Consider the following 144,179-nt stretch of genomic DNA (forward strand, 5'->3'; position numbering starts at 1 on the left):
TCGTCGGATAGCGGACAATGTGCGACGGCTGAGTAACTTCGTCAGGTATGCAATCCGACTGCGTCGAATCGCGGACAACGTTCATAACTGTTCATAACTCCCCGGGTCATCCGCACCGACGCCTTACCTACCTACCTACCTACAGAGTTGAAAACTGGCGTCGAATCTATGACTCTTAAGCCGTTTCGCTGTCCCGGCGAATCGCGAACGTGGTCCCGGCGTCCGCGGAGGGCTTTTGAGCCGGCGATCCCACCGCATCGGGCAGCGGACGACCGGCTCCGCCACCCTCGGACGTCGAAAACGCGAAAAAATCGGACCCTCCGACGCACGTATTTATGCCTGTATATAGTACCTACTCGACGGCGGCGATATCGGCACTCCACTCTCGGCGTCGTCCCGCGGCCCTGGGACTCGTCCCGGACGAAGTCCGGCCGCCCGCGGCCTAGAAATTCAGCGGGGAACGCGAATATCACGTCGGCGAGGAGGTGAGACTTTCGAGAGAGCGGTGAGACGCGACTTTAGTCGAAAAAGTCGGAAAACTCGGTAAGACGGCGACGACGCCGCGCTTTTCGCTATCGTTCTCTACGCCGCGGCGCTCTAAGATATTCAAGTACGGCCGCGCGCGGCCTATAAATGTAACGGGGAACGCGAATAAGTCGCGAACGGGAGGTGAGACGTTTCCAAAACAGTTAAAACTCGACTTTTCGAAAAAATTATCGAAAAACGCAGGCGACGGCGGCACTCCTATCACTCCTATCGCGCGGCCTCACAATTTAACGGGGAACGCGAATAAAGTCCGAACGGGGCCGTCCGAGGTGCGCGAAGGCGTTTAAAACACTAATTTTGAAGAAATTTTGAAAAAATTCATCAAAAGTGATAAGGCGGAAGTGATAGCGAAAGGAAAATAGCGAAAAAAAAAAACGTGAAAAAAAAATTCCGGATTAACACGGCCGCCGCAAATTATCTCCAATCCCGGCGGCCGGCATCGAAACCACGACCCCCGGATCATCCGCACATACGCCTAAACCTACCTACCTACCTACTGAGTTGAAAACTGGTGTCGAATCTATGACTCTTAAGCCGTTTCGCCGTCCCGGCGAATCGCGAACGCGGTCCCGGCGTCCGCAGAGGGCTTTTGAGCCGGCGATCCCACGGCTTCGGGCAGCGGACGACCGGCTCCGCTACCCCCGGACGTAAAAAACGCGATATTCGCGAAAAAAATCAAACCTTCCGACGCACGTATTTATGCCTGTATATAGTAATACCCACTCGACGGCGCCGCTCTCCGCACTCGGCTCTCGGCGTCATCCCGCGGCCTCGGGACCCGTCCCGGAGGAAGTACGGCCGCAGGCGGCCTATAAATGTAACGGGGAACGCGAATAAGTCGCGAACGGGAGGTGAGACTTTTCCAAAACGGTTAAAACTCGACTATTCGAAAAAATTATCGAAAAACGCGGGCGACGGCGGCACTCCTATCGCACGTCGTCTCGGCCTCGGCGGGACTTGTACCGGACGAAGTACGGCCGCGCGCGGCCTATAAATTTAGCGGGGAACGTGAATAAGTCTTCGACGGGGAGGTCCGACGTCTTCAAAAGGGGTGAAACTCGAATTTAAAAAAAAAAAACGTCAAATTTTCGTCAAATCCGTATATCACGATAAGGCGAAAGTGATGGCGAAAGGAAAATGACAAAAAAAAAAACGCGAAAAAAAAAAAATTCCGAAATATCACGGCCGCCGCAAATTTACGAAATTCCCGGCGGCCGGCATCGAAACCACGACCCCCGGGTCAACCGCACCGACGCCTTACCTACCTACCTACCTACCGAGTTGAAAAGTTGTGTCGAATCTATGACTCTTAAGCGGTTTCGCCGTCCCGGCGAATCGCGAACGCGGTCCCGGCGTCCGCGGAGGGCTTTTGAGCCGGCGATCCCACCGCTTCGGGCGGCGGACGACAGGCTCCGCCACCCCCGGACGTCGAAAACGCGATATTCGCGAAAAAAAATCGGACCCTCCGACGCACGTATTTATGCCTGTATATAGTAATACCTACTCGACGGCGGCGATATCGGCGCTCCGCTCTCGGCGTCGTCCCGCGGCCCCGGGACTCGTCTCGGACGAAGTACGGCCGCGCGCGGCCTATAAATTTAGCTGGGAACGCGAATATCGCGTCGACGGGGAGGTGAGACTTTCGAGAGAGCGGCGAGACGCGACTCTAGTCGAAAAAGTCGGAAAAATCGGTAAGACGGCGACGACGCCGCGCTTTCCGCTATCGTTCTCTACGCCGCGGCGCACTAAAATATTCGAGTACGGCCGCGCGCGACCTATAAACGTAACGGGGAACGCGAATGAGTCGCGAACGGGGAGGGCGGACGCCTCGAAGAGGGCTAAAACTCGAATTCTCGAAAAAAAAAACGCCCGCGACGGCGGCGCTCGGTTTTCACGTAACGGCCCACGCGGCGGGCCCGCCGGGAAAAAATTACTGCCGCGCGCGGTACGTAAATTTACCGGGGAACGCGAATAAGGTCCGAGCGGGGCCGCCCGGGGACCCCAGGGGGGGGGTAAAACTCGAAATGTGAAGAAATTTTGAAAATATCGAAAGAAATCGCGAAAAGTGATAAGAAGGAGTGATAACGCGGCGACGGCTCCGCCGCCGCCGGGAGACCGCCCGTCGAATTTTTTCATTGGTAGTCTCTTACGCTGGTTCGGAAATTCGCCACAGGCCGCGCCCTCGGGTTTCTGTTTTATACTATAAGACTAGCTCTCCGAGCGTCGCTGGGGGAGACCCCCAAACCCCCCGTGGTTGGTGAGGAGTGTTGTCGATGTCGGATGCCGCAGTGGTCTTGTGGTCTGGTCGTCAACCGAAGCCGACGCGGTGTATGGGTGATACAGAGGTCTAGTGATAGGGATCTGTGAAAAAATTAAGTGATAAGGATTTTAGATTTTGATAAGAAAAGTGGATTTATGATAAGGATGGTGGATTAGTGATAAGGATTTTGGATTTCTGATAAGGATTCTGGGTTAATGATAAGAATAGTGGATTGTGAATGGTGGACAATGTGCGACAACTGGGTAACTTCGTCAGGTATGCAATCCGACTGCGTCGAATCGCGGACAGCGTTCATTACTGTCACCGAGAACGGAAAAATTAATTACTTGAAAAAAAATTCAAAACATTTCGGGCTTCTATGCAAATCATATAGCAATCGTCTTTTAAGGGTGTCTAGCAGGTCAGTCACCTCAGTGGTCCGAGTAGGCAATCCGACTTCGTCGGATAGCAGACAATATGCGTCGGCCAGTCGTCAGGTATGCAATCCGACTGCGTCGAATCGCGGACAGCGTTCATTACTGTCGCCGAAAACGCGAAATTAGGTAATAAGTTTCATGAAAAAAATTGTAAAACATTTCGGGCGTCCATGCAAGTCATATAGCCGTCGTATATCTTTGAGTGTCTAGGTGGTCAGTCACCTCAAATGACGTTCACCGTAATAATAAGGGTAGGGTGTCTAGCAGGTCAGTCACCTCAGGGGTCCGAGTAGGCAATCCGACTTCGTCGGATAGCAGACAATACTGCGTCGGATAGCGGACAATACTGCGTCGGATAGCGGACAGCGTTCTTTACTGTGAAAAAAATTTTTAAACATTTCGGGGGTCCATGAAAATCATATAGCCTCCGTCTTTTTATGGGTGTCTAGCAGGTCAAACCTCGAATGACATTCGCCGTAGTAATAAGGGTAGGCAATCCGACTTCGTCGGATAGCGGACAATGTGCGACGGCCGGGTCACGTCGTCAGGTATGCAATCCGACTGCGTCGAATCGCGGACAGCGTTCATTACTGTCGCCGAAAATGCAAAATTAAGTAATAAATTACGTAAAAAAAAATTCAAAACATTTCGGCTTCTATGCAAATCATATAGCCACCGTCTTTTTAGGGTGTCTAGCAGGTCAGTCACCTCAGTGGTGCGGGTAGGCAATCCGACTTCGTCGGATAGCGGACAATGTGTGACAGCTGGGTAACTTCGTCAGGTATGCAATCCGACTGCGTCGAATCGCGGACAACGTTCATTACTGTCACCGAAAACGGAAAAATTAATTACGTGAATAAAAATTCAAAACATTTCGGGCTTCTATGCAAATCATATACAATCGTCTTTTAAGGGTGTCTAGCAGGTCAGTCACCTCAGTGGTCCGGGTAGGCAATCCGACTTCGTCGGATAGCGGACAATGTGTGACGGCCGGGTAACTTCGTCAGGTATGCAATCCGACTGCGTCGAATCGCGGACAGCGTTCATTACTGTCGCCGAAAACACAAAATTAAGTAATAAATTCAAAACATTTCGGGCGCATATATTCAAGCCTGTATAAGATAGTAATAGCGACACGACGGCGGAGCTCTCCGCGATGTCAATCGGCCCCCGGGACTCGTCGCGAACGAAGCGCGGCCGCGAGCAGCATATACATCTAGGAGGGAACGCGAATAAGGTTTCAACGGAACTGTATGGAGTTCGAAAAGGATGTAAAACTCGAATTTCGAATAAAATATTGAAATTTTCGTTAATTACGAATAATATAGGCGGAAGTAATAGCAAAAATAAATAACGGAAAAAAAATTCGGATTATCGGGATTGTCGTTAATTTGCGGCGGCCGGCATCGAAACCACGACCCGCAAGTCATCCGCACATACGCCTAAACCTACTTACCTACCTATCGAGTTGAAAACTGATGTCAAATCTATGACTCTTAAACCATAATGCTCAAAAGAATCTAACCCTCCGACGCATATGTTCAAGCCTGTATATAGTAATTACGATTTGATGCCGCTAAATTAATTATTGTTGTTTATTTACTAAACGTACCTATACATAAGCTATATCAAACAGTATAGGCATATCATTATACCAGATTTTACTGAAATATATGAAGATCTATTTGTTTATTAATATTGTATTATATGATATCTGCAGCATTATGATTTTTAATTTCCTCAACCAATCAAGTCACCTAAAAACTGTAATGAATTAAGTGGGTACTATATAGTTATATTGTACTATTGTCTATTCAAGTAAAGAACCATATAATGCAGCCCTTGTTAAATAATATAGGTGGGTCGCTCAATAAATGTATAGATAATAAAATAGTATTAATTAAATATTAATTATTAAATAGTTTAATAGTATAGTCATATCATAATACAATTTAACTTCCAGAATTTAATTAAATACATAATAAGTTATATTTTGTCTATTAATATACATAATATGACTAACCTAACAACTGAAATATTTTATTATACATTTAATATTTAACCACATAATCGTTTGACATGGGCTCAAAACCTACCCATATAGTATAGTCATATCATAATACATTACCTCAACCAATTAACTCACTTGAACTGTAATATATTAAGCACAACATACTATACGTTTGTTATGTTACTATTGTCTATTCAAGTAATTAATTTATTATGTATTAAATAGTTTATTTCATATTATACTCATAATTAAACCTACCTATATAAGTTTTTTTCAAATAGTTTATAGTCATATAATCATACAATTTAATAAAAGCATTATTTATTTATTAATTTGATTTTATGCTAAAGATTGAAGAATTTCAAGAAATTAATTAAATACATTCATATTTACTATGTTTATTTATATTGTATTATTTAAAATCTGTAGCATCGTTTGTATTTTACACCAAATTTAACTCACCTAAAAACTGTACATAAAATACATAAAATTTATAATTAGCAAATTATATTACCTCAAAACTGTAATATATTTAGTACTACCTTCATAGTATACATGTAGGTAAATTATATTACTATTGTCTAATTCAAGTATAAAAGAACCGTCCCATATATTCCATAAGTTCTATTTTGTTATTGTATTATTTAGAATCTGTTGCAGTATATTCTGTATGCTACACTAAATTTATTTACATATTTAATATTTAACCACATAATCGAGCCCAATAAATATTGCTCAATAAAATATGTACCTAGTCAATAAAAGCAATAGCTGTGTATATCAATTTGTTATTTACCTTTAAATTAACTGTTTATTAATTTGATTTTGTGCTCTTTAAGGGGTAAATAAACTCACTTGAACTGTAATATATTTAGCACAACATAGTATACATGTACATTAGTTATGTTACTATTGTCTATTCGAGTAATTAATGTATTATGTATTAAATAGTTGATTTCATATAATACTCATAATTAAACCAACCTATATAAGTTGTTTCAAATAGTATATAGTCATATAATCATACAATTTAATTTCCAGACTTTAATTAAATACATACATTTTTATTTTCTTTATTAATATTGTATTATTTAAAATCTGTAACATCGTTTGTATGCTACAACAAATTTGACTCACCTAAAATCTGTAATGAATGAAGTGGGTACTACACAGTTTACATTTAGTTTAGTTATTATAAGATAATAAAAGCATTAGCTGTGTATATTTGTTATATTTTATTAATTTGATTTTATGCTAATGATTGAACCTATCAAACGATGCTTAATAAATGTAGCTAATTATTTATCAAATAGTTTAATTGATCACTTAATACTCATAACTAAACCTACCTACATAAGTAATATCAAATAGTATAGCCATATCTTTATACAATTTAACTGCCAGAATTTAATTAAATACATTTAGATCTATTAGTTCATAATAATTATTGTATTATATAGTATCTGCAGCAGCTTTGTATCATACATAAAATTGTAATAAAAACTGTAATATATTTAGTACTACCTACATAGTATACAATGTAGGTAAATTATATTACTATTGTCTAATCCAAGTATAAAAGAACCGTGCCATATATTCCATAAGTTCTATTTTGTTATTGTATTAATATTATTTAGAATCTGTTGCAGTATATTTTGTATGCTACACTAAATTTATGATTACCAAATTTGAGTCACCTAAAAACTGTAATATACTAAGTACCTACTGCATAGTATAGGTATTACATATTTAATATTTAACCACATAATCGAGCCCAATAAATATCGCTCAATAAAGGTAGACAATAAAAGCAATAGCTGTGTATATCAATTTGTTATTTACCTTTAAATTACCTGTTTATTAATTTGATTTTATGCTCTTTACTATGTAGTAGGTACATAATATATTGCAGTTTTTAGGTGAGTCAGAAATGGTAATCATTAATTTAAAGTTAAATTGTATAATGAATTGGCTATTCTATTTGATATTACATATGAAGGTAGGTATTGTGTATTTAATCATGAGCATAAAATCAAATTAATAAATAGATAATTAAAAGGTAAATAATAAATTACAGTTTTTAGGTGAGTCAAATTTGGTAAACAAAAATTTAGTGTGGCATACAAAATATACCTACCCGTAGTATAGTCATATCGACCAATCGATCAATAATAATATATGTATTGTAATACACTCTGCGTTGAAGTATTCGAACGTTTCCGTCACATCCATCGTCGACTCGAGCTAGGATATTATTATATAATTCAACTAACCCAACCACCGTATCAACTCTTAACATTCATTTCATATATCACGGCGTCACCGAGACCGAGTAGGCAAAAGTCTGTAAAATATAAAATCGAACGCTTCGACGCATATATATATGCCTGTACTTAATATAACGACGCCGTCCGATATCGCTGTTCGCGAACGAAGTACAGCCGCAGGCGGTCAATAAATTTAGCGGGCAACGCGATTAAGTCATCAAGGGGGGGTTCGACGTGTTCGAAAGGGGTAAAACTCGAATTTTGAAAAAAAAGGTAAAATGTTCGTTCAATACGAATAATAATATGATAAGGCGAAAATGATAGCGAAAGGAAAATGACAAAAAAAAAAATGTGAAAAAAAATTCCGATTTAACACGGACGCCGCAAATTAACTCCCGGCGGCCGGCATCGAAACAAAGACCCCCGGGTCATCCGCACCGACGCCTTACCTACCTACCTACCTACCGAGTTGATAACCGGTGTCGAATCTATGACTCTTAAGCCGTTTCGCCGTCCCGGCGAATTACGAACGCGGATTCGACGTCCGCAGAGGGCTTTCGAGCCGGCGATCCCGCGGCTTCGGGCAGCGGACGACCGGCTCCGCCACCCTCGGACGTCGAAAACGCGATATTCGCGAAAAATATCGGACCCTCTGACGCACGTATTTATGCCTGTATATAGTAATAGCTACTCGACGGCGGCGATATCGGCACTCGACTCTCGGCGCCGTCCCGCGGCCCCGGGAATCGTACCGGTGAAAGTACGGCCGCGCGCGGCCTACAAATTTAGCGGGGAACGCGAATAAGGGGCAAACGGGAAAGGCTGACGCCTCGAAAAGGGCTAAAACTCGAATTCTTGAAAACAAAGGCAAAAAACGCGCGCGACGGCGGCGGACGGTTTGCACGTAATCGCCACCGCGGCGGGCCCGCCGGGAAAAAAGTACGGCCGCGCGCGTTATGTAAATTTTGCGGGGAACGCGAATAAGGTCCGAACGGGGCCGCCCGGGGGGGTAAAACTCGAAAATCTGCAAAAATGTTGAAAAAAATCGCGAAAAGTGATAAGAAGGAGTGATAACGCCGGGAACCCGTTTTCCCACCAAAATTCACTAAGTCAGTTCGGAAATTCGCCACAGGCTGCGCCCTCGGGTTTCTGTTTTATACTATAAGACTAGCTCTCCGAGCGTCGCTGGGGGAGACCCCCAGACCCCCCGTGGTTGGTGAGGAGTGTTGTCGATGTCGGATGCCGCAGTGGTCTTGTGGTCTGGTCGTCAACCGAAGCCGACGCGGTGTATGGGTGATACAGAGGTCTAGTGATAGGGATCTCTGAAAAAATTAAGTGATAAGGATTTTAGATTTTGATAAGAAAAGTGGATTTATGATAAGGATGGTGGATTAGTGATAAGGATTTTGGATTTCTGATAAGGATTCTGGGTTAATGATAAGAATAGTGGATTGTGAATGGTGGACAATGTGCGACAACTGGGTAACTTCGTCAGGTATGCAATCCGACTGCGTCGAATCGCGGACAGCGTTCATTACTGTCACCGAGAACGGAAAAATTAATTACTTGAAAAAAAATTCAAAACATTTCGGGCTTCTATGCAAATCATATAGCAATCGTCTTTTAAGGGTGTCTAGCAGGTCAGTCACCTCAGTGGTCCGAGTAGGCAATCCGACTTCGTCGGATAGCAGACAATATGCGTCGGCCAGTCGTCAGGTATGCAATCCGACTGCGTCGAATCGCGGACAGCGTTCATTACTGTCGCCGAAAACGCGAAATTAGGTAATAAGTTTCATGAAAAAAATTGTAAAACATTTCGGGCGTCCATGCAAGTCATATAGCCGTCGTATATCTTTGAGTGTCTAGGTGGTCAGTCACCTCAAATGACGTTCACCGTAATAATAAGGGTAGGGTGTCTAGCAGGTCAGTCACCTCAGGGGTCCGAGTAGGCAATCCGACTTCGTCGGATAGCAGACAATACTGCGTCGGATAGCGGACAATACTGCGTCGGATAGCGGACAGCGTTCTTTACTGTGAAAAAAATTTTTAAACATTTCGGGGGTCCATGAAAATCATATAGCCTCCGTCTTTTTATGGGTGTCTAGCAGGTCAAACCTCGAATGACATTCGCCGTAGTAATAAGGGTAGGCAATCCGACTTCGTCGGATAGCGGACAATGTGCGACGGCCGGGTCACGTCGTCAGGTATGCAATCCGACTGCGTCGAATCGCGGACAGCGTTCATTACTGTCGCCGAAAATGCAAAATTAAGTAATAAATTACGTAAAAAAAAATTCAAAACATTTCGGCTTCTATGCAAATCATATAGCCACCGTCTTTTTAGGGTGTCTAGCAGGTCAGTCACCTCAGTGGTGCGGGTAGGCAATCCGACTTCGTCGGATAGCGGACAATGTGTGACAGCTGGGTAACTTCGTCAGGTATGCAATCCGACTGCGTCGAATCGCGGACAACGTTCATTACTGTCACCGAAAACGGAAAAATTAATTACGTGAATAAAAATTCAAAACATTTCGGGCTTCTATGCAAATCATATACAATCGTCTTTTAAGGGTGTCTAGCAGGTCAGTCACCTCAGTGGTCCGGGTAGGCAATCCGACTTCGTCGGATAGCGGACAATGTGTGACGGCCGGGTAACTTCGTCAGGTATGCAATCCGACTGCGTCGAATCGCGGACAGCGTTCATTACTGTCGCCGAAAACACAAAATTAAGTAATAAATTCAAAACATTTCGGGCGCATATATTCAAGCCTGTATAAGATAGTAATAGCGACACGACGGCGGAGCTCTCCGCGATGTCAATCGGCCCCCGGGACTCGTCGCGAACGAAGCGCGGCCGCGAGCAGCATATACATCTAGGAGGGAACGCGAATAAGGTTTCAACGGAACTGTATGGAGTTCGAAAAGGATGTAAAACTCGAATTTCGAATAAAATATTGAAATTTTCGTTAATTACGAATAATATAGGCGGAAGTAATAGCAAAAATAAATAACGGAAAAAAAATTCGGATTATCGGGATTGTCGTTAATTTGCGGCGGCCGGCATCGAAACCACGACCCGCAAGTCATCCGCACATACGCCTAAACCTACTTACCTACCTATCGAGTTGAAAACTGATGTCAAATCTATGACTCTTAAACCATAATGCTCAAAAGAATCTAACCCTCCGACGCATATGTTCAAGCCTGTATATAGTAATTACGATTTGATGCCGCTAAATTAATTATTGTTGTTTATTTACTAAACGTACCTATACATAAGCTATATCAAACAGTATAGGCATATCATTATACCAGATTTTACTGAAATATATGAAGATCTATTTGTTTATTAATATTGTATTATATGATATCTGCAGCATTATGATTTTTAATTTCCTCAACCAATCAAGTCACCTAAAAACTGTAATGAATTAAGTGGGTACTATATAGTTATATTGTACTATTGTCTATTCAAGTAAATAACCATTTTACTACGGCCGGGTCACGTCGTCAGGTATGCAATCCGACTGCGTCGAATCGCGGACAGCGTCCATTACTGTCGCCGAAAACGCGAAATTAGGTAATAAGTTTCGTGAAAAAAATTCAAAACATTTCGGGCTTCTATGCAAATCATATAGCAATCGTCTTTTAAGGGTGTCTAGCAGGTCAGTCACCTCAGTGGTGTGGGTAGGCAATCCGACTTCGTCAGATTGCAGACAATATGCGTCGGCCGGGTCACGTCATCAGGTATGCAATCCGCCTGCGTCGAATAGCGGACAGCGTTCATAACTGTCGCCAAAAATGCAAAATTAAGTAATAAATTACGTGAAAAAAAATTATGCAAAATTCAAAACATTTCGGGCTTCTATGCAAATCATATAGCAATCGTCTTTTAAGGGTGTCTAGCAGGTCAGTCACCTCAGTGGTCCGAGTAGGCAATCGTCGGATAGCGGACAATGTGCGACAGCTGGGTAACTTCGTCAGGTATGCAATCCGACTGCGTCGAATCGCGGACAACGTTCATTACTGTCACCGAAAACGGAAAAATTAATTACGTGAAAAAAAATTCAAAACATTTCGGGCTTCTATGGAAATCATATAGCAATCGTCTTTTAAGGGTGTCTAGCAGGTCAGTCACCTCGGTGGTCCGAGTAGGCAATCCGACTTCGTCGGATAGCGGACAATGTGCGACGGCTGGGTAACTTCGTCAGGTATGCAATCCGACTGCGTCGAATCGCGGACAACGTTCATAACTGTCACCGAAAACGGAAAAATTAATTACGTGAAAAAAAATTCAAAACATTTCGGGCTTCTATGGAAATCATATAGCAATCGTCTTTTAAGGGTGTCTAGCAGGTCAGTCACCTCGGTGGTCCGAGTAGGCAATCCGACTTCGTCGGATAGCGGACAATGTGCGACGGCTGGGTAACTTCGTCAGGTATGCAATCCGACTGCGTCGAATCGCGGACAACGTTCATAACTGTCACCGAAAACGGAAAAATTAATTACGTGAAAAAAAATTCAAAACATTTCGGGCTTCTATGGAAATCATATAGCAATCGTCTTTTAAGGGTGTCTAGCAGGTCAGTCACCTCGGTGGTCCGAGTAGGCAATCCGACTTCGTCGGATAGCGGACAATGTGTGACGGCTGGGTAACTTCGTCAGGTATGCAATCCGACTGCGTCGAATCGCGGACAACGTTCATAACTGTCACCGAAAACGGAAAAATTAATTACGTGAAAAAAATTCAAAACATTTCGGGCTTCTATGCAAATCATATAGCAATCGTCTTTTAAGGGTGTCTAGCAGGTCAGTCACCTCGGTGGTCCGAGTAGGCAATCCGACTTCGTCGGATAGCGGACAATGTGCGACGGCTGGGTAACTTCGTCAGGTATGCAATCCGACTGCGTCGAATCGCGGACAACGTTCATTACTGTCACCAAAAACGGAAAAATTAATTACGTGAAAAAAAATTCAAAACATTTCGGGCTTCTATGCAAATTATATAGCAATCGTCTTTTAAGGGTGTCTAGCAGGTCAGTCACCTCAGTGGTCCGAGTAGGCAATCCGACTTCGTCGGATAGCGGACAATGTGCGACGGCTGGGTAACTTCGTCAAGTATGCAATCCGACTGCGTCGAATCGCGGACAACGTTCATAACTGTTCATAACTCCCCGGGTCATCCGCACCGACGCCTTACCTACCTACCTACCTACAGAGTTGAAAACTGGCGTCGAATCTATGACTCTTAAGCCGTTTCGCCGTCCCGGCGAATCGCGAACGCGGTCCCGGCGTCCGCGGAGGGCTTTTGAGCCGGCGATCTCACCGCATCGGGCAGCGGACGACCGGCTCCGCCACCCTCGGACGTCGAAAACGCGAAAAAATCGGACCCTCCGACGCACGTATTTATGCCTGTATATAGTAATACCTACTCGACGGCGGCGATATCGGCACTCCACTCTCGGCGTCGTCCCGGACGAAGTCCGGCCGCCCGCGGCCTAGAAATTCAGCGGGGAACGCGAATATCACGTCGGCGGGGAGGTGAGACTTTCGAGAGAGCGGTGAGACGCGACTTTAGTCGAAAAACTCGGAAAACTCGGTAAGACGGCGACGACGCCGCGCTTTTCGCTATCGTTCTCTACGCCGCGGCGCTCTAAGATATTCAAGTACAGCCGCGCGCGGCCTATAAATGTAACGGGGAACGCGAATAAGTCGCGAACGGGAGGTGAGACGTTTCCAAAACAGTTAAAACTCGACTTTTCGAAAAAATTATCGAAAAACGCAGGCGACGGCGGCACTCCTATCGCACGTCGTCTCGGCCGCGGCGGGACGGGCCGAGACAAAGTACGGCCGCGCGCGGCCTCACAATTTAACGGGGAACGCGAATAAAGTCCGAACGGGGCCGTCCGAGGTGCGCGAAGGCGTTAAAACACTAATTTTGAAGAAATTTTGAAAAAATTCATCAAAAGTGATAAGGCGGAAGTGATAGCGAAAGGAAAATAACGAAAAAAAAAAAACGTGAAAAAAAAATTCCGGATTAACACGGCCGCCGCAAATTATCTCCAATCCCGGCGGCCGGCATCGAAACCACGACCCCCGGATCATCCGCACATACGCCTAAACCTACCTACCTACCTACTGAGTTGAAAACTGGTGTCGAATCTATGACTCTTAAGCGGTTTCGCCGTCCCGGCGAATCGCGAACGCGGTCCCGGCGTCCGCGGAGGGCTTTTGAGCCGGCGATCCCACCGCATCGGGCAGCGGACGACCGGCTCCGCCACCCTCGGACGTCGAAAACGCGAAAAAATCGGACCCTCCGACGCACGTATTTATGCCTGTATATAGTAATACCTACTCGACGGCGGCGATATCGGCACTCCACTCTCGGCGTCGTCCCGCGGCCTAGAAATTCAGCGGGGAACGCGAATATCACGTCGGCGGGGAGGTGAGACTTTCGAGAGAGCGGTGAGACGCGACTTTAGTCGAAAAACTCGGAAAACTCGGTAAGACGGCGACGACGCCGCGCTTTTCGCTATCGTTCTCTACGCCGCGGCGCTCTAAGATATTCAAGTACGGCCGCGCGCGGCCTATAAATTTAACGGGGAACGCGAATAAGTCGCGAACGGGAGGTGAGACGTTTCCAAAACAGTTAAAACTCGACTTTTCGAAAAAATTATCGAAAAACGCAGGCGACGGCGGCACTCCTATCGCACGTCGTCTCGGCCGCGGCGGGACGGGCCGAGACAAAGTACGGCCGCGCGCGGCCTCACAATTTAACGGGGAACGCGAATAAAGTCCGAACGGGGCCGTCCGAGGTGCGCGAAGGCGTTAAAACACTAATTTTGAAGAAATTTTGAAAAAATTCATCAAAAGTGATAAGGCGGAAGTGATAGCGAAAGGAAAATAACGAAAAAAAAAAAACGTGAAAAAAAAATTCCGGATTGACACGGCCGCCGCAAATTATCTCCAATCCCGGCGGCCGGCATCGAAACCACGACCCCCGGATCATCCGCACATACGCCTTACCTACCTACCTACCTACCGAGTTGAAAACTCGTGTCGAATCTATGACTCTTAAGCGGTTTCGCCGTCCCGGCGAATCGCGAACGCGGTCCCGGCGTCCGCGGAGGGCTTTTGAGCCGGCGATCCCACCGCTTCGGGCGGCGGACGACAGGCTCCGCCACCCCCGGACGTCGAAAACGCGATATTCGCGAAAAAAACTCGGACCCTCCGACGCACGTATTTACGCCTGTATATAGTAATACCTACTCGACGGCGGCGATATCGGCGCTCCGCTCTCGGCGTCGTCCCGCGGCCCCGGGACTCGTCTCGGACGAAGTACGGCCGCGCGCGGCCTATAAATTTAGCTGGGAACGCGAATATCGCGTCGACGGGGAGGTGAGACTTTCAAGAGAGCGGCGAGACGCGACTTTAGTCGAAAAAGTCGGAAAAATCGGTAAGACGGCGACGACGCCGCGCTTTCCGCTATCGTTTTCTGCGCCGCGGCGCTCTAAAATATTCGAGTACGGCCGCGCGCGACCTATAAACGTAACGGGGAACGCGAATAAGGGGCGAACGGGGAGGGCGGACGCCTCGAAGAGGGCTAAAACTCGAATTCTCGAAAAAAAAGGCAAAAAACGCGCGCGACGGCGGCGCTCGGTCTGCACGTGATCGCCACCGCGGTGGGCCCGCCGGGAAAAGAGTGCGGCCGCGCGCGGTACGTAAATTTAGCGGGGAACGCGAATAAGGTCCGAGCGGGGCCTCCCGGAGACCCCCGGGGGGGTAAAACTCGAAAACGTGAAGAAATTTTGAAAATCTGGAAAAAAATCGCGAAAAGTGATAAGGCGGAAGTGATAGCGTGGCGACGGATCCGCCGCCGCGTCCCGACCGTCCCATTGGCGGGTTCTCTGTTTTCCCTCCATTATCCTCTATGCTGGTACGGGAAAACGCCATAGGGGGCGCCACACGGGTCTTCGTTTTATACTATAAGACTAGCTCTCCGAGCGTCGCTGGGGGAGACCCCCAGACCCCCCGTGGTTGGTGAGGAGTGTTGTCGATGTCGGATGCCGCAGTGGTCTTGTGGTCTGGTCGTCAACCGATGTCGGTTATGGGTGTTATGATAAGAACGGTGGATATTGATAAGAAAAGTGGATAAGTGATAAGGATTTTGGATTGCTGATAAGGATGTTGGATTAATGAAAAGAATGGTGGATTTGTGAGAAGGATAGTGGATTAGTTAACCGGAGAGCTGTAAGTTTTTTACTGCCTTCAAAAACGCCAAATCAAGTAATAGAATTCAAATATTTCGGATAATCATATAGCCACCTCGATTTATTTGGGGTCTAGCGGGTCAGTCACCTACCTCGACGTTGGACTTATATGTCTCGGCAACAGGTATGCAACGTTCAAAACGTGAAACGTGAAAAAAATTGTAAAACATTTCGGGGGTCCATGAAAATCATATAGCCACCGTCTTTTTATGGGTGTCTAGCAGGTCAGTCACCTCGAATGACGTTCGCCGTAGTAATAAGGGTAGGCAATCCGACTGCGTTGAATCGCGGACAACGTTCATAACTGTCACCGAAAACGGAAAATTAAGTAATAAAATTCAAAACATTTCAGGCTTCTATGCAAATCATATAGTAACCGTCTTTTTAGGGTGTCTAGCAAGTCAGTCACCTCAGTGGTGCGGGTAGGCAATCCGACTTCGTCGGATAGCGGACAATGTGCGACGGCCGGTTCACGTCGTCAGGTATGCAATCCGACTGCGTCGAATCGTGGACAACGTTCATTACTGTCACCGAAAACGGAAAATTAAGTAATAAAATTCAAAACATTTCGGGCTTCTATGCAAATCATATAGCCACCGCCTTTTTAGCGTGTCTAGCGACCTGCTGAGTCAACTCGGTGGTCCGAGTAGGCAATCCGACTTCGTCGGATAGCAGATAATATGCGACGGTCGGGTCACGTCGTCAGGTATGCAATCCGACTGCGTCGAATCGTGGACAACGTTCATTACTGTCACCGAAAACGGAAAATTAAGTAATAAAATTCAAAACATTTCGGGCTTCTATGCAAATCATATAGCCACCGTCTTTTTAGCGTGTCTAGCGACCTGCTGAGTCAACTCGGTGGTCCGAGTAGGCAATCCGACTTCGTCGGATAGCAGATAATATGCGACGGTCGGGTCACGTCGTCAGGTATGCAATCCGACTGCGTCGGATAGCGGACGGCGTTCTTTAATGTGAAAAAAATTTTAAAACATTTCGGGGGTCCATGAAAATCATATAGTCTCCGTCTTTTTATGGGTGTCTAGCAGGTCAGTCACCTCGAATGACGTTCACTGTAGTAATAAGGGTAGGCATCCGACAATGTGCGACGGCTGGGTTACGTCGTCAGGTATGCAATCCGACTGCGTCGAATCGCGGACAACGTTCATTACTGCCACCGAAAACGGGAAAAAAAATTCAAAACATTTCGGGCCTCTATGCAAATCATATAGCCAACATCATTTTTTGAGTGTCTAGGTGGTCAGTCACCTCGAATGACGTTCACCGTAATAATAAGGGTAGGGTGTCTAGCAGGTCAGTCACCTCAGGGGTCCGAGTAGGCAATCCGACTTCGTCGGATAGCAGACAATATGCGACGGCCAGGTCTCCTTAACTGTCTCCGTAACTGTCTCCGAAAACAGAAAATTAAGTAATAATGTACGTGAAAAAAAATTCAAAACATTTCGGGCTTCCATGCAAATCTTATAGTAACCGTCTTTTTAGGGTGTCTAGCAGGTCAGTCACCTCAGTGGTCCGGATAATTATATATATGCAGTATAATGTTATACTATGTATATATGTAAATAAACTTTAGGTATATAATAAGCAAACCCATATAATGTTACAAATTACAATAACCAATACGATCTACAAAAACATTAAACATTTCCATGCGTAATATATATTGGAAATATTATGTGAATTTCCAGCGGCTACGTTAATAATTTCTGTCGTCATAAGCTTAGTAGTAGAGTAGAGCAATATAGAAGCGAAACTCGATCAGCGGATCGGGGTTCTGTTTCCCATACGAACCTCCGAAAAACACGGAAACGTTTCCGCGCACCAACATGATGTTTGACCCAAGGTCTCTCGTATCGTGTAATCGGGAGATACGTAACGCGGGGTCGGCTTGTTAAAAGTCGCGCCTACAACTTACTGTAAACGGTCGGTGATAAGGCCTACCACTTTGGCGGTATTCTGTCAAAGGCGGGAATGTTTGAAAACCATGTTTGCGTGTGTATTAATGAATTTGAGTGATGATCCTGTGGCATTATTATGACTATATGAAAATTTTTTGCAAAAATAAAAAAAAGAATGATGGTCAAAAGTGTAAGGTGTAATGCTGTGTTCGAATGAATAATAAAAATATAAAATATCGATATAATATGTCAATTCAATAAATCAGCCGTGCGATATCGTCACCCGCATGGGTTACCTGCCTTGACTCTTGTTATTGTCGCCGCTCTAAGACTGCGCCGACGACCCAACGTCCGACTATAACCGTTATTAAACATCCGACAGCCGTGAATAACAGAAAACACGTGAGTATACAATTTAGTATTAATTTAATTTGTTGCTTTTTAAAACGTTGACCGCAGATCGTAGGTATTAATCAATCAATGTAATGTAACACATGCTTTCCGTTCAACGAATTTAATATTTTATCGTACCATCGACTTAATAATACCGACAGATCACTTATTGTTTGTTTTACTATACACTTTCTTTATTGCTTTTTATTTGTCAACTTCAGAATGAGTAACAAAGTCTAAAACATTAACGGCAATTGCCAAGCGTACATCAGGGCCTTGTTTTTTTAACACGTTCAACGCGGATCGTATATAATAATTTATTAATTTAAATAATAAAATAATAATATAAATTTGCGAAGAAAATCGAGCCTTAGTTTTGTCTGCAACACATGCTTTCTGTGAAACTAAATATTTTTTCTATTTTAGATTCTGAGTGAAACGATGAATGTATTGATTTTACAATGATGTGTGTTTTTTTTTTTATTTTTTTTTTTATTTTTTTTTTTATTTTTTTTTATTTTTTTATTTTTGTGTCTGTGTACACGATAAGTAGTCGAAATAATGCTTCGATTTTCGACTTCAGTATCTTGTTCGATGGGAAAGTGAATATCGTTGGTGCATTGGGGAGGTCAAAATTTTAATTTCCCAGTAGTTTTCAAAAGCGATGTGAAAAACAAAAGAAAAATTAAGGAAAAACGGGAATTTTTACGCAAAATCGATTTTTAACAAAATCGATTTTGGTTATTGGTGTAACTCTAAAACAAATGACCGTAGATGCATGAAATTTTCACTGGTTGTTTATATTTGCATTTTCTATACACAATACAATTTTGAAAATAATTTGACTTTTTTTGAACTGTTTACGGACATTGTCAGTTTTCAGTTTTTTTAAATTTTTTTTCTATAAATATCAATAAAATTTTATTTGTTGGGTAAAAAAGCTTGAAAATTTAATAGAAGGCTCCTAGGTTATTGTTTCAAAGGCAGATGAAAAAAATTAAAAATCCTTAGTCACAGTTTTTTTTTATACACGTTTAAAGTTCAAATCTTGAAAAAATACGGAAAAATCACGAAAATTTGCAAATTATTTTGAGTTAGAAATTCATAAAAAATTTTCTTTTTAAATCTAAGATTTTAAAATCTAATACAAGATTCCTCATAAGTTTATCTAACTTTATCAAAAAAAAAATTTCTACAAGAAAGTCAAATTAAATTTTTATGAGCGTTTTAAATTCATATTTTTACAACATTAGATATTCACTCGATTTCTCATGTACCGATTTCCTTATTTTCTTGTAATTCAAAAACGAATAACTGTAGATACATGAAAATTTCACTGAATGTTTATATTAGCATTTCCTATACACCATACAATTTTGAAAATATTTTGACACTTTTTGAGCTGTTTACGGGCATTTTCAGTTTTCAATTTTTTTAGTTTTTTTTTCTATAAATATCAATAAAGTTTTATCTGTTGGGCCAAAAAGTGTAAAAATTTAATACAAGACTCCTGATATATTTTTACAATAGCAGTTGAAAAATATTGAAAATACATAGGCACAGTTTTTTTTTATAAGCATTTAAAGATCAAATTTGGACAGAATTTATCAAAATCTCGAAAATTATCAACCATTGTAATTAATAAATTATAAAATGTTCAGTTTTTATAGCTAAGGATTGAAAATTTAAAACAAGATTCCATGTAAATAGATAATTCGGTTACCAAAAAATCTAAAAAATACACAAGCACAGTTTATTTGTATAGTCATTTTAAGTTCAAATTAGGACGAAATTACATAAAAACCTAGAATAACTATTTTAGTTATTTTGTTGTGATTGTATAATATTATTCGTGGGCACTTGAAACTTCTAATTTGTAATATTTTCATCGATATATTATGATGATAGTATCACGGTTTGTTGTTGATGTATAACGCGTTATATGTACCTAATGGATATTGTGATATGATTAATTTGGAATTTATTATAGGTCAATTTTTTTTTTAATACCATAGATAAGTGTATAATATGTCTTATACCTAGACTGACATATCGTCTCCACTCAGAATCGTTTTTCTTATACAATGATATATCATTGAATTCAAATTTAATACCATCCATTATACAGTGACCCACTTGTAACCTACAGTACAGCAGAGCGACATCCACTTGCCCACCTTTTTTGTTTTTGTTTTTAACACGGTCACCGCCGATCGTATTTATCAATTAATGTATAATGTATATTGTTATACCATATAAATTTTCAAACGCTGGCTTAGTTTTAGTGTGCACCATATGCATTTCGTTAGACGAATTGAATATTTTATAATGCCACAAACATAATAATGCAGACCAATCAATTGTTCTTTTCAACTGTCTTATTAAATTTAGAATGAGCGTCTTCAACATAAGTCGGAGCTGCACAGTGTATGTTAACCACGGGCAAGACCGCGCTCAACGTAAGTATACATTTGTATAAGATCATTGGTTAATATATTATATATTATCTACCCGTTTCAGAATGTTATAACTGTTATGTATATTATGTATATAATTGTAATTTATATTGTAGCCAAGCCCAGAGGTGGCCCGTCGAAAGGGGGCGGTGGTGGTGGCGATGGCGATGGCGGTGGCGGTGGAGGTCGCGACCGAAGTAAGCATACATTTGTATAAGACTATTGGTTAATATATATATATTGTATACAATTAGAAACGATTAAAATGATATCTACCCGTTTCAGAATGCTATAACTGTGGTAAACAGGGACATTTGTCCCGGGATTGCGGTGAGTGTTTACTTTACATATTCCTTAATAACAGTCTTAATATTATGTATATAATTGTAATTTATATTGTAGCCAAGTCCAGAGGTGGCCCGTCGAAAGGAGGCGGTGGTGGTGGCGACGGCGATGGCGGTGGCGGTGGAGGTCGCGACCGAAGTAAGCATACATTTGTATAAGACTATTGGTTAATATATATATATTGTATACAATTAGAAACGATTAAAATGATATCTACCCGTTTCAGAATGCTATAACTGTGGTAAACAGGGACATTTGTCCCGGGATTGCGGTGAGTGTTTACTTTACATATTCCTTAATAACAGTCTTAATATTATGTATATAATTGTAATTTATATTGTAGCCAAGTCCAGAGGTGGCCCGTCCAAAAGGGGCGGTGGCGGTGGCGGTGGCGGTAGCGGTGGCGGTGTCAGGGGTCGTGATAGTGGTAGGCGGAGGGGTGGTGATGGTGGTAGGCGGCGGCCGTCGTCAAGCGTAAGGATATATTAGTATATTTAAAAAGACATTCAAGTTTTCGAAATCAAAAAATCTAATTAAACAAATTATTTTCAGGACGGTCTACTGAAAACGGCCTCGCCGCGGCCGAAGAAGGTAAGGATATATATTTAGTATAATTAAAAAAAGCGTTCAAGTTTTCGAAATTGATAAATCTAATTAAACAAATTTTTCAGGACCGTAGGCAGACGGAAAGTCGGAGGCCGCCGAACGTAATGATATATTAGTATATTTAAAATAATTATCAAGTTTTTGAAATTTATAAATCTAATTAAACAAATTATTTTCAGGAGGCCAGCAGTAGTCGACCAGCAGACGTAAGGATATATTAGTATATTAAAAAAAAGCTATTGAGTTTTTGAAATTTATAAATCTAATTAAACAAATTATTTTCAGGAGGCCAGCAGTAGTCGACCAGCAGACGTAAGGATATATTAGTATATTAAAAAAAAGCTATTGAGTTTTTGAAATTTATAAATCTAATTAAACAAATTTTTCAGGACCTCAATCAGACCGCCGAAACTGCGCAACCGCCAAACGTAAGGATATATTAGTATATAATATATTTAAGAAAACTTCAAGTTTTGTCTAATCAAACACATTATTTTCAGGAGCTCTACGTCACAGCAAGGGAGACGCCACCGAGCCCACCGCCAAACGTCGTAAGGATATAATATAAATACTTTAGTTTTTGAAATTAATAATTCTAATCAAACATATCATTTTCAGGTACCGATAGCAGACACCCAATAAGTGAGTTTTTAACAGGAACATTTTTTCTCAACAAAAATTTTTCTATGTTTATTTGTTATGTTTTTTTCAGATGATCAATAAAATAATGACATTTATGACAAAAACATGACTATATCATTTAAAATTATATTTTATTTTCCTTTTCCTCTCCTACTGGATATTTTTAAATTACTATGTGTGTACTTTGGGTACAGTATGAAGGATTTTTTTTAAATTTCTATTAGTTACCAAAAACATAATATAGTTCATACTATTACAACACAATAAATTATATGTGTGGTGTGTGGATCAAATAAGAGTTATAAATAGTTATAATGGTTGTCAGGATGTCAGTGAAGTTAATGACATTAGGTAGGTATTGCATGGGATGTCTAAAGATTTGCATGTAACAAAATTAAAGATTTTAGAATCAATATACTACAATGAGTAAAACAAATACAACCTAAATTGTATAAATATTTCCATTGTTAAAGTAATTTAATTTCATGTGTAATATAATAATATAAAACTAATTACACAACTATTGAATATTTGTACAATTACATTACTCCAATAAAATAAATAAATTAGCAGTGTACCAAGTCACTATATGTACAACTATTGATTGAATGGTACTTAAAAAAGTAAATAATATAATATGTGTTTCCGTCTCATCCGAGAGTTACTTTTCATAGCAATTGATCCAGTGGCAAAATAAATTATATCAATTCACGGTGACCTAGTATGTAGTAGCACACTACATAATATTAAAGTTTTTAGTGAATAAAATAGTATCATCAATGGTGTTTTATTATGTAAAACAAATTATGTAAAAAATAATTAACAGCAATTTGCAGTGTTGTAGCGTGTACAAAATGTTGCATTACACATTATCTTATATAATAAATTATAAATTAAATATTGTTATTAAGATATCCAATTGTGTGTATAGTATCAATGGTTTTTTAAATTGTTATTTTAGTTATATTAGTTAGGTTAGGTTCTACTCATGTACCAAATAGGACAAAACTGTTGTGCTTATTAATTTACTGTATTTTAAAAAAATTGTTATTGAACAAATGGTGTTTAACACAAAACAAATACTCTTTTACTGAGCAAAACAATTAATACAAAGTCAATTATATAAATATTGAAATAATTACATTTATATATAGTAAGTAAATAGTAATAAAATCTAATTATATAGAATCTAATAGTAATGAAATCTCAATCATGAGTAAAACAATTAATAAAAATATGTCAATACGTTAATACAATTAAGTAATGTCTCAACCATTAATAATACAATATAAATCAATCAAGTAGTTCAGCGAAATACAGTGTACAAAATATTAAAAATATTGTGAGTACAGTGAAATTGACTGATTAATGTCAATAGCATAATATATATGATTACATAAAAACAAAGGAGAAGCATTAATACAATATAAATTAATACTACTTAAGAAAGAAATACAACAATAAAATGGTGTAATAAATATTGGGAACATAGTGAAATTAACTTATTAATGTTATTTATACATCATATAATATAGGTACATTAGAATCTTAATGTGTGAAATAAAATACAACATTTAAATTAAATTGTCTGTACTATCTGTACTATATCATACTATTCAATAGGATGTGGTACAATACAAATAACACAGACATTACATACATTGTTTGACATTAGTTACGAATTCACATTATAGTGAATTCGCATCCAGAGAGAACCACGAGGAGGTTGTCAAACTTTCTCTCCGTTTAGCCCGAAGGCAAGGTCCACGAAGTACCTCCACACAGACCACGTAGAACAGCGGTGTAACGTATTATGTTTGAAAAATATGTCACACATGTTGGGTTTAAAGTCACCTAGACTATCATCATCATCTTTGAACATCGGGCGCATGTAGAACACAGACCACGTAGAACAGCGGTGTAACGTATTATGTTTGAAAAATATGTCACACGTGTTAGGTTTAAAGTCACCTAGACTATCATCATCATCTTTGACCATCGGGCGCATGTAGAACACATACCACGTAGAACAGCGGTGTAACGTATTATGTTTGAAAAATATGTTACACGTGTTAGGTTTAAAGTCTAGACTATCAGCAGGCGTCACCTAATTATAATATACTTACCATTGTCACCACTCGTTGCATTACAGAACTTCCCTGTACACTATGTTCTTGGTGACGAATCGGCCGCTGTCATCGGCGTACATGCCGACTCTCACGGACTGTGCGTTTCTCACCCTCGAAAACGCTACGTACAGTTGCCCGTGCGTGAACACAGGCGACGTCAGTAACAAACCTACACGGTGGAACGTCTGACCCTGCGACTTGTTGATGGTCATGGCGAACGACAATCTCACCGGGAATTGAAGGCGCCGCAGTAAGATGGGCAGGTCGTCCTCACCGCTGGACGTGAGCGGTATCTTGGGCACGCCGATGTCGTCGTCCTGTGCTTCACCGCCCAAAATCCTAGCCTTGAAATAGTGACGCCAAAGTTCGGTGACCACCAACCTCGTACCGTTGCACAGTCGTCTCCTCGGATCGAGATTTCTGAGCAACATCACGATGCACCCCACCTTCAACGTCAGCCGGTACGGCGGCAGGCCGTCCGGTTCCAAGCTGTTGAGGAACTCCGTGGGAAAATTGGCCACTTCGTCGGGATCGTCCGCCATCATGGTGTCGACGGCGGTGTAGCTCATCTGAGCACCGTCGACGCGCTCCAGCACGTCCCTGTTGACACCTCTACAGTCTTCGTTGGTGGGACACACAACGATTCTCCGAGCGAATTCGTCGACGTTGGCCAACGACATTTGCTGCGGGTACACGAAATCGATCAAATCATCAACGTCGCATACCATTTGCCGCGGGATTTGCACGGTGTTCGGAACGCCGTCGACCGCGGGCAGTCGGCCGTTGCCGAGCTCAAGCAACCAAGTCGCAAAGTCCGCGTCGTGGTCCGCGCGCATGTTCTGGACCAGATTGAAGCGCTCCATGACGCGCCAAAGACCGTTTTCCTTGATCGACGACATGACGATCTCGGCTCTCGTCCCTCTCCGGACCACGGGCAATATCTGCCTGAAGTCGCCGGCGAACAGCATGGTTTTACCGCCGAACGGTAATTCCGATGCCATGACGTCCCTGAGCAGGCGGTCCACCACCGTCAGTTGCAGTCCCGGCGACATTGGGGCTTCGTCCCAGACGATGAGCGCCGCGTTGCGTATCTTTTGCGCTCGCTCGGACTGCATGGTGACGCTGGACGTCGAGTCTTCGGTCAGCGTGCCGAAAGGCAGTCCGAACGTCGAGTGTACGGTCATGCCGCCGTCCATGAGCGACGCGGCGATACCGGTGAACGCCACGCACAACACCTCCCGCTGCGGAGGTCGGTGCCGAAGCGCCCATATCAGGCATCCGTACAGCGTCGTTTTTCCGGTACCCCCGGGTCCGTCGACGAAGAAAGTTTTCGCCACCTCGCGTTGGTCGTCGACGGCCGCCATCACGCGGTCGTACACCGTTCGCTGTTCGGCGTTCAAGGCGACTACTTGTGGGGCCCACCGTGCCGCCGCGTCTATTGCCCGGAACAGCGCGTCGTCCTGCAGCGGTTCCAGTAGACGGGGGTCGGCGAGGGGCAGACCGTAGTCGCCCGGCGATTTCCTGTGTACACGAAGTAGATCCTCGATGGCCGCCAGACACGCGGCCCTCGCGCGGTCGACGTCTTGGAGACGGCGGTTGAAGTCCTCCATCATGTTTGCTTCGTTCGCCTCGTACAACGCCAGCGGGTTTGAGGGCTCGCAGAACACCAGTATAGTGACGAACAGATACCGCAGCTGCCGCGGTGTGTCCAACGTCGCCGATTCCGTCAAGCAATCCCGCCACGCTCGGTCGTCTTCCAATAATCCGAGTGCAACGGCAGCCGCCGTGAATGTTTCGTGAACGACCCCGTCCACCGTCCTTATGTCTTGAAAGGACTTCGGGCCTCTTCGGTTCAGAAGTAGCAATCTCAGGTGGAAACGGTCCCGGTCCAGTGGGTTTACTATGTACATCCGAGCCAACGTAACGTTTGCCATCCGAATCCGCCGCGGCAACCATTGGGTGACATTTCTTACGAGTACGTTTTCTTGATTACGTGGCATCTGCCAGGTGTAATGCGTCGGTATTTCGTGGTACAAGTATTGTCGAGCATTCACGTCTGTTGTGTTGAGCGCGAAGAACTGCGTGAGTTTCGTACTACGCACAGCTTGGTTCTGTAGCCGTTCTTCTGCTTGGCCCGGCGCAAAGTACACGTTCTGACGACCCTCCAGGTGGACAGGAAGTCTGACGACCGTGTGACTTTTGCCGTGCAATTTGTACGAAAACAACCGCCAGCTGCCTTCTGGTGGGCTGACATATCTTGAGTTTACGTAACTGAAAATTAATATTGAAAAGATAACTAACAATGGCTCTATAGATGATACCGTCTGGTGTTGTGATTGGTATTATTATTATTATATAATTCAAGTAAATGTAATTTATTTTTTGTTCTGTAGACACATAGCATTGCATTACAATGTGCATATGACGAAGAATCCCTACAACCGTTGAACGGTGTTTAAACGTTTGCCATACAATAAATGTGACTGATATATTATGATGTTTTGATAAATAAATGTCGTGAAATGTCAACTCGAGTAGCTAAATATAATCATAGTGGACGTCTAGTCTAGTGACATAAAAGTTATAGTTATATAAGTATACAATTTAATCTATAATGTACAGAGTTGGTATTAGTATATTAGTAGTATATTAGGTGATCAAGGTGATAACAGTGTACACATAAAATATTCAAAATTTAAATTATTATTATTATTATTATTATTAAATTATATTATATTTTAAAATTTGTATCAGGTGGAATACATTATAACTGTATAATATTATTTAAGAATGGCAAAGCTGTAGGAATGTTAATTTATGCCAACGAAAATAACAATCCATAAAAGCGTGTTTTACATTGCCGAGGTGTTGAAGTTTACAATTTGAGACACTATATTATGTGATCACGGTTAAACTTAGATCAGGTTATAAACCAAAATTTATATCTATTAGGTATGTTAGTTAATTGGTGTACTTAATGTCATTGATGTTTAGTTCTGTATGCAATGTAATGTGTATAAACAACTTGAATGAAAAAGCATAAAATAACAAATTTAATGTAATAATAATAATACCTAAAGAACACACATTAAATGTTAAGTATATAATATAGCTAGTATACAATAGTAAAAAAAACTAAAAGTTATCGGTAAACGATTACAACTACCCTAAAAACCTAAAGAATAGTGAGTAAAATAATTCATACACACTGGACACACTGCTAAAAATGACACATGCATAAAATATTGTTATATGCTAATAATGATGGAATGGTAATAATTTTCAATGTAATACCTATAATAAAAATCTATCAATAATAATGTAGACCACCTATAGAACTCTCTGTAGAAGTACATAATATAAGGTACAACCTACATATTAATTAATATATAATATTATAAAAATCTTAAGACACTATTAAATCATTTATTAATTAACTATTTATTTAATTTATGTTTAATACTGTATGCAATAGAATGTTTATTATACACAGCTTGAATGAAGATACATGAAAAAAAGGATTAAATGTAATATAAAATTAATATATAATATTATAAAAATCTTAAGACACTATTAAATCATTTATTAATTAACTATTTATTTAATTTATGTTTAATACTGTATGCAATAGAATGTTTATTATACACAGCTTGAATGAAGACACATGAAAAAAAGGATTAAATGTAATATAAAATTATAAAAATCTTAGACACTATTGATGGGAATTATTAAAAATTAATAAATGATTTATTAGTTAACTATTTATTCAATTGATGTTTATTACTGTATAATAATAATAGTTAATAAATGTAGAAGTTCCTAAAGTTTTGCTCAACTGAATATTCTTATTAAAATTTAGAAATGTTTTCATAAAAAAGTAAAGTTCTTTAATCATTAAAATTTTAGTTTTTAGCCAATGTCAAACCAAAGTAATTTTATTATTTCAAACTAAAACGTGTACATATTTAAAATTAAAAACAAAACAAGAGTAATACAATGGAATAAAAACAAATGTAATTAAGTAACAGAATTTTTAAATTTAAGATTTTTATGTGAATTTTAAAAATTGTCCAATTTAATATTTAAAATTCCTGAACATAAAAAGTAGTAAACACACTAATTAAACATATACAATATACTATTATAATCATTATACCTAAATTTAGAAATATGTAAATTATAAAATTAAGTTAAGACTCACTTGGCATTCTCATCCTGGTCCTGAACTTCCAACGTCACACGGTCGTGTCCCTTGTATATATACTTGTAGATATACATGACACTCTTTATGGACGTGCATATCTCGACGTTGATGTGCGCGTCATACTTGGCCAGAAGGTAAGGGTTGTATGGCACTACACACTCGTTACCAACCTCACGACCTCTCACAAGTACCACCCGGCCGTCATCCGGTCGGCGGTACTTTGGATATCCGCCGTCCGCAACGTACACTGTCTCCTCTGCGTACGCTTTCGGGAAATCTTTGGAGCATTTGTTGTCCACCATGCACGGACACTGTGGATTGACTGTTCCACACGTCCCGTGGATCATGTGAGACTTGACGCAGTCGTGTAAGCGCCTGTCGATTGCGGGGTCCGGCAAGAAGGCGCAAACCACGTCGTCCACGTCCTCGGCCGTGTGGAACTTACAGTCCTCTGCCAGGATTATCAGTATATGCGCATGGGGCAGACCACGTTTCTGAAACTCGATAGTGTACACGTAAGCGCTGACATTACCAAACACACGATTCACAGTTATGTCACCTATTAGCTCCTGTAGCTTCCTGTTGAACACTCTGGCCACCAGGTCCGGCCTGTCGCTTGCCGTGCTGTGGGCAGCCAGGTTTTCAGTGATCTCTGGCCACCTGGGATTGCACGTAAACGTTATGAACAGGTCGGGTTTCCCTTTGGTACGCACTATGGTGATGGCGTCTTGATAATTCATCTTGTTGAATCGGTCGCTACCCGTGAACGTCGACGGCAATATGACCCTACGCCCGACCGCCATGGGATCGACGTGGAGCTGTTGGTTCACATGGTCCATGAGCCCTTGATACGTTTCGGCGAGGAGATCCCTCTGGTGCAAACGTATGTAGTTCAGATTGTTCGACTCCATTCGAACATACTGGTCGCACACATACATCTGCAACAAGAACCGACCTTGATGTAATAAACTAAACAGTTCATGCCTTTGGTCGTTATTTCCCTGATATCTAATAGCCAAACGGTAGGACGCAAACTCTCTGATGCGATTGCGGACATTGTTTCGTCGGTTGCCCGCTTGCAACATCCCGTTATGCCAACCGGCCTCGCCGTACGGGAAAAACAGCGGATACAACATCGGATCCGAGTGACACGACCCTTGTGAAATGTAACGAATGGTATATATTATTTAAAGTGAATTGCTAAATCAACGATTTGTAGTAGCTGGGGATTAGAGGTTGGAATTGTGATTGTGTTGTGAGTATAGCAAGTACATAACCGCAAAAGAAAGGTAATGTGTAAAAAAAATATTAACTCTGATCTCTTTGTATTCCAAGGATTTATAGTGTATATTTGTAAGTGATGTCTGTTATGAAGTCCAAACAAATCATGGAATTAAGCACCGAAGTAATGTGACTATATTATGTTTGATTATTGATAAATTATATAGTACACTACATACAAATCATAACACGACTTATTGTCATACTATCACTACAAGATGAACATAATTTATAATGAATATGGTTGTAAAGAATTTAATATTTTTAATTTAACTTTTTCTAATATTTTATGTATACATAGGTCCCCTAGCTCGAATAGCAATACCTGATCTATTATGATTAAATTATATCCTGAATAGAATTCCTGGCCTGTCTATTTAACATTCTAATCACTGATAAATCTTTGAACGACACTTATTATCGGAGATGCGAACAATAATATAATTATCCTTCATAGTCTTTCAAAAAAATAGGAGACCACTGCAGGATTTGTCAAAATATCAGTAAAGCTTATTAAAATAATTTTACCTCAGAATTTAATAGATTCATTCAGAAACTTAATTTAAAAAAGTAAAAATTAAGTAAAATGTACTATTAATTCTGAAAAAACTGTTTTTGTTGCGTTTTCTATTTATAATTCAACTCAGTTTTCTAAGCACAAACTAATAATATAAAATGATAGTCATAAAACTGACAGTGCATATTATTTTAAAGTTAAGAGATAAAAGTCAGATAATTAGGTTTAATATTAAGACTGCAATTTGAGATGGAACATCCATATACAACATATTAATATGCGCTTACAAACTATTATTACTTGACACTATATCAATCTATTTTACAATATGGGATAACTATATGGGGTGGTACCTCTGAAAACACACTACAACCACCAATATAATTTGATATACATAAATAAACGTGAATCTATAAGATACAACCTAAATATCAATTATTCAAAAAACAGTATTGGTCAGATATTTCTAGACTATTTAGGACCAACTTATTTCAATAATCTAGAAATTAATTTTAAGATGTATCTAAGGTAACTAATTTGTTATCTCAATTACATAGTTTATAAGTTTCTCATTTTTGTTCTAATTGTATCGAGTCTTTTTATAATTATATTATATTATTTTATTATTTTTTTGTTAAAAATTGTTATAATGTTTGATTTAAAACTGTTTGAATAAATAAATAAATAGTAAATTGTATATGCTGTGTAATCTCTCTAGCTAAATAGCTTGTTCAGTATCCTTATATTATTTTATTGATGATACACATGATAAGTACTATATGTTGATCCCCGCTGTATTTAATGTATAATGATGTAATTTAGTAAAGTATTACTGCACAAGTGAACGGGTTAAGGTCGGTTTTGACCTAACGAATTAGTTATTAAGTAATTATATTTCAAAATAATGTCCAAAATGTAGTGTATACTTAATGTAAATTTAAAATCGCAGTGTCAGCTTTACTGTACAACAAAAACTATGATTCTATTTGATGGTGTTGATATTAATGTGCAATAAATATAGTGAATATAAGTGAACAATTTGAGACAGCTGTGTAAAAAATTGTGTTTTTAGTAAATAATTATTAACTAACCCGCTGGTATGGTTTGCATCCTGTGTTGCGGGTTGATTGGATTCGTATCGTAGATGACCAGATTAATGTCTCTTGGCGGACGACCCCCTTCACCTACGAACACGGCCGCAACTTCGTTTGCGGTAGGCAGGTTGTTTCGCCCGTCGTCCCGGGCCGCATCTCGGACAAAATGCATCGTCACTGGCCTAGGTCGCACACCTGCGGGATCGGCATCGGCTAGGTCTTTTTCTGCCAGCCACACCTCACGCATGTTCCTGGAACAAATATAGACATGTATATTTTTATAGTTAGACAGACTCCATGTAGAAATCATAAAGAAATCATTCAGTGCATTTAACTCTATAATTGTATAATTAACATAATACATAATAATAAATATATATATTATAAATGTGTGTGAAGTGTAGTAAGCTTAGGAGACCACATATAACAATAAAACCTATACTTCATATAAATCCAAGCATTAAATTAGTAATATATTTTGGTATAATTATGATATAATAATAATAATTTTAATAATAAGATAAAATATAAAAACGTCCCAGCCCTAAGTTATATTTAATGTTACCTATATCATTCATAAGCACATATAACTCTGTTGGTAGCAGAGTAAAATTACATATAAAATTTAATATAATTTAAGTAATAAAGGTAAAAAAATTTTTTTTGAATCAACATTAAGTAATAACTGCAGTATATTGGTAGCTGCGAGTGTCTAATATCAACGTAATATCTAGTTTGACAGTTGACATAGTTAGTTTATTGGTTACAGTTTTTTTGTTTTTCTGTCTACTTTGAGAAAGGTATCTGTAAAAGAAATGTACTCTAAGGGGCAATTCATATTCCTAATGTTAATAAATACAATAAATTTATATCTTACTTAAAAGCCATTGCGTACGGATTTACGTCCCGCAGAAAACCGTCCAATAGTCCCATCACAACTACGGACAGTTCACGCTGATTTCTCTGCAGAGCCATCCCAACGCGGCGGGTGTTGGCCTCTGCGGACTCGAGGAAATACAACTGACAGTAGTTGGCATCTACTCGGTCAACGGCCACGTCATTATTTATCCTCTGATAAGTTTGGCCTTGGATACACATCGTTCGCGGTCCACGCCCTCGCAAACGCCTGTCGTCTGAGCCACAGCTAAACGCAGCGAATGCCAGGGCGTTGTTGTACCGGCGAATGTCGTCTCGGAATCTACGACCATCCTGTGAATCTCCAATCAACAAACTCATTAGTAAAAAAGGGGCGGGCAACAACGCGTGTTGTCCTGCAGCGGTCACTTGACCGTTGTTACAGCAAGTGGAGAAGTGCCTATTGGCATCCCGGCCCACAACCTCGCCTTCGAAGTGGCGGGCGTTACACTGTGTGCAGATTCTGTTTAACGCGCCCGCGTTGTGCCGCTCTGGAAGCGGGTGTGTCACGCCTGCCTGCCTGTCAATTATTGGCGCACGCCCTCGGGGTTGTTCATCCACGGCAAGTGGTCGGAACTGCAATTTAAATGATAAGTTTTATTTATGGTTTTTTTATAAGTAAGACATATTTACTGACCTCTTCGTCGAGCATGTCCTCAAACTCCAGTTCCGCTTGCACTTCGTCCATCTGCACTTCTACCACTTCCACGTCCTCCCATCCGTCCATCTGGACTTCTACCACTTCCACGTCATCCCCTCCGTCCATCTGGACCTCAACAAATTCCATGTCCTCCACCACTTCCATCTGGACCACCTCGTCCTCTACCACTTCCATCTGGACTACCTCGTCCTCCACTTCCTCCACACCTTCCATCAGGACCTCGACAAATTCAATGTCCTCCACCCCCTCTACTCCTTCCACATCATCCCCTACATCCACTGGGACGCCAACGACTTCCACGTACTCCACACCCTCCACTGGGACGCCGACGACCTCCACGTGCTCTCTTTCTTCCATCTCGACGTCCCCAAGCACCTAAAAGTTAGGTTGAGTTTAGAGTAGGTACAATTGTATTGATAATTCTATATAATTATAATAATAACAACAATAATTATTGCTATCTATGACAGTAAGCGTAGGTACCTATAATATGCAATAAGTGAATTTATATGAAATAAGGTTTATGTCACACAAATAAAAGCATACATGTTGTGGTTCAATTTTTTTTTTAAATAGTTACAAAATAATGTTTAGCTGAATGTGTGTTCAATGTGATCAAGTCACACATATATACAAGCCCTGCCTAACCTTAATGCAATCTTTTATGATAACATTGCAGTAGGTATATTGAGATAATAAAAGATGCACTGAATTTTGTTACAGTGAAATAAATAAATTTTAACTTTAAATTAAAACTTTGGTTGAATGAAGTTTAAAAAGTGAGCTGTATATTGAACGCCATAACTATATCAAATATTGGCAATAAGGTTTGTAGAATGTTTTTGCTGTTGTCATTTTGTACTGGGAGTACAGTGTACCTACACACTTTATTTGAAATAAAATTAGTTATAAAATCATGTGAGAATTATAAACCATCAGCACAGCAAGTAGGCTATTGGATTTGGTTTGCAGTCTAGTAAAGTATCAAACTGTAGCCACTGTGAAATACCGCCCACATGGGTAAATTGAAATAATAAACACATTTTAATGCACAAAAGTTGGTAACATTTAAAATAAAGTGAGATAATTGTAACTTAAACCTAGGTCAATAGTAAGTAGTGAGTAGTAGTAGTGGTAGTAATATTAAGAACAGTGTGAGGAAACGTTTAAGTATTTTGTTTATTGGTTGTAAACACCCATAATAAAAGTGAAAATACAGTGAGATTTTTTTGAACTATGTAAGAAAACATTCCAAATGCCTATAATAATACAATAACTAACTGTAACCGTAGAACATGTATAATACTGCCATTGAAGGTGTGTGAGCACTGAAAAAAGTCTACCTAAATAACATCAGTACAATGCTATTGGTTAAGATAAATGTTGTATTAAAAATTAACAAGTACCAATCATAGTACAAAGAAATCCACAGAAGAATGTTTAAGTGGTTTCATACATATTAATAACTTTGAAGCATTGTAAAACTGTATTGCACTGTATAACAGTAAGTGTTATAGTGAAATCATATGATAATAATTTAAGATTTATGATATACCAATAAAAGTATACATGTTATAGTTAATTTTTCAGAGCTGTACAAAATAATGTTTAATTGAATGTGTAAGTAAGCTCTATCTAACAATCTATTGTTTGTATTAAGTATTGAAATAGTATAAACATTTCTAAGAGTACCACATGTGAAATGATAAAATACTTATCTAGTACACAACTTACAAATAAAGAAGAGTAGACCTAGGTCTGTAGTAAGTAGTAGTAGTAATATTAAGAACTGTAAGAAAACGTTTGAGTATTTTGTTTATTGGTTGTAAATACCCATAATAAATGTCACAATAAGCTATGCCCATAAGACAGCAATGTTGTTTGTAATTTTTTAAAGAATAAAAACAATAAAAAAGAGTATAATTTAATACAGAATGTTAACCAACAACAAAAACTTAATGCAAGTACCTATAGAATAGTATCAAAATGGGTATATTGAAATAATAAACCCATATGTGATATTTTAATGCACACTGTATTAGTGAGTATAGTAATGTAATGATCAAGCGAGTGAATCTTATACGGTAGGTGCAGCCCGACACTATTTGTTTAATAAAGTGATCAAAGGTTGTATGTTGGTTGTCACTCACTACTGACGGCACTGCTCCAACAGTTAGTCGACGGCGATGTACGGCTCCTCCGTAGTAATCATGACCGGCAACAAAATGCCTTGAACAGAGCTTGGAGTGAGCCAATATCTGTCGAGCATTGACACCATTGTCCTCGGTGAACATCACCCATTGACGCTTCCGATCGACATTTGCTGGAAAACTAATACAATCATCGTATCATGAATAGTTGTGTTATAATATGTCAAAAGTAATCGTAATAAGTACGTATACATTATATAAATACCCATGCACTGAAACGCCATCCACGCCTTCGACGTTGCCACAAATCATACAATGTTTGACCATTGTTATATTTGTCTGAAAAGATATAAGTAGGTAGTATATGTAGGTTCTATCCCAGTTTTTACAATTACAGGGAGATTTAAAAACGGTTATCCACGACTTTCCCCCTTGAACGATCAGATTTGTGGGTGCTTACTACCCCAGTTTTTTACTGTTCCAGGGTGATTTAAAAACGGTTATCCACGACTTTCCCCCTTGGATGAACAGATTTTTGGCTGCTTTCTATCCCAGTTTATACTGTTTAATTTTTTCATCACTGCTAGATATCGCTTTTTGCTTAAAGCAGACTATGGTGTACCAGGAGAACATGTGAATTAAATTTTCATTGATGTATTTGTTCATTCACAGACTGTTTTTCCGGAGAAACTTAAATTTTACTTTTGTTGGTTGCACTGTATTTTTTATCAAAATTTGGTAAACAAATTATTAATAATTTTTAAATATATTCAGTTGCTTGCGATTAGCTGTTTTACCAAGTTGTGTTTTGTAGTTTCTAATTTCCTCGTCGTTTCTTTAATTTTTTAAAAAAAAATGAATTTCCAAAAATGTACAAATGATATCCGGTCATTGGTTAGTCAAATACGATTCAATTCAACACCGGCTTATCCAGAATTCACCGCATTTTCATCAAGGCTAAGATCATTTCAAACATACCCATCAAATACGGGCCAGAACAAATATAAATTGGCCCAGTGTGGTTTCCAGTATCTAAACATCGGGGATGCAGTTCAATGTCACTGGTGTGGGATAATTCTACATAATTTTGAAATTTTTGACGATTGTTTTATAGAACATACTCGTTATTCACCAAAATGTGTATTTCTATTATTAATGAAGGGAAATCAGTATATACAAAAAGTCTTAAGTAATTATTGTAAAACCGATGTTATTTGTAATTGTGAAACCGATCCGGACGACACCATTTGTTAAATCATGTGTTTTTGCTTATAATATATATTTTTTTTACATTTTTTGTATTTTTTATCCATGATTTTAGTATATAATATGTTTACAAACGATAAAAACTCACAGTTCAACGTAGGACTTCTAGCAGTTATATTTCACTTTATATTTATGCTTATAGTGGTCAAAATATTTTTAACTTATAAAAAAATTAACAAAATTATTTAACAATGGATTCACCAATAATTGTCTGTAAGTCTACTTTTGACATCCGTGCTTTTAGCAAGAAAAATATTACAGTGGGGTTATTAATTAATAATCAGATTTCTATTATTTTGCTATTGGAGTGTAAACTTTCAAAGAAAATTATTACATTAAGTTTGGAAGAATGGTTTACACTTATGTCTGAATCTAATTACAATTCAATTATGAATAATTTACATATCAGATGTAGACGTGTAAAAATAACAGATAACTTTTCATATTCAACCAATGTTAAACATAGTTTAATTACCTTGCATATAAACGACAATTACATTAGTTTGACGAACATTGACTTCGCCCGTCTCAAGCAAATACAAAATTTGATCGATTTGTATATTGTAGAAAAACAGAAACGTTTGTCAAGTTATCAGGTTACATTTGACACAGCTTACGAACTGATTAAAAACGATGTCCGCGGTCTTCCCATCACTTGCCAGAGGAATGAATTTACAAACCAATATATTCAAAACTATGACTTTAGTTATTATTCGCATCTACAAAACGATGACACATCATTTTTACATGAAATATTGCAATTTCATTTTAACACAATGTCTGATATGATATTACAAGACCTATTAGTATAATAAATTATTGTTTTTTTATAAATAAAACTTTTTTGTATACAATAATCAATCTTTTTTTATTTCAGGAGATAACCTATGTAAATAATTAATTTGCCTTGATAAAAAACTTTTATATTTTTTATTATAAAAAGTATAACATATAAAATATCTTTATTTTAAAATATCTGATGATGTTATCCATGAATTTTGGCTCGAATCAAAGCCTAACCATTTGACAAACATTTTATTCCCAACTTTTTTTATGATACGTTCAACGAGGAAAGTGTCTGGATAATCCGTTAACTTAATTTCCTGTTCGTAAAAACCACCTAAGATTTTATTGCCTGTTCCATCTTTTAGTCGATAAGTTACTGGGTTTGTCTGTAAGACTTTTGAAATTGTAAATATTTCCGTTGTCCAATTTGGGGTGTATCCTTTACTAAATGCATGTTTATACTTAGATATTCTTACTTTATCATTAACTTTAAATTTCGGTTTATATAATGTTTTATCATTTATATGGGTATTAAATTTAATTTTGTTTGCGTCCAACCGAGCATCATTGGGTGTACATTTGATTGTTCTATGTTTTGTATTATTATAGTTTTGTATAATTTTTGATATTTTATCATACCAATTCCATGTACCTGTTGCAGTGAAATGTCTATATATATTATTTTTAAGGGTTTGTATAACACGTTCACAAATTGAACACTTGATAACACTGTATGAACTAAAATGTTTAATTTTATATTTTTTCATTAAATTTTGAAATTGAATATTATAAAATTCTGTGCCATTATCTGTCTGTAACAATTTTGGATTAGCTTTTTTCAATATATTAGACATGGCTTTTGTACAATTTTCACCGGACTTATTTTTCAGTGACTCAACCCAAATATATTTTGAATACGTGTCTATAACAACTAAAATATATCTAAAGCCGTGATTTTTTTTAGAATGAGATTGCATATCCATTAAATCAGCTTGCCAGAGGTCATCAATAAACCGTGTTACTACGCATCGTCTAGGAAATATTTTTCTGGCTGGCCGATGTAGTTCATTAGCTATACTATCTAAGGTTACCATTATACTATAATATTTCTCTCACGTAGCTCTTCTAAAATAGATATAATTTCATTATTAACACCAGTATTACCCGCACTTTGTGATGATGCTAAAAGATTTAATCTAGTCACTAGCTCATTTGGGTCGTCATAATAAACTAACTGGGTTTGAGGTATTACATCTTTATATAAACCAGCACCTTTATTATTAGTCTGCGGTGTTGAAGTAAAACTAAACATATTTTCAACAACAGGTTCTGAAATCATAGAACTGTTAGCTGTTGGTTGAAATTCAAACGGCGCATTTCCCATGGTTGTATTATTATGAATATTACTACGTTTAGCGCTCAACCTAGATATATGTTCGTTAAATGGTAATAAGTTAATTTGAGGAGTTTTAGGGGTATTAATTTTAGTTATTTCTTTGTTTAACTGATGATCCTCATTTTTCATTCGTTCGTACAGAGGTTTTACAACATTAATCCATTTAAAGTATCTTGAGGTTTTGGGTTTCCCATCGGGTTTTAAATGAACATGTGTTGTTCTTAAAATATCATAATAAGATTCCATATCTTCTATAGTGTGATTTTTTGGTTCCTTCTCGCATAATAACGACCATAGCCCTTTAGTCCATTTATAGTATTTATTAACCAACTGTAAGTTACCATGACAAAAAGTTACTGTGTGATCTCCTATTTTGTACGAATCACTAGCTTTATCATAATACATACCATAGGATTTATCATAACGTTGTATTGTCTGTCGATTATTAAAAAAATTTGAAAATGTTGAATTTAATACATCGTCATCTTCGTCACTAATATGTGAGGTTTCCGTATTTTTTTGATCAGCTGGGTGCGAGTTACATTGATTATTTTTTTCTATACTTGTACTCAATGGTTTAAATGCTTCACGGAAATAGTTTTCAGAATCTATAACGCCCCGTTTCATTTCCATTATTTTTCGTTTAATATTTTTTTTTGATGTTATTAAATTTTCCAGCAAAACTTTTTCTTTATCCATTGTAAATAATAAATACAATTTAACTGTATCGTATGACTACTGATATCACTATGTGGTTAATAACTGCGTACTATGGTATATATATATATTTATAAAGTATTTTATTAAAATAATATTAAGGTTTACAATAATTTTTACAAAGTTCATCATTAAATGGCTTGTAAATTATAATATCAGAAAATTAATGATATGTATGTTAACATAATACAATACTAATTTATCTTATTTTAATAAACGTATGAAAACCACATCTATATCTTCCTTCATTCATTTCTCGAGTCTTATCGATAACCAGAAACCCGTAATCACTGTGGTTCCAACATAAATGGGAAATTTCCCGAAATTTTGAGAAATCCATATCTGCTGACGTATGATCGTTGAATATATGTCGTAAATTTGTATCATCTTGTTTCAGCAGCATTAAAAAGTTTGAGTTATCTCTTACTAATTGTTTTGATATTTTAGAATATGTTTGTGCTAAATAAAATACAGAGCTAGCACCTGAATGTCTTCCAATGCTGAAGTATTCTCTGATTACAGATTGTGGACCACATATTACATCATCAAAAATTATAATAGAATTTTTTTTAGTCAAGTTCGGTTTTATAACCTTATCAGCGCTTGTAAATATGAAAAAATTAGCACCTTGTATATCATCTATAATTTTTTTTAATAAAACATATTTTTCTTGATTGGAGGTTTTCGAGTATAAATAAATATTTTCAAATCTTAACCCGTTTGCGTGTGTGATCAGATTATACATTATATTTGTTTTTCCTGAACCGCTGGGACCAACTAGTATAGCACGTATAGTATCAGGAAATAACGAACCGTGTCTTGATGGTTTTTTAACTGTCCGAACATCCACATTTATAACATCCAATTTATCTTTCTGTTCAATCAAATCCATTTTTTCTTATAAATACGCTAGAATTTTCCAATTTGTAATCAGTTATCGATGACACGTTCAACTCGTAAGTTTAAGTCAGTCAAGACTGGAAAAGGATTTGTAAACTCCCTTATAAATAGTCTCCCGTTTGAAGCCCATGTACCAGGATATCAGTATTGCGGTCCAGGTACGAAATTAAAAAAGAGGTTAGATCGTGGTGATAAAGGAATAAACCCATTGGATGCTGCTTGTCGCGATCACGATATTGTGTATGCAGCGAGTAAAAATTTAGACGATAGACATAGAGCTGATAAAGTGTTAGAAAATCGTGCTTGGGAAAGATTTAAAGCAAAAGATACTCCTAAAAAAGAGAAACTAGTTGCGTATGCAGTAACAAATGCGATGAAAGCTAAAAGAAAAATAGGTATGGGTTGTAAACGGAAACGTGCTATAAAAACAAATGGTATATTAGCAGCGAAGAAAAAAAGAATCTCAAAGAAAAAGAATGGTGGTAAAAGGCTGATTTTAGCACCGAGACAGTCAGGAGGTGTAATTCCTTTAATACCTATATTTGCAGGATTGTCAGCACTTGGTAGTTTGATGTCTGGAGGTGCTAGTGTGTATAATGCGGTTCAAAATAGAAAAAGAAAAAAAGGAAGTGGTTTGAATTCAAACAAGAATAGATCAAGAAAAAAAAAACTGATGATTACGCTACCTGACAGACCGCTTTCGTCTCAGGATATTATAAAATACGTCGGGAAGTTGAAAATCAATCATTTCCGTGGTGTCTTTTCACGTGATAACTTACCTAAAAAACCGCATACGATTGAATGTGGTATATTAAACTTGGATATATCTTCAGGCGACGGAAGCCATTGGGTAGCGTTTTATAAAAATAAGGACAAAGTTGTATATTTTGATAGCTTTGGTGATTTACCACCACCAATTGAATTACAACATTATTTCAGACAGTTCAAAATAGTATACAACTATTCCAACTATCAAGACTTCAATACATTTAACTGTGGTCATTTATGTCTTGAATTTTTACAATGTATGAATCTGTTACATTAAGTTTAACTGGAAATACAACTATATTATCCACGAATTATTTTCCATCTCTAAACGTTTACGAGGATTCAGAAATAGCTTTGTTATCTTTGCAAACATACAATTCATTTCCAAATATTATAAATCTAACTAATAACCGGCTGAGAATAAAATCAATTCCTCCAGATAGAAAAGTAAATATTCAATTTTTTGTGCCAGTCGAATGCTGTGACATAGAAGATATTAACAAATATATGGTAGAAGAGTTACCTCAAGCTAATAAAGTCTACGGAACAAAGCTAACATTCAATGTACGTATTGATCCTATCGATTTTAGAACGTATATAAAATGTAATGGAATACTACGCTTTGAGCATCCGTATAGTATAGCACCTGTTTTTGGGTATAGAAAGAAAGATTGTGGACCGTTTTATGAAGAACATCGATCGGATAAAGCTGCAAATTTAAACACATTTAATTCTATAAAAGTAATGTGTAATATAGCACATGGGTCATTCAACAACCAACTTCAAACCCATTCGATATATGAGTTTTTCCCGAGTGGGAGAAGAGGAACAAAGGTTGTTCAATCTCCGGTAAACCTTATATATTACCGATTAAACAAAACAGATATTAATTCAATTACTGTTCAGTTAGTTGACCAAAACAATAATCCAATTGACAATTTTAACGAAACGTTAACAGTTGTTCTGCATATTAAACGTCACGGATCTCATCATTAAATTTATATCTTAGATTTTGTAATGTATGAGTCAGTTACTTTAAGTTTAACTGGGAATGCTACCATATTATCTGTAAATTATTTTCCACCTATAGGCCTTTACGAGGACTCAGAAATAGCTTTGTTATGTTTACAGTCATTTAATTCGTTTCCAAATATTAATGATAATAATAATAAATTTTCTATACAAGTAGCTGAGAATGAAAACAATAATGATCCTATGATATGTTTTATTACATTGGAAGAGGGTTGTTATGAAATTGAAGATATTAAGCAACGAGTTAAGAAGCAAATAGATACCTATAATAGTAAAAACTTAACCAATTTAACATTCGACATTACGGTTGATCCTAACGATTTCAGATCGTATATAAAATGTAATGGGATACTACACTTTGAGTATCCGCATAGTATAGCACCTGTATTCGGTTTTGAAAAACGAGTATATAACCCATACAATGAAATTCTTCGATCAAAAAAAGCTGTCAATTTAAACACAATTAATTCTATAAAAGTAATGTGTAATATAGCTCAAGGATCATTCAACAACCATCTTCAAAGTCATTCGATTTATGAGTTTTTCCCGAGTGAAAAAACAGGATCTAAAGTTATACAGTCACCACCAAACTTAATATATTACAAATTGAATAAAACAAATATTGACTCGATAACCGTTCAGTTAGTAGATCAAGATCATAATCCGATTGATAATTTTGATGAGGCATTGACAATTGTGTTACATATTAAACGTTACGGGTCTTGAGATGGGATTAAAATTCAATATAAGTCCACTACTTCGGATCAGAACAACTAGTCATAAGACTAAAGTGCTACCAGTAACATCAAATAAAATAAAAAAATTGACAGTGAAGAATAAAAAAATTTTACAAGCTCTGGGTTATCAATTGAAGCAAAATGCCTGAAAGTGATATTTTGGATATAACTTCACAGTACGAAACGGATTCTAAAATTACGAAAATTGAATATCATTCATACGCACCGTATACAACATCATTTAATAATAATGATGAAATACGTATATCAATCCAGCAAACGGATGTTTATCCATACCTACACGAAAGCTTCATTTTTTTGGAAGGAACAATTACTGATCCTACCAAAGTGAAACTATCTAATAACGGTTACTCTTACCTCTTCGAACAAATACGATTGGAAATCAATGGGATAGAAGTAGATAGCGCACGTGTTCTTGGAATCACTAGCTCGTTGAAAGGTTACTTATCCGGTACGCCAGACAACTACAATTGCTATGAAAATGCTGGCTGGAATTTTAAAAACGCAACACAATCGGAAAATGATAAAGGTGAATTTAGTGCTTGCATTCCATTGAAATATTGGTTAGGTTTATTTGAAGACTATAAAAGAATATTAGTGAATTCTAGATTGGAATTAATATTAACCCGAAGTCATAGTGATTTAAATGCTTTACAAGTTAAAACTGGTGCAACTGCTACTGAAGGTAAAGTCGTTTTAAATAAAATTGTCTGGATGGTACCACATATCACTGTTGACGATGAAGAAAGATTAAAATTATTGAAACTTATAGAAAAAGAAAAAAGCCTATTTATCCCTTTTAGATCTTTTGAAACTTTTGAATATCCTGAACTTGGTACCACTAAAAAAGTTGTATGGAATTTGAAAACTGCATCAAAATTAGAAAAACCCCGATTTATCATAATTGGATTACAAAAAGGACGCAAAAATTTGATAACAAAAGATTGTAGTATATTTGACCATTGTAATTTAACAAACGTTAAAGTGTTTCTGAACTCGATAGCTTATCCGTACAATAATTTGAATTTAGATTTTACTAAAAATAATTTCACCTTATTATATAATATGTATACATCGTTTCAAGAATCGTACTATGAAAAAAGTATTCGTAACCCCATATTGAGTCCTTCTACTTTTCTGACAAACGCACCAATTATAGTCATCGATACTTCGAAACAGAACGATTCAGCCACTGCTTCAGCAGTAGATGTTCAATTGGAAATTGAAGCTTCAGAATCACTAGCAGGTGTGACTGCTTACTGTTTATTAATTCATGATAGAATTGTAGAATATGTACCTTTTACTAGAGAAGTAAGAAAACTTGTGTAAATATAATTAAGAATTAATTTATAACAATAAAAAAACTATTATTTATTAATTTGTAATATTTTCATTAAATATTATTTCAGTTTTATAGTAAGGTTTGATAAAAAATAATTTTGACTATAGTGTAAACATTTGATGTATATACACTAAATAATTTTGTGTAATGAATAAATAGGTTTACAACATGTGTGTAATCTCAGTAATGTGTGTCTCAGTAAATCGGTGACCCCCCGGAGGGATATCCAGATTAAGTCTTAATCATTACGTTACAACACGTCAATGAACTGTAAACATACAGATGTATACTACTAGCACGGGATAATAAGCGATCAGGTTTATATAAAAATTACACAATTGGTTAAGTACAATATTGTTTCAAATGATTTAGTTATACAAGATTCAAAAAATTAAAAACATAATTTTATAAGTTATAACACTAAATTTCAAAATTGAATGATCAAGTATAAAATGCATCATTATTCTATATATTATTTATTTAATTTTATTTAATATTTACAAGGCCAATGTTCAATTACAATATAGAATAACGATATTAACAAAAGTATAATAATATTTACCAATTATAACATATTTTAAATAAATCAATATAACTAAAGTATATAAACATAAATAGACTTCTATATTTAATATAATAGGATCAATAAAAAGTAAAATTATATACATTTTGCTTCATCATCTTCATAGAACCGGCATATTACAATTTTTTAATTTATTATTAAATAATTACAGTATCATAAATCATATTACTTACAATTTAACATAATGAATCTCGACCAAAGTCAATCACAATACAATTATGTATATTATTATTTAATAATAAAAAATAAATAGAAATGAATCATACATAAAAGTTAATGATCAATGTTAGAATATTAAAATATATACATAGTTTTAACAAAAAGTTTGTAACCAAATTAAATAACATACATTTTCCATTTTTACAATTTATAAAATGTTCAATGAATTAAATATTATAACACTTTTAGAAATATTAAATTTGAAAAACAATGATTATTGTTATATTTTGTACATTAATATATTATAATATAAAAATTAAACAATTTGCTTCATGATTAGGTTACTATAGCTCCCTTAATTAATTTTATCATCGATAACGATTTGTCGAATAGCTAATTAGTTAAATGATTTACTATTTATAAAATACGTTTGTAATAAAACATATTCATAATTATTTTTGATTAGTTTAATTTATAATGTCCGTATGGTAAAGTGCAAATACCACCTTTTAATATGACACGTTTATCGTCATTTGCACTCAATACTATTTTTCTGGTTGTTTTGGAATAAACATTATGTTTTGTTGCCTGTATTGAGTTAATATCACAGTATGCATTAATTTGACTAGATTCACCATTTTGTGCATCCAAATGTGAGGAATTTTGTATACTGAACTTTGATAAAATATCTAAATAATGATTGACCGTCATATACTTGTCTCTAACATACTTTTTTACACCTTTTGCCTTTTTGTATTCAATACCACTTACTGTATAAGCATATAATTTGGGTCTTAGCGTTACAAATTGCGTCATAATTTCACTCTTCAATTCGTCTTTAAAATATCCTGGGGTGTTCTTATGTTTATCACTGTAACAAAAGTGACTAATTGGAAAATTAGAAGTATCAAAATGACTCAATAAATCAAATTTTAAATCATTAAAATAATTATTTGTTTTAATACGATATATTAATGAATCGGTATCAGTGTATAATAGTGATATTTTTTTTCCGTATTTATTTTTCATTACGTCATAATGGAAATTATAAATATAGGTTTTCGATATATCTAAAATAGAAAATCCCACGTAGATTGGTTTATCAAATTTAATCTTTTCTTTTTGAAAATGTAAAGACATTAACTCATTGCTATATATAGTTCTATCTATGAAATTAGGTTTTCTCATTAGCCTATGAGCTTTTCGATCATCTGATACCAACTTTATATCCAATCTTTTACGCGGATTCTCCATACATTTCCCATAGACACTATTCACGAGTAATTTCCAAAATTCATATTCAAACTTGTTTTTTGCCAAGACCCTCATACTAGTGCATTTATCAACATAAGGGGCTAACCATTTTGATTGATCAAACTTAATTATTTTATGAACTTTTACAACTTTTAATCCGTTGTGAATTGCCTGCTTTAACAATCTATAATGAACGACATAATTTGATTTATTATTTAAAGTTGTCAGCAGTTTAATAATCTTAGAATTAGGTGGACAACTATTGTGTGGCAAAAAAGGTAAATCGCTATGAATATCATGTAATTTTTCGGGGTAATCCACATCCACTTCCAGTATATAACCAATAGGTGCATCGTCATCTATAGTAGTAACGTCTAATGTCAAATCATTATACCATTCAAAATTTTTGTATGGTAAACTTGCAAGCATTGATTTGCCGTATAAATTTACACAATCAAAATATGCCAAATAAATGTGTGGTTTTTTTTTGTTATAATTAATCCCATCAACATCTGGTAGATTAGCTCTGGCATAGCGTCTTACAGATTGGCATACCCCCCCTCTTATTCCATTCTCCATCATGAGTAACATCAAATAATCTGTTAATCTCTCAAGTTTCACTCCAGTAAAACTTAACATTGCGTCAAACGCAAAACCAGGTGCTGTCAAATAATAAGAGGCGTCTAAATTAAAAGTTTTCAAACAAATATCTCTAAAATTTTCAAATACATCAGCCAGAATCAATATGTCCGTTAATAAATATAAATCACTATATTCACCTAATGTTTTTATATTAAATTTCTCCCAAACATTGCATGCATGCATGTAATCTTTTTTTGAAATATGATCATCTGTTAACGAATTATAAAATTTAATTCTAGGTGGTAATGAGGTATCTTTAAGTTTTGAGTTGCAGTCTACATACTCATATGGAAATACACCTTTCCGAATAACTAAATCAATGTTTTCTAAAGGAAAATGATGGTTAATTTCACGGAATCTTGTTTTATCTTCGGCTAAATTAGTAGCTAAATTAGAGAGTGATTCTGACATGAACATAAAAGTGTCTACAAATTTTACATAAAATTTATCAAAAATTTGCTTACTAAAGGTCAAATATTTTTCACCCGAGTTTGGAATAATGCGTATGTCATTATCATTACAGCCTAAGGTGCGTACAATAAAATGACCGTCATACGATAAATTATGGAAATATACTGGTACAAATGATGGGTTTTGTGCCGAAAAATTACAATTTAAGCATAAAGCCCTTAAATATTTCCCTGTAAGATGTGAGTGGTCTCTAACTTTAAATACGGTTTCATTATTAAATGATCTCAAACATAGTTCACATTTTTTCGAATTAATATATTGACCTTCTTCCTTTTTTGTTAATTTATGCATTGATTTATTAGTATTATATAGATAATAAATTTTGGTAGAAATATCAATTATAGTTAACATAAAATGCTTTGATGCATTTTTGCCTCTATAAATTATTGGATTTTTAGGAATTTTAAATTGTTTTACTAATTTTTTTGGGACGATGTTGTAATCAATTTTAACATATAGCCCATAACTCATGGGCTTATGATAATGCGTGTTTTTAGTATTGACCGTTATGATATTATTAGTGGGTTTTAAAAAGCATTCAAAATCGGCATAAATTACAATAGGAATTCGGTCAGCCCGATTATATTTATTAAAATATATAAATTTGTCATCATGTGGATCAATCATTACAGGCTTACAAAGTTTATGTTTTTGGCAGATTACTTTATGCCTATCGAGACCATGCTGCCCCCATGCCTTGTTTTTATTTGGTTTAACATTAAAAGTCGTAAAACATCGCTTGCAAATAATTATTTTACTTTCATGTTTTGTTCTTTGTGATCTAATCAGTCGTGAGAAATTAGCTATGTAACAATAATGTGTTGTTGGTTCATTTGAGAAAAAAAACAAATCATAATGATCGGATTTTTCGTTATTATTTATATGAAGTGGGTAAATTTGATTTTTATCATCACAACTATAAACATTAACGGATATGTTATTAATTTTTTCAAATTTTTTTATTTGATTGATTGGTGTAGGGTAATCAATACAATTAAAATTAAGACCACTTTTTTTTTCCAAAAAATTAAAATATTTAATACTAAAATTATTTTTATTTTTTTTTTCATTAAATTTTGATAAAATTGCATATTTAAAACATCTATTGTCATAATTCATTACGTTTATTATTGCTTTTTTATTATAAATTGATTGGGGTAATTTTATAAATGAGGAACCCCCTAGTAAATTTACTTTATTTGTTCTTAATTGGAGACCATCTAAACTAATTTGTCTCCAAGAAGAACCCTTCAACAGAAATGACTCTTGTTCATTTAATAATTTATCGAACATGTTTTTAAAAAGGGTAGAAAAATTTGAAGTAAAATAACATAAAACATTTGTTGTTTTAAATGCAACATCCCGAACTTCTCCCGTAATTAAATTTTCATATACTAAGTCTACAAATAAATTAAATTTATATGTGGATGAAGAACATAATTCTTTTAGTTTTGATTTTAATGAAGAAGAAGTAGAATTTAAAAATGACAATAAGTCAATAAGGTTTTCGTTGTTTTTATAATAAAAAGTTTTTGAGCGATTATTTTTAAATTTCTCAATTTCTACTAATTTTTGTCCAGTGATGTTTAATCGATTAATTTTTTTAATGCGGTTAAATTTTGGCATTTTTAACAATTAATTCAAAACCGCATTAAAATAAAATATATAATAACGTATTAAAATAAAATATCACTTATGTAGTTATGTATGAACTGTTGATTGAAGTAGATTGACGGTGCAATTGGTTATTGGAAATACTTGTATTACATAATCCTCTTCGGGTTCAGCATATAAATTGCGATTGTCACAGACAGTGACGTATTTTTGGCATGCCAAACACCTTCGTCTTTGACAATACATTTGTAGCACATTTATATCCTTAAACATAACATGGTACGCTTTTAAACTTAAATTTACAAGATTCGACTCAAAATACGCCTGATTGATATAATTGGCACATTCGAATGAGCAAAATATATCGATAATATTATCATCAAATGAATATCGAACTTCCCTCACGACAAAAGCTGAATGCAACTGGCGAAAATATTCATAAACTTCACGTTCACTGCGAGTAAATGGATATTTTGCAATATGTTGTATTGTGATCGGTGGTATATGACTAATTACATTATCGAGGTTGTCGTCAGGTATAATATCTTTGCTAAAAATGAATAAAATGATTATATTTTAAAAATTAAAATGTTATAATTAATTAACTTACAATGAAATATTCTGCTCGCTGCATGCGGCGTTCTTGCATACCAGCTTGTTGAGTATTATTATTATTGATCTAATGAACCCCACTATTTAAGTAACATGGAAAAGCAGATTATAAACTGTATGCCAAAAATCGTTTGATATATCCATCACTTATTCGCACGGCACTATTTTTATTATTAGCACCTTATATGTTAATGTAAACATGAAATGCGATCAAATTTTAATTATAATCATTGATGTACAAAATACTAAAAATAAAAAATAGTGCAGTGCGAATAAGTGATGGATATATCAAACGATTTTTGGCATACAGTTTATAATCTGCTTTTCCACACATTAGCCAATGTCAAATATCTTTTAATTCCTCTGTTAATCGTTAAAAACAATGTGTATATCAGTTTTTATTTATTACCAACACGGCACCTTATATCTTAATGTAAACATAAAATGCGATCAAATTTTAATTATAATCATTGATGTACAAAATACTAAAAATAAAAATAGTGCAGTGCGAATAAGTGATGGATATATCAAACGATTTTGGGCATACAGTTTATAATCTGCTTTTCCACACATTAGTCAATGCCAAATATCTTTTAATTTCTCTGTTTATCGTTAAAAACAATGTGTATATCAGTTTTTATTTATTACCAACACCATGTGTAACAGGCATTGACATGACTATTACTATATATCATAGATATTAATTTATATAAAATAAAGAGACCTAATGTGAATTTCATCAGTTAATTTTAAGCAATACGAGTGCATAGTAATAATGTCCGACATGAGTGTACAAAATTCGGCCGATGAAGAAATCAATGTAAGTACATTATTATAATAATTATAATATATTATTAATATACTTTAATTTAACACCATTTATTAACAATAAGTTTAAAACATAATCATTTAAATTTAGGATCATTATTCATATCGAAAAAATGTGCAAATGCAGAATTCTAAAAAACCCAAAATCACTATGAAAGCTAAACCAAAAAAACAGAAATTAATAATGGTCAACACAAGCGATCAAAATTCAGATGATGAAGAAATTGATGTATGTGCACCGGTATTATTATTATTATTATTATATCATAAACTTTTTTCTTAATTTCCTTACATTACACATCAATATGTTAAAAACATGGGTATATAAATTTAGGAACTTTATAATCATCGGAAAAATGAGCAAATGCAGAATTCTAAAAAACCTGAAACCGTTATAAAACCTAAACCAAAAAAACAGAAAGTAAAATATTCCATATTTTAATAATAATATATTTATCAATTTAATATTGATTTTAGTTTCAGTCGCATTTATTAAAACTGGAACAAGAATATAATGGTTTAACAACTATGGTTAATGAAAACTGCATACGCGTAAAAAAATCAGATGGTGGAAATTTTTGTATCAAAATACCCGAAATCAAAACAGCAAGTGATTATTTGGTTATTCAAAAATACAAAACATCGGACATGGAAAAAGTAGAGTCAAAAGACAGGTAACTATTAATATTTTGTATAAACAGAGTATATTAAGATTTACACTAGGTATCATTAAAATGAATAAGAAAAAAAAAAAATTAAGTACAATATTTGTAAATTATTGGGGAAACATATCATGCCATAGTACTATTTTATAACCTAAATAGGCACGATGCTTACAACCAAGCAATTTTGTGAATATAGGTATGATGATGTTTCGTCGTTGATACTAATAATATTCACACAGTATGTAAAATATTTAACTGCTCAACAATTGTGTCATCTAGTTTATTTGATAAAATATTTATGATAATATGAAAATATATGCATTTATAATATACAATCATTAATTTGTTTTAATAGATGGAAAACCTCAACGTTCAACGCAAAAACTATGCTGAACGAAAAAGATAAAGCTGACAATACAATAATATCGGCATTTAATAATTTGCAAGATTTATTAATGGATAAATTTATGTGTAACAACAACAAAAAAATTGAATCTTATAAATAATAACTATATGTTTATATTATTATAGTTTCACTAAATGAAACCCGTCATTAATATTTGTGTATTTTTTATTTATTACCAAACGGTTAAAATATTTGTATTCAATTTTATTTTAGAAAGCTTACATTTGATTCAATAATTTATACAATATGATTATATTATGGAAAATATTTTGGTTTATTTTAACCAGTTGACATTTAAGATTATTTATAATATATAATATATTAATTATATTATTATCATTTATTATTAAATAAAGGTATGCATTTGACAAAATAAATAATGTTTATTATGAAGGTATAATCTAATTATTAAATAGTAAGCTTGTCGTATATCATGATTATTTTGGTTTTATTGGCTGGTTATATCAGGCTTTAGTATAATGTCTGCAAACGTTTCGTGATGGATTTGTTGTAATTCAAGTAAAAATGACTTTTCTTCATCCTTCAGGTCATTCATTTTGAAATTATAATCTTTAATATATGTACTGATAAAATCACTTCTAATACAATCAGGTGATAAATATAAAATATCATACTTGATAATTATACATGCATTATTGAAAACAGTCTGATACGCCACTAATTTATTTGATAACTCTATGATATTTGCATTTATACATGTTTCCAATAATTTCAATCGATTTAAATTATCACTGGATAATGTGATTCTGTTATTATTATGATGTAAATTAACTGATTCAGATTTTGCACATATTTTATAATAAAAATTATTATCTAAATGTAATCGTTTTGAATGTTGAACAGTGGATAAAGAACAAACAATTATATTAAAACTATCATCAGATATAAACTTATTCCATTGAAATACATTTAGTATTAGATATCGTTTAGTTACGTTACACATGAATAAAATAATAACAGATAAAGGTTGATCAACTAGGTATCCAATATAAATGTTTTTTTTATTCTGTTGATGTATGCTGAATATTGATTTGACTACTACGGCGTCCATGATGTGTGCAGTATTGATTTAATTATTGAATTCAAGATGATAATATTTTGGTTTGGATTTCAGTATAGTGAATCTTCTATGTGCCTTCAATGTTTGGCAGAGTTGACGTACCTATTGATTGATTTTTATCGATTGAAATATATGTTCCAATTTTAATTAAATTATTAGTACCTTAACAAATAAATAAAATACAGCATAGTCAACACTACTACACTGTAAAAACACAACTAAAATAAAATCAAAAAAAGTCAAATATAGTGTGTTGGATAACAGTTTGATCACATTATGAAAGTTAAAAAGTGATTATTTAACTAATGATTTTTGTTTATTGATCAATATTTTTTTCAAATCGGTAAACAGATAATTGATAACAATGCACAAACATGTATCAGGTCCGCAATCACAATTTTGATTTGACCACGCACATAAAGTAAAATGATTATTGTTTTTTTCTGTTCCACATTTAATAGCGTGGCTTTTTAATTTTGATAATAATGTATACAATTCAGCTAATTCCTTGTAACAAAAATGTGATGGATGAATTATACCCATTTCTGAAATGTCTCTTTCAATTTCTTTTAATAAGTCCATTGTAAATAATAACGCACAATTCAACGGTTACTAATAAACTGATACAGATTAAGTTGTGCGTTATTATATAACATATTATAAACAGTTATTACAAAATCTAATAACCCGAAAATTGAAACATAATATATTATAAAATTAAAAATTACAGTTTATGAATAAAAACATGAAAAAAAAAACAAAAAAAATGTAGACCCATGGTATAGTGGACTATGACACTGGGTGTAGTATTAACATACATACTTACCCTAAATTTAAATTTATCAAACTCTACACTCAACGCCTTAGCCCACTAGGCCATGAGTCTACAAGTTATTTAATTACTATTTTTGTATATAAGTTAAAATAATGAAAAAATTAAAAAGTAAGATAAAAATGGAAACAGTAAATATATTTGTATGGGCCAAAAAATAATAATAATCACTTGTTGTGAAACTGAGTAAAATTTGAATTGAAAAAATTAAGCAGTATAAACTGGGATAGAAAGCAGCCAAAAATCTGATCGACCAAGCGGGAAAGTTGTGGATACACGTTTTTAAATCTCCCTGTAATTGTAAAAACTGGGATAGTAAGCACCCACAAATCTGATCGTCCAAGTGGAAAAGTCGTGGATATCCGTTTTTAAATCTCCCTGGAACAGTAAAAAACTGGAAACAGTAAATATATTTGTATGGGCAAAAAATAATAATAATCACTTGTTGTGAAACTGAGTAAATATCTTTTTTTTTTTTGGGTAAAATTTAAATTGGAAAAATTAAATAGTGTAAACTGGGATAGAAGGCAGCCAAAAATCTGTTCATCCAAGGGGGAAAGTCGTGGATAACCATTTTTAAATCACCCTGGAACAGTAAAAAACTGGGGTAGTAAGCACCCACAAATCTGATCGTTCAAGGGGGAAAGTCGTGGATAACCGTTTTTAAATCTCCCTGTAATTGTAAAAACTGGGATAGAACCTACATATACTACCTACTGATATATAATAACATTTTTAAAAGGTAATGGCCAAACATTTAGTATATTTATTATTATTATTATTATATTATATTTTAATAATATATAATATAATATAAGCATAGGGATCCCAGATTTATTTTTTAAAAATACGGGACATTTTTTTAAAATCATATCTATACTTCAATATTTGTAATTTGCATTTTCATTAGTGTTTATTTGAGGAGGGGGGGCAGAGGGGACTTATGTTTTTTTAAACTTATATTTTTCTCAGTTACTAAATATTTAATATACTATAAAATAAAGTTAAACACAATACTAGATAGTAGAAACAAATATAAATTATAATTAAAATTAAAAACAAATATTATGGTCACTTTCCTATAATAAAATTTTAACAAAAAATTATTAATTTATAACATAATATATTAGGTGACTTCCCTACGATAAAATTAAAATAAAAAAAAAAATTAAACAAAAATTTAAATAATGTAGGAACATTTAGTTTTAGATACGTATTTTTAAACATCATTGATTATCTGCATATTTTTGACTAGAATGAATTTCTCTTTGTAGTTTCTCATTTTCCGAGAGAAGATGATGAAACTCAGCACAACTTTCATTGAAAAATAGTTTAACTGTAATCATAGCTTTTACTGTTTTTGTTTTTAATCTATTTTTCTCATCAGTCCACAAACAGTTCATGTGTGAAAATACCCGCTCAACACTTGCATTTGTTCCTGGGATGCATATGAAGAATTCTACAATTTTTTTTAAGTTTGAAAAATCTACATTTTCAACAGCTGATTCTACTTTGAAAACATCCACCCACATGTATTCTAATTTTTTGTTTGTTGGTGGAGTGTAATTCATTAAATTTTTCTTCAATAAAGTCATCTCATCAAACAATTTTGTTTCATCCAAATTAAGGTCAGGTACAATAGATTTTATTAAGCTAATACTTCTCATCATATTATCCCAATTAAAGTGTTCTTGAATATTTTTCAATGTTATCCAGGATATACCATTAAACTGGCTTAAAGTAGATCTCACCCATTGATCAATATATTCTAAGCATGTTGAATAAAATAGATTTTTGTATTTCTTATATTGTATTTCAGTAATACACCCTTCATTTTTTAATTGATCAAAAAGAGTTTTTTCTTTTGATGTAATGAAATTACCTTCTTGTCTTCCAATTAAAATGTCTTTTAAGTAGTCTACTTGTAATTTAACTTCTATCACAGATATATCATTACCTTCAATTGACCGAATCACTGATGAAAACAACTCACATTGGACATTTAAAAACATTGCCAATAATAATGAAATCGGATTTTCAAAAAAAGTTTTGAGGACAAATGGGCATTTTTCTATTGAAAGAAAATATGATTTTAATGGACCAAACATTTCTATCAAACGTGTCAAAGCTGGATGCAGGGATAGCCATCTAGTTTTTGAATGTCCTAAAATAGTTTTGTAATCACTATTGACAAAATCACAAAATTCTTTAAGAGTATTAACACGAACCGAATAAATATAAAAATGTTGAAATATTTTGGATATAATCAATTGTAGATCAATTGGTAATGTATCTGAAGCACTTTGAATGGCGTTATTCAATATGTGTGCTGAGCATCCGATTCCAATCATATTGTTTTTAACATTACCATTTAAATGAGTGAAAAGGTTATTTTTCCCTCGTCTAACTATACCTCCAAAATTTGTATTGGTATTGTCTGCTGATAGTGCAATTATTTTTTTTTCAATTTTCCATGTCTTTAACAATTCCCAAATATAGTTTGTTAGTTGTAACGCTGTTTCCCCGGGCAAATCAGTAAATTCTATTATAACTGTTTTTACACCTGTTTCTGGCAAAAAATAACGTACTAAAAGTGGAACAATCTTTAGATCTTTAGATTGCTTCTATGCAAGTCATATAGCCTCCGACTTTTCAGGGTGTCTAGTGACCTGCTGAGTCAACTCAGTGGTCCGAGTAGGCAATCCGACTTCGGCCGGGTCACGTCGTCAGGTATGCAATCTGACTGCGTCGGATAGTGGACAGCGTTCTTTACTGTGAAAAAAATTTTAAAACATTTCGGGGGTCCATGAAAATCATATAGCTTACGTTTTTTTTTGAGTGTCTAGCAGGTCAGTCACCTCAAATGACGTTCGCCGTAGTAATAAGGGAAGGCAATCCGATTTCGTCGGATAGCGGACAATGTGCGACGGCTGGGTAACTTCGTCAGGTATGCAATCCGACTGCGTCGAATCGCGGACAACGTTCATTACTGTCACCGAAAACGGAAAAATTAATTACGTGAAATAAAATTCAAAACATTTCGGGCTTCTATGCAAATCATATAGCAATCGTCTTTTAAGGGTGTCTAGTAGGTCAGTCACCTCAGTGGTCCGGGTAGGCAATCCGACTTCGTCGGATAGCGGACAATGTGCGACAGCCGGGTAACTTCGTCAGGTACAACGTTCATTACTGTCACCGAAAACACAAAATTAAGTAATAAATTCAAAACATTTCGGGCGCATATATTCAAGCCTGTATAAGATAGTAATAGCGACACGACGGCGGAGCTCTCCGCGATGTCAATCGGCCCCCGGGACTCGTCGCGAACGAAGCGCGGCCGCGAGCAGTCTATACATCTATATATATTTTTTTTTATAGGAGGGAACGCGAATAAGGTTTCAACGAAACTGTACGGAGTTCGAAAAGGAGGTAAATTTCGAATTTTGAAAAAATATTGAAATTTTCGTTATTTACGAATAATATAGGCGGAAGTGATAGCAAAAGTAAATAACGGAAAAAAAAATACGGATTATCACGGCCGCCGCAAATTAACGACAATCCCGGCGGCCGGCATCGAAACCGCGACCCGCAAGTCATCCGCACATACGCCTAAACCTACCTACCTACCTATCGAGTTGAAAACTGATGTCAAATCTATGACTCTTAAACCGTAATGCTCAAAAGAATCTAACCCTCCGACGCATATATTCAAGCCTGTATATAGTAATAACGACTTGACGCCGCTAAATTAATTATTGTTGTTTATTTACTAAACGTACCTATACATAAGCAATATCAAACAGTATAGGCATATCATTATACAATTTAACTACCAGATTTTACTGAAATATATGAAGATCTATTTGTTTATTAATATTGTATTACATGGTATCTGCAGCATTATAATTTTTAATTTCCTCAACCAATCAAGTCACCTAAAAACTGTAATGAATTAAGTGGGTACTATATATAGTTATATTGTACTATTGTCTATTCAAGTAAAGAACCATATAATGCAGCCCTTGTTAAATAATATAGGGGGGGTCGCTCAATAAATGTGTAGATAATAAAATAGTATTAATTAAATATTAATTATTAAATAGTTTAATGGTATAGTCATATCATAATACAATTTAACTGCCAGAATTTAATTAAATACATAATAAGTTATATTTTGTCTATAAATATACATAATTTGACTCACCTAAAAACTGAAATATTTTATTATATATTTAATATTTAACCACATAATCGTTTGACATGGGCTCAAAACCTACCCATATAGTATAGTCATATCATAATACATTACCTCAACCAATTAACTCACTTGAACTGTAATATATTAAGCACAACATACTATACTTTAGTTATGTTACTATTGTCTATTCAAGTAATTAATTTATTATGTATTAAATAGTTTATTTCATATAATACTCTTAATTAAACCTACCTATATAGTTTATAGTCATATAATCATACAATTTAATTTCCAGACCTTAATTAAATACATACATTTTTAGTATGGTTATTTATATTGTATTATTTAAAATCTGTAGCATCGTTAGTATTTTACACCAAATTTGACTCACCTAAAAACTGTAGTACCCACTACATAGTATATTATATTTTTAATATTTAATATTCGAGCCCATGTCAAACGATATGGGAGTGTTGCTTTATAAACTTAGATAATAAAAGCAATAGCTGTGTATATTTGTTTTTTATTAATTTGATTTTATGCTAAAGATTGAACCTATCAAACGATGCTTAATAAATGTACCTAACAATTTATCAAATAGTTTAATTGATCACTTGCTACTCATAACTAAACCTACCTACATAAGTAATATCGAATAGTATAGCCATATCATTATACAATTTAACTGCCAGAATTTAATTAAATACATGTAGATCTATTAGTTTATAATAATTATTATTGTATTATATAGTATATGCAGCAGCTATGCATCATACATAAAATTTATAATTAGCAAATCATATTACCTCAAAGAATCAACTGCCATAAAAATTTTAATATATTTAGTACTACCTTCATAGTATACATGTAGGTAAATTATATTACTATTGTCTAATTCAAGTATAAAAGAACCGTCCCATATATTCCATAAGTTCTATTTTGTTATTGTATTATTTAGAATCTGTTGCAGTAAATTTATGATTACCAAATTTGACTCACCTAAAAACTGTAATATATTAAGTACCTACTGCATAGTATAGGTATTACATATTTAATATTTAACCACATAATCGAGTCCAATAAATATTGCTCAATAAAGGTAGACAATAAAAGCAATAGCTGTGTATATCAATTTGTTATTTACCTTTAAATTAACTGTTTATTAATTTGATTTTATGCTCTTTACGGGGTAAATAAACTCACTTGAACTGTAATATATTTAGCACAACATAGTATACATGTACATTAGTTATGTTACTATTGTCTATTCGAGTAATTAATTTATTATGTATTAAATAGTTGATTTCATATAATACTCATAATTAAACCTACCTATATAAGTTGTTTCAAATAGTATATAGTCATATAATAATACAATTTAATTTCCAGACTTTAATTAAATACATACATTTTTATTGTCTTTATTAATATTGTATTATTTAAAATCTGTATCATCGTTTGTATGCTACAACAAATTTGACTCACCAAAAATCTGTAATGAATGAAGTGGGTACTACACAGTTTACATTTAGTTTAGTTATTATAAGATAATAAAAGCATTAGCTGTGTATATTTGTTATATTTTATTAATTTGATTTTATGCTAATGATTGAACCTATCAAACAATGCTTAATAAATGTAGCTAATTATTTATCAAATAGTCTAATTGATCACTTAATACTCATAACTAAACCTACCTACATAAGTAATATCAAATAGTATAGCCATATCTTTATACAATTTAACTGCCAGAATTTAATTAAATACATTAAGATCTATAAGTTCATAATAATTATTGTATTATATAGTATCTGCAGCAGCTTTGTATCATACATAAAATTTATAATTAGCAAATTATATTACCTCAAACAATCAACTGCCCTAAAAACTGTAATATATTTAGTACTACCTACATATTATACAATGTAGGTAAATTATATTACTATTGTCTAATTCAAGTATAAAAGAACCGTCCCATATATTCCATAAGTTATATTTTGTTATTGTATTAATATTATTTAGAATCTGTTGCAATTCGTTATTATCAATTTGTTATTTACCTTTAAATTAACTGTTTATTAATTTGATTTTATGCTCTTTACTATGTAGTAGGTACATACTATATTGCAGTTTTTAGGTGAGTCAGAACTGGTAATCATTTATATAAAGTTAAATTGTATAATGATATGGCTATACTATTTGATATTACTTATGTAGGTAGGTATTGTGTATTTAATCATGAGCATAAAATCAAATTAATAAATAGATAATCAAAAGGTAAATAATAAATTACAGTTTTTAGGTGAGTCAAATTTGGTAAACAAAAATTTAGTGTGGCATACAAAATATACCTACCCGTAGTATAGTCATATCGACCAATCAATCAATAATAATATATGTATTGTAAGGCGGTGTTCTCACCAAAAGCAACTGATGACGGCAACGCAACCGCGACGCAACGCGACACGTATTACTAAATTGACATGTTCTGACCGGTAGCAACAGGACTAGATTTCAACTCGACTATTTGGAAACTATTTTAAAGCAACTCGATATGTCAGTCTCTTCTAGCTAGTTGCTTGCTCGCTGCGTGTTTATTTACTTATTTATTTGTACCTTTTGTATATTTTATTTATTTATTTAATAAAATGGCAAATGAGCAGGAAAAAAATGTAAATTTTGTACAACTTATTGAAAGTCATACTTGTCTATATGATATAACATCGCCTAATTATACACGGCAAGATATCAAAGAAAAAGCGTGGAATGACATTTCAAAAATAACACATGATTCTAGTAAGTATTTTTTTTTTATTATTATGTAATAACTTATGTATTAATTAATGTTATGCATAAAATATTAAATATATACATAGTACATCATCATTCATCAGTAACTAAAATTAAATTTGAAAAAAAAAATAATTATAATTATAATTTATCGGATATGGGTATTAAATTAATTAAATTATAGTGTTCCATTGATATGGAATAGAACCGGCTGGTGACATAAAATAATTACATAATTTTTCCCTGTTTTGTTGTGCCTCTGATAAAGGTCTTATTACTTGTTGAACTCGATTTTGTTGAACTTGAATATTCGAAATTTGATGATTTTCTTGTTGTATTTCAAACTGTTTAGGATGAGTAAATATTCCTTGTTTTATTCGAATAAAATTGTGAAGGACACAAGCAGCTTTTATAATGAAATTTATAGTTTCTTCCTTACAACAAATTGGTCCTTCAAATAAACGAAATTTGGATACTAACATACCAAACGCACACTCGACACTTTTACGGCCTCTTGAAAGTCGATAATTGAAAACTCTTTTTTTATTGTCCAAACTTCGTTTTGGATAAGGTCTCATTATATATTTTGTGAGGGGAAAAGCTTCATCCGCTACAAAATAAAAAGGAAAATCATTTTCATCATTACTTGAAGGTAATGGTTTACTGGGAGGTAGCTGTAATACACCTAAATTTAGAGCACGTCCGAGATTTGAAGTTCGAAAAACAGCACCATCACTATTTCTCCCTACTTCACCAACATCTATCGTTGTAAATAATCCGTCGGCGTCAACACAAGCCATAAGTACTATTGAGAAATAATTTTTATAGTTAAAATATGTTGACCCGGTATTTGGTAAACATTTAATTCTAAAATGTTTACCGTCAATCGCCCCTAAACAGTTTGGTATATTCCATAATTCATAAAATCTGTTAGAAATTTGTATCCATTTTTCTTGCGTTGGTGAACCCAAATATTCTGGATGAAGTACGGTCCAAATATTTTCAGTAGTGTTTGAAACAATAGTACTAATTGTCGTAAGCCCTCTCATAAAGTGATATGTCATAGCTCTAAAACTTTCTCCTGTTGCCATATACCTAAAATAATTTATATACATAAATTTGGATTTTGACCCGACAAAAACAATTTTATTGGCAATAATGGAAAAAAAAATTAAATTGTCATATGCCTATTAATAGTTTAAAAAAGTCAAAATATTTCGAAAGTTAAATGGCGTATAGAAAATATTATTATAAACGTATCCTGTTATATATATTCAATTTTATAATATTCTATATTATAGGTATATATATATATATTAAACTATATTTATATAAAATATATTGGTCAATAATGTATTTATTTTATAAGTAATCAATTTATTATTTATATTATTTTAGTACAGACATGTAAAGAGCGATGGAAAAACCTTCGAACAGTATTTCTACGTCATTTAAGACAAAAAGTACCCAGTGGTTCATCGGGTGGTATTAAGAGGACGCCACACCACTCGTAATTCGGTTGTAAAAACTGTTTCGCGCGGGACAACTTTTCTCGCATTATAATTTTAATAGAATAAACAAAATTTTACTACATATAGAGGACAATTTTATCTATGTCGTAGCGTTTTTATTATTTGGATAACATAAATACGTTTAAAGTTATAGGTTTGAGAACATTTGACTTTTTTGTATTTTTCAAATGATTGTTAAAAATTATTGGGTAGTGCTATCAAAAAAAAAACGACGCTACGACACAGATAATTTTCTTCTTAGTAAGGATTTACAATTTTGGTAATTCTAATGTTAATATTGAGGGAGTAATGTTGTCCCGCGCAAAACAATTTTTAGCATATGGAATTATTGTAAAATAATTTTTCTAATTATTATCGAATTATTCCCTGGTGGCGTAAAACGACAAAACGCGGCTTCCCCCACTCCATTCAAGCACTCGCGTTTTTCGTCATCGGCCGGCACCGGGCAGCCGCGCGACAAATTGTGACAAAAATAAACATTTCCGATAATCAGAAGTCGATAGACATACTATTATTATCTTGAATAATGAATATAGACCATATCTAAACTTATTTATAAGCTACACTTGATTATGTCGTCGACCGTCGTAGTCACCATATGACAGAATACGCTGTGGAATTACTATATTATATTACGATACCTATTATAATTTAGCAATATCAGAAAGGCCTTTATATTAATTACTCATTATATAAATTGTATTTAATTTTTATGCTGTTGTATCTAACCATATTTTTTTTCGTGCCAAAATTGTATTAACCATTGTTAACATAATGTCACCAAAAAAAATTCGCGTCATCCAAAAGAAAGGAGCCCGATCGGGTAAGACTTCTTTAAAAAAAAAAATGAAAAAAGTTCGTAATGGGGTTCGTAAGGATGTGCAGTAAGTACTTTTAAATATAAGCTTCAAAATAAAAATACATTATTTCATGTCCTATTTTGTGACTTTTTGTAAGTAAAATATTATGTTATTTTGTAGAACATAATATGTTAAATTATAACTATACAGGTATATATAATAGTTTTATTATTTTATGAATATTACTTGATTTATATGCATATGTTCATATATTTTATATTGATGTGAGTCTCGTATAAATTTGCAAAAATATTTACGATTTACATTTTTTTACCGTTCAAAAAATTGAGTGATCACTTTATTTGTATACTTCTATATTTTTATCGAGATTTTAGAATTATAATACAAATCAATATTTTATAAAATTATATTGATTGATAATATGTTTTTAATTTGTAACATTTTATTAATTATTTTTATTTAAACACATAATAGAAAACTATAATTATTAATTATTATTTTTAATAAAGGGATTAAATACTAATGCTTTATTTTATATTTGTCTTGCCTTCTTTACATAATTTTGTAAAAAAAAAATAAATAGGTACACTATAAATTTAATTTTAATAAAAATTTACTAATTTTACCGTATTTTACCTAACAAATTACCAAAAAATTTTTTTACGTAAAATACTTATCACTTATATTTTATAATACAAAATAAAATAATATATTATATAAGGTATTATTATTACTTAATTTTTTCCTATTTATATCAACAATGTAGGTATCTGCTATTTAATTGTAATAAAATATTTTAGATTCTGAGTGAAACGATGAATGTATTGATTTTACAATGATGTGTGTTTTTTTTTTTATTTTTTTATTTATTTTTTATTTTTTTTTTTATTTTTTTTTTTTTGTGTCTGTCATCACGTTTTAGGACAGTAAAAGTGCTTGGATTTTCGACTTCAGTAGCTTTTCTGATAGGAAAGTGAATCTAGTTGGTACTTTGGGGGGTCAAAAGTAAAAATTTTCCAATAGTTTTCACAAGCGCCGGGAAAAACAACATAAAAATTAAGGAAAAACGGAAATTTTTACGCAAAATCGGTTTTTGACAAATTCGAATTTGGTTTTTGGTGTAACTTTAAAACAAATGACTGTAGGAACATGAAATTTTTACTGGCTATTTATATATGCCTTTTCTATACACGATAACATTTTCAAAATATTTTGATTTATTTTGAACTGTTTAGGGACATTTTCATTTTCCATTTTTTTTTAGATTTTTTTCTAGAAATATCAATAAAATTTTATTCGTTGGTCAAAAAAGCTTGAAAATTTAATAGAAGGCTCCTAGTAAATTGTTCCGAAGGCAGATGAAAAATATTAAAAATCGTTAGTCACAGTTTTTTTTTTATAAGCATTTAAAGTTCAAAAATTGACAAAATATGGAAAAATCACGAAAATTAGCAAATTATTTTGAAAGAATTCGTAAAAATTTTCTTTTTAAATCTAAGATTTAAAAATGTAATACAAGATTCCTTATAAGATTATCTACCTTTATCAAAAAAAAAATTTCTATAAGAAAGTATAGGTACTATTATAGGTCAATTTTTTTTTACCGATTTCTAATACCATAGATACGTATGTAATATGTTTTAAACCTAGACTGACATACCGTCTCCACTCAGAATCGTTTTTCTTATACAATGATATTATATCATTGAATTCAAATTTAAAATCATCCATTATACAGTGACCTACTTGTAACCTACTGTACATGCAGAAGAGCGACATCCACTTACCCACCTTTTTTACAGTGTATTACCACTTTTACCTAATGATTAAAAATTAAATTATATTTTTGTATTGCATATATTTGCTATAATATACATCTTATACTTTTTGTTTATAAAAATTTAAATAAAATTAATAATTAATTATTACTGCAAAATTAAAATCAAGTACCTACCTATTTATGTTTGTATTCAATTTTTGAATTACTTGACTGGGTGTAATAGTGTACCTAAATAATTAGTTATTACGAGTAAATAATAATTTATGCAAAGTTAAAAAAAATATACAAAAAATGGTATTCAAAAGTGACTATATATGTTATGAAATAATTTTTCAACATTTTTTTTTGATTTTATATTTATTTAGAAATGAAGATTTAATTAATGAATTAAATAATGTAATTCCGTCTTCTAATGCAGAAAATATGATTTTGAATTATAACTCAACAATTGTTTACAATAAGTATGCATATTTGTATTTTCTTTAGATTATATTTTAATCTATCAATTTTTTTTTAATGCAGTGTTTTAGTACACGATTTAAATCTTGATGAAACGTCTGTATCGTCTGTAGTGAATACATTATCATCGGATATAAAGTAAATATTAAAACCAAGTTAAATTATGAATATATTGAATAACTTTGTTATTTTATGAAGTAATTTAGATGCAACATTGATTTTTCCTGAATATAAGGCCTCATGTTCTCGATTAGAGTGAGCAAAGATTTAATACTATTTTTCTTATAAGTACTATAAGTATTTACAAATAAATTAATATGGGCATAATAATAGTGTATAATATAATTAACAATTATTGTAGAGACAACAATATTTCTGACCATAACCTAAGTGTTATGTATACTGCATCTGAAGATAGTTTATCATCGGAAAATACTACAACTGCCGAGTAAGTGTGTACAAAAAAACTAGTGTTATGCAATTTAATTTAATTTTAATTTTTTACTAGAACTTATAATATACTGTAAAACATTTATTCAACTATGTTATTTTTTGTTTTTTTTTTTTTTGAATTCACAGACCTTTAACAGGCCGAAGAATTATTGATATTTTTCACTTTATCAATCAAATCCAAAAGGTACACAGTGGTGGGTTCGGTTGTTCATTTATTGACATGGAGTATCAGAAAGAAACATTTGTAGGATTTCAGTCGATTTTAACATTCAAATGTAAAGTGTGTAACATCAAAAGTAAACTTTATACAGAAAATCCTAAAACAGTACAAGTCCCAATTAATAAAGCAACTGTTCACGGCTGTCAAGCAATCGGTATTGGTCACACACAGCTGTCTGAATTGTTTTCATTTCTTGAAATCCCATCGTTATCGATTAGTGGTTATACGAAAGTACAAGAAAACGTAGCTGATATTGTGCATGCAACAGCATGGGATGAAATAAAAAAAGCTGGTGAGGAAGAAAAAAAAATGGCGTTGGAGTGTGGTGATATAGACGTAGATGGCACACCAGTCATCACAGTTGTTGCAGATGGGCAGTGGTCTAAACGCAGCTATCGGACAAAATACGACGCCTTATCCGGAGCAGTAAGTAGGCTAGAGTTTGCATATTTTTTATTAATCATTAAAACATAACTTATTGATATATAAATTTGTTTTAAAGAAATACAGTCATACTGCATATGTAATTAAAACTGTAGTTTTGTTTGTATGTTTAATTTTTTTTTACCTTTAGTACATATTTTGGTAATATATCTAATATAGTATATATAGTTTGGTAATAATGATAATTAAACCAAATCTTATTTATTTCATTTAGGCTACGATAATTGGTTTTAAATCTAAAAAAGTGCTTTTCGTTGGAATACGCAATAAATATTGTTGTATTTGCCAAAAATCGAAAAATAGTAAAAAAGTCGCACCTGATCATCAATGCTTCCTCAATTGGAAAAAGTCCTCAACAAGTATGGAGGCCGATGGCGTGGTTGAAGGATTTATGAAAAGCGAGGAAATGCATGGATTAAAGTATAATTGTTTAATAGGTAAAAAAATTAAAAAAAAATACTTGGTAAAATAAAAAAATTGTGGCATTTAAAAACGTAATAGGTGATGGGGACAGCAGTGTGACTAAACGCTTAAATGAAATTCAGCCGTACGGTCCCAATTTTCACATAAGAAAAATTGAGTGCCGAAATCATTTGATGCGAAACTATGCCACCAAACTTACAGTGATTGCTAGAAACACAAAATACCCACTTCGTGTTCGAAAATATATTCTATCGAATATTTTACGATTTAGAGGTGATATCACAAAAGCAGTTATACATTGGAGAAATATAATTGGAGTAACGAAATTAGAAAAGATAAAAGGTATTTTGTGGAAAATATTTTACAATTTATTATAAATTGAATGATTTTTAATTTGTAGGTATTCAAAGAGATGTTGCTAACGCCCCATACCATCGACTTGGTCAGCATCTAAAGTGTGATTCTTATTTTTGTAATGGATCGAAAAATAATGATTTAAACTTAGTGCCAGAGGCTGAAAGCTCTGGAATGATGAATGAAATAAAAAACTATGTATCAAGACTTGTTTTAAATTCCGAAAGTTTGTTAGAAAATAAAAATAACAACATGTGCGAACAATTTAATTCTTTAATAAACAAACACATAGCCGGTAAAAGATTAAATTTTTCGAGTAAAAGAAGCTATAATACTAGGGTAGAAGCAGCCGTAGTTTCATTTAACTCTAAACAGTATCTAAGAAAAATACACAAAAAGATCTCCAACTGTAGTCCAGGTGTGTTGTAGTAAAAAGTTTTAAAATTTTGAAAAAGGTATCTACATTAAAAATAATTATTTTGTTTTATAGGAAAATTTGGGAAAAGATTCATAAAAAATTATGAACGAATAAGAACCAACACATTAAAAAGAAGACAGTTATTCCCAGAAGCTAGAAAAACTAAAATTATTTGTACTGACGGTCCAGATGCTGACTATGGTTTGGCAGAGCCGCTAACAAACCAATATTCACCACAAGATTTTGAAAAAAAAAAAAAAGAATTCCTTACATCCTTAGAGAATGCAGATATTAAAAAAATTGAAGATGATACTAGAAATCAAAGTGAAAGTGAGAAGTGGTACTATGAACGCAAAAAACGAATTACTGCCTCTAGATTCGGACAAGTTTGTAAAATGCGTTCTAGTACCAGTTGTAAAAACACCGTGTACAATATACTTTATGCTGGAAATGTCCAATCTAAATATTTACAATACGGCAGAGATACGGAGCCTATCGCTCGTAAAAAAGCAGAATGTATAATTGGCGAAAAAATACAAATTTGTGGTTTGATAGTGGATCCTGATGAGCCATACTTAGCAGCAAGTCCAGGTAAAATATTTGAATATTAGGTATTATATTATATTATTTATGTTTTATAATTTAATTTACGTATACAATTTAAAATATATCGGGTCTAATATTATATAGATGGCTTGATTGGTAAAACGGCAATTATTGAAATTAAATGTCCATATATTGCAAAAGACACTTCAAGTGCAATAGATGCTATTAACAAAAAATTAGTAAGTCATGTTGTTTACATATTATTATAATCATTGCGTATACTTTAAGCCTGTAGTTTTACAATTTCATTTTTTTAAACTTTATAGTTGCCATATTGTAACATAGTAGATAATTGTACAAAACTTAAAAAAGATAATATTTATTATTATCAAGTAATGGGCCAGTTGCATATTACCCGCAGAAAATTATGCTATTTTGTAATATATACCAGTAATTGGATTACGGTAGAAAAAATTTATTATGAACCAGAATTTTGGACTTCTAATATGGCAGAAAAATTAAAAATGTAATTTATTATCTGACCTAACTTAATAATATTTTAAGTAAGTACATTTTTAATTTGTTTATAATTTTAGGTTTTATATGGATTGTATGCTACCTGAAATAATTCAACCACTTTATCCAATAAGAATGTTGAAGTCCGATATCAAAGAGCCTGAGCGTATTATTAAAATTATGACCACAACTAATAATAATTTTAAAAAAATGTGACCTTTATTCTCATCAGTTATTCTATAATATTTTTAATAAATGTGAAACGTGTTTTTAAAAATATATTACCATTTCAGATTTTATTTAGAATGTTTACTGCCAGAAATTGTCGATCCACTATATGGAAAACGATTTTTGAAAAGTGATATTAGAGAGCCTGACCAGTGACCACATTAAACACCAAATTAATAAAAAATAAAAATATACCTATATTAGTTTCATGTATGATATAATAGTGTTAACATTATAATTGACAAATGATTACCAATAGGCAATACTGTATTTTTTATTTAATTTAATTTGAATATTTAATAACTCAATAGCATATATAGTACCAACGGTAATCGTATCTTTGTAGAGAAAGGTAGAATCTTAAAAATAATAATAGATAGCTTTGATACGGGCTACTGTATCATCTTTAAGAAGTACCCAAAAACTGTAATTTAAAACGTATACCTACCTATGTAGTAGCAGTATAACGTAAAATCATATATTCAATAATTAAATTACTAAAAACTAATACCTATTTAGATATTTAGGTAGGTAATATTAGTTTAGGATACTGTTATAAAGTAGATATTATTTACTGTATTGTTTATATTTTGTATGGAGTAAGCATCTAATAATGCAATAATTATAAGCTGAGTCGCCGAGAAGGTATGCGCGAATATTACGGCGGAAACGCGTCATAATATAAGGTGTTTACATTTTATATTTACGCGATCAGACACAGTCGAAGGTTGAGGAAATAATAAACATCGCTCCCGAATGAGCACAATCGTCCGCCGGTCGCCGACAACGAGTATTGGGCGTGGCTTAAACGCCGCGTGCTTGCGCATCGTGAAAACACTTAACAGCGCGTTCTCTCGGCCGTTCTATTCGTTTCGCTTTAGGTGTAGCGTCCTCTTAAAAAAAAATATTATTTAGAAGAAGCTATGCAGTTCATAATGCCTTTCGTTAAGAGTGGTAAACAACAACAAGGTAATTTATTGATATTACCAGAATTGGAAAACAAAAACATTGATGATATCCAAGTAGGCCTAAATGATGAAATACAATCTGATCATGAACAAGGATTGTCTGATATATTGACCAATGAAGAAAAGTCAAATAACCAAAAAACAATATCACATGGCGCCAAAAAGTTAAAATTAAATAATAAAGCCAGTGATGTCGAAAGTTGTTTTATAGAATATTTTGAAACAAAAAAGAAAAATTTAACTACAACTCCAGAATGTGCAGATCAAAAGTTCCTATTGAGTTTACTGCCAGATATGCAACAAATGAACTCCACGCAGAAAAGGCAATTCAAAAGAAAAGTTTTGGACATCATTGCTTGTATTTTGGAAGACTCAGATTCAATAAACATATCTAGTCGTTCAAGTGCTGCTAGTTACTCTTCATCACCAATTATACCAGAGTCCAGAACAGATAATCAATATCAGCAATATGATCCAGCAGACAGTGGTTTTGGATATTTTAATATACAATAATAAATAATAAGATTTAATGAGTTTTCAAGGGTATTCAATTTTTTTTATTATTTATTTAATTTTACAGGTCACTACTATTATTTTTATTTTTTAAATAAAACATTTAATAATTTAATCATGTAATTGCATTCAATTCTATTATATTTTATTAAAATACTAAATATTACCTTATCGTAATGAGAAGTCTTTCCTCGACTGACACTGCTTTTCGGTAGTTTGTATCCAGTCTTTTAATTGATGGTTTCATTAATTCGACTAAATCTTGAAACGTTTCAATGCTCATCCTATAAAATCCATGAAATTTGCCTGGATCTTGATCTAATTCTCTGGATAATATGAATGAACTATGGTTAATGTGTAATGAATAATAAGGATGAGCCCATATTCTTTTTTTTTGCCGTTTTTTATGTCTCAAATACATTAATGCTACAAGCATATCCTCATCCGACGAAGACATTTTGACAACTGAATTATGTGAAACTGAAAAGTGCACAGTTGCATTTCAGTTTTTAGGCGAGAACAATTAAGCAACTCAACTAAAACTAGACTCGAATCTCTATCGCGTTGCCGTCATCAGTTGCTTTTGGTGAGAACACAGCCTAATACACTCTGCGTTGAAGTATTCGAACGTTTCCGTCACATCCATCGTCGACTCGAGCTAGGATATTATTATATAATTCAACTAACCCAACCACCGTATCAACTCTTAACATTTAGGCGTTTATTTATTAAGTATACATGTACCTACAGTACCTTCTGTGGCTATATCGTGTATCAAATATATATGTATACCGATATGAGTAGCTCACGGCGTCACCGAGACCGAGTAGGCAAAAGTCTGTAAAATATAAAATCGAACGCTTCGACGCATATATATATATATATGCCTGAACATAATAATAACGACGCCGTCCGATCTCGCTGTTCGCGAACGAAGTACAGCCGCAGGCGGTCAATACATTTAGCGGAGAACGCGATTAAGTCATCAAGGGGGAGGTCCGACGTCTTCGAAAGGCGTAAAACTCGAATTTTGAAAAAAAAACGTAAAATGTTGGTTAAATACGAATATCACGATAAGGCGGAAGCGATAGCGAAAGTTAAATACCGAAAAAAAAAACGCGAAAAAAAGAATTCCGAATTAACACGGCCGCCGCAAATTGTTTTCAATCCCGGAGGCCGGGCATCGAAACCACGACCCCCGGGTCATCCGCACCGACGCCTAACCTACCTACCTACCTACTGAGTTGATTACTGGCGTCGAATCTATGACTCTTAAGCCGTTTCAACGTCCCGGCGAATGACGAATGCAGTCCCAGCGTCCGCAGAGGGCTCTTGAGCCGGCGATCCCACGGCTTCGGGCAGCGGACGACCGGCTCCGCCACCCTCGGACGTCGAAAACGTGATATTCGCGAAAAAAATATAACCCTCCGACGCATGTATTTATGCCTGTATATAGTAATACCTACTCGACGGCGGCGATATCGGCACTCGACTCTCGGCGCCGTACCGCGGCCCCGGGAATCGTACCGGTCGAAGTACGGCCGCGTGCAACCTGTAAATTTAGCGGGGAACGCGAATATCGCGTCGACGGGGAGGTGAGACTTTCGAGAGAGCGGTGAGACGCGACTTTAGTCGAAAAAGTCGGAAAAATCGGTAAGACGGCGACGACGCCGCGCTTTCCGCTATCGTTCTCTACGCCGCGGCGCTCTAAAATATTCAAGTACGGCCGCGCGCGACCTATAAACGTAACGGGGAACGCGAATAAGGGGCAAACGGGAAAGGCGGACGCCTCGAAAAGGGCTAAAACTCGAATTCTTGAAAACAAAGGCAAAAAACGCGGGCGACGGCGGCGGACGGTTTGCACGTAATCGCCACCGCGGCGGGCCCGCCGGGAAAAAAGTACGGCCGCGCGCGGTATGTAAATTTAGCGGGGAACGCGAATAAGGTCCGAACGGGGCCGCCCGGGAAGTCCCGGGGGGGTAAAACTCGAAAATCTGCAAAAATGTTGAAAAAAATCGCGAAAAGTGATAAGAAGGAGTGATAACGCCGGGAACCCGTTTTCCCACCAAAATTCACTAAGTCAGTTCGGAAATTCGCCACAGGCCGCGCCACACGGGTCTTCGTTTTATACTATAAGACTAGCTCTAAGTGAAACTCTGGGAAAGTTGGACTCGCTGAGAGTGGGTACCAATTTTGGAATATAAAAGTCGCAAAGGCTGTAAGACGAAAGTTTAGGATTTGTGATAAGGATTAGTGATATGGATTGGAGATAAGGCTTGGCGCTTTGGCGGGAATGTTTAAAAGTTTGAGCGTCTAGCAATCCGTCACGAACGTTGTAAATGTATAGGCTGGATACGATCTCCAGGATCATATCCCGTTTCTCCGCTGCTTTTGGTTGTTAAAATTGTTAAAAAGTGTAGAGTCGATAGGTTTATTTGATTGTCTAGCTATCAGTCATAAAATCACATAGGTAGGCGATCCGACTGCGTCGGATCGCGGACTATATACGAAGCGTATATCACCAGGTATGCAATCCACCTGCGGTGGATTGCGGACCCCGTTAGTTGCGTAGATAGGTGAATAATAGAAAAAATAGTTGGACCCCTTGACCGTGTTAGTCGTAAGTGAGTACCGATTTTGGAGACACATTCGAATTATAAATGTCGCACTTATACATATAGAAGGTGATAAGAATTTCTGATATGACTTGGCTCTTCGGCGGTCTCGTTTCGAAGGTGGGAACGTTTGACAGTCAAGATTCAGTGTCTAGAAATCTCCCATGGCCCATGAAAACCGGCAATTCAATGATGATACTATCCCCCAGCGTATGTCCGGTGCTTTTTTCATACGTGTAAGAAAATGTTAATTCGAAAATCTGCATGTTAGAGTGTCCAGCAAATCAGTCATTACCCATCTAAGACAAAACAAAAATAAGCAATCCACCTGCGGCGGATATAGTGGTATGTGCCGTCGCATGTCCGGTGCTCTTTCTTATGTAAAAAGTGTAAAGTCAAAACCCGAGTTGGATTGTCTAGCAAGTCAGTCATCTCAAATCAAAATCGATTAACATCCAATTAGCCACCTAGGTAGGCAATCCGAATTCGTCGGATCGCGGACAATGTGCTACAGCATATCAAGTAGGCAATCCACCTGCGGTGGATTGCAGACCCGACGTTGGGCGTCTATAAGTGAAAACTCTATCACACAACTTACGAAATAATTTGCGAAAAATACAAACTATAACTATACAATATAAATACAAACACATATAATATTTTGTACCTATTTATTATAATTCATAAAAAAAATAACATATAGATACATAATATTATATTAACCAAAACAATACATATAAACATGTACCTGTAATGTATATATAATTATATCAACAAAAAAAAAAAAAATGCAAAAACCTGCATGTTTAAGTGTTAAGGAAGTCAGTCGAAAACCGTGTTGGAGTGTCTAGAAAGTCAGTCATATCAAGTCAAAATCTATTAACTTTAAAGTTCGTCTGCTAGGTAGCGAACAATGTGCTGCAGAAAATAAGTCTAGTATGTATAGCTTCTATAAGTGAAGAGAAAAAATAGTATTTTCCAAAAACCCAATCACACAACATTCGAAATAACTTACGAAAAATTAAGAGCAATTTAAAGAAAATAATATGAGTTAAATTCCTAATAATTTAAATAACATATAGTTACATAATATATAATATACAGTCATATAATGTAAAATTAACATGTATATTATTATATTATTTATGAAATATAAAGTGAAAAAAAATGCAAAAAAGTCGATTTACGGGCGGCCGTGCCTTAGAATACACGGTACAGTCGTTGCCGCTCGAAGAGAGCTACGACGATTTCGAACCCGGACCCTACCTATCATGCTACGTTTGGGGAACCTACGCCTAACCTATCGAGCCACAGTTTGTGATGCAAACCACGGTCAAAACTTCAACAGTTAAGCTGTGTGTCTACGGAGCGACGTAAACCAATATATTCGATATACATCGATGTAATCGTATATAATTCTATGTATCGTAATTCTACACACTGTTTAAACTTTAATTGTATTTTATTCACTTATCTGACCGTTATTATGTATGCTTGAATAATACATTTATTTGTGTTTAATAATACATTTAAATATTTAATTGTGTTTACGTTAAGCAATATACCAGCTACGTTATTAAGGACCAAATAATACGTCTACAATCACGCATAATGCAATATTTATTGAATCAAAAACAAAACAAAAAAAACAATATATATATTTATTGTGCACTTGTGCGCTGGAACGAAGACCGACTGACATTTCGTGAACGCGAATTTTTAAGTGTACTAACCAAAAGAAATAAACTTAACAAATAGAGCACAAACGGCAATTGAAAAGACGACACGAAAAGCGATAATAACGACCTACGCTGGCGTCGATTGCGATGGCTATGGACCGATATCGCGTACAAACCACGCGGCTTTTAAAAGAAACGAACTATATGTGAAAATGTCTAAAAGTCGAAAAACAGCGTAAAAAGCGTAACATTTTTCGAAAACGTTTAAAAACCGACCGCCGCCGCCGCTGCGAAGGTACGCGATTGGTCGCGCTATAGGGAATCGACGGGATGGGTCCGGCGGACTGGGGAAACGGAGCGGTGTTTAATTTTTTCAACCATGAGATCCTCCATGAATTCCCTATAGATCAGCTGTTTTTCTTGCGATTTTATAGAATAAGACTAGCTCTCCGAGCGTCGCTGGGGGAGACCCCCAGACCCCCCGTGGTTGGTGAGGAGTGTTGTCGATGTCGGATGCCGCAGTGGTCTTGTGGTCTGGTCGTCAACCGAAGCCGACGCGGTGTATGGGTGATACAGAGGTCTAGTGATAGGGATCTGTGAAAAAATTAAGTGATAAGGATTTTAGATTTTGATAGGAAAAGTGGATTTATGATAAGGATGGTGGATTAGTGATAAAGATTTTGGATTTCTGATAAGGATTCTGGGTTAATGATAAGAATAGTGGATTGTGAATGGTGGACAATGTGCGACAACTGGGTAACTTCGTCAGGTATGCAATCCGACTGCGTCGAATCGCGGACAGCGTTCATTACTGTCACCGAGAACGGAAAAATTAATTACTTGAAAAAAAATTCAAAACATTTCGGGCTTCTATGCAAATCATATAGCAATCATCTTTTAAGGGTGTCTAGCAGGTCAGTCACCTCAGTGGTCCGAGTAGGCAATCCGACTTCGTCGGATAGCAGACAATATGCGACGGCCGGGTCACGTCGTCAGGTATGCAATCCGACTGCGTCGAATCGCGGACAACGTTCATTACTGTCACCGAAAACGGAAAATTAAGTAATAAAATTCAAAACATTTCGGGCTTCTATGCAAATCATATAGTCACCGTCTTTTTAGGGTGTCTAGCGACCTGCCGAGTCAACTCGGTGGTCCGAGTAGGCAATCTGACTTCGTCGGATAGCAGATAATATGCGACGGTCGGGTCACGTCGTCAGGTATGCAATCCGACTGCGTCGGATAGCGGACAGCGTTCTTTACCGTGAAAAAAATTTTAAACCATTTCGGGGGTCCATGAAAATCATATAGTCTCCGTCTTTTTATGGGTGTCTAGCAGGTCAGTCACCTCGAATGACGTTCACTGTAGTAATAAGGGTAGGCATCCGACAATGTGCGACGGCTGGGTTACGTCGTCAGGTATGCAATCCGACTGCGTCGAATCGCGGACAACGTTCATTACTGCCACCGAAAACGGAAAAAAAAATTCAAAACATTTCGGGCTTCTATGCAAATCATATAGTCACCGTCTTTTTAGGGTGTCTAGCGACCTGCCGAGTCAACTCGGTGGTCCGAGTAGGCAATCTGACTTCGTCGGATAGCAGACAATATGCGACGGCCAGGTCACGTCGTCAGGTATGCAATCCGACTGCGTCGGATAGCGGACAGCGTTCTTTACTGTGAAAAAAATTTTAAAACATTTCGGGGGTCCATGAAAATCATATAGCCTCCGTCTTTTTATGGGTGTCTAGCAGGTCAAACCTCGAATGACGTTCGCCGTAGTAATAAGGGTAGGCAATCCGACTTCGTCAGATAGCGGACAATGTGCGACGGCTGGGTTACGTCGTCAGGTATGCAATCCGACTGCGTCGAATCGCGGACAGCGTTCATTACTGCCACCGAAAACGGAAAAAAAAATTCAAAACATTTCGGGATTCTATGCAAATCATATAGCCATCGTCTTTTTAGGGTGTCTAGCAGGGCAGTCACCTCAGTGGTGCGGGTAGGCAATCCGACTTCGTCGGATAGCGGACAATGTGCGACGGCTGCGTAACTTCGTCAGGTATGCAATCCGACTGCGTCGAATCGCGGACAACGTTCATTACTGTCACCGAAAATGGAAAAAATAATTACGTGAAAAAAAATTCAAAACATTTTGGGATTCTATGCAAATCATATAGCCATCGTCTTTTTAGGGTGTCTAGCAGGTCAGTCAACTCAGTGGTCCGAGTAGGCAATCCGACTTCGTCGGATAGCAGACAATATGCGACGGCCGGGTCACGTCGTCAGGTATGCAATCCGACTGTGTCGGATAGCGGACAACGTTCATTACTGTCGCCGAAAACACAAAATTAAGTAATAAATTCAAAACATTTCGGGCGCATATATTCAAGCCTGTATAAGATAGTAATAGCGACACGACGGTGGAGCTCTCCGCGATGTCAATCGGCCCCCGGGACTCGTCGCGAACGAAGCGCGGCCGCGAGCAGCCTATACATCTAGGAGGGAACGCGAATAAGGTTTCAACGGAACTGTATGGAGTTCGAAAAGGAGGTAAAACTTGAATTTCGAAAAAAATATTGAAATTTTCGTTAATTACGAATAATATAGGCGGAAGTGATAGCAAAAGTAAATAACGGAAAAAAAAATACGGATTATCACGGCCGCCGCAAAATATCTTCAATCCCGGCTGCCGGCATCGAAACCACGACCCCGGGTCATCCGCACCTACGCCTTACCTACTGAGATGAAAACTGGTGTCGAATCTATGACTCTTAAGCCGTTTCGCCGTCCCGGCGAATTACGAACGTGGTTTCGACGTCCTTCAAAGGGCGCGTAAAGGGGGACGCGATCGCGTCGGGAAGCGGACGACGTGCTCCGCTGTCTTCGGACGTCGAAACGGCGAGATTCGCGAAAAAAATCGAACCTTCTGACGCACGTATTTATGCCTGTATATAGTAATACCCACTCGACGGCGGCGTCCTGCGGCCTGTAAATTTAGCTGGGAACGCGAATATCGCGTCGACGGGGAGGTGAGACGTTTCCAAAACGGTTAAAACTCGACTTTTCGAAAAAATTATCGAAAAACGCGGGCGACGGCGGAACTCCTATCGCACGTCGTCTTGCTCAACATTTAACGGGGAACGCGAATAAGGTCCGAACGGGGCCGTCCGAGGTGCACGAAGGCGTTAAACCACGAATTTTGAAGACATTTTGAAAAAATTCGTCAAAAGTGATAAGGCGGAAGTGATAGCGAAAGGTAAATAACGAAAAAAAAAACGCGAGAAAAAAATTCCGAATTAACACGGCCGCCGCAAATTATCTTCAATCCCGGCGACCGGCATCGAAACCACGACCCCGGGTCATCCGCACATACGCCTAAACCTACCTACCTACCTATCGAGTTGAAAACTGAAGTCAAATCTATGACTCTTAAACCGTAATGCGCAAAAAAATATATCCCTCCGACGCATATATTAAAGCCTGTATATAGTAATAACGACTTGACGCCGCTAAATTAATTATTGTTGTTAATCAATTACTTATTTAAAAACAATATTTACTAAACGTATCTATACATAAGCAATATCAAACAGTATAGGCATATCATTATACAATTTAACTACCAGATTTTACTGAAATATATGAAAATCTATTTGTTTATTAATATTGTATTATATGGTATCTGCAGCATTATAATTTTTAATTTCCTCAACCAATCAAGTCACCTAAAAACTGTAATGAATTAAGTGGGTACTATATAGTTATATTGTACTATTGTCTATTCAAGTAAAGAACCATATAATGCAGCCCTTGTTAAATAATATAGGGGGGTCACTCAATAAATGTGTAGATAATAAAATAGTATTAATTAAATATTAATTATTAAATAGTTTAATGGTATAGTCATATCATAATACAATTTAACTGCCAGAATTTAATTAAATACATAATAAGTTATATTTTGTCTATAAATATACATAATTTGACTCACCTAAAAACTGAAATATTTTATTATATATTTAATAGTTAACCACATAATCGTTTGACATGGGCTCAAAACCTATCCATATAGTATAGTCATATCATAATACATTACCTCAACCAATTAACTCACTTGAACTGTAATATATTGAGCACAACATACTATACGTTAGTTATGTTACTATTGTCTATTCAAGTAATTTATTTATTATGTATTAAATAGTTTTTCATATAATATTCATAATTAAAACTACCTATTTAAGTTGTTTCAAATAGTATATAGTCATATAATCATACAATTTAATTTCCAGACCTTAATTAAATACATACATTTTTACTTCCTATGTTTATTTATATTGTATTATTTAAAATCTGTAGCATCGTTAGTATCTTACACCAAATTTGACTCACCTAAAAACTGTAGTACCCACTACATAGTATATTATATTTTTAATATTTAATATTCGAGCCCATGTCAAACGATATGGGAGTGTTGCTTTATAAACGTAGATAATAAAAGCAATAGCTGTGTATATTTGTTTTTTATTAATTTGATTTTATGCTAAAGATTGAACCTATCAAACGATGCTTAATAAATGTACCTAACAATTTATTAAATAGTTTAATTGATCACTTGCTACTCATAACTAAACCTACCTACATAAGTAATATCGAATAGTATAGCCATATCATTATACAATTTAACTGCCAGAATTTAATTAAATACATGTAGATCTATTAGTTTATAATAATTATTATTGTATTATATAGTATATGCAGCAGCTATGCATCATACATAAAATTTATAATTAGCAAATCATATTACCTCAAAGAATCAACTGCCATAAAAATTTTAATATATTTAGTACTACCTTCATAGTATACATGTAGGTAAATTATATTACTATTGTCTAATTCAAGTATCAACACCGGCGGCGGTATCAGTTGCACCAGCTCCTGCCAAAGCGCCTAAAACCAGCAAGGCCGCTGAGAGAAAACAGCAGGAAAATAAGAGTAGACAAGTCAAGGCCACGACACGTTTTATGATTGAAATACCTAGTGGGGTCACGGTGGCAAATGCCAAAACCAGTGTATGGGAAACGGTAAAGGCTAAACTAAAAAACCCGAGAGCTAAAACCATCGTCAGCGGCAAGTCATTGATAATTATTCCTGATGACAACAATACGTTGGAGGTGATAAAGGGCATTGAGCATGCAACCGAGATTAGCCCGAGAAAACCTCGGGTTATCCTGTATGATGTAGATAGCGGAATTACCAAAGAAGAGCTTGCTGAATGCCTTGTGGGTCAAAACCCCGAACTCGGGCTAACAGCAGAGGACGTAAGAGGCATGACCCCGCTACATAAGCTAGGCCCAAGAGATGGCGATGTTGTACATTGGGTGATAGAAGCGCCCCCGAATGTACTAGTTAAGATAGAAAATAGGTCAATATATATTGGCATGACCCGGTGCCGGTATAAGTTACATAGTTCCACGCCGCAATGCTACAATTGCCAGCAATATGGACATACTGCCCAAAGATGTGAACAAAAGTCACCCACGTGCAGACAATGTGCAGGTGCGCACGATTCCCGCACGTGCAAAGCGGAAGAAGTGAGATGTGCTAATTGTAAAGGCCCTCACAAGGCTTCAAGTGCAACATGCAAGGCACGAGGACAGGCCAAGAGAAACCTGCTTAGGCGCACAGATTTCGGCCAAATATGACCAAGTCCATAAAAATAGTGCAGCACAACACAAATCGACAAAGAATAGCTAGTCTCCAGCTCAGGCACCACTGTAATGTTACAAAGGCGGACGTGGTCCTCATCCAGGAGCCGGTTGAGACCAACGGAGCGGCGTACGCCTTTGAAGGATGCAGACAGGCTGCCGGCGGGTCAGACCCCGGTGCGATAATTGTAGTTCTAAACTCAGAACTACGGGTCATTGAGCTAACTGACCTCTCATCGAAACACATAGTCGCATTAAAAATCTGCAGAGGTGGCCAGGCAGAGGACATCACAGTGGTGTCGGCATATTTTAAATACAACATGCCGACCCACAGTTTCGTTGAAAAACTAAGACCAATCCTAGACCGGGAACCTCGCACAATAATTGGTGCAGATGTGAATGGTCACTCCCGGCTATGGCACTGTCCCAACAGCAATAGCAGAGGCCTCATAGTTGAAGAGCTTGTAGAAGACTACGATCTAACGGTGGCGAACATGCCAGGCCACATTCCAACGTACGACCGTGAGGGCATGGGTACGTCGAATATCGACGTCACGTTACTCGCACCCCAAACTCGCAATCTAGTCAGCGAGTGGAAGGTCTGCGATGTAACGGATAGCGATCACAACGTGGTGTCGTTCGAAGTCAAGCTCAGAGACCGAGCCCCGCGGGGTCCGGAGGCCTATCGATTCAACACCCGGAAGGCGGACTGGGTAACCTTTTCACAGAGCCTCTGTGTGGAAAAACAGAACATAGACGTGACCACCATTGACACGCAAGCGCGCACTATCGTGAACGCTTTACAGATAGCGGCAAGAAAATCAATGCCCCGACTTAAACGTCCGAACGGGTACACTGGGAAGCAGCCATGGTGGACGTCTGAACTGACAACCCTCCGAGTAGAACTTGCTAGAATCAGGCGATTGGGTCTCCATCGTACAAATAGACAAGAATATAACATAGTACGCAATAACTACTTGAAAACAATAAGAAAGGCTAAGGACACAGCATGGCGAGCCTTTGCGGAACAGATAAATGACAACCCTTGGGGTAAGGCTTTCAGCTGGGCAAAGCGGGGCTCGAAAGCGAGGACAGTGCCCTCGACTATGACACGTGGAGATGGGACTCCCACCAGTACTATCAGTGAAACAGCTGACTTGCTCCTCGAGTCGTTCTTCCCTGGCGAGACGGAGCCCTGTGAGCTCAAACGCGAAGGCCCATTAGAAATGTACCCAAATGAAATAGACGGGCAAAGAGTAAAAGCCGCCATCTGGAGGATGAGTCCTTCAAAAGCTCCCGGTTCAGACGGCATAAATGCGGCCATCCTGAGGAAAGCATGGCCCATCATAGGCGACGTCATAATTACACTCTTTGATAGATGTATAAGAGAAGCTAACTTCCCAAGAGAGTGGCGCACCGCAAAGTTGGTCGTCATACCAAAACCAGGCAAAAAGGACATGTCAAATCCCAAGTCATATCGACCCATAAGCTTACTGCCAACCCTGGGCAAAGCTCTAGAGACTATAATGATCCAAGACCTGGAGAGGGAGACGAACCTGAATGGCTTTGCGAACCAGCACGGTTTCGTCCCAGGCAAATCAACCATAACAGCAATAACCCAAATGTATGAGTGGGTTGCCACAACAAGTTGTCGGTTCGTGTTCGGAGTGTTTCTTGACATAACCGGAGCGTTCGACAACGTGAGATGGGCTCCCATACTTACAAGGCTAGCGGAGATGGGTGCCTCCCATAGAACCATCAGGCTGATCCTGAGTTATCTAGAAGACAGAAAGGTAGATTACGAGCTAGAAGGTGCAAACTTCCAGAGGACTCTGGAACGAGGATGCCCACAGGGATCCCAACTTGGCCCGACCTTGTGGAAAGTGGCCATGACGAGTATTGGCGAAATTAAGATGGACCCTACGGCAAACATCATTTTGTATGCAGATGACATCGCCCTGATAGCCGGAGCAGCAAGGCCAGCAACAGCTTTCAGAAGGGCCGAGGACTACCTCGAAGAACTTAAGACGTGGGCTGGAAAATATGGCTTACAGTTCTCCCCGGGGAAAAGTCAATTGATGTCGATAAAGGGCGGCCTGAAGCCACAATATACGGTTAAGTTTGGCACCGGCGCATATGACCCAGTAATCCAAGCAAGCGAAACGGTCAAATACCTTGGGGTAATACTCGACCCCAGACAAAGCTACTGGGATCACGTAGCGTCAATGAAAGGAAAGAGTAAAGACCTTTACAAGCGCCTTAGATGCCTGACCTCGGCCAACTGGGGCATGGGCAGATTGGCAGCGATGACCATATACAAGGCGGTCTTCCTCCCGCGCATTACATACGCGGCGGAAATATGGGAAGACGCGTGCAAACTGAAAAAATCAATAAAAATTCTGGGCAGCATGCAAAGAGATCCCATGATAGCGATCACTAGTGCATACAGGACGGCTTCAACAAACTGCCTCACAGCAGTTGCTGGTGCACTCCCCCTAGACCTCGAGATCAGAAAACAGGTTGGCAAGCAGAGGCTAGGGAAGGGGATGATCTCCCAGGAGGATTACGAAACAATGACTACGGACCTCATTGCAGAATGGCAAAGTAGATATGACTCCCTGGACAAAGGAGAATGGACAAAAATTATGATTCCAGACCTAAGCTGGAGATACAAGATACCAATGACGTTAGATCACTATACGACGCAATTCCTGACGGGACATGGGGACTTCTATGGGAAGCTCCATCAATTTAAACTTGTCCCAAGTCCGAATTGCCGGTGCGGAAATGGCTCGGAAACAGTCCGACATGTACTCCTGTACTGCAAACGGAATAAGGTGCACAGGGAAACACTTGAAAAGGCATTACGGGAAGAAGGGGAAGCGTGGCCACCGAGGAACGGTGCCTTCCTCCAAACAAGAAAAACATACGAGGCCTTAAGATTGTTCAGCAAAAACAGTCTTATAAACAGAACCGATAGGTAGGACCTATTAAGGTCAGGGCGCAGCCACACCAGGCGGTGTATGTGCATAGTCTCGGGGTGCCCCGGATGAGCACGCACGGCGTAAGTGGCACAAGCGGCGGGGCACGCTCGAGCGCGTCCTGACCAGGGGCGCGCTCATACGCCAGGGGCGAGGAGTACGGCCCTGTTGCTGGGGCCATCCAGAATTCAGCATCAGTACTCCCTGCTTGTCGTAAGAGGCGACTAAAAGGGAAACGGCCAGGCGGGGCCGGCGTCCGGGACGCGGACACACCGAAACCCTCGGGGACTAGGGTGTTGGGGGTTCTGACTGCGACCCCGTGAAGAGCGAGTCGATCACCTCGGTGATGCCTCTGGGAGGCGTGGCATAGGCTACCGAGCCTCTAACTCGGGGGTCGCGGCCAAACCGCGCCGGCGGCAACCGCCGCTGGTGAGGGCCAACCATGAGCCCGTGATACACGACCATAAATCTTGGCAGGATCACAGCTGAGGCCCCAAGCCGACGAAGCTCGGCCCGGACATCCCACCATTGATGTGCTTTCCTAACGGGAGCGAGAATGGTACTTCGGGATGCGGGGGAGCCCCGCGGCGTTGAGCAATTGACGCTGTGCCCTCGCACGGCGGTCGCGCACCGGCCCTGGTCGTGGCGCGGTCGACGGCGGTTTGGTTTCGGAGTGGCAGTTAGCGGGAGCTAACTTTGTGGTTAAAAGACCAAGCTCGGTCTAGGGGAAGGCTGCCGAGTGAGTATCTCCTTAGCGCCCACCCAGCCTACCGGTGAGGCTATATGTATCGGAGGTTGCCCGTAACCAAAAACGGGAAGCAACGAGGATAGCCTGCGGCCCGACCAGGGTGGCGAAGGGCACGTGCACGCCTTAGCCAACGGTACGGTCACACTCTCTCCCGACTTCGGTGGGAACGGGAGTGTGACCGGTGCTCGTGGTCCATAGACGACGCGCGGCCGGCGGACTACGTGGGTAAAACCACCGTACGCCGTCCGTGAACCTCCGCGGCTCTCGACTAGCGCACAGCGCTAATGTGAGGTCCGCGGTTGTAGCCGCAAGGCGCCAAACCCGGGAATCTTCGTGTCTAATTCAAGTATAAAAGAACCGTCCCATATATTCCATAAGTTCTATTTTGTTATTGTATTATTTAGAATCTGTTGCAGTAAATTTATGATTACCAAATTTGACTAACCTAAAAACTGTAATATATTAAGTACCTACTGCATAGTATAGGTATTACATATTTAATATTTAACCACATAATCGAGTCCAATAAATATTGCTCAATAAAATATGAAGTCAATAAAAGCAATAGCTGTGTATATCAATTTGTTATTTACCTTTAAATTAACTGTTTATTAATTTGATTTTATGCTCTTTACGGGGTAAATAAACTCACTTGAACTGTAATATATTTAGCACAACATAGTATGCATGTACATTAGTTATGTTACTATTGTCTATTCGAGTAATTAATTTATTATGTATTAAATAGTTGATTTCATATAATACTCATAATTAAACCTACCTATATAAGTTGTTTCAAATAGTATATAGTCATATAATCATACAATTTAATTTCCAGACTTTAATTAAATACATACATTTTTATTTTCTTTATTAATATTGTATTATTTAAAATCTGTATCATCTTTGTATGCTACAACAAATTTGACTCACCAAAAATCTGTAATGAATGAAGTGGGTACTACATAGTTAACATTTAGTTTAGTTATTATAAGATAATAAAAGCATTAGCTGTGTATATTTGTTATATTTTATTAATTTGATTTTATGCTAATGATTGAACCTATCAAACAATGCTTAATAAATGTAGCTAATTATTTATCAAATAGTCTAATTGATCACTTAATACTCATAACTAAACCTACCTACATAAGTAATATCAAATAGTATAGCCATATCTTTATACAATTTAACTGCCAGAATTTAATTAAATACATTAAGATCTATAAGTTCATAATAATTATTGTACTATATAGTATCTGCAGCAGCTTTGTATCATACATAAAATTTATAATTAGCAAATTATATTACCTCAAACAATCAACTGCCCTAAAAACTGTAATATATTTAGTACTACCTACATATTATACAATGTAGGTAAATTATATTACTATTGTCTAATTCAAGTATAAAAGAACCGTCCCATATATTCCATAAGTTATATTTTGTTATTGTATTAATATTATTTAGAATCTGTTGCAATTCGTTATTATCAATTTGTTATTTACCTTTAAATTAACTGTTTATTAATTTGATTTTATGCTCTTTACTATGTAGTAGGTACATACTATATTGCAGTTTTTAGGTGAGTCAGAACTGGTAATCATTAATATAAAGTTAAATTGTATAATGATATGGCTATACTATTTGATATTACTTATGTAGGTAGGTATTGTGTATTTAATCATGAGCATAAAACCAAATTAATAAATAGATAATCAAAAGGTAAATAATAAATTACAGTTTTTAGGTGAGTCAAATTTGGTAAACAAAAATTTAGTGTGGCATACAAAATATACCTACCCGTAGTATAGTCATATCGACCAATCGATCAATAATAATATATGTATTGTAATACACTCTGCGTTGAAGTATTCGAACGTTTCCGTCACATCCATCGTCGACTCGAGCTAGGATATTATTATATAATTCAACTAACCCAACCACCGTATCGACTCTTAACATTTAGGCGTTTATTTATTAAGTATACATGTACCTACAGTACCTTCTGTGGCTATATCGTGTATCAAATATATATCTAACCGATATGAGTAGCTCACGGAGTCACCGAGACCGAGTAGGCAAAAGTCTATAAAATATAAAATCGAACGCTTCGACGCATATATATATAATATATGCCTGTACATAATAATAACGACGCCGTCCGATCTCGCTGTTCGCGAACGAAGTACAGCCGCAGGCGGTCAATACATTTAGCGGAGAACGCGATTAAGTCATCAAGGGGGAGGTCCGACGTCTTCGAAAGGGGTAAAACTCGAATTTTGAAAAAAAAGGTAAAATTTTCGTTCAATACGAATATATAATATGATAAGGCGAAAATGATAGCGAAAGGAAAATGACAAAAAAAAAAAATTCCGATTTAATACGGCCGCCGCAGATTAACTCCCGGCGGCCGGCATCGAAACCACGACCCCAGGTCTTCCGTACCGACGCCTTACCTACCTAACTACTTACTGAGTTGATAACCGGCGTCGAATCTATGACTCTTAAGCCGTTTCAACGTCCCGGCGAATTACGAATGCAGTCCTAGCGTCCGCAGAGGGCTTTTGAGCCGGCGATCCCACGGCTTCGGGCAGCGGACGACCGGCTCCGCCACCCTCGGACGTCGAAAACGCGATATTCGCGAAAAAAATATAACCCTCCGACGCATGTATTTATTCGAAAAACTCGGAAAACTCGGTAAGACGGCGACGACGCCGCGCTTTCCGCTATCGTTCTCTACGCCGCGGCGCTCGAAAATATTCGAGTACGGCCGCGCGCGACCTATAAACGTAACGGGGAACGCGAATAAGGGGCAAACGGGAAAGGCGGACGCCTCGAAAAGGGCTAAAACTCGAATTCTTGAAAACAAAGGCAAAAAACGCGGGCGACGGCGGCGGACGTAAAGCGCGTCTTCTCGGCCGCGGAGGGCCCGTCGGGAAAAAATCGCGGCCGCGCGCGGTACGTAAATTTTGCGGGGAACGCGAATAAGGTCCGAACGGGGCCGCCCGGGAAGTCCCGGGGGGGGTAAAACTCGAAAATCTGCAAAAATGTTGAAAAAAATCGCGAAAAGTGATAAGAAGGAGTGATAACGCCGGGAACCCGTTTTCCCACCAAAATTCACTAAGTCAGTTCGGAAATTCGCCATAGGCTGCGCCCTCGGGTTTCTGTTTTATACTATAAGACTAGCTCTCCGAGCGTCGCTGGGGGAGACCCCCAGACCCCCCGTGGTTGGTGAGGAGTGTTGTCGATGTCGGATGCCGCAGTGGTCTTGTGGTCTGGTCGTCAACCGAAGCCGACGCGGTGTATGGGTGATACAGAGGTCTAGTGATAGGGATCTGTGAAAAAATTAAGTGATAAGGATTTTAGATTTTGATAAGAAAAGTGGATTTATGATAAGGATGGTGGATTAGTGATAAGGATTTTGGATTTCTGATAAGGATTCTGGGTTAATGATAAGAATAGTGGATTGTGAATGGTGGACAATGTGCGACAACTGGGTAACTTCGTCAGGTATGCAATCCGACTGCGTCGAATCGCGGACAGCGTTCATTACTGTCACCGAGAACGGAAAAATTAATTACTTGAAAAAAAATTCAAAACATTTCGGGCTTCTATGCAAATCATATAGCAATCGTCTTTTAAGGGTGTCTAGCAGGTCAGTCACCTCAGTGGTGTGGGTAGGCAATCCGACTTCGTCGGATAGCAGACAATATGCGACGGCCGGGTCACGTCGTCAGGTATGCAATCCGACTGCGTCGAATCGCGGACAGCGTCCATTACTGTCGCCGAAAACGCGAAATTAGGTAATAAGTTTCGTGAAAAAAATTCAAAACATTTCGGGCTTCTATGCAAATCATATAGCAATCGTCTTTTAAGGGTGTCTAGCAGGTCAGTCACCTCAGTGGTGTGGGTAGGCAATCGTCGGATAGCGGACAATGTGCGACGGCTGGGTAACTTCGTCAGGTATGCAATCCGACTGCGTCGAATCGCGGACAACGTTCATTACTGTCACCGAAAACGGAAAAATTAATTACGTGAAAAAAATTCAAAACATTTCGGGCTTCTATGGAAATCATATAGCAATCGTCTTTTAAGGGTGTCTAGCAGGTCAGTCACCTCGGTGGTCCGAGTAGGCAATCCGACTTCGTCGGATAGCGGACAATGTGCGACGGCTGGGTAACTTCGTCAGGTATGCAATCCGACTGCGTCGAATCGCGGACAACGTTCATTACTGTCACCGAAAACGGAAAAATTAATTACGTGAAAAAAATTCAAAACATTTCGGGCTTCTATGGAAATCATATAGCAATCGTCTTTTAAGGGTGTCTAGCAGGTCAGTCACCTCGGTGGTCCGAGTAGGCAATCCGACTTCGTCGGATAGCGGACAATGTGCGACGGCTGGGTAACTTCGTCAGGTATGCAATCCGACTGCGTCGAATCGCGGACAACGTTCATAACTGTCACCGAAAACGGAAAAATTAATTACGTGAAAAAAAATTCAAAACATTTCGGGCTTCTATGGAAATCATATAGCAATCGTCTTTTAAGGGTGTCCAGCAGGTCAGTCACCTCGGTGGTCCGAGTAGGCAATCCGAATTCGTCGGATAGCGGACAATGTGCCACGGCTGGGTAACTTCGTCAGGTATGCAATCCGACTGCGTCGAATCGCGGACAACGTTCATTACTGTCACCGAAAACGGAAAAATTAATTACGTGAAAAAAAATTCAAAACATTTCGGGCTTCTATGCAAATCATATAGCCACCGTCTTTTAAGGGTGTCTAGCAGGTCAGTCACCTCGGTGGTCCGAGTAGGCAATCCGACTTCGTCGGATAGCGGACAATGTGCGACGGCTGGGTAACTTCGTCAGGTATGCAATCCGACTGCGTCGAATCACGGACAACGTTCTTAACTGTCACCAAAAACGGAAAAATTAATTACGTGAAAAAAAATTCAAAACATTTCGGGCTTCTATTCAAATCATATAGCAATCGTCTTTTAAGGGTGTCTAGCAGGTCAGTCACCTCAGTGGTGTGGGTAGGCAATCGTCGGATAGCGGACAATGTGCGACGGCTGGGTAACTTCGTCAGGTATGCAATCCGACTGCGTCGAATCGCGGACAACGTTCATAACTGTTCATAACTCCCCGGGTCATCCGCACCGACGCCTTACCTACCTACCTACCCACAGAGTTGAAAACTGGCGTCGAATCTATGACTCTTAGGCCGTTTCGCCGTCCCGGGGAATCGCGAACGCGGTCCCGGCGTCCGCGGAGGGCTTTTGAGCCGGCGATCCCACCGCTTCGGGCGGCGGACGACAGGCTCCGCCACCCCCGGACGTCGAAAACGCGATATTCGCAAAAAAAAAATCGGACCCTCCGACGCACGTATTTATGCCTGTATATAGTAATACCTACTCGACGGCGGCGATATCGGCACTCGACTCTCGGCGTCGTCCCGGACAAAGTCCGGCCGCCCGCGGCCTAGAAATTCAGCGGGGAACGCGAATATCACGTCGGCGGGGAGGTGAGACTTTCGAGAGAGCGGTGAGACGCGACTTTAGTCGAAAAACTCGGAAAACTCGGTAAGACGGCGACGACGCCGCGCTTTTCGCTATCGTTCTCTACGCCGCGGAGCTCTAAGATATTCAAGTACGGCCGCGCGCGGCCTATAAATGTAACGGGGAACGCGAATAAGTCGCGAACGGGAGGTGAGACGTTTCCAAAACAGTTAAAACTCGACTTTTCGAAAAAATTATCGAAAAACGCAGGCGACGGCGGCACTCCTATCGCACGTCGTCTCGGCCGTGGCGGGACGGGCCGAGACAAAGTACGGCCGCGCGCGGCCTCACAATTTAACGGGGAACGCGAATAAAGTCCGAACGGGGCCGTCCGAGGTGCGCGAAGGCGTTAAAACACTAATTTTGAAGAAATTTTGAAAAAATTCATCAAAAGTGATAAGGCGGAAGTGATAGCGAAAGGAAAATAACGAAAAAAAAAAACGTGAAAAAAAAATTCCGGATTAACACGGCCGCCGCAAATTATCTCCAATCCCGGCGGCCGGCATCGAAACCACGACCCCCGGATCATCTGCACATACGCCTAAACCTACCTACCTACCTACTGAGTTGAAAACTGGTGTCGAATCTATGACTCTTAAGCCGTTTCGCCGTCCCGGCGAATCGCGAACGCTTTCCCGGCGTCCGCAGAGGGCTTTTGAGCCGGCGATCCCACGGCTTCGGGCATTGGACGACCGGCTCCGCTACCCCCGGACGTAAAAAAACGCGATATTCGCGAAAAAAATCAAACTTTCCGACGCACGTATTTATGCCTGTATATAGTAATACCCACTCGACGGCGCCGCTCTCCACACTCGGCTCTCGGCGTCATCCCGCGGCCTCGGGACCCGTCCCGGAGGAAGTACGGCCGCAGGCGGCCTATAAATTTAGCTTGGAACGCGAATATCGCGTCGACAGGGAGGTGAGACTTTTGAGAGAGCAGCGAGACGCGACTTTAGTCGAAAAAGTCGGAAAAATCGGTAAGACGCCGCGGCGTTCTAAAATATTCAAGTACGGCCGCGCACGGCCTATAAATGTAACGGGGAACGCGAATGAGTCGCGAACGGGAGGTGAGACGTTTCCAAAACGGTTAAAACTCGACTATTCGAAAAAATTATCGAAAAACGCGGGCGACGGCGGCACTCCTATCGCACGTCGTCTCGGCCTCGGCGTGACGGAACGGGACAAAGTACGGCCGCGCGCGGCCTCACAATTTAACGGGGAACGCGAATAAGGTCCGAACGGGGCCGTCCGAGGTGCGCGAAGGCGTTAAAACACGAATTTTGAAGAAATTTTGAAAATTCGTCAAAAGTGATAAGGCGAAAGAGATGGCGAAAGGAAAATGACAAAAAAAAAAAACGCGAAAAAAAAAATTCCGAAATTTTACGGCCGCCGCAAATTAACGACATTCCCGGCGGCCGGCATCGAAACCACGACCCCCGGGTCACCCGCACCGACGCCTTACCTACCTACCTACCTACTGAGTTGAAAACTGGTGTCGAATCTATGACAATTAAGCGGTTTCGCCGTCCCGGCGAATCACGAACGCTTTCCCGGCGTTTGCAGAGGGCTTTGTAGCCGGCGATCCCACCGCTTCGGGCGGCGGACGACAGGCTCCGCCACCCCCGGACGTCGAAAACGCGATATTCGCGAAAAAAAATCGGACCCTCCGACGCACGTATTTATGCCTGTATATAGTAATACCTACTCGACGGCGGCGATATCGGCGCTCTGCTCTCGGCGTCGTTCCGCGGCCCCGGGACTCGTCTCGGACGAAGTACGGCCGCGTGCAACCTGTAAATTTAGCGGGGAACGCGAATATCGCGTCGACGGGGAGGTGAGACTTTTGAGAGAACGGTGAGACGCGACTTTAGTCGAAAAAATCGGAAAAATCGGTAAGACGGCGACGACGCCGCGCTTTCCGCTATCGTTCTCTACGCCGCGGCGCTCTAAAATATTCAAGTACGGCCGCGCGCGACCTATAAATGTAACGGGGAACGCGAATAAGGGGCAAACGGGTAAGCCGGACGCCTCGAAAAGGGCTAAATCTCGAATTCTTGAAAACAAAGGCAAAAAACGCGCGCGACGGCGGCGGACGGTTTGCACGTAATCGCCACCGCGGCGGGCCCGCCGGGAAAAAAGTACGGCCGCGCGCGGTACGTAAATTTAGCGGGGAACGCGAATAAGGTCCGAACGGGGCCGCCCGGAGACCCCCGGGGGGGTAAATACGAAAATTTGCAAAAATTTTCAAAAAAATCGCGAAAATGATAAGAAGGAGTGATAACGCATCGACGGCTCCGCCGCCGCCGGGAGACCCGTTTTCCCTCCATTATCCTCTAAGAAGACCCCCAGACCCCCCGTGGTTGGTGAGGAGTGTTGTCGATGTCGGATTGCGCAGTGGTCTTGTGGTCTGGTCGTCAACCGATGTCGGTTATGAGTGTTATGATAAGAACGGTGGATATTGATGAGAAAAGTGGATAAGTGATAAGGATTTTGGATTACTGATAAGGATGTTGGATTAATGATAAGAATGGTGGATTTGTGAGAAGGATAGTGGATTAGGTAACCGGAGAGCTGTAAGTTTTTTACTGCCTTCAAAAACGCCAAATCAAGTAATAGAATTCAAATATTTCGGATAATCATAGAGCCACCTCGATTTATTTGGGGTCTAGCGGGTCAGTCACCTACCTCGACGTTGGACTTATATGTCTCGGCAACAGGTATGCAACGTTCAAAACGTGAAACGTGAAAAAAATTGTAAAACATTTCGGGGGTCCATGAAAATCATTTAGCCGCCGTCTTTTTATGGGTGTCTAGCAGGTCAGACACCTCGAATGACGTTCGCCGTAGTAATAAGGGTAGGCAATCCGACTGCGTTGAATCGCGGACAACGTTCATAACTGTCACCGAAAACGGAAAATTAAGTAATAAAATTCAAAACATTTCGGGCTTCTATGCAAATCATATAGCCACCGTCTTTTAAGGGTGTCTAGGAGGTCAGTCACCTCAGTGGTCCGAGTAGCAGACAATATGCGACGGCCGGGTCACGTCGTCAGGTATGCAATCCGACTGCGTCGGATATCGGACAGCTTTCTTTACTGTGAAAAAAAAAAGTAAAACATTTCGGGCTTTTATGCAAATCATATAGACACCGTCTTTTTAGGGTGTCTAGCAGGTCAGTCACCTCAGTGGTGCAGGTAGGCAATCCGACTTCGTCGGATAGCGGACAATGTGCAACGGCCGGGTCACGTTGTCAGGTATGCAATCCGACTGCGTCGAATCGCGGACAGCGTTCATTACTGTCACCGAAAACGCTAAATTAAGTAATAATTTACATGAAAAAAATTCAAAATATTTCGGGCGTCCGTGCAAATCATTTAGTCGCCGTATTTTTTTGGGTGTCTAGCAGGTCAGTCACTTCTAATGACGTTCGCCGTAGTAATAAGTAATTGTTGTCGTTATAAGTAATAGTCGGTATTTTGTCGAAGGCGGGAATTTTTGAAAATCATGTTTGCGTGTGTATCAATCAATGTCGATATAATGTCAATTAATCAATTTGTTACCTGCATGGGTTACCTGCGTTGACAATTAACTGCGCCGACGTCCCACAAACCGTTCTTAAACATCCGACTGCCGTCCGACGGACAACACGTGAGTATATTTTGTATTATTAATTTAATTTTTTTTTTTAAAACGTTCACCGCAGATCGCAGGTATTTATCAATCAGTATAATGTAACACATGCTTTCCGTCAGAAAATTAAAATATTTAATGTTTAAACTTAGATTTTTTGTAAGCACCTGTCCACGCTTTCCGGCAAAGTTGTTAAATATCTATACTGTGTCTACGTTGCACAGGTCGGGGAGACCAATATAGAAAAAACAAATATATTGCGCTGACATACTGTAAATGTTGCATCTTTTTTCTTTTTAGAATGAATTATATAAAGATCAACTTCAATGCGGCGGTGCAAACACTAAACATGAGCACCGCCGCCCCTGCACCGCCGGCCGAGACCGCCGTCGCCGCACGCCATCGCCATCAACCGCCGCGAAAGGCACCCCCCAAACGCCGTAAGTACATAGGTGATAGGAAAATTTAAAAGTTTACTATTAATTAACGCCTACATCGTGTTTCAGGATGTTATAGATGCAATAAAATGGGGCACACTGTCCGGCAATGCCTCGATGAGTGTATATCGCATTTTCATAATAAAATTAAAATTAAATTAATAACGTTTGTAGTAGTATACATTTGTATGTTCACAGTCTACTTTTTGTGTCACCACGGTAATTTCACACCGTTCAAGGGAGGATGTCCCCCTTGGACACAATAATTTTACCGTGTAAAAATTATGAAGAATTTGTACACTTTTTACACGGTAATTTCACACCGTTCAAGGGAGGATGTCCCCCTTGGACACAATAATTTTACCGTGTAAAAATTATGAAGAGTTTGCACACTCAAAGTCAGTTTTGTCCAAATATTTACAGTGTACATGCTAAATGGTTTTTTTCTCAACAAACCTTATTACTAAAATGGAATAATTATTTAAAATACAGAACACAAGCCTTATTATAAAACTGAAATTATAATTACTAAATATTACTATATATTCACATTTTTTTTTTCATTTAGGTTGGTTTCACTGTAATTTATCTAATTAATGAATGTCTATATTTTTTTTTAATTTATATACTTTTGAGTTATAAGCTAATCGTTTTTTATATTCAGTCGTCAATGATCCGCCGTTTACTCAAGTTGTGTCTCATTTTACTTTATTTTCTTAAAATTTCATTAAATTGTTTTACAATTTATAAATTTTTTTCAAAAATGAACTTTCAAAAATGTTCAAATGATTTTCAATCATTAGTTTATCGTATACGAAATAATCCGGCTGCAGTTCATCCAGAATTTTCTTCGTTTTCATCAAGATTTAAAACATTCAAATTATTCCCAAAAAATACTTTTCAAAATAAATATACATTGTCTGAATGTGGCTTAAAATATTCAGGAGTGGATGATGTTGTAGAATGCTTTTGTTGCGGACTTATTCTTCATAACTGGGAAAGGCTGGACGATCCATGGATTGAACATTGCAGATTCAGCCCAAGGTGTTTATATGTGTTATTAATGAAAGGTAATCAATATGTTCAAAACATATTAAGTAAATATTGTAAAACCGAACATATTTGTAATTGTGAAACTGGGTCATACGATACCGTTTGTTAATCATGTTTTTTTATTATATTATGTTATAGTAAATGAAAATAAATGTTGATTTTTTAAAACAACTTATATGTGTTAATATTTGATTTAATATCTCGTGAACGTATAGCCTAGTGGGTTAGCGCGTGTAGCAATAATTTAAATGTTTTCAGGTAACAGGTAAGTATATGTAATTCTCCCCTCTACTACATGCAGTAGCCGACTATGCTATACGTTCACATTTTTTGCATTTTTTTTTTTTTTTATCTATCAAGTTTAGTATATAATACGCTTGCAAAGTAAAAACGCTTTCAGTTCAAAGTATATCCCTCATCGGTTATATTACATCAAATTTTTAAAAAAAATAATTACGTTTATAGTTTAAAGGTTTTTTAATTATTAAAAAGAAAAGAACTTTAATTTGTTATGGGTCTACCGGTAATTGTGTCAAAATCGGTATTTGACATACGTCCATTTGGTAAGAAGAGTGTTACGGTTGGACTATTAATCAGCAAACAAATTTCAATTATTGTGTTATTAGAGTGTAAGTTAACGAAAAAAATTATTACATTAAATTTAGAGCAATGGTGTACGCTCATGTCTGAATCTAATTACATTTCAATTACTAACAACTTACATACCAGGTGTAGACGTGTAAAAATTACTGAGAACTTTACATATTCAATTAATGTGAAGCAGAGTTCAATAACCTTGCATATAAATGATGATTATATTACACTCTCGCATATAGATTTCTGCAGACTAAAACAACTTCAACATTGTGTCGACCTTTATATCGCAGAAAAACAGAAACGTCTACCGAGTTTTCAAACAACATTCGATGCAGCTTACGAACTGATTAAAAACGATGTCCGTGGTTTGCCCATCAGTTGCCAGAGAAACGAATTCACAAACCAGTATATACAGAACTATGATTTTAGTTATTATTCTCATCTACAAAACGATGACACTTCATTTTTGTATGAGATTTTACAATTTCATTTTAATGTAATGTCTGACATGATTTTACAGGACTTAATAGTATGATATAATACAAATTCATTTATATTTATGTATTGTTTTTTTTTATTAAATAAATAAAAATATTTTTATACTACATTTTTTTTTTTTTCATGCGGCTAATTTATTTCTTATTGTACGACGTTCCGGGTCTTTCAAAATTACATCAAATATAACCTGCATGGTCTCGTTTAAACTTGTATTGAGAGTCTGATCTTTTGACTTGTCCGATGTCGTCACCTTGACAGATGCCTCAGAGTGTCGCCACCTGCAACATAAATTAATTATTCAATCAGTTTGGCAGTGAATAAAAACTAATGATTTTTTTCATTTAGCAATAGTTTTTTAATTAAAAAATAAACCAAAGTCTAGTCTTTACCTTTCCTTTGTTGGGACGTTGTGTATATTCGCACACTTGTAATGTGTTATCGTCCAATAATCCGTCGGCTTTTCGTCTGGATTAAATTGGCTTTTGATGGTAGCCAAACCATCTCCCTGACGAAAAGTGACAGAATTAAAAATCTCTTCATCAAATTCTTCCGCCCGCAATTTCTCTTCGAGAATTTCTCTGTATGATGAACTCTAAAAAAAAAAACAAATAAATAAATTCATGCCATAATTCATAACCTTAGAATATTAGATAAAGTATTAATATGATAAATTATTATTTATCTTACTGTTTTCATCTGTTTTTTTTTGTTTTTTTTGTCTACTGTTTTTTCAGCCCCTCTTTTTAACGATGTTTTGACCTGCTTTGAAGTAGAAGGCTTTTTTGTGTCCAGGGACTCAAATTCGTTCTATAAAACATAAACTAAGGTGAATAACTATAAATGTATGAGTGGCTTACAGCCGATCTCTAAAACAATATTGAGCAACGTTACAGTCACACTCTAATTATTATTTAATTTTAATATTATGTTTAAAATTAAGTTATAATCAACCACGAATTTATTATAACCATAGCGTTGAGTAGTTTTACGACTGACCTCCAATTTGCTTTAGTTATTAAAGTGATTCAATTACTAACCTCTGATCCGGAATCGATGATCGAAGTTCTGTAAGACATCTTGAAGCTGAATTGTTATAGATGATGAAGAAGTTCTAGTTGCTGAATGTTGACTGTAATATTGCTGTTAATACGCTAGCCTTATATACTGTATTGTTTCCACTACCATAGATACTTTGAAATGTGGAATATTCATAGCAATGTTCATTAAACCAGCCAACGCCCTTAATTTGTCCTCTTGTTAATATCAGTTTTATTCCGCCAACGGTCTTATACGACCTCCTATCGATACTAGTTTTTATTCGGACAACGCCCAGTTTTATTCCGCCAACGGTCTTATACGACCTCCTATCGATACTAGTTTTTATTCGGACAACGCCCTAAAATTTGACCTAGCTATTTTTAAATGAATATTCCGGACTACGGTCAACACCAATACATACATTATATATTATAATTACTATTACTACAAAATAACTTAGTTGTTTTTAAAATTAATATTACATGAACAGGTCATACGATTTCTTCGAATAGAATGTAAGTTTTAAACGATAACTAGGAAAGTAGGAGATGATTCTCGACTATATAATGCAGCATTTGATAGTCAAACGATATCAGTCCAGCTTGTGTTCTCTACCAGCAACAACAAGCGGCAGTCATTCACCATCGAATATTGAAAATACTTCAATCCTACCAAGTTTACCAGTCCAGCATCGACATCATCAATAAGGGTTCATCACTCAACATTGGAAAATACTTCAAACCTACATAGTTTACCAGTCCAACACCGGCATCATCAACAGTCATTCGTCTCTAAACATTAGAAAATACTTTAATGTAAGTACCTATTTATTTCATTATTTATATATTTTTTAAAAAAAAAATCATCTTATCGAATCTAAAACTCCACATCTTTACTAATTTTTAAACGAAAAATAATACACGATAGCAAAAAACATAACATAACATAAGCGTTTAGGGAAGTGGTTATAAGTGGTTATAATGAACCGATATTCAATAGTTTTATTAGTAATTTTAATATTAAATGTACAAGGTTTTTATAATTAATTTTTTTTTTTAAATTTAAAAGGTTGATTAATTAAAATATCTATGTTTATCATGTTGTATATTAAATGGTTAAAAAAATGTTAGAAAGTTGAAATAAGTTGAAAAAAACAAGTGTATACAGTATGTATATGATTATAATTATATGAATAACATAATATAAAAACTTGATTATTATAATATATAAAATATAGACATATTAGCTTACATTAAATTATTCACTATGCTGACTGATATATTATAGTCATTTTAACTACCATAATGTATATTTAATGATTAAAAAATGCTAAAAAGTAGGGATACGTTTAAAAACAAGTTTGTATTCCGTATACAGTATGTAAATGATTATATTTATTGAATAACATGATATAAAACTTGATTATCAGCTAACTTTAAATTATACGCAATGCTAGTTGATATAGGAACCAGTTTCTAATTATCAGATTTTTTTTTTTTAACATATTTCTTTATATATATTAGTTCTAACATTTTTTTAACCATTTTAAATAATGAATTCTCACAATGATATTTTAAACGAAATAGACTATTATAAACAAATGATTGAAAGTTATACAGAAACGGATGAAAAAGACCATTTCATGAGAAGATGGAGACTTAAACAGAATAAAAAAAATATTAAAAATATAAAATATCAATTGTTTTTAACTAGAATAAGTCCATCTCCTTCTCTCAATGTAACTTATATTAACGAATATTATATACATACATGTGTATTAAAAGAAAAATTGCTTTTTTTTAAAGAAGAGAAAGAAAAGATCCTTATATTTTATCGTTCTAGATGTACCGACTATTGGCAATGTATAAATAATTTTAATATGCAGATACAAAATCTTAATTATCAGTTACAGGAATTGGGTACAATCTGTTAAAAACAAAATAAGATTATATTTTTTTAATATAAAGTATTGTATTTATTATGTTTATGTTTAAAAAATAATTTGATGATAGACACATGTAAATAAATAAACATTCTAAATTAAAAGTTTTTTGTTCAATTATTTAATTGTAAATAAGCTAAATATACCAACCATACAAAAAAAATGTTTTATTTATTAATTGAAGTAAACTTAACATAATAATCACAAACTAATGTTTATAGATGATGTATAACCATAATTTATTTTAATTTGTTGATAATATTTATACATATGTGTGAATACATAAGCTAGTCTATTATTATAAGTATTATTCACTAATTAATATACACTATTTTATTTTTTTTATTACTATCAGTTAGTGTATAAAAAAAACTATGACATTTTCAGAATAAAAAAAAAAAAAAATAAAAAATAAAAAATGGAATCAAAATCATTTATTATGGATGAAATTAACGATGTTATCCGAAAGGCCGAGCAAATTGATCAAGCAATGGATGAGGCAGCAGTAGAATTTAAAAAAAAAATTAAAATTATTGATATAAAAATAAAAAAAGCGGGTTTAAAACAAAAAAAAATAATGAATGAAAAAAAAAAGATTGCAAATGATTATTTACATTTGCTACATACAGATAAGAAACGTGAAAAAAATATTCGAAAAGAATTATCTATATTATATGCACAGTACAATTATATGAACAATGGTTAATAGTAATTCATAATTTTCTTGTTTTCATTCATTATTTTTTCACCTCAAAACAGCTTTTTTTATTTTTTATGTTTTGTAAATATATTCTAAATGTATTAATTTATTTGAATGATATTTTAAATAAAATGATCTTTCTACATTATTATATTTTTTTTTTTATATATATTCTATTACAGTTTCATCATGAAAAGACAAACGGTGAGAAAATGCCAGCGGACAATTTCTACTGATAAAGAATTATTCGAAATTGAACGATTTAAAAAATGCTCGAAAACTTTTATCATAAAAAATACATTGGATTTTATAGATTACACGCTTTTTTTTAACTATATTTCAGAGAAATTAATTTTTAAGTTAAAAGAATCGTGTAAAAATACATCTATAAAATTTAATTTAGTCGTGGATAGTGTTTACGAAAGAATTATTACACAAGAAGTACAGGATATTGCATTCAAAACTTTTAATGTTCTTGCATGTAATTCATCTAATTTTAAAAAAATACTAAACGATATGTTCAATAAATTGTTGCGGGAAGAGACAGATTTTACACAGAAAGGTTCTGGATGGACGCTTAAGGTAATAGAAACATTACAGTTGAGAATCAATATAGTGAATCCTCTTAAAGGAGGAACATATATTGATTTACCTAAGCATATTAAAGATAAAAGAGCGATTATTAATGTGAAAAATAGTGATAATAAATGTTTTAAATATGCATTATTATCCAAGTTTGATAATCGCTCTAATAAAACTAATTTTCATGAAAAATATTTTAAGATGTTAGAGTTAAAAAGTAGTTTAAATTTTAAATGTGTTGATTTTCCAACACCAATCAGTCAGATACCTAAATTTGAACGTATAAACAATATTTCAATAAATATTTATAGTTTGAATGACAAAAAAACTATTTTTCCCTTGTATGTATGTAATACCGAAAGAAATGATCATTTTGACCTATTTTTGTATAATAATGATGAAACATCGCATTATTGTTATATTCATAATTTTTCAAGATTAATCAGAAGTCAGAAAACGAAAAATTGTTCGAAGCTAATTATTTGTAAGAGATGTTTCACAACTTTTGGTACTCAACCGTGCAAAAGTAAGCTTTGGGGTGTAGAAGGATTAAATGAACATCGACGCAATTGTGGAAAGAATCCGTTGGGGAGGCCTATAATGTTTGAAGAGGGGGATGATGATTTCATCTATTTCAAAGGTTATAAAAAAACGCAGAGGATTCCATTTGTCATTTATGCAGATTTTGAATGTATATTAACTCCTAAACAACCTAATAAATTCATTAATAGACGTAAAAAACAAAAAAATCAGAAAACTCATGTTACACATTTACATGAAATTATGAGCTATGGGTTTTATGTAAAAGTTGACTATAGTATTATATCGAAAGAGCTGGTAAAACAGTTTGAAATTCCGACGAAAGTAATTATTTATAGAGGTAAGAAAGCTGCAAAAAAATTTATGAAAAATATGATCGATATTGGAAATGAAATTAATAAAATTTATCAAATTAATACACCGATGGACAAATTAACTGATAAAGAGGAACAACGTTTTCAAAGAACCAAGTTCTGTCAAAAATGTTCAAAACATTTTAAAAACAATAATTTGGTTAAAGTTCGAGATCACTGTCATTTTACTGGCAAATATAGGCAATGTCTCTGTCTTCAATGTAATTTCGAAATAACTAGTCCATCGTTCGTTCCAATATTCTTTCATAATTTATCTTATGATAGTCACTTCATAATTCGGGAACTAGGTTGCGATGATAAAGATATTCATATTATTCCTAATTCATCGGAAAAATATATATCCTTTAGCAAGGAAATCGCACCTAGATTTAGTATTAAATTTGTCGATACATTCCGTTTTATGAGTGAGTCGCTAAGTAAACTTGCAGCCAATTTATCTGAAGATAAGTTGAGGTTTAGAGAAACCCTAAAAATATTTTCAATCAAATCATTAGATTTAGTTACACGGAAAGGAGTCTTCCCTTACGAATATGTCGATAGTTGGAGTAAATTAGACAATGCTTTTTTACCATCAAAGCTTGAATTTTATAACTCGTTAACAGATGAACAAATTAGTGATGAAGATTATAGACATGCAAAAAATGTATGGAATACATTTGACGTAAAGACTTTGGGTGAATATAGCGATCTTTATTTAAAAACTGATGTTACCATACTAGCTGACGTGTTCGAAAATTTTAGAGACATATGTTTATCTACTCTCAGAATAGATCCTGCTCATTATATGACTGCCCCTGGATTTGCTTTTGATTGTATGCTTAAGTATACAAAGGTTAAATTAGAGAGGTTAAAGGATTATAATATGTTACTCTACTTCGAAAAATCAATCCGAGGCGGTATTTGTCAATCAACTAAAAGATATGCTAAAGCAAACATACCAAATATTGAAGGATTGGACTATAATTCGAATGAACCGATTACTTGGATTACATATCTCGACTGTGTGAATTTATATGGAAAGTCTATGTTGACAGAACTACCTTTTAAAGATTTTGAATGGGTTGATGATCTCGACATAGATGTAACTAAAATTTCTGAAGATTCTGAAGTAGGATATATATTAGAAGTTGATATCGAGTACCCTAAACATTTACATAAAACCCATAATGATTTTCCGTTTTTACCGTTTAACGAATGCCCACCAAATTCGAAAGTTGAGAAATTGTTAACTACTCTATCACCGAAAAAAAACTATATTGTACATTACAAAAATTTAAAACAAGCGATTTCTCACGGTCTTAAATTAGTAAAAATTCATCGAGCTATCCGCTTTTCACAAAAAAAATGGATGGCATCATACATTGAGTTCTGTACAAAAATGAGAGCAGAAGCAAAAAATGAGTTTGAAAAAAATTTCTGGAAGTTGTTAATTAATAGCGTTTTTGGTAAATGTATGGAGAATGTCCGAGCAAGAACTTCTATAAAACTGGTTTCATCAGAAAAAAAAGCGAATAAACTAATGACAAAAACTAGTTTTAAAGACAGAACTATATACTCTAAAAATCTCATGGCTATTCACCAACATAAGGAAACTATTAAATTCGATAAGGCAATTTATGTGGGATTTGCAATTTTAGACGTTTCGAAAACATTTATGTACGATTTTCACTATAATGTCATGAAGAAAAGGTATGGTACTAAAATTAGTTCTTTATATTCGGATACTGATTCCTTGATATACGCTATTCAAACTACAAATTTTTTCAATGATTTAAAAAATGATTTATTACCATATTTTGATACATCTAACTATCCCAAAGACCATTATTGTTTTAGCGAATTACATAAAAGTCAGCCAGGCTTTTTCAAGGATGAATTGAAAGGAATTATACTTAAAGAATTCGTTTCATTAAGACCGAAATTATATGCGTACAAAACTGTAGACGGTACTGAGGAAAAAAAAGCAAAAGGCGTAAAGAAATATATTATTAAAAAACATATGCAATTCGAAAATTATAAGGATATACTACACGCTTTTATAAACCATTTATCTGTTAAGGATAAATTAACTCACAGGGTCATGAATTTTATCCAATCAAACAAACATGTTGTTCAATCGAAAACAATGAACAAACTTGTTCTAAGCGCTAATGACGATAAACGTTATATAAATGACGACGGGATAAATACTTTGGCTTATGGTCACTACAAACTAGATAAATTATATAATTAAAGAAAAAAAAAGACTTGATAAATCTCCAATCGGTATAAACAGAAAGCGCTATCAAACGGTAGTGAAGTAAATTTTTTTTTTTTTTGTTTTTAAAAAAATTACAAACTGAAAACAAATAATTATTTCAACTTTTTTCTGGCATTTATTATAAAAGTATTACATGTTATACATAAAAAATTATTATTTAAAAATATCTGATGATGTTATCCACGAATTTTGACTTGAATCAAAACCCAACCATTTAACAAACATTTTATTCCCAACTTTTTTCACAATACGTTCAATAAGAAAGGTGTTTGGAAAATTAGTTAATTTAATTTCCTGTTCATAAAAACCACCTAAGATTATATTGTTTGATTCATCCTTTAGTTGATAAGTTACTGGATTTGTCTGTAAAACTTTTGAAACTGTAAATATTTCCGTTGTCCAATTCGGGGTATATCCTTTACTAAATATATGTTTATACTTAGATATTCGTACTTTATCGCTAACTTTAAATTTTGGTTTATACAATGTTTGTAAATTTTTATATGTACTAAATTTAATTCTGTTTGTATCCATTCGAGCTTCATTAGGTGTGCATTTGATTGTTCTATGTTTTGTATTATTATAGTTATTTATAATTTTTGATATTGTATTATACCAATTCCATGTACCTGTTGCAGTGAAATGTTTATATATATTATTTTTAAGTGTTTGTATCACACGTTCTGCGATTGAACATTTAATAACACTGTATGAACTGTAATGTTTAATTTTATATTTTTTCATTAAATCTTGAAATTGAGTATTATAAAATTCTGTACCATTATCTGTCTGTAAAAATTTCGGATTAGCTTTTTTCAATATATTAACCATTCCTTTTGTACATTCTTTTGCTGATTTATTTTTCAGCGGTTCCACAAATACATATTTGCTATATGTATCTATAACAACTAATATAAATTTAAAACCGTAATTTTTTTTAGAATGAGATTGCATATCCATTAAATCAGCTTGCCATAGGTCGTCAATAAACCGTGTAACCACACTACGTCTAGGAAATATTTTTCTCGCTGGTCGATGTAGCTCATTAGCTATACCCTCTAAGGTCGTCATTATGCTATAATATTTCTCTCACGCAGTTCTTCTAAAATAGATATGATTTCGTTATTAACACCAGTATTACCAACACTTTGCGATGATGTCAAAAGATTTAATCTAGTTACTAGCTCATTCGGATCGTCATAATAAACTAATTGGGTTTGAGGTAAGACATCTTTATATAAACCACTACCTGTCTTAGGATCAGGTGATGAAGTAAAATTAATCATATCTGTAGACATACGATCTGAAGGTGAAAAACTGCTTGCTGATTGATTAAAATCAAATGGATCATTTTCTTGTGTTATTTTTCTACGTTTAGCGTTTAATAAGCCAAAAGGACTAGAAGGTAAAGTATTGTTAAATGATTTTAAGTTAATTCGTGGAGTTGTATTCTCATTAATTTTATCTATTTCTTCATTAAACTGTTTTTCCTCCATTTTCATTCGATCATACAACGGTTTTACAACAGTCACCCATTTATGATACCTTGAGGTTCTAGGTTTTCCATCTGCTTTTAAATGGACTCCAGAAGTTTTCAAAATATTGTAATAAGATTCTATATCTTCTATAGTTGTTTTTTTTGGTTCCTTCTCACATAATAAAGACCATAAACCTGGCGTGAATTTATAATATTTATTAAGCAGCAGTAATTTACCGTGACTAAAAGTTACAGAATGTTTTCCTATTTTATATGAATCACTATTTTTATCATAATGCATACCATAGGATTTATCATAACGTATTGATTTAGGACGGTTATTTAAAAAATTTTCAAATGGTGAATTTAATTCGTTATCATCATCATCTTCACTAGTGCATGAGGTTTCTGATTTATTTTCTAGTACAGTTGACTGTGTGTTACATATTTCATTTTGTTTTGCATGTGTACTCAATGGTTCAATTATTGGTTTAAATGCCTCACGGAAATAGTTTTCAGAATCTATAACACCACGTTTCATTTCCATTATTTTTCGTTTAATATTTTTTTTTGATGTTATTAAATTTTCCAATAAAACTTTTTGTTTGTTCATTGTAAATAATAAAAGTACTATACCTGTATCGTATGACTGTCGATAACACTATGTAGATAATAACTGTGTGACGGTATATTTATATAGGTATAAATATATAAAATTATTTTATTTTAATGAACGTATGAAACCCACATCTATACCTTCCTTCATTCATTTCCCGAGTTTTATCGATGACCATAAACCCATAATCACTATGATTCCAACATAAATGAGAAATTTTACGAAATTCTGAGAAATCCATATCTGTAGACGAATGATCGTTGAATATATGTCGTAAATTTGTATCATCTTGTTTAAGTATCATTAAGAAGTTTGCGTTATCTCTTACTAGCTGTTTTGATATTTTAGAATATGTCTGTGCTAAATAAAATACAGAGCTAGCACCTGAATGTCTGCCCATGCTAAAGTATTCTCTGATTACGGATTGTGGACCACATATCACATCATCAAAAATGATAATTGAATTTTTTTTGGTTAAGTTTGGTTTTATAACCTTATCAGCGCTTGTAAATATGAAAAAATTAGCACCTTTTATATCATCTATTATTTTTTTCAGTAAGACATATTTTTCCTGATTAGAGGTTTTCGAGTATAAATAAATATTTTCAAATCTTAACCCGTTTGCATGTGTGATCAGATTATACATTATATTTGTTTTTCCTGAGCCACTGGGACCAACTAGTATAGCACGTATAGTATCAGGTAATAACGAACCATGTCTTGATGGTTTTTTTACTACCTGAACATCTACATTTATTACATCTAATTTATCTTTCTGTTCAATCAAATTCATATTATTTTCGTATAAATACTCTAGATTTTTTAAATTTATAACCAGTTATAGATGGCGTGTTCAACTCGTAAGTACAATTCAAACAAGACTGGTAAAGGATTTGTAAACTCCCTTATAAATAGTCTCCCGTTCGAAGCTCATATTTCAGGATATCAGTATTGTGGTCCTGGTACGAAATTAAAAAAGAGACTAAATCGTGGTGATAAAGGAATAAACCCATTGGATGCTGCTTGTCGTGACCACGATATTGTGTATGCAACAAGTAAAAATTTAGACGATAGTCATAAAGCTGATAAAGTGTTAGAAAATCGAGCTTGGGAAAGATTTAAAGCAAAAGATACACCTAGAAAAGAGAAATTAGTTGCGTACGCAGTAACAAACGCAATGAAAGCTAAAAGAAAAATAGGTATGGGTTGCAAACGGAAACGTGCTATAAAAACAAATTGTATACTAGCAGCGAAAAAAAAAAGAATCTCAAAAAAAAAGAATGGTGGTAAAAGGTTGATTTTAGTACCGAGACAATCAGGAGGTGCAATTCCCTTAATACCTATATTTGCAGGATTGTCAGCACTTGGTAGTTTGATGTCTGGGGGTGCTAGTGTGTATAATGCGGTTCAAAATTCAAAAAGAAAAAAAGGCAGTGGTTTGAAATCAAACAAGAATAGGTTAAGGAAAAAAAACTGATGATCACGCTACCTGATAGACCGCTTTCGTCTCAAGATATTATAAAATATATCGGAAAGTTGAAAATCAATCATTTCCGTGGTGTCTTTTCACGTGATAACTTACCTAAAAAACCACATACGATTGAATGTGGTATATTAAACTTGGATACATCTTCAGGCGACGGAAGCCATTGGGTAGCGTTTTATAAAAATAAGGACAAAGTTGTATATTTTGATAGCTTTGGTGATTTACCACCACCAATTGAATTACAACATTATTTCAGACAGTTCAAAATAGTATACAACTATTCCAACTATCAAGACTTCAATACATTTAACTGTGGTCATTTATGTCTTGAATTCTTGCAATGCATGAATCTATTACATTAAATCTAACTGGAAATTCAACTGTATTGTCGGTAAATTATTTTCCATCTCTAAACGTTTACGAGGATTCAGAAATAGCTTTGTTATCTTTGCAAACGTGCAATTCATTTCCAAATATTATAAATCCAACTAATAACCGGCTGAGAATAAAATCAATTCCTCCAGATAGAATAGCAAAAATTCAATTTTTTGTACCAGCCGAATGCCGTGACATAGAAGATATTAACAAATATATGGTAGAAGAGTTATCTCAAGTTAATAAAGTCTACGGAACAAAGCTGACATTCAGTGTACGTATTGATCCTGTCGATTTTAGAACGTATATAAAATGTAATGGAATACTAAACTTTGAGCATCCGTATAGTATAGCACCTGTTTTTGGGTATAGAAAGAAAGTTTGTGGACCGTTTCATGAAGAACATCGATCGGATAAAGCTGCAAATTTAAACACAATTAATTCTATAAAAGTAATGTGTAATATAGCACATGGGTCATTCAACAACCAACTTCAAAACCATTCGATATATGAGTTTTTCCCAAGTGGGAGAAGAGGAACAAAGGTTGTTCAATCTCCGGTAAACCTTATATATTACAGATTAAACAAAACAGATATTAATTCAATTACTGTTCAGTTAGTTGACCAAAACAATAATCCAATTGACAATTTTAACGAAACGTTAACAGTTGTTCTGCATATTAAACGTCACGGATCTCATCATTAAATTTATATCTTAGATTTTGTAATGTATGAGTCAGTTACTTTAAGTTTAACTGGGAATGCTACCATATTATCTGTAAATTATTTTCCACCTATAAACCTTTACGAGGACTCAGAAATAGCTTTGTTATGTTTACAGTCATTTAATTCGTTTCCAAATATTAATGATAATAATAATAAATTTTCTATACAAGTAGCTGAGAATGAAAACAATAATGATCCTATGATATGTTTTATTACATTGGAAGAGGGTTGTTATGAAATTGAAGATATTAAGCAACGAGTTAAGAAGCAAATAGATGACTATAATAGTAAAAACTTAACCAATTTAACATTCGACATTACAGTTGATCCTAACGATTTCAGATCGTATATAAAATGTAATGGGATACTACACTTTGAGCATCCGTATAGTATAGCACCTGTATTCGGTTTTGAAAAACGAGTATATAAGCCACACAATGAAATTCTTCGATCGGAAAAAGCTGTAAATTTAAACACAATTAATTCTATAAAAGTAATGTGTAATATAGCTCAAGGATCATTCAACAACCATCTTCAGAGTCATTCGATTTATGAGTTTTTCCCAAGTGAAAGGACAGGGTTGAAAGTAATTCAGTCACCACCAAATTTAATATATTACAAATTGAATAAAACAAATATTGATTCGATAACCGTTCAGTTAGTTGATCAAGATCATAATCCGATTGATAATTTTGGTGAGGCATTGACAATTGTGTTGCATATTAAACGTTACGGATCTTGAGATGGGTTTAAAATTCAATATAAACCCACTACTTCGGATCAGTACAACTAGTCATAAGACTAAAGTGCTACCAGCAACATCAAATCAAATAAAAAAATTGACGGTGAAGAATAAAAAAATTTTACAAGCTTTGGGTTATCAATTAAAGCAGAATGCCTGAAAGTGATATTTTGGATATAACTTCACAGTACGAAACGGATTCTAAAATTACAAAAATTGAATATCATTCATACGCACCGTATACAACATCATTTAATAATAATGATGAAATACGTATATCGATCCAGCAAACGGATGTCTATCCATATCTACACGAAAGCTTTATTTTTTTGGAAGGAATAATTACTGATGCTACCAAAGTGAAACTAACTAATAACGGTTACTCTTACCTTTTTGAGCAAATACGGTTGGAAATCAATGGGATAGAAGTAGATAGCACGCGTGTTCTTGGAATCACTAGCTCGTTGAAAGGTTACTTATCCGGTACGCCAGACAACTACAATTGCTATGAAAATGCTGGCTGGAATTTTAAAAACGCAACGCAATCAGAAAATGATAAAGGTGAATTTACCGCTTGTATTCCATTAAAATATTGGTTAGGATTGTTTGAAGACTACAAAAGAATATTAGTGAATTCTAGATTGGAATTAATATTAACCCGAAGTCATAGTGATTTAAATGCTTTACAAGTTAAAAGTGGTGCAACTGCCACTGAAGGTAAAGTCACCTTAAATAAAATAGTCTGGAAGGTCCCACATATAACGGTCGATGATGAAGAAAGGTTGAAATTATTGAAACTTATAGAAAAAGAAAAAAGTTTGTTTATCCCTTTTAGATCTTTTGAAACTTTTGAATATCCTGAACTCGGGACCACTAAAAAAGTTGTGTGGAATTTGAAAACTGCTTCAAAATTAGAAAAACCACGATTCGTCGTAATTGGATTACAGAAAGGACGCAAAAATGTGTTATCAAAAGATTGTAGTATATTCGATCATTGTAATCTAACAAACGTTAAAGTATTTCTGAACTCAATAGCTTATCCATACGATAATTTGAATTTAGATTTTTCGAAAAATAATTTCACCTTATTGTATAATATGTATACATCGTTTCAAGAATCGTACTATGAAAAAAGTATTCGTAACCCGATATTGAGTCCTTCTACTTTTGTAGCAAACGCACCAATTATAGTTATCGATACTTCAAAACAGAACGATTCAACCACAGCCTCAGCAGTGGATGTTCAATTGGAAATCGAAGCTTCAGATTCGCTTACAGGTGTAACTGCTTATTGTTTATTAATTCACGATCGTATTGTAGAATATGTACCTTTTACTAGAGAAGTAAGAAAACTTGTGTAAATATATTTTAGAATTAATTTACAATAATAAAAAATCTGTTATTACATAACTTGTGTTCTGTATTTTAAATAATTATTCCATTTTAGTAATAAGGTTTGTTGAGAAAAAAAACCATTTAGCATGTACACTGTAAATATTTGGACAAAACTGACTTTGAGTGTGCAAACTCTTCATAATTTTTACACGGTAAAATTATTGTGTCCAAGGGGGACATCCTCCCTTGAACGGTGTGAAATTACCGTGTAAAAAGTGTACAAATTCTTCATAATTTTTACACGGTAAAATTATTGTGTCCAAGGGGGACATCCTCCCTTGAACGGTGTGAAATTACCGTGTAAAAAGTGTACAAATTCTTCATAATTTTTACACGGTAAAATTATTGTGTCCAAGGGGGACATCCTCCCTTGAACGGTGTGAAATTACCGTGGTGACACAAAAAGTAGACTGTGAACATACAAATGTATACTACTGTTTGTTATATTTATAGCCCCACAAACACCTAGGAGAGCACCAGCCACACAACGTGGAGGGTTGAGTTCCGTTAGGGTAAGGCCGCCGCGGAGTCTGAGTGCAAGGTCGACACGCACTCAGACTCCCGGTCCCCAACCTATCGGAATATCAACCCCGATGGCATCAACCGTAAGTAATATTTTTAATCCTAATAGTGCTAAATAAATACAAAATTGTAAGATATGAATGCACACATGTGGTATTGGAGAGACCACAGTTAGTTGTGAATTTGAGAATACCTTTTAATGCCATGTTTAATTTGTTTATATAAATTGTAGACGTTGTATGAATCGATGGCTGGTGGCTCGTGTGATTCGGCGTTGCGGCAGCTGGAGGCGCTAATAATTTCAACACCGTAAGTAGTCAATTGGATAATTTTTTTGTAATGCCATTATCCTAACAATATTTTTTCCTCTAATATTTTTCAGATCTCATGAATAAAAACTTTTTTTTTCACATGTCTTGTTTTTATTTCTTACCTTAATATAATAATCATGGTTAACACATTAGTTAATAGTAGTAATATTAGAGTATAATAATATGAGTAGCCTATGTGTTAGATGTACAATTTCTAGGGGTCTGATGTGATATGTTTACTTGTGTAATTATGTATTTGAATAGTTTGTGCCATTGGTAGATGTGTATCACAAAAATAGGTAGTGTAATACAAAGAACACCAACCAATACTGATGTGTCATTATAATACGGTGACGATACAAATAAAACTTTAGGCTATTAAATATAAGTCATGATTCGCCTTGCAATATTATTTTTATTCTTACATAGACGTTACAAATTATTTACAAATTACCAGTAATTCTAAGTGATGAGAGGTAAAATAGCTTATAGTGTAATAGGTAGGTAATAATAATAATAAGGTAGCTAGTAAAATATTGATGATACAATTAAAACGTTACCTATCACAGTAAAAATAATACAAACATAACAATACAGTCTACTTGAAACTAACTGATATTTGGACTATTATTTAAAATAATTCATACTGATATAAATCACAAAGTTCTTGACATAGGCGTTTAAATGTATTATAATATACAAACATTGTAATGACAATTGGTGGTCAAACACCAATAAAATATTGAATATAATTAACTATACATTACAAAGTAATGTATATTAACTGTGTAAGAAAACTTTCCAAATGCCTATAATAATATAATAACTAACTGTAACCGTAGAACTTGTATAATACTACTAAATGCCATTGAAGGTGTGTAAAACATCAATACAACAATATAGATAGTATAAGATAAATGTTGTTAAGAGATTTTCAAGAGAAAAAGGTCTACCTAAATAACATCAGTACAATGCTCTAGGTTAAGATATCTGTTGTATTTACAAGTACCAATCATAGAACAAAGAAATCCACAGAAGAATATTTAAGTTGTTTCACACATACTAATAATCTTTCTAACAACAATAACTTTGAAACGTTGTAAAACTGTATTGCACTGTATAAAAGTATAAAAGTATACATGTTGTAGTCCAGATCATTTTTCAAAGAGTTGTACAAAATAATGTGTGTGACTACGCCTAAATCTAAGCTCTGTCCATCCTAACATCAGTACAATGTTGTATTAAGTATTAAAATAAAATACTAATAAAATACTTATCTAGTACACAACTTACAAATGGCCTAGTTCAGTAGTAAGTAGTAGTAGTAGTAGTAGTAGTAGTAGTAGTAGTAGTAGTAGTAGTAGTAGTAGTAGTAGTAATAGTAGAAAAAAAAATGTGTTATTTAATACAGAACTTTAACTTACAACAATAAAAAGAAAACATTTTAATGATTGTGTGTTCAATCTTGTGTTGGTTAGGTATTACTGTAACAACAACAATAACGACTTACATTTAAAAAATGTATTGCACTCTATAACAGTAAGTGTAGGTACTCGTATGCAATAAGTGCATTTATATGAAATCATTATATGATAAGTTGAATGTAAGGTTGAATATAAAATCATATATGTGGTGTTATTTTTTAAAGAGTCTTCAATGTGATAAAATCAAGCACACCTATATTTATCACCACTAAGTATTGATATAACACACATCAGTAGTAAATATGTTACACCGTAGTACAAACAAAGTTAGTTGTATAAATAAAGGAGAGAAAGTATTAAAATAATCTTAACATTGCTAACAGTACGGCAATATGTGAAATTATAAAACACTTATCCAGTACACAGTTCACAAAAAAAGGAGAGGTTAGTTAGGAGTCTCTAGTAATACCTACTTTGTGTAGTAGTAACATTAAGAAAATGTAAATTTATGTGAGAAAACCTTAAGTGTTCTATAGTAAAAGTTGATATATTAGTATAGTTATGAGTTAATCTAGGTAAAATAAGCTTTACCCAGTGTTTGATAAGCAAAGTGTTTGAAATCTGAAACAGCAGTAACACAATTGAATGTCGTTCAAGTTATTCTACAATTTAATCATAATATAATAAGTTGAATGAAAGTTTTATGATAAAATAGACATTTAGTTTTCAAGAATGTTGTACCGAGCCAGTATAGTATGGTAGTATAGTAGAGTACAGAAACAATGATATGCATCTAAGAGCACAGTGAATAATTAAGCATGTAAGGAATTTTAACCGCAGGTTGGGTACTACTCATTGTCATTGGCTTAACTTTAAAAATTACATACTATGGAATAAACGTAAACAAATGAAATGAAATTAGCACTGCAGAAATTGTAAATGTTGTGAAAATTGATCAAACTTGAAATAATGAAGATATGTGATCCAAATGAGTGTAATATCATGAATTTTGTTATAATATGTCATTCACTTGATATTGTGTATTAAACCGTATTTATAAGGTCTAGAAGTATACTTTTGTGAGGTCATGTGTATTATGTTACAACAAAAAGCTTGAATGCCATTGAGTTAAGTTATGAAATTAAGTTAGGTTTGAAATACACAGTAGGTACATCAAACTCACGAGAGTATACAACAGTATTAGAAGTCCAGTCAGACGGGCATACCGTCATGGTGTACTGCAATGAAATGATATTTATTGAACACACTCACCAAAGAAGGCACTGCCATGGGCCACAGACGGCGGCGCCGCGCGTTTCCCACAGCGTAGTCGACACCGGGGACGAAATGCCTCGAACACAGCTGAGATGTTTGGTTCACGGGAAAACCATGGTCCACCACAAATGCCACCCACTCAATACGACGATGTACGGCAGTTGGAAATCTAAGAGGCGACACATTATTTATTATAATATATATATCGATATGTATCAACGTGTTGTGTGAAATACCTGTGTACGGAAACGTCATCGATGTTGTCCACAACTCCGCATAAAGCACAGCGTTTGACCATTTTGAATAGCCTAAAAACATCATCACGAACGAACATATTATAATAATAGGAATAATAATAAGTGAAAAGTAAATACTGAATATTATGAAAACCTCGTGGTAAAAAAAAAAACGACTGATACAGTTTGTTATCAGCGGTGATGTATGAGTATCGTGTGTTATTTTTAGAATTAATAGGTACACACCGGCTTACATGATGTACATAAAAAATAGAAAAATACGAAAAATTACATACCCAGCTCGCAGTAGCACAATATTATGAATTAACCGTAAAACACGTGTCCGCAATGGCAACGCGCCGAAACGGCCAACGGACTTACACGTCTAATACGTATTCAGCTAATACGAATGCGGTTTAATTAACGTTGTAGGTATTCAAAGTGTACGAAAAAAAACTCGAAATGCGCCGTGAGCAGCGGAGAACGATGTCTGTAGGCGGTGAAAATATGTTCGTTGGCGATACGCGCCGCCGCCACGAATACACCTGTAGTTTATCTATCTAAATAGTATAATATAGTAGTAGTAGATATAAAAGTTTACTCACCGGTTTGTGAAAAGCGCCCAATGCAGAACAACAAAACTCAAAGAAAAGCACTGAATATTAAATAATACAACGTATTAGGCTTTTCGGTGAGATTTGATGTACGTTGCAAGAGCGCCGGTCACGAGATGAGGCAGGTTGACACGGGCGCGTTTCGCGTCGCCAAAGTTGTCCCCCCCACGGCTCCACTCCACCCCACGCAAAGCGTATAATGTTGCGTATAATAACGGTCGTACTGTATTATCGCGCGTAGTATTGTGCACTGTATAATATTGATGGTCCACTTTTAATATTTCTCACGCATGCATAAACACTTACACCTATTATTGTATTGTGGGTATGTACGCACACAATAATAATAAGAAAAAACAACCACCTAACCTAACGTACTTATATTTACCTACGTCATTAGTGTACAATTGAACGCAAATTGGTATACCTACACTTGAAGTAATAGTTATTATAATAATTATTATGTGTCAAGACATTCGGTACCGACCCAACGAAAACATCGTGACCGTTATGTTTATATATTTATTATGTAGGTACATGATATAATATTATTAAGTTACCATACGATATACGTGTTTAGTATATTGGTGTCTTTTATCAGATACACGTGTAGGATAATAAGAACCTATACGACCTACATAAACATTAAGCATGATATGTATATCTATATACATATATTTGAAAAATCGCGTGAAAAAAATGCTCTTCGTCGCATATATTCAATCCTAATTCATTTATTTTCATGCGCTCACCGCGACGTCAATCGGTCAAACGGGGAGTCAGAATTATAAAAGGCGAAAAAAGAGGTCCGTTATTACACGAGCGCCACAAATTAACTTCAATCCCGGCGGCCGGCATCGAAACCACGACACCGGGTCATCCGCACTAACGCCTCACCTACCTACCTACCTACTGAGTTGGAAACTGGTGCCCCGGGACTCGTACAGGAGAAAGTACGGTGGCGCGCGGCCTAGAAATTTAGCGGGGGAACACGAATAAGGGGCAAACGGGGAGGGCAGACCCCTCGAAAAGGGCTAAAACTCGAATATTTGAAAAAAAAGGCAAAAAACGCGCGCAACGGCGGCGGACGTAAAGCGCGTCGTCTCGGCCGCGGAGGGCAAAAAAGTACTCAAAATCTGACGGGGAACGCGAATAAGTCATCAACGGGGAGGTCTGACGTCTTCGATAGGCGTAAAACTCGAATTTTGAAAAAAAAACGTAAAATGTTGGTTAAATACGAATATCACGATAAGGCGGAAGTGATAGCGAAAGGTAAATAACGAAAAAAAAAACGCGAGAAAAAAATTCCGAATTAACACGGCCGCCGCAAATTATCTTCAATCCCGGCGACCGGCATCGAAACCACGACCCCGGGTCATCCGCACATACGCCTAAACCTACCTACCTACCTATCGAGTTGAAAACTGAAGTCAAATCTATGACTCTTAAACCGTAATGCGCAAAAAAATATATCCCTCCGACGCATATATTAAAGCCTGTATATAGTAATAACGACTTTACGCCGCTAAATTAATTATTGTTGTTGATCAATTACTTATTTAAAAACAATATTTACTAAACGTATCTATACATAAGCAATATCAAACAGTATAGGCATATCATTATACAATTTAACTACCAGATTTTACTGAAATATATGAAAATCTATTTGTTTATTAATATTGTATTATATGGTATCTGCAGCATTATAATTTTTAATTTCCTCAACCAATCAAGTCACCTAAAAACTGTAATGAATTAAGTGGGTACTATATAGTTATATTGTACTATTGTCTATTCAAGTAAAGAACCATATAATGCAGCCCTTGTTAAATAATATAGGGGGGTCACTCAATAAATGTGTAGATAATAAAATAGTATTAATTAAATATTAATTATTAAATAGTTTAATGGTATAGTCATATCATAATACAATTTAACTGCCAAAATTTAATTAAATACATAATATGTTATTTTATGTCTATTAATATACATAATTTGACTCACCTAAAAACTGAAATATTTTATTATATATTTAATATTTAACCACATAATCGTTTGACATGGGCTCAAAACCTATCCATATAGTATAGTCATATCATAATACATTACTTCAACCAATTAACTCACTTGAACTGTAATATATTGAGCACAACATACTATACGTTAGTTATGTTACTATTGTCTATTCAAGTAATTAATTTATTATGTATTAAATAGTTTTTCATATAATATTCATAATTAAACCTACCTATTTAAGTTGTTTCAAATAGTATATAGTCATATAATCATACAATTTAATTTCCAGACCTTAATTAAATACATACATTTTTACTTCCTATGTTTATTTATATTGTATTATTTAAAATCTGTAGCATCGTTAGTATTTTACACCAAATTTGACTCACCTAAAAACTGTAGTACCCACTACATAGTATATTATATTTTTAATATTTAATATTCGAGCCCATGTCAAACGATATGGGAGTGTTGCTTTATAAACATAGATAATAAAAGCAATAGCTGTGTATATTTGTTTTTTATTAATTTGATTTTATGCTAAAGATTGAACCTATCAAACGATGCTTAATAAATGTAGCTAACAATTTATCAAATAGTTTAATTGATCACTTGCTACTCATAACTAAACCTACCTACATAAGTAATATCGAATAGTATAGCCATATCATTATACAATTTAACTGCCAGAATTTAATTAAATACATGTAGATCTATTAGTTTATAATAATTATTATTGTATTATATAGTATATGCAGCAGCTATGCATCATACATAAAATTTATAATTAGCAAATCATATTACCTCAAAGAATCAACTGCCATAAAAATTTTAATATATTTAGTACTACCTTCATAGTATACATGTAGGTAAATTATATTACTATTGTCTAATTCAAGTATAAAAGAACCGTCCCATATATTCCATAAGTTCTATTTTGTTATTGTATTATTTAGAATCTGTTGCAGTAAATTTATGATTACCAAATTTGACTAACCTAAAAACTGTAATATATTAAGTACCTACTGCATAGTATAGGTATTACATATTTAATATTTAACCACATAATCGAGTCCAATAAATATTGCTCAATAAAGGTAGACAATAAAAGCAATAGCTGTGTATATCAATTTGTTATTTACCTTTAAATTAACTGTTTATTAATTTGATTTTATGCTCTTTACGGGGTAAATAAACTCACTTGAACTGTAATATATTTAGCACAACATAGTATGCATGTACATTAGTTATGTTACTATTGTCTATTCGAGTAATTAATTTATTATGTATTAAATAGTTGATTTCATATAATACTCATAATTAAACCTACCTATATAAGTTGTTTCAAATAGTATATAGTCATATAATCATACAATTTAATTTCCAGACTTTAATTAAATACATACATTTTTATTTTCTTTATTAATATTGTATTATTTAAAATCTGTATCATCTTTGTATGCTACAACAAATTTGACTCACCAAAAATCTGTAATGAATGAAGTGGGTACTACATAGTTAACATTTAGTTTAGTTATTATAAGATAATAAAAGCATTAGCTGTGTATATTTGTTATATTTTATTAATTTGATTTTATGCTAATGATTGAACCTATCAAACAATGCTTAATAAATGTAGCTAATTATTTATCAAATAGTCTAATTGATCACTTAATACTCATAACTAAACCTACCTACATAAGTAATATCAAATAGTATAGCCATATCTTTATACAATTTAACTGCCAGAATTTAATTAAATACATTAAGATCTATAAGTTCATAATAATTATTGTACTATATAGTATCTGCAGCAGCTTTGTATCATACATAAAATTTATAATTAGCAAATTATATTACCTCAAACAATCAACTGCCCTAAAAACTGTAATATATTTAGTACTACCTACATATTATACAATGTAGGTAAATTATATTACTATTGTCTAATTCAAGTATAAAAGAACCGTCCCATATATTCCATAAGTTATATTTTGTTATTGTATTAATATTAATTAGAATCTGTTGCAATTCGTTATTATCAATTTGTTATTTACCTTTAAATTAACTGTTTATTAATTTGATTTTATGCTCTTTACTATGTAGTAGGTACATACTATATTGCAGTTTTTAGGTGAGTCAGAACTGGTAATCATTAATATAAAGTTAAATTGTATAATGATATGGCTATACTATTTGGTATTACTTATGTAGGTAGGTATTGTGTATTTAATCATGAGCATAAAATCAAATTAATAAATAGATAATCAAAAGGTAAATAATAAATTACAGTTTTTAGGTGAATCAAATTTGGTAAACAAAAATTTAGTGTGGCATACAAAATATACCTACCCGTGGTATAGTCATACCGACCAATCGATCAATAATAATATATGTATTGTAATGCACTCTGCGTTGAAGTATTCGAACGTTTCCGTCACATCCATCGTCGACTCGAGCTAGGATATTATTATATAATTCAACTAACCCAACGACCGTATCAACTCTTAACATTTAGGCGTTTATTTAATTAAGTATACATGTACCTACAGTACCTTCTGTGGCTATATCGTGTATCAAATATATATGTATACCGATATGAGTAGCTCACGGCGTCACCGAGACCGAGTAGGCAAAAGTCTGTAAAATATAAAATCGAACGCTTCGACGCATATATATATAATATATGCCTGTACATAATAATAACGACGCCGTCCGATCTCGCTGTTCGCGAACGAAGTACAGCCACAGGCGGTCAATACATTTAGCGGAGAACGCGATTAAGTCATCAAGGGGGAGGTCCGACGTCTTCGAAAGGGGTAAAACTCGAATTTTGAAAAAAAAGGTAAAATTTTCGTTCAATACGAATATATAATATGATAAGGCGAAAATGATAGCGGAAGGAAAATGACAAAAAAAAAAAATGTGGAAAAAAAAAATTCCGATTTAACACGGCCGCCGCTAATTAACTCCCGGCGGCCGGCATCGAAACCACGACCCCAGGTCTTCCGTACCGACGCCTTACCTACCTACCTACCTACTGAGTTGATAACTGGCGTCGAATCTATGACTCTTAAGCCGTTTCAACGTCCCGGCGAATTACGAACGCGGTCCCAGCGTCCGCAGAGGGCTTTTGAGCCAGCGATCCCACCGCTTTGGGCAGCGGACGACTGGCTCCGCCACCCTCGGACGTTGAAATCGAACCCTCCAACGCACGTATTTATGCCTGTATATAGTATTACCCACTCGACGGCGGCGATATGGGCACTCGGCTCTCGGCGTCGTCCCGCGGCCCCGGGACTCGTCCCGGAGGAAGTACGGCCTATAGATTTAGCGGGGAACGTGAATAAGGGGCAAACGGGGAGGGCAGACCCCTCGAAAAGGGCTAAAACTCGAATATTTTAAAAAAAAAGGCAAAAAACGCGCGCAACGGCGGCGGACGTAAAGCGCGTCGTTTCGGCCGCGGAGGGCAAAAAGGTACTCAAAATCTGACGGGGAACGCGAATAAGTCATCAACGGGGAGGTCCGACGTCTTCAATAGGCGTAAAACTCGAATTTTGAAAAAAAAACGTAAAATGTTGGTTAAATACGAATATCACGATAAGGCGGAAGCGATAGCGAAAGTTAAATACCGAAAAAAAAAACGTGAAAAAAAGAATTCCGAATTAACACGGCCGCCGCAAATTGTTTTCAATCCCGGCGTCCGGCATCGAAACCACGACCCCCGGGTCATCCGCACCGACGCCTAACCTACCTACCCACCTACTGAGTTGATTACTGGCGTCGAATCTATGACTCTTAAGCCGTTTCAACGTCGCGGTGAATTACGAATGCAGTCCCAGCGTCCGCAGAGGGCTTTTGAGCCGGCGATCCCACGGCTTCGGGCAGCGGACGACCGGCTCCGCCACCCTCGGACGTCGAAAACGCGATATTCGCGAAAAAAATATAACCCTCCGACGCATGTATTTATGCCTGTATATAGTAATACCTACTCGACGGCGGCGATATCGGCACTCGACTCTCGGCGCCGTACCGCGGCCCCGGGAATCGTACTGGACGAAGTACGGCCGCGTGCAACCTGTAAATTTAGCGGGGAACGCGAATATCGCGTCGACGGGGAGGTGCGACTTTTGAGAGAGCGGTGAGACGCGACTTTAGTCGAAAAAGTCGGAAAAATCGGTAAGACGGCGACGATGCCGCGCTTTCCGCTATCGTTCTCTACGCCGCGGCGCCCTAAAATATTCGAGTACGGCCGCGCGCGACCTATAAATGTAACGGGGAACGCGAATAAGGGGCAAACGGGAAAGGCGGACGCCTCGAAAAGGGCTAAAACTCGAATTCTTGAAAACAAAGGCGAAAAACGCGGGCGACGGCGGCGGACGTAAAGCGCGTCTTCTCGGCCGCGGAGGGCCCGTCGGGAAAAAATCGCGGCCGCGCGCGGTACGTAAATTTAGCGGGGAACGCGAATAAGGTCCGAACGGGGCCGCCCGGGGACCCCGGGGGGGTAAAACTCGAAAATCTGCAAAAATGTTGAAAAAAATCGCGAAAAGTGATAAGAAGGAGTGATAACGCCGGGAACCCGTTTTCCCACCAAAATTCACTAAGTCAGTTCGGAAATTCGCCACAGGCTGCGCCCTCGGGTTTCTGTTTTATACTATAAGACTAGCTCTCCGAGCGTCGCTGGGGGAGACCCCCAGACCCCCCGCGGTTGGTGAGGAGTGTTGTCGATGTCGGATGCCGCAGTGGTCTTGTGGTCTGGTCGTCAACCGATGTCGGTTATGAGTGTTATGATAAGAACGGTGGATATTTATAAGAAAAGTGGATAAGTGATAAGGATTTTGGATTGCTGATAAGGATGTTGGATTAATGAAAAGAATGGTGGATTTGTGAGAAGGATAGTGGATTAGTTAACCGGAGAGCTGTAAGTTTTTTACTGCCTTCAAAAACGCCAAATCAAGTAATAGAATTCAAATATTTCGGATAATCATATAGCCACCTCGATTTATTTGGGGTCTAGCGGGTCAGTCACCTACCTCGACGTTGGACTTATATGTCTCGGCAACAGGTATGCAACGTTCAAATCGTGAAACGTGAAACGTGAAAAAAATTGTAAGACATTTCGGGGGTCCATGAAAATCATATAGCCGCCGTCTTTTTATGGGTGTCTAGCAGGTCAGTCACCTCGAATGACGTTCCCCGTAGTAATAAGGGTAGGCAATCCGACTGACCAACGTTGAATCGCGGACAACGTTCATAACTGTCACCGAAAACGGAAAATTAAGTAATAAAATTCAAAACATTTCGGGCTTCTATGCAAATCATATAGTAACCGTCTTTTTAGGGTGTCTAGCAGGTCAGTCACCTCAGTGGTGCGGGTAGGCAATCCGACTTCGTCGGATAGCGGACAATGTGCGACCGGTGGGTCACGTCGTCAGGTATGCAATCCGACTGCGTCGAATCGCGGACAACGTTCATTACTGTCACCGAAAACGGAAAATTAAGTAATAAAATTCAAAACATTTCGGGCTTCTATGCAAATCATATAGCCACCGTCTTTTTAGGGTGTCTAGCGACCTGCTGAGTCAACTCGGTGGTCCGAGTAGGCAATCTGACTTCGTCGGAAAGCAGATAATATGCGACGGTCGGGTCACGTCGTCAGGTATGCAATCCGACTGCGTCGGATAGCGGACAGCGTTCTTTACCGTGAAAAAAATTTTAAACCATTTCGGGGGTCCATGAAAATCATATAGTCTCAGTCTTTTTATGGGTGTCTAGCAGGTCAGTCACCTCGAATGACGTTCACTGTAGTAATAAGGGTAGGCATCCGACAATCTGCGACGGCTGGGTTACGTCGTCAGGTATGCAATCCGACTGCGTCGAATCGCGGACAACGTTCATTACTGCCACCGAAAACGGAAAAAAAAATTCAAAACATTTCGGGATTCTATGCAAATCATATAGCCATCGTCTTTTTAGGGTGTCTAGCAGGTCAGTCACCTTTGTGGTCCGAGTAGGCAATCCGACTTCGTCGGATAGCGGACAATATGCGATGGCCAGGTCACGTCGTCAGGTATGCAATCCGACTGCGTCGGATAGCGGACAGCGTTCTTTACTGTGAATAAAATTTTAAAACATTTCGGGGGTCCATGAAAATCATATAGCCTCCGTCTTTTTATGGGTGTCTAGCAGGTCAAACCTCGAATGACGTTCGCGTAGTAATAAGGGTAGGCAATCCGACTTCGTCAGATAGCGGACAATGTGCGACGGCTGGGTTACGTCGTCAGGTATGCAATCCGACTGCGTCGCATCGCGGACAACTTTCATTACTGCCACCGAAAACGGAAAAAAAAATTCAAAACATTTCGGGATTCTATGCAAATCATATAGCCATCGTCTTTTTAGGGTGTCTAGCAGGTCAGTCACCTCAGTGGTGCGGGTAGGCAATCCGACTTCGTCGGATAGCGGACAATGTGCGACGGCTGCGTAACTTCGTCAGGTATGCAATCCGACTGCGTCGAATCGCGGACAACGTTCATTACTGTCACCGAAAATGGAAAAAATAATTACGTGAAAAAAAATTCAAAACATTTTGGGATTCTATGCAAATCATATAGCCATCGTCTTTTTAGGGTGTCTAGCAGGTCAGTCAACTCAGTGGTCCGAGTAGGCAATCCGACTTCGTCGGATAGCAGACAATATGCGACGGCCGGGTCACGTCGTCAGGTATGCAATCCGACTGTGTCGGATAGCGGACAACGTTCATTACTGTCGCCGAAAACACAAAATTAAGTATTAAATTCAAAACATTTCGGGCGCATATATTCAAGACTGTATAAGATAGTAATAGCGACACGACGGTGGAGCTCTCCGCGATGTCAATCGGCCCCCGGCACTCGTCGCGAACGAAGCGCGGCCGCGAGCAGCCTATACATCTAGGAGGGAACGCGAATAAGGTTTCAACGGAACTGTATGGAGTTCGAAAAGGAGGTAAAACTTGAATTTCGAAAAAAATATTGAAATTTTCGTTAATTACGAATATTATAGGCGGAAGTGATAGCAAAAGTAAATAACGGAAAAAAAAATACGGATTATCACGGCCGCCGCAAAATATCTTCAATCCCGGCTGCCGTCATCGAAACCACGACCCCGGGTCATCCGCACCTACGCCTTACCTACTGAGATGAAAACTGGTGTCGAATCTATGACTCTTAAGCCGTTTCGCCGTCCCGGCGAATTACGAACGTGGTTTCGACGTCCTTCAAAGGGCGCGTAAAGGGGGACGCGATCGCGTCGGGAAGCGGACGACGTGCTCCGCTGTCTTCGGACGTCGAAACGGCGAGATTCGCGAAAAAAATCGAACCTTCTGACGCACGTATTTATGCCTGTATATAGTAATACCCACTCGACGGCAGCGTCCTGCGGCCTGTAAATTTAGCTGGGAACGCGAATATCGCGTCGACGGGGACGTGAGACGTTTCCAAAACGGTTTAAAACTCGACTTTTCGAAAAAATTATCGAAAAACGCGGGCGACGGCGGAACTCCTATCGCACGTCGTCTTGCTCAAAATTTAACGGGGAACGCGAATAAGGTCCGAACGGGGCCGTCCGAGGTGCACGAAGGCGTTAAACCACGAATTTTGAAGAAATTTTGAAAAAATTCGTCAAAAGTGATAAGGCGGAAGTGATAGCGAAAGGTAAATAACGAAAAAAAAAAACGCGAGAAAAAAATTCCGAATTAACACGGCCGCCGCAAATTATCTTCTATCCCGGCGACCGGCATCGAAACCACGACCCCGGGTCATCCGCACATACGCCTAAACCTACCTACCTACCTATCGAGTTGAAAACTGAAGTCAAATCTATGACTCTTAAACCGTAATGCGCAAAAAAATATATCCCTCCGACGCATATATTAAAGCCTGTATATAGTAATAACGACTTGACGCCGCTAAATTAATTATTGTTGTTAATCAATTACTTATTTAAAAACAATATTTACTAAACGTATCTATACATAAGCAATATCAAACAGTATAGGCATATCATTATACAATTTAACTACCAGATTTTACTGAAATATATGAAAATCTATTTGTTTATTAATATTGTATTATATGGTATCTGCAGCATTATAATTTTTAATTTCCTCAACCAATCAAGTCACCTAAAAACTGTAATGAATTAAGTGGGTACTATATAGTTATATTGTACTATTGTCTATTCAAGTAAAGAACCATATAATGCAGCCCTTGTTAAATAATATAGGCGGGTCGCTCAATAAATGTGTAGATAATAAAATAGTATTAATTAAATATTAATTATTAAATAGTTTAATAGTATAGTCATATCATAATACAATTTAACTGCCACAATTTAATTAAATACATAATAAGTTATATTTTGTCTATTAATATACATAATTTGACTAACCTAACAACTGAAATATTTTATTATACATTTAATATTTAACCACATAATCGTTTGACATGGGCTCAAAACCTACCCATATAGTCATATCATAATACATTACCTCAACCAATTAACTCACTTGAACTGTAATATATTAAGCACAACATACTATACGTTTGTTATGTTACTATTGTCTATTCAAGTAATTAATTTATTATGTATTAAATAGTTTATTTCATATTATACTCATAATTAAACCTACCTATATAAGTTGTTTCAAATAGTTTATAGTCATATAATCATACAATTTAATAAAAGCAGTAGCTGTGTATATTTTTTATTTATTAATTTGATTTTATGCTAAAGATTGAAGAATTTCAAGAAATTAATTAAATACATTCATTTTTACTATGTTTATTTATATTGTATTATTTAAAATCTGTAGCATCGTTTGTATTTTACACCAAATTTGACTCACCTAAAAACTGTACATAAAATACATAAAATTTATAATTAGCAAATTATATTACCTCAAAACTGTAATATATTTAGTACTACCTTCATAGTATACATGTAGGTAAATTATATTACTATTGTCTAATTCAAGTAAAAAAGAATTGTCCCATATATTCCATAAGTTCTATTTTGTTATTGTATTATTTAGAATCTGTTGCAGTATATTTTGTATGCTACACTAAATTTATTTACATATTTAATATTTAACCACATAATCGAGCCCAATAAATATTGCTCAATAAAATATGTAGTCAATAAAAGCAATAGCTGTGTATATCAATTTGTTTTTTACCTTTAAATTAACTGTTTATTAATTTGATTTTGTGCTCTTTACGGGGTAAATAAACTCACTTGAACTGTAATATATTTAGCACAACATAGTATACATGTACATTAGTTATGTTACTATTGTCTATTCGAGTAATTAATTTATTATGTATTAAATAGTTGATTTCATATAATACTCATAATTAAACCTACCTATATAAGTTGTTTCAAATAGTATATAGTCATATAATCATACAATTTAATTTCCAGACCTTAATTAAATACATACATTTTTACTATGTTTATTTATATTGTATTATTTAAAATCTGTAGCATCGTTAGTATTGTACACCAAATTTGACTCACCTAAAAACTGTAGTACCCACTACATAGTATATTATATTTTTAATATTTAATATTCGAGCCCATGTCAAATGATATGGGAGTGTTGCTTTATAAACGTAGATAATAAAAGCAATAGCTGTGTATATTTGTTTTTTATTAATTTGATTTTATGCTAATGATTGAACCTATCAAACGATGCTTAATTAATGTAGCTAACTATTTATCAAATAGTTTAATTGATCACTTAATACTCATAACTGAATAAATACTCATAACTACCTACATAAGTAATATTGAATAGTATAGCCATATCATTATACAATTTAACTGCCAGAATTTAATTAAATACATGTAGATCTATTAGTTTATAATAATTATTGTATTATATAATATCCGCAGCAGCTTTGTATCATACATAAAATTTATAATTTGCAAATCATATTACCTCAAAGAATCAACTGCCCTAAAAACTGTAATATATTTAGTACTACCTTCATAGTATACATGTAGGTAAATTATATTACTATTGTCTAATTCAAATATAAAAGAACCGTCCCATATATTCCATAAGATCTATTTTGTTATTGTATTATTTAGGATCTGTTGCAGTATATTTTGTATGCTACACTAAATTTATTTACATATTTAATATCTAACCACATAATCGAGCCCAATAAATATAGCTCAATAAAATATGTAGTCAATAAAAGCAATAGCTGTGTATATCAATTTGTTATTTACCTTTATATTGACTGTTTATTAATTTGATTTTGTGCTCTTAACGGGGTAAATAAACTCACTTGAACTGTAATATATTTAGCACAACATAGTATACATGTACATTATTTATGTTACTATTGTCTATTCGAGAAATTAATTTATTATGTATTAAATAGTTGATTTCATATAATTAAACCTACCTATATAAGTTGTTTCAAATAAAATATAGTCATATAATCATACAATTTAATTTCCAGACTTTAATTAAATACATACGTTTTTATTTTCTTTATTAATATTGTATTATTTAAAATCTGTATCATCATTTGTATGCTACAACAAATTTGACTCACCAAAAATCTGTAATGAATGAAGTGGGTACTACATAGTTTACATTTAGTTTAGTTATTATAAGATAATAAAAGCATCAGCTGTGTATATTTGTTATATTTTATTAATTTGATTTTATGCTAATGATTGAACCTATCAAACGATGCATAATAAATGTAGCTAATTATTTATCAAATAGTTTAATTGATCACTTAATACTCATAACTATACCTACCTACATAAGTAATATCGAATAGTATAGCCATATCTTTATACAATTTAACTGCCAGAATTTAATTAAATACATTTAGATCTATTAGTTCATAATAATTATTGTATTATATAGTATCTGCAGCAGCTTTGTATCATACATAAAATTTATAATTAACAAATTATATTACCTCAAACAATCAACTGCCCTAAAAACTGTAATATATTTAGTACTACCTTCATAGTATACAATGTAGGTAAATTATATAACTATTGTCCAATTCAAGTATAAAAGAACCGTCCCATATATTCCATAAGTTATATTTTGTTATTGTATTAATATTATTTAGAATCTGTTGCAGTATATTTTGTATGCTACACTAAATTTATGATTACCAAATTTGACTCACCTAAAAACTGTAATATATTAAGTACCAACTGCATAGTATAGGTATTACATATTTAATATTTAACCACATAATCGAGCCCAATAAATATCGCTCAATAAAGGTAGACAATAAAAGCAATAGCTGTGTATATCAATTTGTTATTTACCTTTAAATTAACAGTTTATTAATTTGATTTTATGCTCTTTACTATGTAGTAGGTACATAATATATTGCAGTTTTTAGGTGAGTCAGAAATGGTAATCATTAATTTAAAGTTAAATTGTATAATGAATTGGCTATACTATTTGATATTACTTATGTAGGTAGGTATTGTGTATTTAATCATGAGCATAAAATCGAATTAATAAATAGATAATTAAAGGTAAATAATAAATTACAGTTTTTAGGTGAGTCAAATTTGGTAAACAAAAATTTAGTGTGGCATACAAAATATACCTACCCGTAGTATAGTCATATCGACCAATCGATCAATAATAATATATGTATTGTAATACACTCTGCGTTGAAGTATTCGAACGTTTCCGTCACATCCATCGTCGACTCGAGCTAGGATATTATTATATAATTCAACTAACCCAACCACCGTATCAACTCTTAACATTTAGGCGTTTATTTATTAAGTATACATGTACCTACAGTACCTTCTGTGGCTATATCGTGTATCAAATATATATGTATACCGATATGAGTAGCTCACGGCGTCACCGAGACCGAGTAGGCAAAAGTCTGTAAAATATAAAATCGAACGCTTCGACTCATATATATATAATACATTTAGCGGAGAACGCGATTAAGTCATCAAAGGGGAAGTCCGACGTCTTCGAAAGGGGTAAAACTCGAATTTTGAAAAAAAAGGTAAAATTTTCGTTCAATACGAATATATAATATGATAAGGCGAAAATGATAGCGAAAGGAAAATGACAAAAAAAAAAATGTGGAAAAAAAAATTCCGATTTAACACGGCCGCCGCAAATTAACTCACGGCGGCCGGCATCGAAACCACGACCCCCGTGTCATCCGCACCGACGCCTTACCTACCTACCTACCTACTGAGTTGATATCTGGTGTCGAATCTATGACTCTTAAGCCGTTTCAACGTCCCGGCGAATGACGAATGCAGTCCCAGCGTCCGCAGAGGGCTTTTGAGCCGGCGATCCCACGGCTTCGGGCAGCGGACGACCGGCTCCGCCACCCTCGGACGTCGAAAACGCGATATTCGCGAAAAAAATATAACCCTCCGACGCATGTATTTATGCCCGTATATAGTAATACCTACTCGACGGCGGCGATATCGGCACTCGACTCTCGGCGCTGTCCCGCGGCCCCGGGAATCGTACCGGACGAAGTACGGCCGCGCGCAACCTGTAAATTTAGCGGGGAACGCGAATATCGCGTCGACGGGGAGGTGAGACTTTCGAGAGAGCGGTGAGACGCGACTTTAGTCGAAAAAGTCGGAAAAATCGGTAAGACGGCGACGACGCCGCGCTTTCCGCTATCGTTCTCTACGCCGCGGCGCTCGAAAATATTCGAGTACGGCCGCGCGCGACCTATAAACGTAACGGGGAACGCGAATAAGGGGCAAACGGGAAAGGCGTACGCCTCGAAAAGGGCTAAAACTCGAATTCTTGAAAACAAAGGCAAAAAACGCGGGCGACGGCGGCGGACGTAAAGCGCGTCTTCTCGGCCGCGGAGGGCCCGTCGGGAAAAAATCGCGGCCGCGCGCGGTACGTAAATTTAGCGGGGAACGCGAATAAGGTCCGAACGGGGCCGCCCGGTGACCCCCGGGGGGGTAAAACTCGAAAATTTGCAAAAATTTTGAAATAAATCGCGAAAAGTGATAAGAAGGAGTGATAACGCCGGGAACCAGTTTTCCCACCAAAATTCACTAAGTCAGTTCGGAAATTCGCCACAGGCCGCGCCACACGGGTCTTCGTTTTATACTATAAGACTAGCTCTCCGAGCGTCGCTGGGGGAGACCCCCAGACCCCCCGTGGTTGGTGAGGAGTGTTGTCGATGTCGGATGCCGCAGTGGTCTTGTGGTCTGGTCGTCAACCGATGTCGGTTATGAGTGTTATGATAAGAACGGTGGATATTGATAAGAAAAGTGGATAAGTGATAAGGATTTTGGATTGCTGATAAGGATGTTGGATTAATGAAAAGAATGGTGGATTTGTGAGAAGGATAGTGGATTAGTTAACCGGAGAGCTGTAAGTTTTTTACTGCCTTCAAAAACGCCATATCAAGTAATAGAATTCAAATATTTCGGATAATCATATAGCCACCTCGATTTATTTGGGGTCTAGTGGGTCAGTCACCTACCTCGACGTTGGACTTATATGTCTCGGCAACAGGTATGCAACGTTCAAAACGTGAAACGTGAAACGTGAAAAAAATTGTAAGACATTTCGGGGGTCCATGAAAATCATATAGCCGCCGTCTTTTTATGGGTGTCTAGCAGGTCAGTCACCTCGAATGACGTTCACCGTAGTAATAAGGGTGGGCAATCCGACTGCGTTGAATCGCGGACAACGTTCATAACTGTCACCGAAAACGGAAAATTAAGTAATAAAATTCAAAACATTTCGGGCTTCTATGCAAATCATATAGTAACCGTCTTTTTAGGGTATCTAGCGACCTGCTGAGTCAACTCGGTGGTCCGAGTGGGCAATCTGACTTCGTCGGAAAGCAGATAATATGCGACGGTCGGGTCACGTCGTCAGGTATGCAATCCGACTGCGTCGGATAGCGGACAGCGTTCTTTACCGTGAAAAAAATTTTAAACCATTTCGGGGGTCCATGAAAATCATATAGTCTCAGTCTTTTTATGGGTGTCTAGCAGGTCAGTCACCTCGAATGACGTTCACTGTAGTAATAAGGGTAGGCATCCGACAATCTGCGACGGCTGGGTTACGTCGTCAGGTATGCAATCCGACTGCGTCGAATCGCGGACAACGTTCATTACTGCCACCGAAAACGGAAAAAAAAATTCAAAACATTTCGGGATTCTATGCAAATCATATAGTAACCGTCTTTTTAGGGTGTCTAGCAGGTCAGTAACCTCAGTGGTGCGGGTAGGCAATCCGACTTCGTCGGATAGCGGACAATGTGCGACGGCCGGGTCACGTCGTCAGGTATGCAATCCGACTGCGTCGAATCGCGGACAACGTTCATTACTGTCACCGAAAACGGAAAATTAAGTAATAAAATTCAAAACATTTCGGGCTTCTATGCAAATCATATAGTCACCGTCTTTTTAGGGTGTCTAGCGACCTGCCGAGTCAACTCGGTGGTCCGAGTAGGCAATCTGACTTCGTCGGATAGCAGATAATATGCGACGGTCGGGTCACGTCGTCAGGTATGCAATCCGACTGCGTCGGATAGCGGACAGCGTTCTTTACCGTGAAAAAAATTTTAAACCATTTCGGGGGTCCATGAAAATCATATAGTCTCCGTCTTTTTATGGGTGTCTAGCAGGTCAGTCACCTCGAATGACGTTCACTGTAGTAATAAGGGTAGGCATCCGACAATGTGCGACGGCTGGGTTACGTCGTCAGGTAAGCAATCCGACTGCGTAGAATCGCGGACAACGTTCATTACTGCCACCGAAAAAGGAAAAAAAAATTCAAAACATTTCGGGATTATATACAAATCATATAGCCATCGTCTTTTTAGGGTGTCTAGCAGGTCAGTCACCTTTGTGGTCCGAGTAGGCAATCCGACTTCGTCGGATAGCAGACAATATGCGACGGCCAGGTCACGTCGTCAGGTATGCAATCCGACTGCGTCGGATAGCGGACAGCGTTCTTTACTGTGAAAAAAATTTTAAAACATTTCGGGGGTCCATGAAAATCATATAGCCTCCGTCTTTTTATGGGTGTCTAGCAGGTCAAACCTCGAATGACGTTCGCCGTAGTAATAAGGGTAGGCAATCCGACTTCGTCAGATAGCGGACAATGTGCGACGGCTGGGTTACGTCGTCAGGTATGCAATCCGACTGCGTCGAATCGCGGACAGCGTTCATTACTGCCACCGAAAACGGAAAAAAAAATTCAAAACATTTCGGGATTCTATGCAAATCATATAGCCATCGTCTTTTTAGGGTGTCTAGCAGGTCAGTCACCTCAGTGGTGCGGGTAGGCAATCCGACTTCGTCGGATAGCGGACAATGTGCGACGGCTGCGTAACTTCGTCAGGTATGCAATCCGACTGCGTCGAATCGCGGACAACGTTCATTACTGTCACCGAAAATGGAAAAAATAATTACGTGAAAAAAAATTCAAAACATTTTGGGATTCTATGCAAATCATATAGCCATCGTCTTTTTAGGGTGTCTAGCAGGTCAGTCAACTCAGTGGTCCGAGTAGGCAATCCGACTTCGTCGGATAGCAGACAATATGCGACGGCCGGGTCACGTCGTCAGGTATGCAATCCGACCGTGTCGGATAGCGGACAACGTTCATAACTGTCGCCGAAAACACAAAATTAAGTAATAAATTCAAAACATTTCGGGCGCATATATTCAAACCTGTATAAGATAGTAATAGCGACACGACGGCGGCGTCCTGCGGCCTGTAAAATTAGCTGGGAACGCGAATATCGCGTCGACGGGGAGGTGAGACGTTTCCAAAACGGTTAAAACTCGACTTTTCGAAAAAATTATCGAAAAACGCGGGCGACGGCGGAACTCCTATCGCACGTCGTCTTGCTCAAAATTTAACGGGGAACGCGAATAAGGTCCGAACGGGGCCGTCCGAGGTGCACGAAGGCGTTAAACCACGAATTTTGAAGAAATTTTGAAAAAATTCGTCAAAAGTGATAATAGGCGGAAGTGATAGCGAAAGGTAAATAACGAAAAAAAAAACGCAAGAAAAAAATTCCGAATTAACACGGCCGCCGCAAATTATCTTCAATCCCGGCGACCGGCATCGAAACCACGACCCCGGGTCATCCGCACATACGCCTAACCTACCTACCTACCTACTGAGTTGATTACTGGCGTCGAATCTATGACTCTTAAGCCGTTTCAACGTCCCGGCGAATGACGAATGCAGTCCCAGCGTCCGCAGAGGGCTTTTGAGCCGGCGATCCCACGGCTTCGGGCAGCGGACGACCGGCTCCGCCACCCTCGGACGTCGAATACGCGATATTCGCGAAAAAAATATAACCCTCCGACGCATGTATTTATGCCCGTATATAGTAATACCTACTCGACGGCGGCGATATCGGCACTCGACTCTCGGCGCCGTCCCGCGGCCCCGGGAATCGTACCGGACGAAGTACGGCCGCGTGCAACCTGTAAATTTAGCGGGGAACGCGAATATCGCGTCGACGGGGAGGTGAGACTTTCGAGAGAGCGGTGAGACGCGACTTTAGTCGAAAAAGTCGGAAAAATCGGTAAGACGGCGACGACGCCGCGCTTTCCGCTATCGTTCTCTACGCCGCGGCGCTCGAAAATATTCGAGTACGGCCGCGCGCAACCTATAAACGTAACGGGGAACGCGAATAAGGGGCAAACGGGAAAGGCGGACGCCTCGAAAAGGGCTAAAACTCGAACTCTTGAAAACAAAGGCAAAAAACGCGCGCGACGGCGGCGGACGGTTTGCACGTAATCGCCACCGCGGCGGGCCCGCCGGGAAAAAAGTACGGCCGCGCGCGGTATGTAAATTTAGCGGGGAACGCGAATAAGGTCCGAACGGGGCCGCCAGGGGGGGTAAAACTCGAAAATCTGCAAAAATGTTGAAAAAAATCGCGAAAAGTGATAAGAAGGAGTGATAACGCCGGGAACCCGTTTTCCCACCAAAATTCACTAAGTCAGTTCGGAAATTCGCCACAGGCCGCGCCACACGGGTCTTCGTTTTATACTATAAGACTAGCTCTCCGAGCGTCGCTGGGGGAGACCCCCAGACCCCCCGCGGTTGGTGAGGAGTGTTGTCGATGTCGGATGCCGCAGTGGTCTTGTGGTCTGGTCGTCAACCGATGTCGGTTATGAGTGTTATGATAAGAACGGTGGATATTGATAAGAAAAGTGGATAAGTGATAAGGATTTTGGATTGCTGATAAGGATGTTGGATTAATGAAAAGAATGGTGGATTTGTGAGAAGGATAGTGGATTAGTTAACCGGAGAGCTGTAAGTTTTTTACTGCCTTCAAAAACGCCAAATCAAATAATAGAATTCAAATATTTCGGATAATCATATAGCCACCTCGATTTATTTGGGGTCTAGCGGGTCAGTCACCTACCTCGACGTTGGACTTATATGTCTCGGCAACAGGTATGCAACGTTCAAATCGTGAAACGTGAAACGTGAAAAAAATTGTAAGACATTTCGGGGGTCCATGAAAATCATATAGCCGCCGTCTTTTTATGGGTGTCTAGCAGGTCAGTCACCTCGAATGACGTTCGCCGTAGTAATAAGGGTAGGCAATCCGACTGCGTTGAATCGCGGACAACGTTCATAACTGTCACCGAAAACGGAAAATTAAGTAATAAAATTCAAAACATTTCGGGCTTCTATACAAATCATATAGTAACCGTCTTTTTAGGGTGTCTAGCAGGTCAGTCACCTCAGTGGTGCGGGTAGGCAATCCGACTTCGTCGGATAGCGGACAATGTGCGACGGCCGGGTCACGTCGTCAGGTATGCAATCCGACTGCGTCGAATCGCGGACAACGTTCATTACTGTCACCGAAAACGGAAAATTAAGTAATAAAATTCAAAACATTTCGGGCTTCTATGCAAATCATATAGCCACCGTCTTTTTAGGGTGTCTAGCGACCTGCTGAGTCAACTCGGTGGTCCGAATAGGCAATCTGACTTCGTCGGAAACCAGATAATATGCGACAGTCGGGTCACGTCGTCAGGTATGCAATCCGACTGCGTCGGATAGCGGACAGCGTTCTTTACCGTGAAAAAAATTTTAAACCATTTCGGGGGTCCATGAAAATCATATAGTCTCAGTCTTTTTATGGGTGTCTAGCAGGTCAGTCACCTCGAATGACGTTCACTGTAGTAATAAGGGTAGGCATCCGACAATCTGCGACGGCTGGGTTACGTCGTCAGGTATGCAATCCGACTGCGTCGAATCGCGGACAACGTTCATTACTGCCACCGAAAACGGAAAAAAAAATTCAAAACATTTCGGGATTCTATGCAAATCATATAGCCATCGTCTTTTTAGGGTGTCTAGCAGGTCAGTCACCTTTGTGGTCCGAGTAGGCAATCCGACTTCGTCGGATAGCAGACAATATGCGATGGCCAGGTCACGTCGTCAGGTATGCAATCCGACTGCGTCGGATAGCGGACAGCGTTCTTTACTGTGAAAAAAATTTTAAAACATTTCGGGGGTCCATGAAAATCATATAGCCTCCGTCTTTTTATGGGTGTCTAGCAGGTCAAATCTCGAATGACGTTCGCCGTAGTAATAAGGGTAGGCAATCCGACTTCGTCAGATAGCGGACAATGTGCGACGGCTGGGTTACGTCGTCAGGTATGCAATCCGACTGCGTCGAATCGCGGACAACGTTCATTACTGCCACCGAAAACGGAAAAAAAAATTCAAAACATTTCGGGATTCTATGCAAATCATATAGCCATCGTCTTTTTAGGGTGTCTAGCAGGTCAGTCACCTCAGTGGTGCGGGTAGGCAATCCGACTTCGTCGGATAGCGGACAATGTGCGACGGCTGCGTAACTTCGTCAGGTATGCAATCCGACTGCGTCGAATCGCGGACAACGTTCATTACTGTCACCGAAAATGGAAAAAATAATTACGTGAAAAAAAATTCAAAACATTTTGGGATTCTATGCAAATCATATAGCCATCGTCTTTTTAGGGTGTCTAGCAGGTCAGTCAACTCAGTGGTCCGAGTAGGCAATCCGACTTCGTCGGATAGCAGACAATATGCGACGGCCGGGTCACGTCGTCAGGTATGCAATCCGACCGTGTCGGATAGCGGACAACGTTCATTACTGTCGCCGAAAACACAAAATTAAGTAATAAATTCAAAACATTTCGGGCGCATATATTCAAGCCTGTATAAGATAGTAATAGCGACACGACGGTGGAGCTCTCCGTGATGTCAATCGGCCCCCGGGACTCGTCGCGAAAGAAGCGCGGCCGCGAGCAGCCTATACATCTAGGAGGGAACGCGAATAAGGTTTCAACGGAACTGTATGGAGTTCGAAAAGGAGGTAAAACTCGAATTTCGAAAAAAATATTGAAATTTTCGTTAATTACGAATAATAGAGGCGGAAGTGATAGCAAAAGTAAATAACGGAAAAAAAAATACGGATTATCACGGCCGCCGCAAAATATCTTCAATCCCGGCTGCCGGCATCGAAACCACGACCCCGGGTCATCCGCACCTACGCCTTACCTACTGAGATGAAAACTGGTGTCGAATCTATGACTCTTAAGCCGTTTCGCCGTCCCGGCGAATTACGAACGTGGTTTCGACGTCCTTCAAAGGGCGCGTAAAAGGGGACGCGATCGCGTCGGGAAGCGGACGACGTGCTCCGCTGTCTTCGGACGTCGAAACGGCGAGATTCGCGAAAAAAATCGAACCTTCTGACGCACGTATTTATGCCTGTATATAGTAATACCCACTCGACGGCGGCGTCCTGCGGCCTGTAAATTTAGCTGGGAACGCGAATATCGCGTCGACGGGGAGGTGAGACGTTTCCAAAACGGTTAAAACTCGACTTTTCGAAAAAATTATCGAAAAACGCGGGCGACGGCGGAACTCCTATCGCACGTCGTCTTGCTCAAAATTTAACGGGGAACGCGAATAAGGTCCGAACGGGGCCGTCCGAGGTGCACGAAGGCGTTAAACCACGAATTTTGAAGACATTTTGAAAAAATTCGTCAAAAGTGATAAGGCGGAAGTGATAGCGAAAGGTAAATAACGAAAAAAAAAACGCGAGAAAAAAATTCCGAATTAACACGGCCGCCGCAAATTATCTTCAATCCCGGCGACCGGCATCGAAACCACGACCCCGGGTCATCCGCACATACGCCTAAACCTACCTACCTACCTATCGAGTTGAAAACTGAAGTCAAATCTATGACTCTTAAACCGTAATGCGCAAAAAAATATATCCCTCCGACGCATATATTAAAGCCTGTATATAGTAATAACGACTTTACGCCGCTAAATTAATTATTGTTGTTAATCAATTACTTATTTAAAAACAATATTTACTAAACGTATCTATACATAAGCAATATCAAACAGTATAGGCATATCATTATACAATTTAACTACCAGATTTTACTGAAATATATGAAAATCTATTTGTTTATTAATATTGTATTATATGGTATCTGCAGCATTATAATTTTTAATTTCCTCAACCAATCAAGTCACCTAAAAACTGTAATGAATTAAGTGGGTACTATATAGTTATATTGTACTATTGTCTATTCAAGTAAAGAACCATATAATGCAGCCCTTGTTAAATAATATATAATAAATATATAATTAAATACATAATATGTTATTTTATGTCTATTAATATACATAATTTGACTCACCTAAAAACTGAAATATTTTATTATATATTTAATATTTAACCACATAATCGTTTGACATGGGCTCAAAACCTATCCATATAGTATAGTCATATCATAATACATTACTTCAACCAATTAACTCACTTGAACTGTAATATATTGAGCACAACATACTATACGTTAGTTATGTTACTATTGTCTATTCAAGTAATTAATTTATTATGTATTAAATAGTTTTTCATATAATATTCATAATTAAACCTACCTATTTAAGTTGTTTCAAATAGTATATAGTCATATAATCATACAATTTAATTTCCAGACCTTAATTAAATACATACATTTTTACTTCCTATGTTTATTTATATTGTATTATTTAAAATCTGTAGCATCGTTAGTATTTTACACCAAATTTGACTCACCTAAAAACTGTAGTACCCACTACATAGTATATTATATTTTTAATATTTAATATTCGAGCCCATGTCAAACGATATGGGAGTGTTGCTTTATAAACGTAGATAATAAAAGCAATAGCTGTGTATATTTGTTTTTTATTAATTTGATTTTATGCTAATGATTGAACCTATCAAACGATGCTTAATAAATGTAGCTAACTATTTATCAAATAGTTTAATTGATCACTTAATACTCATAACTAAACCTACCTACATAAGTAATATTGAATAGTATAGCCATATCATTATACAATTTAACTGCCAGAATTTAAATACATGTAGATCTATTAGTTTATAATAATTATTATTGTATTATATAGTATCTGAAGCAGCTTTGTATCATACATAAAATTTATAATTAGCAAATCATATTACCTCAAAGAATCAACTGCCCTAAAAACTGTAATATATTTAGTACTACCTTCATAGTATACATGTAGGTAAATTATATTACTATTGTCTAATTCAAGTATAAAAGAACCGTCCCATATATTCCATAAGTTCTATTTTGTTATTGTATTAATATTATTTAGAATCTGTTGCAGTATATTTTGTATGCTACACTAAATTTATTTACATATTTAATATTTAACCACATAATCGAGCCCAATAAATATTGCTCAATAAAATATGAAGTCAATAAAAGCAATAGCTGTGTATATCAATTTGTTATTTACCTTTAAATTAACTGTTTATTTATTTGATTTTATGCTCTTTACGGGGTAAATAAACTCACTTGAACTGTAATATATTTAGCACAACATAGTATACATGTACATTAGTTATGTTACTATTGTCTATTCGAGTAATTAATTTATTATGTATTAAATAGTTGATTTCATATAATACTCAAAATTAAACCTACCTATATAAGTTGTTTCAAATAGTATATAGTCATATAATCATACAATTTAATTTCCAGACTTTAATTAAATACATACATTTTTATTGTCTTTATTAATATTGTATTATTTAAAATCTGTAACATCGTTTGTATGCTACAACAAATTTGACTCACCTAAAATCTGTAATGAATGAAGTGGGTACTACACAGTTTACATTTAGTTTAGTTATTATAAGATAATAAAAGCATTAGCTGTGTATATTTGTTATATTTTATTAATTTGATTTTATGCTAATGATTGAACCTATCAAACGATGCTTAATAAATTGTAGCTAATTATTTATCTAATAGTTTAATTGATCACTTAATACTCATAACTAAACCTACCTATAGTATAGCCATATCTTTATACAATTTAACTGCCAGAATTTAATTAAATACATTTAGATCTATTAGTTCATAATAATTATTGTATTATATAGTATCTGCAGCAGCTTTGTATCATACATATAATTGTAATAAAAACTGTAATATATTTAGTACTACCTACATAGTATACAATGTAGGTAAATTATATTACTATTGTCTAATCCAAGTATAAAAGAACCGTGCCATATATTCCATAAGTTCTATTTTGTTATTGTATTAATATTATTTAGAATCTGTTGCAGTATATTTTGTATGCTACACTAAATTTATGATTACCAAATTTGAGTCACCTAAAAACTGTAATATACTAAGTACCTACTGCATAGTATAGGTATTACATATTTAATATTTAACCACATAAATAAATATTGCTCAATAAATGTAGACAATAAAAGCAATAGCTGTGTATATCAATTTGTTATTTACCTTTAAATTAACTGTTTATTAATTTGATTTTATGCTCTTTACTATGTAGTAGGTACATAATATATTGCAGTTTTTAGGTGAGTCAGAACTGGTAATCATTAATTTAAAGTTAAATTGTATAATGATATGGCTATACTATTTGATATTACTTATGTAGGTAGGTATTGTGTATTTAATCATGAGCATAAAATCAAATAAATAAATAGATAATTAAAAGGTAAATAAAAATTTAGTGTGGCATACAAAATATAACTACCCGTAGTATAGTCATATCGACCAATCGATCAATAATAATATATGTATTGTAATACACTCTGCGTTGAAGTATTCGAACGTTTCCGTCACATCCATCGTCGACTCGAGCTAGGATATTATTATATAATTCAACTAACCCAACCACCGTATCGCCTCTTAACATTTAGGCGTTTATTTATTAAGTATACATGTACCTACAGTACCTTCTGTGGCTATATTATCGTGTATCAAATATATCACGGCGTCACCGAGACCGAGTAGGCAAAAGTGTGTAAAATATAAAATCGAACGCTTCGACGCATATATATATATATGCCTGTATATAATAATAACGACGCCGTCCGATCTCGCCGTTCGCGAACGAAGTACAGCCGCAGGCGGTCAATACATTAAAGGTTCGGGCACACAGAACGCGGTCTGTCGCGGCGGTCAGCGATAATTTCCCGCGGCGGTAAGGCGGTAAAGTTGTATTACGTAATATCGCATTATCTCCGTCACACAGAAGGCGGTCTGTCGCGGCGGGATAGTTCAGATCGCGACGACAGGCGACAAAGTCGTACAAAATTACAGATTACCGCGCGGGCAACTTGCGGTCTGTTTATCTTGTTTACTTTTTACCTATGTAAAAATTGATACTATGGACGAAACTGAGATGCTGATTGAAGAAGTCAGAAAATATGTATTCTTATTCGATACATCTCACCAATATTACAAAAATGTTGTAAAAAAAGCAGAAGCATGGACTAAAATATCGGAACAACTGGGAATAACTAGTAAGTGTATAGTCTATATTAGTATAGTATAGTATAGTAAAATATAATAGAATATATACCTCTAAATTTTACATTCATTGTATTTATGGTAATTTGAAGGTAATACGTATTCACAAATTATTTTTTGTATTTTTATTCACTTGTAGTAGGTAGTACGTACTCAAAATTAATTAATCTATTCTATGGTACATACGTATAGGACCAATACTATAGGACTATAGATAATAGATTTTATAATATATTGCCAAGTTCAATTAGGTAATTCCTATTTTATAGAAATATTTTATTTTTATTTGCTTTGACAGACAAAATATTTTGGTATTTAATTTTATTACACGCTATTGATAAAAACTGTATACATATTCGTAAGATGAATTTATTAATAGTTTATTTAATAATATTACCGAACAGTGTACACCCGATATAGAAATAAATATTGAATACTATACTAAAATGCTAGATAATATTATATTCTAATAATAATACAATAATATTTAAAAGCATATTATTTCATTTATTAAAATAACTCGCAAACTGTTCTCGAATTTCAAATGCAGCCGTATTTGTCCTTCGATTAGTCGATCTCATGTCCGATGAAGCTCGAATAGTTTCAGTTTGCTCCTCACTTTCAATGAATGTGTTATTATTTTTAATCATAATGTAGTTATGTAGGCAGCATGCAGCTTTCACAATGCATTCGGCAGTTTTAACATCCGTTTCTATTGATCTTAGGAATACTCGCCACTTCATAGCTAATATACCAAACGCATTTTCGACCACACGGCGCGCTCTGCTTAGTCGCATATTGAACTTTTTCTTTTTTACGTCACTTATCATAGTGGCTTTAGGGTAAGGTCTCATCAAATAAGTTTGGAGAGCAAAACCTTCGTCACCAATGAATACGTGGGGAACAGGATTATCGGTACCTGGAAGTGGCTTCGAAGGTAGAATAGTTTTTCCATCAATGTACTGCTGAAAAAAAGCGGAATTTTCGAAAATAGCGCTGTCGCTGTGACGCCCATAGCTGCCAATATCAACTAAAACGCGAAATTAGGTGATAAGTTTCATGAAAAAAATTGTAACATTTCGGGCGTCCATGCAAGTCATATAGCCGTCGTATATTTTTGAGTGTCTAGGTGGTCAGTCACCTCAAATGACGTTCACCGTAATAATAAGGGTAGGGTGTCTAGCAGGTCAGTCACTGCAGAGGTCCGAGTAGGCAATCCGACTTCGTCGGATAGCAGACAATATGCGACGGCCGGGTCACGTCGTAAGGTATGCAATCCGACTGCGTCGAATCGCGGACAGCGTTCATTTCTGTCGCCGAAAACGCGAAATTAGGTAATAAGTTTCGTGAAAAAAATTGTAAAACATTTCAGGCGTCCATGCAAGTCATATAGCCGTCGTATATCTTTGAGTGTCTAGGTGGTCAGTCACCTCAAATGACGTTCACCGTAATAATAAGGGTAGGGTGTCTAGCAGGTCAGTCACCTCAGGGGTCCGAGTAGGCAATCCGAATTCGACGGATAGCAGACAATATGCGACGGCCGGGTCACGTCGTCAGGTATGCAATCCGACTGCGTCGAATCGCGGACAGCGTCCATTACTGTCGCCGAAAACGCGAAATTAGGTAATAAGTTTCGTGAAAAAAATTCAAAACATTTCGGGCTTCTATGCAAATCATATAGCAATTGTCTTTTAAGGGTGTCTAGCAGGTCAGTCACCTCGGTGGTCCGAGTAGGCAATCCGACTTCGTCGGATAGTGGACAATGTGCGACGGCTGGGTAACTTCGTCAGGTATGCAATCCGACTGCGTCGAATCGCGGACAACGTTCATAACTGTCACCGAAAACGGAAAAATTAATTACGTGAAAAAAAATTCAAAACATTTCGGGCTTCTATGGAAATCATATAGCAATCGTCTTTTAAGGGTGTCTAGCAGGTCAGTCACCTCGGTGGTCCGAGTAGGCAATCCGACTTCGTCGGATAGCGGACAATGTGCGACGGCTGGGTAACTTCGTCAGGTATGCAATCCGACTGCGTCGAATCGCGGACAACGTTCATTACTGTCACCAAAAACGGAAAAATTAATTACGTGAAAAAAAATTCAAAACATTTCGGGCTTCTATGGAAATCATATAGCAATCGTCTTTTAAGGGTGTCTAGCAGGTCAGTCACCTCGGTGGTCCGAGTAGGCAATCCGACTTCGTCGGATAGCGGACAATGTGCGACGGCTGGGTAACTTCGTCAGGTATGCAATCCGACTGCGTCGAATCGCGGACAACGTTCATTACTGTCACCAAAAACGGAAAAATTAATTACGTGAAAAAAAATTCAAAACATTTCGGGCTTCTATGCAAATTATATAGCAATCGTCTTTTAAGGGTGTCTAGCAGGTCAGTCACCTCAGTGGTCCGAGTAGGCAATCCGACTTCGTCGGATAGCGGACAATGTGCGACGGCTGGGTAACTTCGTCAAGTATGCAATCCGACTGCGTCGAATCGCGGACAACGTTCATAACTGTTCATAACTCCCCGGGTCATCCGCACCGACGCCTTACCTACCTACCTACCTACAGAGTTGAAAACTGGCGTCGAATCTATGACTCTTAAGCCGTTTCGCCGTCCCGGCGAATCGCGAACGTGGTCCCGGCGTCCGCGGAGGGCTTTTGAGCCGGCGATCTCACCGCATCGGGCAGCGGACGACCGGCTCCGCCACCCTCGGACGTCGAAAACGCGAAAAAATCGGACCCTCCGACGCACGTATTTATGCCTGTATATAGTAATACCTACTCGACGGCGGCGATATCGGCACTCCACTCTCGGCGTCGTCCCGGACGAAGTCCGGCCGCCCGCGGCCTAGAAATTCAGCGGGGAACGCGAATATCACGTCGGCGGGGAGGTGAGACTTTCGAGAGAGCGGTGAGACGCGACTTTAGTCGAAAAACTCGGAAAACTCGGTAAGACGGCGACGACGCCGCGCTTTTCGCTATCGTTCTCTACGCCGCGGCGCTCTAAGATATTCAAGTACGGCCGCGCGCGGCCTATAAATTTAACGGGGAACGCGAATAAGTCGCGAACGGGAGGTGAGACGTTTCCAAAACAGTTAAAACTCGACTTTTCGAAAAAATTATCGAAAAACGCAGGCGACGGCGGCACTCCTATCGCACGTCGTCTCGGCCGTGGCGGGTTTTAAATTTAACGGGGAACGCGAATAAAGTCCGAACGGGGCCGTCCGAGGTGCGCGAAGGCGTTAAAACACTAATTTTGAAGAAATTTTGAAAAAATTCATCAAAAGTGATAAGGCGGAAGTGATAGCGAAAGGAAAATAACGAAAAAAAAAAACGTGAAAAAAAAATTCCGGATTAACACGGCCGCCGCAAATTATCTCCAATCCCGGCGGCCGGCATCGAAACCACGACCCCCGGATCATCCGCACATACGCCTAAACCTACCTACCTACCTACTGAGTTGAAAACTGGTGTCGAATCTATGACTCTTAAGCCGTTTCGCCGTCCCGGCGAATCGCGAACGCTTTCCCGGCGTCCGCAGAGGGCTTTTGAGCCGGCGATCCCACGGCTTCGGGCATTGGACGACCGGCTCCGCTACCCCCGGACGTAAAAAACGCGATATTCGCGAAAAAAATCAAACTTTCCGACGCACGTATTTATGCCTGTATATAGTAATACCCACTCGACGGCGCCGCTCTCCGCACTCGGCTCTCGGCGTCATCCCGCGGCCTCGGGACCCGTCCCGGAGGAAGTACGGCCGCAGGCGGCCTATAAATTTAGCTTGGAACGCGAATATCGCGTCGACAGGGAGGTGAGACTTTTGAGAGAGCAGCGAGACGCGACTTTAGTCGAAAAAGTCGGAAAAATCGGTAAGACGCCGCGGCGTTCTAAAATATTCAAGTACGGCCGCGCACGGCCTATAAATGTAACGGGGAACGCGAATAAGTCGCGAACGGGAGGTGAGACGTTTCCAAAACGGTTAAAACTCGACTATTCGAAAAAATTATCGAAAAACGCGGGCGACGGCGGCACTCCTATCGCACGTCGTCTCGGCCTCGGCGTGACGTTACGGGACAAAGTACGGCCGCGCGCGGCCTCACAATTTAACGGGGAACGCGAATAAGGTCCGAACGGGGCCGTCCGAGGTGCGCGAAGGCGTTAAAACACGAATTTTGAAGAAATTTTGAAAATTCGTCAAAAGTGATAAGGCGAAAGAGATGGCGAA

General features: G+C 36.5%; 11 protein-coding genes across 15 annotated transcripts; 5 read left to right on the forward strand and 6 right to left on the reverse strand.

Annotated features, from left to right (window-relative positions):
* The first annotated feature begins 20,494 nt into the window (after window positions 1–20,494).
* On the forward strand, window positions 20,495–22,077 carry LOC132932656 (uncharacterized). Its single transcript, XM_060999030.1, has 9 exons — window positions 20,495–20,561; window positions 20,675–20,755; window positions 20,844–20,888; window positions 20,961–21,041; window positions 21,130–21,174; window positions 21,247–21,354; window positions 21,456–21,494; window positions 21,899–21,937; window positions 22,010–22,077. The coding sequence occupies exons 1-9, from the start codon at window positions 20,495–20,497 to the stop codon at window positions 22,075–22,077; spliced, it is 573 nt and encodes a 190-aa protein (XP_060855013.1).
* Window positions 22,078–24,297: 2,220 nt separating this feature from the next.
* On the reverse strand, window positions 24,298–25,332 carry LOC132932657 (ATP-dependent DNA helicase PIF1-like). The gene has a single exon (XM_060999031.1). It carries the CDS (start codon window positions 25,330–25,332, stop codon window positions 24,298–24,300), a length of 1,035 nt encoding a protein of 344 aa, XP_060855014.1.
* Window positions 25,333–25,460: 128 nt separating this feature from the next.
* On the reverse strand, window positions 25,461–29,620 carry LOC132932658 (uncharacterized). Its single transcript, XM_060999032.1, has 3 exons — window positions 28,482–29,620; window positions 25,565–26,551; window positions 25,461–25,521 (listed from the first exon to the last, which is right to left on the reverse strand). The coding sequence occupies exons 1-3, from the start codon at window positions 29,618–29,620 to the stop codon at window positions 25,461–25,463; spliced, it is 2,187 nt and encodes a 728-aa protein (XP_060855015.1).
* Window positions 29,621–31,368: 1,748 nt separating this feature from the next.
* LOC132932660 (uncharacterized) lies at window positions 31,369–40,159 on the reverse strand. The gene is made up of 6 exons (XM_060999034.1): window positions 40,081–40,159; window positions 38,319–39,158; window positions 35,103–35,275; window positions 32,929–33,327; window positions 32,254–32,867; window positions 31,369–31,627 (listed from the first exon to the last, which is right to left on the reverse strand). The coding sequence occupies exons 1-6, from the start codon at window positions 40,157–40,159 to the stop codon at window positions 31,369–31,371; spliced, it is 2,364 nt and encodes a 787-aa protein (XP_060855017.1).
* A 4,397-nt stretch (window positions 40,160–44,556) lies between these two features.
* On the reverse strand, window positions 44,557–49,436 carry LOC132933520 (uncharacterized). Its single transcript, XM_060999796.1, has 2 exons — window positions 49,401–49,436; window positions 44,557–49,340 (listed from the first exon to the last, which is right to left on the reverse strand). Exon 2 carries the CDS (start codon window positions 48,800–48,802, stop codon window positions 45,272–45,274), a length of 3,531 nt encoding a protein of 1,176 aa, XP_060855779.1. The 5' UTR covers window positions 48,803–49,340; window positions 49,401–49,436; the 3' UTR covers window positions 44,557–45,271.
* Window positions 49,437–49,740: 304 nt separating this feature from the next.
* Window positions 49,741–51,596, forward strand: LOC132933523 (uncharacterized). Of its 4 annotated transcripts, none has more exons than XM_060999800.1 (5): window positions 49,742–50,222; window positions 50,322–50,471; window positions 50,565–50,651; window positions 50,708–50,904; window positions 51,251–51,595. In XM_060999800.1, exons 1-5 carry the CDS (start codon window positions 50,178–50,180, stop codon window positions 51,399–51,401), a joined length of 630 nt encoding a protein of 209 aa, XP_060855783.1. In that variant the 5' UTR covers window positions 49,742–50,177; the 3' UTR covers window positions 51,402–51,595. The 4 variants fall into 4 exon arrangements, with proteins under 4 accessions (XP_060855785.1, XP_060855783.1, XP_060855784.1 ...); XM_060999801.1 differs by having other exon boundaries at window positions 49,744–50,222; window positions 50,322–50,459; window positions 51,251–51,592; XM_060999802.1 differs by lacking the exon at window positions 50,565–50,651 and having other exon boundaries at window positions 49,741–50,222; window positions 51,251–51,596.
* Window positions 51,597–60,375: 8,779 nt separating this feature from the next.
* LOC132932661 (uncharacterized) lies at window positions 60,376–70,420 on the reverse strand. Its single transcript, XM_060999035.1, has 3 exons — window positions 70,045–70,420; window positions 61,083–61,297; window positions 60,376–61,007 (listed from the first exon to the last, which is right to left on the reverse strand). Exons 1-3 carry the CDS (start codon window positions 70,332–70,334, stop codon window positions 60,376–60,378), a joined length of 1,137 nt encoding a protein of 378 aa, XP_060855018.1. The 5' UTR covers window positions 70,335–70,420.
* Window positions 61,696–69,289, forward strand: LOC132933521 (uncharacterized). Of its 2 annotated transcripts, XM_060999798.1 has the most exons (11): window positions 61,696–62,618; window positions 64,701–64,796; window positions 64,858–64,932; window positions 64,993–65,893; window positions 66,126–66,348; window positions 66,413–66,676; window positions 66,735–67,106; window positions 67,179–67,697; window positions 67,797–67,891; window positions 67,979–68,178; window positions 68,249–69,289. In XM_060999798.1, exons 4-11 carry the CDS (start codon window positions 65,468–65,470, stop codon window positions 68,382–68,384), a joined length of 2,235 nt encoding a protein of 744 aa, XP_060855781.1. In that variant the 5' UTR covers window positions 61,696–62,618; window positions 64,701–64,796; window positions 64,858–64,932; window positions 64,993–65,467; the 3' UTR covers window positions 68,385–69,289. The 2 variants fall into 2 exon arrangements, with proteins under 2 accessions (XP_060855781.1, XP_060855780.1); XM_060999797.1 differs by having other exon boundaries at window positions 64,858–65,893.
* A 25,068-nt stretch (window positions 70,421–95,488) lies between the features above and the next one.
* Window positions 95,489–96,554, reverse strand: LOC132933525 (uncharacterized). The gene is made up of 4 exons (XM_060999804.1): window positions 96,425–96,554; window positions 96,075–96,194; window positions 95,777–95,979; window positions 95,489–95,665 (listed from the first exon to the last, which is right to left on the reverse strand). The coding sequence occupies exons 1-4, from the start codon at window positions 96,461–96,463 to the stop codon at window positions 95,509–95,511; spliced, it is 519 nt and encodes a 172-aa protein (XP_060855787.1). The 5' UTR covers window positions 96,464–96,554; the 3' UTR covers window positions 95,489–95,508.
* Window positions 96,555–97,004: 450 nt separating this feature from the next.
* On the forward strand, window positions 97,005–102,954 carry LOC132933519 (uncharacterized). The gene is made up of 2 exons (XM_060999794.1): window positions 97,005–97,240; window positions 99,250–102,954. The coding sequence occupies exon 2, from the start codon at window positions 99,257–99,259 to the stop codon at window positions 102,794–102,796; it is 3,540 nt and encodes a 1,179-aa protein (XP_060855777.1). The 5' UTR covers window positions 97,005–97,240; window positions 99,250–99,256; the 3' UTR covers window positions 102,797–102,954.
* Window positions 102,955–106,066: 3,112 nt separating this feature from the next.
* On the forward strand, window positions 106,067–107,489 carry LOC132933522 (uncharacterized). The gene has a single exon (XM_060999799.1). The coding sequence runs from the start codon at window positions 106,743–106,745 to the stop codon at window positions 107,481–107,483; it is 741 nt and encodes a 246-aa protein (XP_060855782.1). The 5' UTR covers window positions 106,067–106,742; the 3' UTR covers window positions 107,484–107,489.
* Window positions 107,490–144,179: the final 36,690 nt, after the last annotated feature.

The sequence above is a fragment of the Metopolophium dirhodum genome, chromosome 1, assembly GCF_019925205.1.
Source record: "Metopolophium dirhodum isolate CAU chromosome 1, ASM1992520v1, whole genome shotgun sequence".
Lineage (NCBI taxonomy): Eukaryota > Metazoa > Arthropoda > Insecta > Hemiptera > Aphididae > Metopolophium > Metopolophium dirhodum.

What these genes read in the sequence shown, in the direction of transcription:
- LOC132932661 (XM_060999035.1), bottom strand. Translation starts at nt 70,334, where the DNA reads ATGTCTTCGTCGGATGAGGATATGCTTGTAGCATTAATGTATTTGAGA. An exon ending in AGACTTCTCATTACGATAAG is followed by an intron (nt 61,298 to 70,044) that starts GTAATATTTAGT and finishes AAATTATTTTAG; the next exon opens with GTATATGGCAACAGGAGAAA. An exon ending in CTGTTTAGGGGCGATTGACG is followed by an intron (nt 61,008 to 61,082) that starts GTAAACATTTTA and finishes ATTTCTCAATAG; the next exon opens with TACTTATGGCTTGTGTTGAC.
- LOC132933521 (XM_060999797.1), top strand. Translation starts at nt 65,468, where the DNA reads ATGGAGTATCAGAAAGAAACATTTGTAGGATTTCAGTCGATTTTAACA. An exon ending in ACGACGCCTTATCCGGAGCA is followed by an intron (nt 65,894 to 66,125) that starts GTAAGTAGGCTA and finishes TATTTCATTTAG; the next exon opens with GCTACGATAATTGGTTTTAA. An exon ending in AAAGTATAATTGTTTAATAG is followed by an intron (nt 66,349 to 66,412) that starts GTAAAAAAATTA and finishes AAAACGTAATAG; the next exon opens with GTGATGGGGACAGCAGTGTG.
- LOC132933525 (XM_060999804.1), bottom strand. Translation starts at nt 96,463, where the DNA reads ATGTCTTACAGAACTTCGATCATCGATTCCGGATCAGAG. An exon ending in AAAAAAAACAGATGAAAACA is followed by an intron (nt 95,980 to 96,074) that starts GTAAGATAAATA and finishes TTTTTTTTTTAG; the next exon opens with AGTTCATCATACAGAGAAAT. An exon ending in AACGTCCCAACAAAGGAAAG is followed by an intron (nt 95,666 to 95,776) that starts GTAAAGACTAGA and finishes TTTATGTTGCAG; the next exon opens with GTGGCGACACTCTGAGGCAT.
- LOC132933520 (XM_060999796.1), bottom strand. Translation starts at nt 48,802, where the DNA reads ATGCCAAAATTTAACCGCATTAAAAAAATTAATCGATTAAACATCACT.
- LOC132932657 (XM_060999031.1), bottom strand. Translation starts at nt 25,332, where the DNA reads ATGTCGCCGGGACTGCAACTGACGGTGGTGGACCGCCTGCTCAGGGAC.
- LOC132933519 (XM_060999794.1), top strand. Translation starts at nt 99,257, where the DNA reads ATGAAAAGACAAACGGTGAGAAAATGCCAGCGGACAATTTCTACTGAT.
- LOC132932656 (XM_060999030.1), top strand. Translation starts at nt 20,495, where the DNA reads ATGAGCGTCTTCAACATAAGTCGGAGCTGCACAGTGTATGTTAACCAC. An exon ending in CGGTGGAGGTCGCGACCGAA is followed by an intron (nt 20,756 to 20,843) that starts GTAAGCATACAT and finishes TACCCGTTTCAG; the next exon opens with AATGCTATAACTGTGGTAAA. An exon ending in CGGTGGAGGTCGCGACCGAA is followed by an intron (nt 21,042 to 21,129) that starts GTAAGCATACAT and finishes TACCCGTTTCAG; the next exon opens with AATGCTATAACTGTGGTAAA.
- LOC132932660 (XM_060999034.1), bottom strand. Translation starts at nt 40,159, where the DNA reads ATGGATTTGATTGAACAGAAAGATAAATTGGATGTTATAAATGTGGAT. An exon ending in TTGGAGCAGTGCCGTCAGTA is followed by an intron (nt 33,328 to 35,102) that starts GTGAGTGACAAC and finishes CCTAACTTTTAG; the next exon opens with GTGCTTGGGGACGTCGAGAT. An exon ending in CCGTACGCAATGGCTTTTAA is followed by an intron (nt 31,628 to 32,253) that starts GTAAGATATAAA and finishes TATTTGTTCCAG; the next exon opens with GAACATGCGTGAGGTGTGGC.
- LOC132933523 (XM_060999800.1), top strand. Translation starts at nt 50,178, where the DNA reads ATGTCCGACATGAGTGTACAAAATTCGGCCGATGAAGAAATCAAT. An exon ending in CGGCCGATGAAGAAATCAAT is followed by an intron (nt 50,223 to 50,321) that starts GTAAGTACATTA and finishes ATTTAAATTTAG; the next exon opens with GATCATTATTCATATCGAAA. An exon ending in AAATTGATGTATGTGCACCG is followed by an intron (nt 50,472 to 50,564) that starts GTATTATTATTA and finishes ATATAAATTTAG; the next exon opens with GAACTTTATAATCATCGGAA.
- LOC132933522 (XM_060999799.1), top strand. Translation starts at nt 106,743, where the DNA reads ATGCATGAATCTATTACATTAAATCTAACTGGAAATTCAACTGTATTG.
- LOC132932658 (XM_060999032.1), bottom strand. Translation starts at nt 29,620, where the DNA reads ATGTTGTATCCGCTGTTTTTCCCGTACGGCGAGGCCGGTTGGCATAAC. An exon ending in GACCAGGATGAGAATGCCAA is followed by an intron (nt 26,552 to 28,481) that starts GTGAGTCTTAAC and finishes ATTAATTTTCAG; the next exon opens with TTACGTAAACTCAAGATATG. An exon ending in GGTACCGGAAAAACGACGCT is followed by an intron (nt 25,522 to 25,564) that starts GTACGGATGCCT and finishes CGACCTCCGCAG; the next exon opens with CGGGAGGTGTTGTGCGTGGC.